General features: G+C 40.5%; 3 protein-coding genes across 5 annotated transcripts; 2 read left to right on the top strand and 1 right to left on the bottom strand.

Moving 5' to 3' along the window:
• Positions 1–12695: 12695 nt before the first annotated feature.
• On the top strand, positions 12696–13577 carry LOC138067347 (transmembrane and coiled-coil domain-containing protein 5B-like). The gene has a single exon (XM_068944101.1). It carries the CDS (start codon positions 12696–12698, stop codon positions 13575–13577), a length of 882 nt encoding a protein of 293 aa, XP_068800202.1.
• Positions 13578–25051: 11474 nt separating this feature from the next.
• TOLLIP (toll interacting protein) lies at positions 25052–53482 on the top strand. Of its 3 annotated transcripts, XM_068944761.1 has the most exons (7): positions 25171–25327; positions 34560–34709; positions 35426–35608; positions 38377–38529; positions 39918–40008; positions 43990–44010; positions 50045–53482. In XM_068944761.1, exons 1-7 carry the CDS (start codon positions 25295–25297, stop codon positions 50257–50259), a joined length of 846 nt encoding a protein of 281 aa, XP_068800862.1. In that variant the 5' UTR covers positions 25171–25294; the 3' UTR covers positions 50260–53482. The 3 variants fall into 3 exon arrangements, with proteins under 3 accessions (XP_068800863.1, XP_068800862.1, XP_068800864.1); XM_068944762.1 differs by lacking the exon at positions 43990–44010 and having other exon boundaries at positions 25052–25327; XM_068944763.1 differs by lacking the exons at positions 25171–25327; positions 43990–44010 and adding an exon at positions 34292–34346.
• Positions 53483–59926: 6444 nt separating this feature from the next.
• LOC104143777 (mucin-5AC) lies at positions 59927–104894 on the bottom strand. Its single transcript, XM_068944760.1, has 40 exons — positions 104794–104894; positions 99974–100039; positions 99284–99545; positions 98778–98892; positions 97856–97946; positions 96796–96905; positions 96374–96590; positions 95274–95399; positions 94680–94797; positions 93715–93853; positions 92541–92651; positions 91889–91958; positions 91006–91143; positions 90754–90918; positions 90185–90279; positions 89271–89397; positions 88258–88513; positions 87706–87758; positions 87189–87289; positions 86222–86373; positions 85658–85796; positions 85457–85570; positions 84745–84924; positions 83205–83444; positions 82359–82515; positions 81946–82074; positions 81433–81559; positions 80448–80491; positions 80174–80368; positions 67413–79028; positions 66473–66637; positions 66044–66294; positions 65419–65590; positions 64284–64327; positions 63347–63469; positions 63141–63239; positions 62576–62698; positions 62191–62236; positions 61647–61758; positions 59927–60616 (listed from the first exon to the last, which is right to left on the bottom strand). Exons 1-40 carry the CDS (start codon positions 104864–104866, stop codon positions 60400–60402), a joined length of 16878 nt encoding a protein of 5625 aa, XP_068800861.1. The 5' UTR covers positions 104867–104894; the 3' UTR covers positions 59927–60399.
• Positions 104895–125675: the final 20781 nt, after the last annotated feature.

The raw sequence follows: 125675 nt of genomic DNA, 5'->3' as shown, positions 1-125675 counted from the left end.
TGCAGTGTGTTATTTCAGGGCTATGGCAGTGGCATGGAATGAATCTGGTTTTCCAGGGTATCACTCATTGCTTTAAGCATGAGCTCATCCTCTCCTCTTTCTTGACATCCCCTGCCACATTTGCCACTCACCTTCCGGCTTAGGCAACAAATGGGGGAATATCCTGTGGAAAACCGGGAAAAAGCCATGAAATTCAACGTGTCATAAATAGGAAGAATAGAATAATTAGTATTTAGCTGTAAAGAACCCAGAGGGGATCGTTTATTATAGTTACTAAAAGCAGACAGACTCCATAACTCCCCAGTTACTTCACATGCTATCCAATAGCTGCATTGCTGCAAAGGGTCCAGTATCCTTTGATACAAATGCATTGATTTATTTTTCATTTAGGCTTGTGTTGCCAATGAGAACTTGGCCCACAAATATTCAACTCCCAACTTGCGTTACACCCTCTGAGGACTACTGAATGCACAGGAACACAATGGCTGGTACTAATGCTCTCTGTCGCTAACTGGGGAAGAAAGATTGCACAGGGTTGCTGTGCTGCCAAGACAATAGGATCTGTAAGTCAATGGAAACTAGGAAAGACTTGACTAAATTAAATTTAAATCAAACAAAAAAGATTAAGCTAAATTAAAGAAACACATGCAAAATGCTATAATGGCAGAAGGTGAGGGCAGCCTGTTTTCTTTTCCTTTTTCTCTACAAATCCAACAAAAAAGAATTGATTTAGAAAGGAATTGTGGAAAAGGCAATTGAGCATAAAATAAATGGCACTGTATATACTCATCTGATTGATAATGGGTTATATCAAAACCTAATATTGTTTATACTCAAGTGAGATGTGGCTTAATATTCCATGCATTTTTAGTATGACTGTCTTTATATTTACTTGCTTAATAAAATATGGATCTTGAGATCCTTGCACTGCTCCTTCTTCTGAAGAAATTCTGTGAAGTGGAAGGTGAATGTGCTCAACCATATAATGGGATCATTTATTTATGTTTTTAATCATTTTTTTTCAAAATTAGATGTATATTACATTATCAAAATTTACATGAAAGATGTGGGGGTGTAACTAGTCATAACAGGAAGTTATTTAGATAAAAATAATAGAAAAATATTGAACAATTATGCAAAGCATTCTAGACTAATCTAATTAAATGCATAGAGATCATATTTTTGTAACTTTGACTGTTTTATCAGTTTATTAGTCTATACACCAGTTGTCAACTTTTAATTAGCTTGTATTTCTTGTCGGACCTCTTGCTGGAGCCACTGAAGTCAAATGGGAATCTTTCAGATGACAATGAATTGGGCCCAATAGCATTAATAGATTGCATATTTAAATATAAACAAGGCAAAGAAAGTAGTCTGATTGTATACCGCATTCCACTTCTCCTCATTATTATCCCCACAGGATGATTCTTGATTCTTTCACTATAGCGAGATTCAAAACTGCTTAGTGTAGGTCAAAGAAATGAACCAAGAGCATCTTATGGTTTTAGCGCTCCAAGATACTCAGGCTGTTTTGGCCCCCTGTGCTGCTTACAATGGCAGGTGTTGCAGCTGGTGGCAAGGGCTGCACGTTTCCACCCACTGGAACCTGTTGTGGAGCAGTCCACACTATTTTTCCTGGGGAGAGGGTCGCAGCTGGGATGGAGATGAGGTAATTGGGCCAGCCAGAGATTCATGTATACTGAGTGAGCTCCCATGAAGCCAAGTGAGACATAACTGCAGCTGCTTTGCATCCTAAAACTTTACTCTGCCTCTTGTCCCAAAGGGCTAAGTACAATAGCGGAAATTAAACTGGTTAAAGTTCATAAAAGCCCCTACTCAAAAATTCAACCACTGCTATTTGTTCCCACCTTATACACTACAGATATATAATTTATAATAGAATTGCACTAACCAATACCTCTCTCTCTGACAAAATACAGATTTCATCCGAGTGTCTCCAGCCCTTAGTGCTTCCCAGTGGAAAGCATTTTGTCAGTGACCTCTTTCATTTATAGTCGGAGAATTCCCACTGAAATGCCCCTCGAAATCGCAGCCAGTTGGGAAGTAATCAAGAAGCAGTCCCTCTGGTAACCATATCCCATAAATCTAGGGATTTACAGGTTGATGCTAATATTTTAAACTCCATCTAGAAACCTAGCGGCAGCTGCTGCAGACCCAGGAATATTGGTATAATAATAATTTTGCTATAAAATGCTACTTTGAAAACCAGTCACAGAATTGTTTCTCAGTTTGAGTTTCCCAAGGGCCCTAAGGTAAAGCCCCATGCAAAGTGTAATGCAGCTAAATAATCTTGAAGTGATAGATGTAAGGATTACTCTAGCAAGGATTACCTCTGGAAGAAAGGGTCGCACTCTTCTCATTAGATGCAGATGAAAATACTGATAATAAATTCTGACTGAAGAAAGCTTTAGCATCCTTCTGTATTACTTAAGCAGTAAAATTCAGTTGACGTCTTTCCAAGGTAATGAGGCCATCATGAGGGACACCTTCGTGATGGCTGTGCTGCGCTGGAGAGTGCAGCCCAGTGTTTAGCTGGTGTAAATCAGCTCTATTATCTTCTCACTAAATTGGCAAGCACTGTCATTCCCAAAGCCTCCAATAGCTTCAGGAATCAAACTGCTATCCTTAACTTTATATGTGTGCTGGAGGACAAAATGAAAGTGCTCCTCTTAATGCCTAGAAATCTCCTGCCTTCATCCTGTTCGTTATTAGAATGTCTTGAAAGTCAGCCACAATGCTTAAGTAGCTGAAGAATAATCTCCAGAGATTAAGAGATCTGCAACAAAAACAATAGAAAAGTGATCCCTAGAGTAAGGGCTTTGTGACTCCTCTTTTGCTTACATAAACCTGTAGCAGCTTCACAGAAGTTACGGTAATAGAAGAATCAAATGAAAAGTGCATCCAGCCCTACAATTACTGCTAATTACATCTTTAAAAATGAAAATTTTCAAATATAAAAGGGGGATTTGGAAATGGATAGATAGGCTTATTTGAGAGTTTTCTCACAAAACGCTCTTCATCTTTCCTGTTACCTGTTGATCTTCCCTTCCATTGCTTTTCCTTTCTTCTTAGTGACCCACTCTCTTTCCATATGGGGAAAAGGTTTGGGATTTAGCCTTTTTACTAGGCTTCGGCAGAAGCTAGAAAGGATGGAAACCTGCTTACAAATCTACATAGTTTATTTCCACAGTGGGCACAGACTTTTATTCCCTAAAGATTGAAAGCTGCTTTACCTTTTCAAGTTTCGTCATTGTGTTTAACATACAACTCCAGAGATATCTGCACTGTCTCTCCAGACAGGCAGTTGCTTGGCCCTTTACTGGCAGTCAGTAGTTGTTTCACTGTTGTGCTGGGCTGAGCAGATGCGGAGTTCTTGGATTTGTCCAGGCCAGAGATTAAATCACATTTAAGTGGCATCACAATTATAACATTTTCTTTTCTTTCTCCTTCTTAGCTTCCAGGTTTACTTCTAGGTTTACTTCCTACCTGGCCTTCTTTAGCTTCCAAAGTCTGCTAATTCCTTGCTTCTGTTTTAAGCAGACCAGCCCTAAACATCCTTCTTTCCATAACCTGTTTCTTTCCTAGGCAGACAGATTTTTTACCCTCGGATCTTTTTCAGTCTTCATTTTCTGTCTATCATAGCTTTCAGTCAGTCCTCCTAACAAATCCTCTCTCACCATGCCTCCAAAAACCTGGTTTTTGATCCAGTGCTCAGTCATTTCACCTCTGGGCTTCCAGTCCTATAACTTGGAAGATAAAGCAATAAAGCAAGCACAAGTATAACTAATCCCTGAAATGGACTAGATAATTCTCCCTCCTATTTTCCCCCAAGGCAAACACATTGACATTTTGAGTTAAGTTATATCCTGGCCATATAAAAAGAAACTGAAGTTCATCCATAAAGTTTTTACTGGCTAGCATCGTGAGTCTCTTTGAGAGCAAAAACAAGGTGCAGAACTTGGCCCTGTTGCTGAAAATTCACAGCAAACTTCTCTGGCTAATGGCAGGAAATCGTTCTCCCTCTACATAAGCAAATCTTATTGTGCTCAGACACTCTGAGGAAAGCTATTAATCCTGGGCCTGATCCTTCTTATGCTAGTGTAAATCAGAAATAAGTCCTCTGAAGTCAGAGGAGTTACAAAAATGAATGTAGAACCCTGCAGTTGTTACTAAGGCCAGGAATCCTGTTATGAAAACAGGGGTTAAGCCTGTCTTCATGCATTTCTAAGCTTGCTAACATGAGCAGACAGAGCACAGAAATAAAAGCTGGGAGGCCTTGACTCTATTCCTGGCTCTGACAGTGACATATTAGGTGACAACGAGCAGATCATTTCACTTCCATAAACAAACACTTCCCCTTTCACCTTTGGTCTAGTTGATCCATAAATTCTTTGGTCTAAACAGGACCTTCTAAGTATTGCCATAATGTAAGTAATAACAAACTCATCCTTGCAAAGACTAATTCTAAAAGAAAATTAATTTAGACTTAAATACACCAAAATCGCTTAAAAATCATGGAAATAGCATATTAAGGCATTGTTTATTAGGACTGGGATTATATAACTCCAGCGCAAAGAGGGTAGTTTGCTACCCCAAGACTCATTTGTCACCAGCAGTCACAATGGTTTCTTAAGATGACAACAGATCAGTCTGTCTAACTTACAATTAGGGATAAAAAAAAAAATTGACAAAAAGATCTGACCTTAATTTAAAAAATTAACACTGTGGCAAAAAGCAAACGAAGTGCATTTTCAGTTTAATTAAAATGCCACAATTACAATGTAAATAATTGTGTTTTATTAATCATCGGCATTCAAGCTTGCGACTGCGGTGATACTAAAGATAATTAAGTTGCTGGTGCTGAGTGTGGTGCCTTAATAATTACATAGTAGTTAATACAGAATGCTAACTAAAACTAGGAAGTTCTGCATAGCAATTATGTTATCTAAGGCTGCTAATTATTCATGTTAATTTAGAATTACTTCAGTTGCCTGTGTAGACTAGCCTTGTTAAACCGCAAGTCCCCTTTGTCACTTCTGTCAGTTGCAATAGAACTGGTGCTTTCCTTTGCTTTCCACTGAAGTTTACACAATGGTGTTTCACATCATCAAAGTGGTATGTAAGGGAGACATATCCTACAGAATGCTCTACTGTGTTTGTTAGTCTATTTGTCTGGCATGTGCCGGTACCAGCATATTCGTAGTTCAAGATGCTCTACCATTACGAGGACCCTTCTGATCGTCAATGTCAAGGCACAGTCCTTTTAAAGTAGCTCTTATTAGTACTATTTTACAGATGGAGAAAGCAAGGTTATTTTAAGGGTATGAAGAAAATAAGGACAAGAAGCTCAGATGGGCCAGGAACAGACCAGAATCAGAATAAAAAAGTCACAGGTAATTCCTGCTTGCACTCGTAATATTGAGGATTGTGCTTTAAGGTCTGGGCTTCTGAGTCAGGATATGGGCAGGGATCTGTGAAGCCTGAAATGCCAAATCAGTGGAGCTGAATGTAGTGTAAAGAAGACGTTGCAAATACCTTGAGTGCACAAGGTAAAAAGGAATTGAGAAAGTACCCTGCAATCGAAAATGAAATGGTCAAAAGGCCACACCCCTTGATTTAAAATTCTCTAGAAATATAGAAATCAAATGTAGAAGGTTTAACCAGTGCTCTCCCTGCATCTACAAGCAATGGCAGCCTTCTTTCAGGTAAAGCTCTTTAACTGTCTTAAGTCAGACAGAGGAGGTTAATTGTGAAATGGCACTGCTTATAAAAGCAAAGTATACCAGAGAGGAGTTTTAATCAGGCAGTTTTAAAAAAGTAGGAAAAAGAGGACACTGTAAATTGGATTTTGATTGGTCCCCAGTAGATAAATCAACTTTTAATTTTGCAAAATCATTCCCTGGAAAGAAACCAGATTATGGTAAGGAACTAAAATAAAAAAAGTCCAGGTGAAACTGCTAGAAATACAAAATTAACCCCTGATAAAGCAAAATAACTTGCCAAGTGAAAAAAGCAGCATCCATTTCAGAGTGAAACTTAAACTATGTTGGGCAGTTCTCCCACAGAGGAGGCACAGCACTCCAGTTCCTGCAGGATGCCTCCAGAAGGATCCTGGCTGGAGAGCTTAAGATGTGGAGAGCTTAAGATGTGTCTTTAGAGAAACAGCCTGAGTGTGACCAACAAGGAGCTGCAGGGAACCTGACTTTGCTTTTCTCCCTTGTATTAGCAAAATAGGGAAGGAAAATCAAGATTTTGCAGTAATGCAATGGCAACATCAAGAACTTAAAATGCTGAACTTAAGTTTTTTAAGGCAGGTTTTTCTTTCCAGGCTGACTGCTTCGTTCTAGTGTGAGGGTAAATTTCTAACTAAGGTTCAGACATGAGCTCTGTGTTGCTCTGAGCTTGTTTGAAAAGGTACTGTGGCTACGCAGCATCTCCAGAGACTATGGAACAAAAGAGAAGAATGCCTCTCTCTTCGCTCACTCCTTATGCATGCAGAAGCTATTTTTAATATCACAAATTAATACATATGGGGAAACAGATCCTCTCAGCAATAGAGTGTCAGCAGCATCTGAGACTGAAAGATGCAGAGAAGCGGTGCTGGCAGCTCTTGGGGTTCTGTTGCCCTAGGCAAAGCAGCAGATCTCTAGCATAGTATCACCTACATGTATCTTTCTTTACTGGACAATTAGCTGTCCCTGCTGTTTTACTGCTCAGGGTAGCCCCATTGTTAGGGTTGACCTTGCAAAGAAGTTAAATACATCAGAATACTTAGTGCTGCTCTTCATCTTGCAACTTGTAGTTCCCTCACAACTCAGCTCTGCTGATCAAATGTTGAAGGTGTGGCTGCTTTTACTGACTTTTTTTCTCTCAGTGACTTTGTTAGATGTATATCCAGGTCTGAAGTTCATAATTTGTGTCTGTATATTTTCATTAAAAAATGTGATTGAGGACCAAGTTCTCTCCAATTACTCCTGTGTAATAAGATTCCAAAATGTTACATGGGTATGAATGAATTTAGTTCCATACAGGACATAGTAACCTTACTTTAGGGCCTTATAATCATTGTGAAATATACAGTCCACATACGAAGTCAATATGGCTGCAAAACAGCATTTTTATCTCCTTCAGAAAGCTTTCCTGATTGGAGAAGTAAAACAATTCATAGATTTGTCTCTGAGCTTGTTTTTCATGTAGGCAAAATTATTTTTCAAAGAGGCAGACTTCTGTTTGCTGTGGACAATCCCAGATCTGTCTAACTTCTTCAAGTATCCATAACTCCAGATGCAGTTGGACCATTCATTCAAGCAGCCCATTTTGCTACTCCATTTTTACAGGACATATAGACAGCAAGACAGAATGAAAAACCCACTTCATGGTGTCCTATAGGTCTGGCTTACCTCCAGTATTCCAGAGTAATGAAGTAAAGCACCCTACATTCTCATATATGCAGAAACACTCCTTGTGTGTAATCTGTAACTTCCCTTGAAGTGTCACAAACCCTTTTATAGACATAGCTAATTATAGCATCCCAGGAAGATAGGTATTTCTACTTCAAATTCATAAACAAGGAAACCAAGGCCCAGAAGGGTTAAGTAACTTGGTTAACAGGAAGTTTGTGGTTAAGACATAAATAGATTCTAGAAATCTTTACCACGTTCCTCATGCTCTAATTACTGGGCTGCACCACTTCTGCAGGGATTCTCCCCTGAAGCATTGCTGCTTTACAACCACTCTCCTGGCTATCTGCTGTAGACCGTAGGTTCCCTGTCTCTGTTTGTTTATTTTCATTGGCTGTGGCAGCATCAGCAGAGGCAGTTCATGTCTCTGTTCTGCATGTACAAGCAGGAGTGTCTGTTTTAGGAAACTGTCACATAGCACTTGCTGGCAGCATGTGTACCACTAGAAATATGAGCACCTCTGTCTGGGAAATTTTGAGGTGAGCTACTTAAAAAGCTGACCCTGTGCAAGTGCTTCAGGGGTCAGTCCTGGGTCCAGTCTTGTTCAATATATTCATCAATGACCTGGAGGAAGGGACAGAGTGCACCCTCAGCAAGTTTGCTGATGATACTAAACTGGGGGGAGAGGCTAACACACCAGAAGACTGTGCTGCCATTCAGAGGGACCTGGACAGGCTGGAGAGGTGGGCGGAGAGGAACCTCATGAAGTTCAACAAAGGCAAGTGCAGGGTCCTGCACCTAGGCAGGAATAATCCCATGCACCAGTACAGGCTGGGGGTTGACCTGTTGGAAAGTAGCTCTGCAGAGAAGGACCTGGGAGTGCTGGTGGACAACAAGTTAAACATGAGCCAGCAGTGTGGCCTGGTGGCCAAGAAGGCCAATGGGATCCTGGGGTGCATTAGGCAGAGTGTTGCCCGCAGGTGGAGGGAGGTGATCCTGCCCCTCTCCTCAGCCCTGGGGAGGCCTCTCCTGGAGTACTGTGTCCAGTTGTGGGCTCCCCAGTGCAAGAGAGACATGGCACTCCTGGAGAGAGTCCAGCGGAGGGCTACCAAGATGATTAGAGGGCTGGAGCACCTCTCCTGTGAAGAAAGACTGCAAGAGCTGGGCCTGTTCAGCCTGGAGAAGAGAAGATTGAGAGGCGATCTCATCAATGTGTACAAGTATCTGAAGGGGGAGTGTCAAGAGGATGAGGCCAGCCTCTTCTCCGTGGTGCCCAGCAACAGGACAAGAGGCAGCGGGCAGAAACTGAAGCACAGGAAGTTCCATCTGAACCTGAGAAAAAACTTCTTCACTGTGAGGGTGACTGAGCATTGGAACAGGTTGCCCAGAGGAGAGGAGTAGTGGAGTCTCCTTCGCTGGAGATATTCAAAACCCGTCTGGATGTGATCCTGGGCAATATGCTCTAGGTGACCCTGCTTGAGCAGGGAGGTTGGACGAGATGATCTCCAGAGGTCCCTTCCAACCTGAACGATTCTGTGATTCTGTGATTCTGTGATCTGGGAAGTGGAAATGCTGAACAATCCAAGGCCCATACTGCCCCTCATGGATAAGCTGTTTCCAAATGCCTCTTGTATACCACTGGAAAGCAGCAATTAGCAGAGTTCAGCAGATGTGCAGCAAGGTCACGCCTAGCTTCTTTCTGTATATTTAGCCCCACAGTCCCAGTAGACTGGGACAGACTGGACCACGTTGAAAATTTGGACTTTCATTTGAAGAAGGGGCAGCCTACATCTGCTTCCCCTTCAAATCTCCCCCAAACATCTGGACTTTTTCAAAGGCAGGGAAGGCAGTTTGGCATCCCTCTCCAGATGTTTCTGAAAATCTTCCCCACAAACCCTTAGAAATACAGATCCTCGTGCTCATGCTGTTCTCCATGTGCTGAACTCAGTGGAATTATACCACTGTAAGACAGGAATGAGGGGAGAAAGTAGCCCCACGAGAGGCCCTTCTGGATAGCAGTGGTGCAAATGAAGTCATCAATCATCACACTACATGGTGATGAGACTTTACTGCCAGGCTAATATCCTGATATAGCGTGGTATGGAGGTACAACCAGATGTATTCTTGTCTGCATAGGCAGCAGAGGGAATTCAAGGCCTACGATGGGTCTGCTGGAGACAGAGAAAATATTAACAGTGTTAGAAATCTGAATAGTCAAACTGATAAGGGGCTCAGGGAAAATGTCGGTAAATTAGAAATCATTAGAGACATTTTGAGAAGCATTAAGGTTGAGAATTTTGTTGAAGGATGTGTTTATTACAAAGATGACTGAACCCTCTTATATGAAAAGACATTTTTAATATCACTTGACTGAAAGAACAAGGGCATAAGTATGTCTGTCAGTACACCCATACATGCAAACACACAGACACACACAGACACAGACACACACAGACACAGACACACACACACACACACACACACACACACACACACACACACACACACACACACACACACACACACACACACGGGCAAGCTTTTAAAAGAGCAAAGTTTCAGACAAGCAAAGTGAGAGCAAGAATTTGAACAGGATAGGGAGCTGAAACAGAAGCTTTTAACTGCTTCCTGATTGCTTGGGTCAAGTGTTGAATATGATAAAAGGGAAAGCAGAACAACAATGATTTTCTGTTTGATTCTCCCTCCCATTGTTCTCTGAATGAATGTAATGAAGCACTAAGTAGAGGGGTCAGGGAGGCTGAGGGTGGCTGGAGGGAGGAGAGAAAGAAAAGACTTCTCAAGACTTTCTGCTTTTGTGCATGAAAAGTTTGAAATATTGTAAAACTAATTATTTTAGGATAAATGCATCTCTGTATTGTCTGAGTATCGTAAATATTTTCTTTTTTTAACAAAATTAGCAGAAATCATCCCTTTCTATGTCTTCTAACCTCTCAATTAGCACAAAGTTAATCTTGTGCTTATCAGTCCAAAGCAAGGAGAGCATGAAATTAACTAAGGGCCAAATTTTGGTTTCCTTCCTTCACCAAATTCCTTTTGACATAAACAGCATTTTTTTGAATAAGGAATGAGTTTAAATTAGGGACTATTTCCATGATACCCAGCAAGGCGTTTTTCTTTTGTGAATTTTTTTCTCCTCACCTGAAAAACCTTCTGAATACTCCCTTAAAAACAGCAGGTGCCATCTGGCTCTGGTGTAACTCTCTGGTTTTCCAACTTTCTTTCAAATGGAAAACTAGAATGTTGTACTCTAGTTCTAGTAATACCAATAGATGAATAGATTTTGAATATAGTGTGAAAATTAGGTTATATATTTCTTTTCCAGTTTTACAGTAGGCATCAGTGGTCCAATGAATACCTGCTTTCTCTCGGATTTGAAGGCTGAACCTTTTTATCCTCCTCAAATAGTAATATTCCCACATCATTGTCTACAGGAGTTTACTTCTCTCTCCTGCATCAGTATACATCACAGGCAGGGAGGCTGCACTTCTGAAACAGCCACATGGAGTTTTCAAGAGACAGCCTGAAGCCAAGTTAGGAGTCATCAGCAGGGTTTTTCACCGATAATCACTCTCCTTAGCCTCCCTTGAGTTTTGTGCAGCTGGTGGAGTGCCACTTTAGTGAACCTTAGCTATGATGAACCAATCCTGTATGGGTTAAAATAATTTGGGACATAACTTCACATTCTCCTAACAAAGTTTTTCTTCTGTAGAGATTCACTGCACATTCCTGAACCTCCTTCACTCTCCCCCACCCTTTTCCTTTCTAAGTGAGATGTTCAATGATATTTTAATAAACATGAGTGGCTCTATATGCAGAGCTGCTGCATGCCCTAAAATTCTTAAAAACAATAAGGACTCAGCACACTGAAAAGGAGGTTGACAAGCTCAAATTTTACAAAGCAAAACAGACCACAAACAATCTTGACCCTACTGTCTTCTCTCCCCGTGTTTTCTTTACAAGATTGGTGGACACTCCCCTTCAAGAGGCATTTAAAAGGGGCAGGTTTTGAGGCCAGTTGGATTTGCCTTTATTGATGCACCTGATATTCCTACAGGGATCTAATTTGCAGCATGGGGCTTTGTAATTTCATGCTAGACCAGCAGAAAATGGAAGAATAGCTCATCCAGAAGGAAAGGATTATGTAACAGTAGTGAAGGAAAATCAGCAGATACAGTGAAGATCCTTTGGAAAGTCATGTTGCCAGTCCTGCAGTGCCATGGACCCACTAATTGGTTTCAAAAGCCAGGAAGATATGTTACTAACAAGGGGAAAAAAAGAGAGGGAGAAAAATAATTCAGTATTAATAGAGCTCAACTTTTGAATTCACTCAGACAATAAATCCTCTGAATAAAATCCTCTGGTGCTGAGGTTATACAGTTTAGTAGCTCTTGGGGAAAAGGATGAGACTTCCTGGAACTCCAAATGCAGATCTGGGGGTTAGGACATTTACCTGTTTACAGCCTTTCTCCACAAGTGGCACACTCCATCTTCTGGGGCCTGACAACATTTAGGTGTTTGGCCACAACTTTTTTGCCTTGCGAAAGCTGTGTGAAGGCTGACACTAAGCAATTGTCACCATCTTCTATGCCTTGAGCTCTACTGAGTCTGAAGAGGAGCTGTGTTTCAGAGTCTCACAATGGGATATTCCTTCTCTAGCGTGGACCACCTACAGTCTTGGCATGGTCAAAGCACCTAGACTCTCTGCATAAAGATTTCTTTCTCATATTTTCAATCAGTTTGTGTGTTTTCTTCCCCCCCCCCCCAAAAAAAAAAAAATCCAAAACATATACAGCTACCTGCTCTGGATTTCAGTGAACATCTGTGTCCTCACGTATTATGAGTAAAGTGAGAAGGAAATGATATCCTTATCCCACACCAACTCACTACTCTTTACAATCTCCCTCTTATGCAGCTCCAAGGGAAACCCTCTGGCCTCTCTGGAATCAGTGAAACTTTTGCTCCTGACATATTGTCATAACATTTCTCTGGCCATTGATTCAGTAAATATATTTTTAAAACATCAGTCCTAGTACTACGCCTTTTGTCACTGCCTGTGACTCTGCAGCTTAATTTTCTTAATAACTTATTTTGATTTTTATTATCAAAACGTCCCACCGCTGCAGCTGTCTGATGCAAGCAGGCAGCCAGAGCGCAGGGGATTGTGACATCAGCACTATGTCATAGCCTGGTGCGTGAGAACTCTCCCAGCACCGCAAGCTCCAGCCACCTTGGCCACCCTCTCTTGCATCCATCATGGTAAACTCACTGGCTAATAAACTGTCTTTAACACATGAAAACTTACAAAATCAAATATGGGACCTCAGAGAAACAGTTGCAGAGCTGGAGACTGAAAACCAGAAACTTTTGAAAGAAAATGAAGATATAAAGGATTGGAACAGGAGACTGCAGGCCAGCGCAGACTGTTTCAAGATGTTAGTAGAGGACCTACACAGAGAAGTGGATAATGCCACAGACACGCTAAAAGGCAGAGAAAACAAAATCAAACAAATAGAACTGCAGAATAAAAATCTGGATAAAATCAATGAACAACTGAAGACAGAGATCATGGAAATGTCCTGCCAGATTTCTGCATATCAAAATGATAAAATGTATCAACAGAAAGACACATTAGGAGTGAGAAATACAATGTATGAAAATGAGAGGTATTTGGAACACCTGCAAATCAACCTGGAAGTGAAGGAGAAGATGTATGAGCAAGAAAAGCTCCGAGCCCGACAGTTAAGGGACATGTTAGAAGAGTTTGATAAGCTCAGGGGAGTTCAGAGGAATCACATTGTGCAAATGAAAGGACAGCTAGAAGAATTAGGTGAGGAAACTGCACTTTTGAGAGTAGTGCATGAGAACCACTCCCTGGCTGGTTCCATACTGCATGAGTTTGCTGAAGCTAAGCTTCTGAAGGACTCACTCCCTTTGTTTACAAAAGAAAAATTCTTCTGTTGCACGTGGAGTATCTTAAAGCTCTTGCTGTTAGTAGTAGTTTGTGTTGGACTTTTCAATAACTACTTTACCACTGACAGCCTTCCACTACTGTTTAATGACAGTGAACTTGATATACTGATCCAAGCCTTGTATCCATACCTCAGTTTGAAAAATGAAGGACTATTACCATTTTAAGAATAGCTATAAAGGCTCTGCTGAGTTGTCCATGTCAATTTAATAATCCCCCCTTCTGTGCCTTAACGCATGAGTTCATATGGGTTTTTTTAGCAATCAAGTAAACTTTAGGCTCTGAGCATAGGGTTTCTTGAATTAGATTGTTACTGTGAATATATTTTATAATAGATAGCTGCATCCAGTAAAAACCCAGCAGAGCACTCACTGCCTCAGGCAAAGGAGACAAAAAAATGCAGCTTGTGCTAATCTGACTGAAAGTGGCAATGTGCAGTACTTGATTCTGGAATTCACTTCCCTGCTAGCATGCTAGCATCCAAATTTGTTCACCTATGGGTCACATTGCAGAGCATATCTTTTTTTCAGACTTTGAGGAAGAGCGTGGAGGAATTTAAAGATGTAGGAGGATTTTGTATGTTCAGTTGAGGCTAGTTAAAAAGACCCTTCATTACTGGATGTTAATTCAGGTGCTGCATATTTACATTTGGCTAACACCTTTTGTCTATGCATCTAGAGACAATAGGCACAGGTACTATTTAAATACAAATAAATAAATAAATGCCATTTTGTGGATGGAGAATTAAATCCTAAAGATCAACATGGCCGCTGGCCAACTGGCAATCATGCTGAGTCTTCAGAATTATCCCTGACATCTATGCACAAAGCAGGTACACGAAGCTTGCCAGGCAGGAGCTAGCAAATAAATAGTACACTGAACAAATATGAGGAAAAAAAAATCTTAGGTGGCTAGGGGAAAGCTGTGATTCCAGGGCATCACTTTCACTAGTGATATATGCAGCAGCTTGCAGCCATGGCAGTGAAGAAAAATTCCAGAGATGAAAAGGCTAGAACAACCCCTTAATCTCCTGCCCTGTGTGACAAGAAAGTCTCCCTTTGAAATGAGAAGAGATACAGTCTAGAAGAGGAAAGTTAGAGCATGAAGAGATTGGGCAATACTCAGAGGTAAGGTGAAGTCAAAACAAGGTTAAACAGATACAAAGAAGGTTTCTGTTTAAGATGCTGAACTGTGACTCAGAATAACTAGATCTTCCTGCATCCTTCCTCCTTTTCCTCTGGCAAGTCACTTAATCTCTCCATGTTGCGGTTCCCCAACTAAATAACAAGGCAGTAATATTCCAAATGTTCCTTTTGATGCTTGAGAGCATTTATTTGTTTGCATTTTTTTAAACTTAAATCATTTTACAGAACTGAGTGAGGGAATATTAGGTGAATAGTTAAACGAGCTGAGCTGAGGGGGAAGTATACCCTTGCAAAAGAGAAGGAGCAGTGCCAGGCAGCTGTGGGTAGGAATCTCTTCCCAGGGACCAACATCAGTCAGAACAGTTTATGCACTCATAAAAAGGATTTAGTCAGAGAAAATGCTTGGTAAAATTGGGGCCCACTCTAACTAAGCACAGACCTTAAAGTACTATTGTTATTGGATAATACTAATAATGAGAGGTGAAGTGCCTGTAAGAGGGCGTTTGAGCCCAGATCTTAACTGTACTGGCTGGCAATTCAGTGACTATTGCAGTTATGCAAAGCCAGATTGATTTTAGTTAATCCTTGCTGCCCAGTGCCACAGGGAGTGCCATGAGAAAAACAAAAATTCAGTGGAGTTAAAGGTAGAAAAGGGCCTTGGCTGGTGACAAAGGGGTTCCAGAAATATGTCCTGGGAAGGCCCCTGGAAGGAATATTCTTCAATGGGATAGATAGATAGATCTGTTGCCCTCATTTTTCAGCAGATCTTCTCCACCAGCTTCAGCTACTGTCCTGTATGTATTACACAACCTATATCTGAGGATGGCTTACACAAAACCTTACAGGCTTCTTTCTGTAGGAGTGAACAGCAGCATTAGAGCTAGCAAATGTATTTTCGGTATAAAATTGTTACTTCACATAACACATAAATATGTGGTACATTCTGGACAGAGAGGAAACCAATCTTACTCTGTTTCTGATAAACTGTTTCAATAATAGTATTTATAGGTCATACAAAAATAAGGTTTTGCCATTAAATAGGGGATAAACAACTAGAGCTGAATGAGCCAAAACATCACATATGCAGCACTACATACACTTTTCTACACTTTGTAGTCTTTCTGAATGACATATAGAAGGTTCAGATTAATCCTATGATGTTTCTGTCTTTCCCATCTTTATTTTAGAAAAAATTAAGAAAATTTTATGTTATCACAAAAAAAAGCAAAACCATATTTTTAATACACAAATTTTAATGTTCTGAATATAGCTGTAGGGCTGAATTCCTGCAGGGGAAATCTGTGCAGTTACAGTCAGATGACAACACCTTTTAGTTGAAGACACCATATACGCCAGAAAGTGCTGCACGATGCTAAAGCAGTAGAAGGGAAGTAGGGCAGGAAGTGACTTCAAACAGGTATGCTTAATACAGACATTTGCTTTCACAGAATCACAGAATCGTTTAGGTTGGAAGGGACCTCTGGAGATCATCTAGTCCAACCTCCCTGCTCAAGCAGGGTCCTTTAGAGCATATTTCCCAGGAAATTTCCTTATGATTCATTACAACTCCAGTAAAAACTGCACTTAAAGCAGCAGCTCATTGCTTTTAAACATTCATTTTCTTCGTCTGAAAACTTTGCACACATAAGATTGATAAAAAGCAGCTTTTTTTTTTACCTGGCTTATTTCATTTTTCCTCTTTGATTCATTGCTTTTTCTGGCAGTCACTCCTTCCAGGTGTATTCTTGCAGACAACTCAAGAGGTGCATAAGCTCTCTTGAGGGTTTGCATGCACACACACTTCCTTTGCTCTAAGTCTTTCTCCAGTCTCCTAGAAGATAGAAGGGAATGAAATATACTCTCTAAATATCTGGTTTGTATCTAATTGCCCTCGATTATAGTATGCATATTATATATTGTAGTAAGTGCTAAAAGCCTTGACCACACCAAGACCTTTTGTGCTAAACACTCTATACATATTTATTGACACAGAGATGCTGCCCCTGGGCATGTAGAATTGTAACACACAACAGGGATGTTAATATCCCCATTTTGTGGAGAGGAGGTGTGGTGAGATAAGACAACTTACCAAGATCACACAGCCTATGGAAACTGAGCTTACATCTTTAGCATGTCTAACGAGGTGAGTGTTGGTCTTGTCTTCAAAGCAATTAGCTTTAACCAGTATTCACCTCATTAGAAGTCTCCCTTGTAGGGAGAAAATAAGTTTCTTCTTAAGTGACTGAGATACTCATGTCACTAAGGAAATGTGGTGACACCTAATGATCAGAGAAAAGAAACAGGAGTCGGGAGCTGCTTGAAATATTTAGTTACAGATGCAGACCCACTCAGTCCAGATGCTTGAGAATTCTGGAGCCACAGCTGACCCTGGATGTGACTGCTTTTCCTCAGGACTGTCTGTAGTCCCCTAACACCTTGTTAGAAGAAACCTGCTATATGAGAGCAAAACGTGCTAGATTTTCAGGGGTGCTGTGCTCCTGCAGCTCCTATTGACTTCCCTTGAGGCTGAGGTATGGCAGCTCTGTGGAGAAGCAGAGCCTTGTCCTTTCCAGGCCCAAACTCTGGACCCTCTGTGTATATCAGCACTAACTTCAAAGAAGGCTGAGAATCTGGCCCCAGGGAAACCAGAGCTAGCACATACAAGAATTCTTGCACTGCAGACACCGCATTTATTTCCATGCAACTTACCCTGTCCCCCATAACCTGCCATGTTCAAGAGAGGCTCTGGAGGAAAGCTGAAAATAGAAAATCAGACTGCAGAAGATCTATTGTATTATTTGAAAATAATATTTTCCAAAGGGAATATAGACTGGGGACTTTTAAGAAGATGGGGCTTTACAGCTGACAAGTGTACTAGCGTGTCAATGTGGTAATGAAGTTAGTTCTGCACTGTTTGGGAAACAGCACATTTCCTTGCAAGGTTTATGATTAAGCATCTAACAGAAAATGATTTCCTTGCAGGCGCTTAGGCACCAAATATAAGGACACAGAGGGAGAGCCAACTAGAGAAAGAACCTGCTAAATATCACTATTGAAAGTCACCATTATCCTAGAATCTTCCTAATATTCACTGCTAATTATAAAAACTAGTATCTATAAAATTGAAGTACCCAGTGGGAGAAAGTATGACATTTAACTTAACGGCATTTTTTTCTCCCTGCAGTCCTTTTTCACACAAAATTGGGGCTTATTCTGTAAAAATCAGGAGTTGAGTAGGGGGAAAAGATAGTGTATTGATTTACATGTGCATCTTATTATTGCAGGAAGAGTAAAAGATTAGCTAAATTACAAAGGGGAAAAACTGTTTTGAACTTGAGTAAGTAGAAGAACAATGTTGGCTTGTCTGGGAAGGGAAGGGGAAGAGAAAGTGTTTCTTCCCATTGGGATGAGCATGGGGAACTGTACCATTCAGGAGCCTTTACCTGAACCAGCTGAAGTGTTATGATGTTGAGCAGAGATTCACATTAGCGTTGCTTGTTATCAGAATTTGGTTCCTGGAGGAAGCAGAAGATTCTGTCAGATTTCTTGGTTCTGAGTAATTACTGAGCAAGAATGATGCTTACTTGTTTTCTCCATATACATTTTTAGAATCACTGAAAACAGGAGGAGAAGCTCCCTAGATTCCTTGAGTCACTTGATTTAGCTTCAAAACTCAAGCCACACAAAGCAAATTTCTCCTGGGTAAAGCAAGCTCCTGTGACTATTGTATGACTCTCTTTTTGAGTAGCATACTGCATATGTGAACACGGAGCATGTCTGTGCCCTGAAGCGCTTTGCAGCCATAAGCCTCACTTCCAGTTGTACAAGTTAATACATGTTAGCGGGAAATCAGTTAAATCAGAATTGCAATTTAATTAAAAACTCTAGGCTAAACAATATATTAGAACAAATGGGAAACTTGTGAAAAAAATGAGTAGGAAGAATTTTGAAGAAACCTGAACAAATCTAGGGTTTGTTTACATTACTCTAAAATAATGTATTTAACTTTCTGAAGGAATTTGTTGCTTCTCCCTGAGTCGTTTCAGTCTGTTTTTCATTTTTTTTCTCCTTCCTCGTCCTAATTTATATATTAATGAGGGAAAAAAGCAACTTCTTCACTTTTCTACCTATTTGTTTTCTTTTCTGAGAACCCCCTTCAGAAGACAAAAAAAGAAACAAATAAATGGGGAATGGTACATGAGTAGGATGCCTACAGTAACCTTTACTCACAAAACTGGCATGACCTTAGGTAGAATATCACAACCGAAAAGGCTGTATGTCCTTTTTCTGTGAAACTAGAATGCCAAAATTTAAGCCTTCTCAGTCTTTATTTTCAAACCTTTATTGAAGATCATACTTAGCTGTAAATGAAACTTGCCAGAAATCTGTCTTTTTTAAAGGGAGGCAGCAGGGAATTCTTCTATTTGAAAAATAATCTAGATAAAGGATAATCTGGTTTAATAAAAAGATGTGAAGATTTCATTTGCCAAAATTCTCCCTAGAGAGGAGAGCAGCTTCTTTTTAAATAAACAAACATGTTGATTTATTCATAATTACTGGGGGAGATATTTTTGCCAATCAAAAATAACAGGTATATATTGTAGAACAACTTCAGGAGAAGTCAAGAGGATGCAATTCAATACAAATAAACACAGGTCATCGCATTTAGGCAGGAATAATGAACTGCAAAAATGTAGGAGAGGAAGGACAAGCTAAGAAACAGTATGGCAGAAAAGGATTTGGATGTTAGCATAGATCATAGGTTGAACAGAAGTAAATAGTGTTATGGTGCTGTAAAAAAGGCAAAAACTTACTGTAATTTATAGCCAGTGTTATCACCTACAAAACATGAAGTAATTCTTCAGCTCTCCTTGGAGCTGCCTAGGCCCCAGCTGGAACAGTGTCCAATTTGGGGCACTTCAGGAAAGGTATGGACCTACTGGGGAAAAAAAAAAAGCCAGAGGAAGACAACAGTAATCATCAGGCTTCATAAAAATTGACTCATAAGGAAAGGTTGCAGGAATTGAATTATTTAAGTTTAGACTGAACTTCATCCGAACAGCTGAACTTCAGAGAAAAGAAAACTGAGAGGTAAAATAACAGCAGTTTTCAAATACATAGGAGGTAATATCAGTGTGGAGAGGAATAAGCTGATTTCTTTGTCTGTTGTAGACGGGACAGAGCCCTGTTCATTTTGCTCACATAACTATTCTTATCACTTTTGATAGACTCTCTGGGAATTGTCATGTTACCCAAATAGCGCTAAATATAGTCTTTGCACTTCTACCATTTTCCTCGTGCATTATAAATACACTTCAGAAATACAGTTCAGGAAAAGCAAAGGGGAACTGGAGAAAAGGGAAAAATTTTCTTCCTGATGATTGCAGATTGCTCTGCTCCTCTGAAGCAGCTGCCATCTGAAATTGTTTTCAAAGAACCTTCTCCTCACCTTTGTGCTGAATAAGCCTACAGAAAAACCTGGCATGAACTTGATTTGAAATGAAATAACTCCCATCTTGGAGTGGACTGCGTGATGAAGATGTAGTTATAAAATAAATAATGATTCAGCTCTAACTTTCAATTTTGTCCCTATTAAGTTGCTCAACCAGGTGTTGAAGGCAATAGAATTTGCTTTTCCCCTGTTGGAAAGCTATTTTGAGTGCAGCATGACTGAAGAACAGCCACTTATTAGCTGCTCGGCAGCAGCTTCAGTTTTTCTGCTAGAATCCCCCGCAATTGCTTGAACAACACTTTTGCCAATACTAATCTAGTTCAATCAGTAACTATGACCCTGTGGTATGAAATTATGCTGTGGTTGTGATTGCGGTAAGTTGTCTGCTATTTTTTCTAATGTCTCTGTTTCATGGCCTGGTGTCGGCGAGGGGGATGATTTTGAGCTTCCGTTTACTTTTAATTCTTGTTCTCTTCATTGTATTCACTTAAATTCCCCTGTAATTTCAGTTCAGTATGCACCCTGGCTAAAATTCTTTGGTAGTGGTGTTGTGTATGTTACAGAGTTGCCATGTTTCATGCTGGAGCTCTTTCTTTCGGTGATGAGGGATGTAATCCTTCTGCATCCCAACTGGACTGTGAGGATTAATTAAAGCTTGCAATGCACTGTGAGTTCCTTGCATGGTACTGAAGTGGAAATTATTGTTCGTTACAGCCAGCCTGAATACCATCTGGGATTTCCATGTTATTGTTTCAGCTCTGTTGTGCATCACCAAGCTTGAGCTGGTACCATGAACAAAGGATTAGCATTGAACTCTGTTGTGTGTTCAGTGCTGTGTTCAGCACCTAGGTAAGGCCAAATACATCTCGAGTAGCTGAGCTCAGCACACCAGGACTCCACAGGCTTTTATGTAGCTTGAAGCCTGCAACATCCCTTTCCTTTTCCTGCACTTCCACTCTGGAATGGCCTGGATCCATGAAGCCCTTCACCTTCAGCCTTGTCTTCTGCTTACCTCCAACTGGGCTTTGAGTGACTGCAAGAAAGTGGTGGAACTGGGCTGTGCAGTTTGTAAAAGATGCATCCTTTTCCCATGCAGCAGAATCATCTGAAGCCCTCAGGGGACATGGCAAAAGGGGCTGGTCTTGCCTGACACCCAAAAAGTGATGCATATCCATCCTGCAGTATTCTTGTAGGCTTATAAAACCTACAAAACTTAACCTAAAACTTGTTTTGCTATTTTCCTGTGAGATCCATCTCCAAGCTCTGCAGTGCCCAAATTAATGTCCGCGAACTAAACGGCACAGCTATGATTTGTTCTGTTTTTATGCGCCAGCTTTAGTTCAGCTACGAAGGCATTCAAAAACGCACTCCTGTGACTCCACTGTCTTTGTGAGTGCCAACAAACAGACTGGGTTTAAATGACTGTGGGAACTCCCTTGGTATCATGACAGGAGCTCATTATCAAGATAGAAAATGGCATAAAGCTTAACCATCCAATTTGCTTGTGAAGGTTACCTGGAAAAGAGATTAGCTAACAGTTTGAACTTGACTTACTAATTGAAGGATTCTGCCATACATCTTAAGAGGGTAAAGATGCTTATCTTAAGTAAATTGGTACACTTGACTTTCCTAAAAGGGCACTGCTGAAGAGGTACAAATATACAGCTATCATCACACTAATTATTATATTTTTATGGAACTGATAGATTTCAGTTTTGGAGCTAAATACCAATGCTGAGCGCTAAATAAATACACGTCAAAAAGTTGGACACTGTCCCACTCTAACTTCCTGTTCCCTATCTCCTCCATAGCATTCGGCTCTCCTCAGCCTTTGGGGTGTCCGTTCTGGTTTTGTGAACAAGTACAAAATGGATTTGGCAAGAATTCTGCTGTAACCGTTCCTCAGTGGAGGGCAGCGCTGTGTGCGTTTGTCTGTTCTCTCGATGAAACATCAGTTTCTGTTTTATGAAGAAAAGCATATAGAATATCTACACTTCCAGATTCTGGAGCCGCTCTAGGGAGGAATGCCTACTTGATAATTTTCAAGCAATCACACTATGTGAACATATATTTCTTTGTCTCTGCATGTCCCCCAGGAACTTTTGAACCTTGTGTCCAATTTCCATTAATTTTTACTTACTGGTTGCAGAGATACTAAACTCTTATAAATTTCATAAGATATAGGGAATAAACCACATTAATGACCCCACCAGGTAAAGGTTTCAGTGAAGGTAATAATTATCTGTGGCACTCGTCCTGATATTAGCAAAGCAGCATATGTAGATCTCAGAAACATGAGCTGCCTCTTGCTCAGGAACAAGGAGATAAGGTTATGAAGGACAGGAACCGAAAACTCAGAGTGGAACTTCAAGAAAGAGACTTGCGACAAATCTGTAGGAAGCATGTTTAAAGAGAAGAATGTAGGGGACTAAACAGAGGGTCAGAGCAAAAGAGAGGATTGAGAGGAGGCGCAAAAGGGGTGGAAGCATATAGGAAAGAACAGAGAACAAAGGGAAAAAGAAGATTTGGGAAGGGGAGACTATGGACAGATGAAGAACTGAAAAGGACAGAAAAGAGACTGAGAATCAGAACAAAAGATATAGGAGAAACTGACGTTTCAATTTTTATGACAAGATAAATGTAATTTATTGTCATTATAGCTTCTTTAATTACCTTTCAACCTTTTTTTTTTTAAATGATGCCCATCTGTTCCGGGTAACAAGGTTTTATGACTTTTGTTCTCTCACCTTTCCCACGGCTTACATTCCCACTTTAATTACAGATTCACTTCAGAAGCCTTGCCTAATGTTTTTGCACCAGTGCTTCCTATTTGTGGTGATACTGCACTTGGGGAAACAAGAACACCTGTCTCTCCTGGTGGAAGGCTACTTGCTATTCTTGTGGATGTCCACCAGATGGCAAAACTGGTGTTTTTGTAGGGTTTTCAGGACCCCTTCAGAAAATAATATAACCTAAGGAGAGCTGGTTTAACAACAGATCCTTTACTGCACAGATTGAAAAAGGTGATTAAAATTAAGTGAGTAGATTCTATGTTGGAAAAAGTTTATTTCCTAGGAAGAATAATAATAAAAAAGGAAATAAAAGATGCACTTAGAAAATGGTGGTAGTTAGGTATGCACAATGTTCACTCTAGTCCCTGCAAATCTCTATGTGCGAGGAATATAAATCTCAGGAATCTCTGAATTAATACTACTACCCTTTTTTCTGTTGAAATAAATTATATAGAGACAATAATGTTACCTCATGTCTAATGTCTGAAATTCTTGTGACTTTCCCAGCTCTCCTTAGTTAGAGTGATACACAGGTAAGTAAATAAGCCAGGAACAGTTACAATAAACTGTTATTTCCTAGCTTCTGTAGTATAGACATAGGAATAGCTGTTAAGATTTGTTAATATTCTTTTCCCTCCAACCTTCCTTCATGACAGAAGATTGTAATTATGAAGATAAGCACTGATTTTCTTCCCTCACCTGTATGGGGTTTTTGTACCATTTTAACCATGCTGGCTTTAAAGACTTCTGCATTTAATCACTGAAGCTTTCTTGCATGTATATAGTTATACGGTGCACAGAATTTAGAGAAGCAATGTTTATTTCTTTTAATCTACCAAAAGAGGCTATACCAACACAGCATTTGTTATAAACTAATGTAACTGCATGTATTGACATAAGCTTCATACTAACAGGCTGCACATCTGACACTGTAAGATGTGAAATGTTCTTAAACTATAATCACTTGACTTAATTTTACATTGCATTGCCCCCTTCTTGTACTGCACTATCTCTGCTGGAAGGCCTATGCAATGAAAAAATCAGGTCCCTTTACCTTCCTCCAAGAAAATAAACCCTTATCCCCTGCAAAAATGTCTACGCCCACAGTCTCTGGATACGAGTAACAGCTCACTGGTGTCTGAGTGACTCACGGCCTCAGTTTGTAGTAGTCGATCTTTTCTTAAACCCCAAAAATAAGAGGGGTGAATTCACCTTTCTTTTTTAAAACCACAATCACGTCTTTTCAGGTTTGAGCCTCTTTTCCGATGGCAGGGACAAGGGAAGGATTATTTGCTTCATCCACGGTTCTGTAGGTTGACTTGAATTCTAGTTCCAACAGAGGAACTGTTGGTAGCAGCAGCAGAGCTTATTGCAGCCTTTCTCTTTTACTGGCTCGCTGACTTGCATCTGGCGTCGACTATTTTTGTTCAATGACTCCTAATCAATTATATCCTGCAGTACTCATTTTTCTGAGTATCAAGACACAAGTAAAAAGATGAGGCCCTTCCCGCCACACGTAAAAGTTATGGCACTGTGGGGGGAGAAAAAAAAAATCAGTGCTATATTTGGCGTGTTCCTAATTGCACTGTTCTATTTCCAGCTGCTGAAATCTGCACTAGAATTTTAATTAACAGAGCAAATTCATGCAGCAGATCCTAACAACAGGAAACGGTTATGCTATTTAAATAGGCTTTGAAATGATCAGATTTTATCTCCCAGAGCAGCACTGAGGTGAATATTAAAGCTGCTTCTGCTCTGGAAAAGCCTGCACGGGCGCAGCCAGCCGCAGGAGGTCAAACGCCAACAACCTTCGGAAAAACGGTTAAAACGGGGCCAGCTACCCAGACGACAGGGCAGGGCGAGGCCAAAAAAAAAAAAAAGCCGCTTCCTCCCCCGCGTCCCACCCGCCTGTGGACAAGCCCGGGACTGCCAGGCACGGCAATCCCCCTCCGCGCCCGGAGAGCTGCAGGAAGAGGCGGGGGGGGGAACCCCGGGGGCGGCAACGAAACCCCCACACCCCCTCGGCCGCCGCCGCCATTAGCCGCCCCTCGCCGGAGCCGCGGCGCCCCCGCGCGGCCGTGCCGCCCTTGCGCAGGGTGCAGAGCAGCAGGGCGCATGCGCACGACAAGCTCGCTCGTTCTCCCCCCTCCTGCCGGTTAGGCGATAGGCGCATGCGCAGGAAGGGGCCGGGGGGGGGGAAGGGGGAAGGCGCGTTTTCCCTCCCCCTTCTTCCCCCCCGGCCCGTTGGCGTTTAGGCGCATGCGTGCGACGCTGCGTGCCTAGTGTCTTTGGAAACCACCAGAAGGGGCGGGGGCAGCGCGGTGCTGGAAGCACGCGCGGCGCCGAGGGAGGAGGTGGGCGGGGCGCGGCCGGGATCAGCTGACTCGGGAGTCTCGCGCTGAGTGACGGTTAGCGGCGGCTGTTGAAGCAGTAACGGTAGCAGCGGCGGCGGCCTGGCGGGGCGAAAGGAAGGGTCTCGGTGCGAGGGAGGCGCTATGGCGACCACTGTCACTACCCAGCGGGGCCCGGTGAGTGCGGCTTCGAAGGTTGCTGTTAGGTCCTAGGGAAGATTTTATCCTCTTATCCTTACGAGTGTCCTGGGTTGGGCTGGCGAGGCCCGGCTTGGACCCTCCTGGGCCTCAGTCTCTGTCCTCCCCGTCTTCGACACGACTCCTGCTAGTGGGCCTCAGTGGGAAGGTGACTCACCCTTCTTGCCTCCTTCCCTTCCCCCAGTCGCAGCCCATAGCAAGGGGGTGCGGGGGAGAGGAGAGGAAAGACCTCCATCTCCAGCCTGCCATGATACTGTTGGGTGTGTGGGGGGGGGGGGGCGGGGGGGGGAGTCTGCCTCTTCTCTCAGCTCTCCGCCTTGCGAAAAGGCTTTGGGAAAGAAGGGAGGGGGGAGTCCCCCGTCTGTGCATGCGGGGCTTGGAGAGGCTATTCTGCTTGTTCTTTGTCTGTGGCCCTTCTAAGGAAGGGAACGATCTAAACTGAAGCAAAGCTCTTTCTCTTAAAAGTGGAGTAGAGCCTTGTAGTACCATGGGTGGGCTGCGCAGTTTCAGACGGCAGTTTTTGTAATCCCCGTCTTGGCGTTGACAACTGAAAGCTAGAACGTGAAACAAAATGCTGAAAGACTTATGCCACGGTAATATGCAGCTGGGGGGGGGAGAGGGGACTGAACAGTTTTAAAACCAGTTTAGCAGTCTCTGGGAGTTTGTGTTGATGGTTTATTGGGAAGTCTTATAGTCTAGTTATGCCCTGGAATAATAGTCCCCAATGCCAGGATGCTTTACTGCGGATATGAAGTATAACCCTGTAGTATAACACCTATCCTCCATTGATGTGCTATTTCTGTATGTTCCCTGTCTCTGGGAGGATCTGGTAGTAACAGGCAATACGTTGCTGCTTTGCTGGTAAAGTAAGGTTTTTTTTTTTAACATAAACTGTTGTATTTTATTTCCTAGAAAGCTTTTTTTTTTTTTTTTTTAATCTTCTATGCAGCCTTGCTGAAAGGCCAACAGGAGCGAGTTACTAAATTGCTATTCTGGAAAAGCAGCATCTGTGTCTGATGTTTGATGATCTGTGTTTGATTATTAACATAATTCATTAAAATGCCTTATTTGTCTGCTCTTCAAGAATAGATGCCTTTTCAGCACATTCTGATGATAGCTCTGTTGCCAGAATAAAAGTTTTAAATGGAGAGTTAAGGTAAAATGGGTGAATTAAGCTTTCTGCTGTTTCTGGATAACAGCATGGCAGGATGCAGGTTGTTGTTCTGACTGAATCTGTGGTGGATTAGGTAGTTGCTACCCGCAGAGGCTTGGTGGTTGAGTTGACTGTGTGATTGAACCCAGCACAATTCTGTCAATATGTAACAGGTTTGTTCAAAAAGGCAAAATAATATAAATACTTGACAAAATAATGCGACTTTGTTTAAAAGTAACTTCACTTCTAGTTATCCCTTAGTCTGTGTTTGGAAAAGGATGGGGAGGCTGAAGGGAATTGATGTGGAGGTGAGGGTTGAAGGAGGTGTTAACAACTTAAGTGGTTAAAGCTGGAACAGTAGTCTCCCTGATTTGCAGAGAGATGAAATTGTACAGATATTTCTGTCCCTACAGGAGTGATATTTCTTATTGAAAAAAGTTCTACTTGCCTATTGTGCTTCGTACCTTGTTCATATTCAGTAGAGCACTTCTAATCTTTGCTTGCTTTAGTTTGGTGAAATCCTCCTGTTGGGTTAAGAGTTTAGTGAGAACCTTTTGGACTTGGCTATAGACTTGCAGTTGTTTAAATATATCTGTCTATAGTTTGTCTCAAGTGTTTAAAGGAACTCAATCTCCTTACATTTAGAATATTCTTCTAGATGTCATTCTATTTTAGAAGTACCCAGATAGTCCTGTATAATCTCTTGGAAATACTTGTTACTTAGAATTGACTTTAGGCCTGCCAATTTGAAAGGTCCACGTAGTTTTTCTCTCTTATGTTCTAACATTATTGTGCATGCTTTTCTCATTGTTCTTCACCACTTTGGAGGTCTGAATGTCTTCAAATGAATGACTAAATCCTGCAGTATTTAAAAAAGCTGCCATTTGAAACTGAGAACGCTCATTTAGTACATGCTTGCCTTTCCTGATTTTTCTCTGGAGCAGAAGATGCAGTTCTACTTGTTTCTGTATAAGGCTGCATTACAAATGAATAGCCACTAAATGGTGCTAAAGGACTAGAAAATATTTCTCTCAGCGCTGCAGTGAAGGATACTCCTGTCTCTTTCTGTTTGAACAGGCAAGAAAATACTTAGTTGTTTCCAGCAGATAAGAAAATAAAGTACACTACCATACATTTGCTGATATTGTTCTTATACCTGTGATTTCTAGTTATGCTTTTTTTGGTTACTAATTAACACTTATTATTACTGTTAATTTTTAACACTTTTTGCTGTAAAGGAACTAGAATTCTTTCTGCCTGTTGGTAAATATTCTGCTAGAATTTCTCTAGCTATTTTCATGAAGGTAGGGAATCAGCATGATTTCCTGTTGTGTGATCTTTGAACAGCTTTTGAAAGCTGAAAGCTATAGCTGGCTATGTAATGGCTGTTAAATGATACCTTTTCGCAGTGAGAGAGATTTCCAACTAGTCCAATTGGGCTGCAGAGTTAAGTCTGAGAGAACTGAAACTGTGTGTATTTATGATTCCTTAGTTAGCCAAGCATACCCAAAATGGATCCCTTGATTAGTCATTATGCTGGCAAATATGTCAGGTTCTCCAAAATTAGATCAAATGCCATCCTAGCACTAATTAGATTTCTACTCCAGTGTTTTTCCTAATATTCATTATTTTGATGATTGGAAACCTTCTAATAGGCAGGCAATGTGTTTAGTTCTCTGTTCTTGTCCTAATACTGTCATTTAACTGCATAGGTCTTGTACTCTTTTTTTTTTTTTTTTTTTTCCCCCTCTCCTCTCCTGACCGAAGGTGACAAAGCAACTATTGCTGTTAAATTGTCCAGTGTCAATGCAGGTTATGCTGTCTCAGGAGCATTTTCTAATGCAAAGTCTTGTCACTGAAATGCCATTGATAATTCTGGATACGATTGAGTATTTTATTAGCTATTTTGGTTTTATTAGAATGCAGGTATATGTAGTACTAAAATTCTAATTTATGGAGGCGAAAGTGTCATAAAGACGTCACTGCAATCAATTTGGGTTTCAAAAGTTGCTTTAAAAAGTTGAGCAAGTAAGATTTCACTAAATAATTCTAAGGAAAATGTGAATTAATGCTTAAGGGCTGTGGTCCTTTGATCTGGGGCACGCTCCTTTGACAGAAAATGTTCAGGATGGCACTGACAACGCTTTAAAGTTCTTGCTCTCTTACAAATCCAGAAAAGTATTTTAAGGTACCTTCTAAGTGGATCATTTTCTATTGCATCCATTGGTATTTTGGAGAGACTGAGAATGTTACTATTCTGGACAAATCTAGATGTGCTGAGAAAATCTGGAGGAAATAGCTTGTGGTCAACTATCCAGTCAGAACTAAACATAGTTCAAGTACTTGGGGGAAGGGGAAAATAGTGTCAAGATGAGGATTATAGATTCACAAAGCCTTTACGGGAAGACACGTGGAATCAAATGAAGCAACAAAGTAGATGGGAACTTCTGGCAACAGGAAGGAATAATAAGAATGGGAGAAGAAACGTCTGGAATCTTTCAGTCCAGTACGTTTTTCATTTTGATGTCATTTTACAAACAAAAATTGTGTGTAAATTTAATCAACTTAATCAGCTATATTCTTTCCTTTGTTCATCTCTAAATTGAAAAGCTGAAGTAGAGCCTGTGACTACGGTTCTGTGGAAGCTAAAGTGGAGATGTCATACTACCACATAAATTATATAGAATCAAAAAATAATTCAGGTTAGAAGGGACCTCAGGAGGCTGCCTAGTCCAGCATCTTGCTCAAAGCATGGTCAGAGTTGAATACAGACCAGGTTGCTCAGGGTTTTGTCCAGTAGGGTCTTCAAAACCTCCGAAGACAGAGATTCTGCAACTCTCCTGGGCAATTTGTTACAATACTTTACTGTCCCTGTGGGTGATTTTTCAACGTGAATCTCTGCTGTTTCAGTTTATGACAATTGTCTATTTTCCTCCTGCATCTCGGAAGAGAACCTGGCCCTATTTTCTTGATAACCTCCTCACAGAGGCTGGAAGGCTGCTATTAGGGTGCTCTCTAAGGCTCCTTTAGTCTAGACAAATCTTCAGCCTCTCCTCATAGGTCCTGTGCTTCAGCTACTTTTGTGGGCTGTTTTGGTGGCCCTTTGCTGGGTTTGCTCAAGTTTATCACCTTTCTTTGACTGGTGGGTCCAAAACTGGATGCAGTATTCCAGGTGTGCTCGAATGAGCCCTGAGTAAAGGGGAAGAATTGCTTCTCTCAATGTACTGGCTAAGCTTTTGTTGCTGCGGCACAGTAGGTTAGCCTTCGTTGTTGCTGGACTGCACTGCTCGTTCATGCAAAGTTTGCTCTTCACCAGGACTCGTGGGTCCTTTTCTTCAGAGCTGCTACCCTGTCAGTCATTCTCCAGCCTGTACTAGGGGAAAGGATTATTCTGTCCTAAGTACAGGACTTGTTGTATTTCATGAGATTTCTGCCAGTGTGTTCCTCTGTCTCTCTGAGTGTTGGTCCTGTCCTCAAATATACCAACCCATTCCCCCCAAGTTTGGTGTCATATGCAAAAATGATGAGGCTGCATTCTGTTTCATCCTCCAGGTCACTGATAAGGAAAGATATTAGACATACAAGTTAGATCCCAGCATGGATCTCTGATAAACTTTGCTTTTAACCAGCCTCCAAGTAGAATATGTGCTATTAACCACTGAACTTCAACTTTTGAGCTCAGTGATCCAGCCAATTTTTCATCCATCCAGTGGTCCACCCATTTGGATTGTAATGACCTAGCTTTGATACGAGGATGGGGGGGGGGGTGACCTTTTTGAAAGCTTTGTGAAAATCAAGGTAAACAGATGTACCATTTTCCCTTCATCCACAGATCTATTTGTTTTGCTGAAGAAAACTGTTACGTTGGCCATGCTTTTTTACCCTTGCTAAATCCACATTGGCTATTCGTAGTCCCTGCCTTCTTCATGTGCCTAGAAATGGCTTCCAAGAGGACTTGCTCCATGAATTTCCGAGTGACCAAAGTGAAGTTGGCAGGCCTCTTGTTCCTCAGTTCATCCTTGCCTTTTTTGAGTGTATCACATGCCTTTCTCCAGTTACAGGGGGCTTCCTCAGGTCTCCACAGCCTTTCAAAGATGACAGCAATAACTATGATAGCAAAGATGATGCAATAACATCAGCTAGTTCTTTCAACACCTTTAGATGTGTCCTGTCTGGTCCCAATTCTTTCTTTAGCATGCGCAGCCTAGAACTGCAGTTCAAAATTCTCTCCCAGTCACTCATTTCTTCTTTCTTAAAAAGAGTAAAACTGTTTGTAGGAGAATACATAGAACATTTTGAGCCGCTAGATGTTTTATAGCTCTTTAACATGGAACTAATACCAGACTTTCTGATACTACTTGCCAGCGTGGAAGCCTTAGTTATAGTACCCTGAATGTATCATGTCTCAACATATGGTTCCATAAGTTAGCGCAACTGTGATTATCCTTAGCCCTGCGTTCCCTTGTCCTCCCTTCTGTAGTTACCCGTACTCAGTTTATCAGTTAGTGAATGAGGTAAGGGGCCTAATTACCTCCCCTCCTATTCTCCTCCACCCCAACCCATGGTTCACTTTCTTCTGATCAGCCAGCTGCACTTAGCTTCCTTGACAATTGCATTTGCACCATTTTATTTTGCCCAGGAAAAGGGAGTGAGAAGAAATAGGAGGGTGAGAATGAGACAGGTTAGTCCTGAAATAGCTTATGTGGCTGTAAAATGCCACCCTCAGTTTGAAGAAAAGTTTGGATGTGGACTTTGCAGCTGCAGCATTTCACTTTGAAGATCTTTAAAACTAGCTGTTAGACAATTTTAGTGGACAGCAAGGGCAATTTTATTCTGTTTCTAGAAGATTCACGTTTGTCATATGCTGTGCTGTCAGTAAAGCTTATTAAGAAGTAATTACAAAGCAGGCTTGTCTTTATGAATGTCTGCTTAGCCTTCCTCCTCAGAATTGTAGTTTTATTATAATGCTCTCATATCTCTCTTACTTGAAAAGTGACTCCAACTATAATTCAAATGCTAAATGGATTGTATTATTCTATCGTTAATGGTAGAGTGGAGTTGATTTTTTTTTTTTTTTCTGGGTATGTTTCAAAGACTGTCATGAATGAAGCTTTCCAATGTCCATGTAAAATGGCTGAGACAAAGTATGCTATCCTTTTTTCTGAGAATCTGGCATCCAGAGCTTTGCGCATATGGAAATGTAGTTTTAAGGCTGCAGCCACTACTTCTTACCATGGGAAATCTTCATGATGTGGACTCTTTAGAGACACTAATAATACCAGATTTAAAATTTCCTGTAGGTGAAGGATTTGAGTGAACCATCTGCATTGCACGTGACATTGCCTTGCTAGTTCTGGTATAATTTCATATCTTTCCTAAATGTTTTATGTGTGGGTGCGTATTGTTTTGGGGGATTTTTTTGTTTATTTTGTTTTTTTTAAACTAGATCCTTTTTTTCCATATATTCTAAAGAGATGGCTGTTGCCAGGCATGACTTCAACATAATGTAAATTAAATTTTATTTAAATTTATCTATCTCTTAGTTTAGTCTTTTCCATCTCTGCTTCCACTTTTCTCCCACTTTTTTATTTTTAAGATACTCTAAAAGTATGCTGTTGCTGTCTTTTTAGTATGAAAAAAGTGGTTTATGCTTTTTCTGGCTTGATCTCTTAAAATGTTCTCAATTTCTTTGGTTATCCAAGAAGGATTGTTTATGAGCCTGATTCAGACCAGAAGATTGAATTTAGACTTGTTTTTTTTCCCCTTGAAAGTAGATGATCAGAATTCTGCTCCGTATTACAGATGAGGTCTCGTGACATCTTATACCGTGTGTTCGCTGCACTCTGTTTCTAATGACAGTACTTCCCTTGACATCCTCGAGACCAAGATTTGCTTGGCTTTATCATACTGGACATGACTGAAGGATCAATAAGGCAAATGCTTGATGAATGTATATCAATATTTATAGATGAACATATTATAGACGGGAAAGACTGATGAAAGTTCAGTTATCAGCTAGGAGTTCATCAGTTTAATGTTACAATCAACTAGTACGTAAAGTGTTATTAACCAATATATAATTTCTTATAAGTAAATTTACAAATAAAAGACTATTAAATGACTTCTCTGCTTAGGGAAGTAAGTTTTTTATGAAGAATTCAAATGTTGAATTTGCCTAGTTGTAAGAAGAAAATGCTTGAGCTGCACATTGTCTGTAAAGAATATTGTTTACAGTTCTATGATCTATCCTTTGAAAGGTATTTCAAATGCACTGTGATAGTGCATTTCTAATGCATAGTGAATACCTTCAGAGAGAAGTGGTGCTCCATCAAAAAGGAGTCTGATGTTTAAAGGCAATACTCTACTTTAAACATGGAAGCGAATGCTTTGCCGGCAAGTATGTACTTAATGGATATTGTCAGTTAAACTCTTACCTTTAAAAGGGACTTTAAGCTATTCCCTTCTGTAATGTTTGCTTTTTAACTATAAGATTCTAAGGCGTTTGTAAGTAAAAAATGGTTTCCTCTTTTCCCTCCATCTCAGCAGCTTAGCAGTAGGTGATCACTACACTTTCCTTGGCTATTGATAAACTTCTTTTCTGGTCTGTAATACCTACTGTTGCCAGGATCCCTGAGATTCTCAAACACAAGCTGCAGCTCTTGCTAAATCACGTTTCATATGACTATTGATATCTCAAAGATGCAATCTTAGCATATAAGTGTTGTATAATCTTCAAAAGCTATGTCCTAGGGGCCTTTTGACAGGGCCTTAAAGTATGTTGTTCTGTAGACATGTGTTTGCCAGACATGCTATTGAGTAATCTTGCCTGGGGATAACCACATAAGAAATTGCACTATTTTTGTCTTAAGAGTAAACCTTGTATTGATGGAGTGGGTGGTTCAATGTTAAATAGGTAAGCATCTCTATAGACAACAGAAATGAGTACAGCTAAATTATAAATTTTCTGTGCCATTTTATTTGCTTTTTATTGTTATAGTATATTTGTTATTTTAATGTGAAGATCCCGTTAAGTGTGGTGTTGTTTGTGTTCAGTGAGCGTTTAAAACTTGTCAGTTATTTACTTGAGAATTTATAAGTAGAGGGTAGAAACTTTCCCTTCTTTCACTTTAATCTAACCAAAAAAATACATTCACACATGTACATGTGACAGAATTCCTCTAAGATTTTTCTACTTCACGTTTGTCCTTCATGTTCATTCTTGTGGTAGACCAGACTTGGGATTCCTCCATTATTGTTTCGGGCATGATGGGATTCTATCCCAATATTGACAAGGTGGTTGCAAAGAGTGTTTAACCTGGAAAAGTATTAGGACTTTTCTGTTCCATTGAAGGATTTGGTTCCTAGGAGACTCTCTTCTTATGATCTTTCTTGAAGACTGTGAAAATAACGTTTTCAAATGATTACATTGTACCATTTGTATTAAAAATACACAAGTCCTAACTTCTACGCTAACGTGCACAGACATGCATGAAAAATAGTGGAAACTTCATTGAGCAACAGCCTGCTTTAATGATAAATGAAAGCATATTAGACTTATCAGTCTTCACTTCAGTGCCCTTTGATGTAGAGAACAGCGTGTTGTCTTGTCATGGGAATGATCAAAGACAATGTGAGTGATGGGTAAGTGAAAGAAAGAGATGGGTGGCATCAGATGATGCTGTGAAGGGGCTGTAAATCAGAGCTTGGTAGTTCTGATTTTTTTTTTTTGTATTGAGTAGCTAAATGTTCAGTTGCAGAGCAGCTTAGACTCTGTGTGTCCTATTTTTTCAGAGGTTTATGTTGGAACTTCATATTTTTGAAAGTGAGCATGAGAGAACTTTTTAGGTGAGTTGGCATTTTTGTCGTTGCGTTTAGTTCTTTGTCATTGAACTTAGCTCTTTGTTCACGCTGTGAAATCTGGAGTAAAATTCTGCTGAATGTTTTTGCTAAGGTTTTTGATTTATATTCTTCTGTTTTTCATTATGAAAGTGGAAGATTTGAGTTTGAAGGTTTGGGTTTTTTCTCATTTTGTTTTGTTTTGTTTGTTCATTTCTTTAGGTATATGTTGGTGAGCTTCCTCAGGATTTTCTTCGCATCACCCCAACCCAGCAGCAACAGCAAATCCAACTGGATGCCCAGGCAGCTCAGCAGCTACAGTATGGAGGACCAATGGGTACAGTAGGCAGACTCAGCATTACCATTGTACAGGTACGAATTGTACTATCTTTGTAATGCAAGCTTTAATCTTTTTTTCATCAGTGGCTAAAAAAAGTACATTACTGTAAACATACTGATTCTATACAGTATCTGTGTTTATAGTAGAGTAGAACTTAAGTAGCTTCGTGAAGTACTAAATGGTACACTGAATTGAGTAATGCCAGTGTTGGTTGGCTTTTTTTGTTGTTATTTTAAATCTCTGAAAAGTTAAACTACTAGATCTTATCTGAATTGAACTGCTTTAGCGGTGTGAATGCTGTATGGTACTCTTGAAGCTACTGGTTTTGTTTCATCCTTTAAAAGTACTTCAGTGGAATGGGACAGGCTACCTATTACATTAAGTTTATGATAATGTATTAGGAGATACCTAGGCAAAAATTGAATTTACGTTACTATTTTGTTGTCATCATGTATATATTTGTCAATTTGTTGTGAAATAACCTATTTGAGTTATGATGGAGGTGCATATTTTCTGCAGCAGACTTTAAAAAGAGAAGCGCTTTTCAAAGTTTCCCAAATCTTTAGTGGTGTCCTTGACTGTTCTCTTATACTCAGTGCTATTTTTCTTGAGGTATTTTTTTCTGTCCATGTCATATTTGAACATAGTCCTTTGCTCAATGTCTAATTCTCTTCATAAACTAATGTAGTAATTAACTTATTAAGTTAATGTAAATGTTACACATTTAAGGGTTTTTCTTTCTTTTCAGGCAAAATTGGCAAAGAACTACGGAATGACCCGCATGGATCCGTATTGTCGAATACGGCTGGGCTACGCTGTGTATGAAACTCCCACAGCACATAACGGAGCCAAGAACCCTCGCTGGAACAAAGTTATTCAGTGCACTGTTCCTCCGGGTGTGGATTCCTTTTATCTAGAGATATTTGATGAGGTCAGAATGGCTATATTTTTTCTCATCCTCAATTTGGGCTGAGGTTTAGGTGGAATCTTGCAAGGTAGGATTGAGTTACCAAAGGCTGTTTCTTGTCTGTGCTCTCTGGGAGATGATGCAAATTTTTCAGAATCCCAAGAGCAGCAGCGCATGAGGCTTTACTCTGTCCCCAAGAATGTCAGAACTGGTACCCTTCCCCTTGGTAGCGGATGAGGGCTACTGAGCCTCAGCAGGGCTGCTCTTTTGCACCTGTGAAGGAAGAGAAACAAGTGTCTTTAGTGTTTAAACTCCTCTTCACTATCAAGATGCCCTGCAACCTTATCTTCTGTACTGCCTATATGAAAAATAGCTTGTTAATACAATCCTGCTTTGGTCAGAAGTTCTTCAGTATTACTCTGATCTGGGAAGAGTCTTCATACAAGCTCAGAAATGCTGAGAATCTGTCAAGTATAGAATATGTTGTAGTCACTAGGATGTAATGGTAGAATCCTAACTTAGTCCGTGTTTGCCTGAATTCCATTTCAGGTAGGCATGTAGGCACTTATGTCTGATTTACTTAAGATGCAGTGACAATAAATTCCAAATTTGTAAACAATTTCATTTTCTCAGAGATCTAGCAGGTCTGGCTAACACCTCTGGTATGCGACCTTCTCTACATAGGTTGCCTAGAAGAACACTATCTTGAATTCTGGTACCTGCACCTCAGCTATTTCAGTTCAGACTATTGATTTTGACTTAGCTCAACCATACCTTTTTGAATAATTTAAGCTAAGAGGTGACAGCTGAGGCTTAGGTCCGTGGTTTGCCTTTTTTGTTGCTTCTGTTACTATGTCTACTCAAATTTGACACTGCAGTGGCTGTGTGGTTGTTACACAAGTGAGGCTTTTGAATCCTATTTTGTGGGTTTAGTTTATACAGTTGAAGGTTCTATTCCATTGCTGCAGCAGGCATGGCAAAGCAGTACTTGTATCTGTTCTTGAGTCACTCGAGTTTGCAACCTACCACAGTAGCTTAAACACGGATAAATTCTTATTTAGTAGTATGTTGATTGCTCCTAAATGATTGCATTTTACAGATATATGCCTGTTTAGATGCATCTGCCTTGCAGATAGGACCTCATTAAATGCTTGTTGACTGGATAGCTGGAGGTAGTTACTCCAAGTATTTTGAAAACTACAGTTGATTGTAAGCTAATACTCTTAGAGATCAGGCAAAATCCACTGCTGTCCACTAACTATGGAGCTTTTAAAAACTCCATCTTAGGTAGGACTAGAAAGTCAGAGTTTAACATAGATAAATACTGGAAGAATTATCCCAAGTTCTTCATCAGGCTTTATGTAACCTTTGCTGGGGTATGTGCTTGAAGTTGTACCTGAACTTGTCTAAGATAGTCCTGCATAAATCTGCTAAAGTTGCTGTCATTCCTTAGGCTACAGCTTTTGCCAGCAACTGTCTAAGAATACATCTGAACTGCAGCCAAACAGATTAATTGATAGGATAGAAATAGTGCATTTCTTGACGTTTCATATTAAGTATACTTTGCTTTAGAATAAGTTGTGCATCCTTAAAAACTTAGTTAACATGATGTTCTTTGATATATCTTATCTTTTGGGCTTTATGTATGGGTTAATACTTCCAACGTAAACTCAGTTTAGGAGCTTTTCTTCTGATGTTATGTCCTTTCTGCATTGGTTCTTTATCATTTCTTTCAGATTTAGCTTGCTTTTATATATATATTTTTTCCAGCGTAGCTGTCTAGTTGAGGAAAAATTGCTATAACTGGTCAAGCTTCTTTTGCAGGCTAGATAGGAGATAATCTACTTTCCTCAATCTTTAGGTGCTCTTATGTTCCTGTATTCTAGTATTACTGGGAAAAGTAAAACCTGATAGGTAGACATGGCAAAACTGCCTGAGGAGGCATGTATTGATATAGTCAGCCTACAACATTGCCTTCTGACATGCCTAAATCCTGTTAGGGTTCTGTTGGTACTAGGAAATGGTATATTTTAATAATTTTTTTTTTAAACTTAGGAAAATATTAAGAAAATAAAATAAGGAAAATTAGCAGCAACTCCCGGATCATTTAATTAACCTGCTCTCTTATGCTTTCAACTGCTAGAAACATTTAAACTACAACTTAATGAAAGTGTTCAAGATCATCTCTGACAGCTATCTTTCTTTTGGCACAGGCGCCAGAATTTAGTTTAGCACAATGCTATCTTCATGGCATTGACTAAGATGGGCTATATCTTTGGGAATCCTCTCAAGTTTTTAACAGCACAGAATATGCTATTTCAAAGTTGAAACTTTGAAAAAAGTTGCAAAACCATACTAGTTAGGGCTGCCATGAAGTAAGTGATGATAATATGCAGTGACATGCTGCGTACAACATGCAAAGATAAACAGTAGTGAGGCAATAGGGAGTGTTCAGACTGTTCGGCGTTACCGTCTTCTGATGTGATGTCATTAAGTTCACACAGACCATGTTGGTGTTGGTATGTTTTATTTCTAGAAGTGTTCTGCTTGAGAATTTCAGTTTCTTGTTATTAAATACCTGCATTCAATCTGTAATCGCACTTAAAGCAAAAACCCCTTTATCCTTGGTGGAAAAGAGATGGCTTAACATTTTCTGATGCTTTAGTTCTATCAAAAGGAATGATTTGAAAATTGGAAAAAATGTAATAGTATAAAACTTAGGGAGACTCTAGTCAAGAGTCATTTTTTTGAGGACAATTAACTTGCTAAATTTTATTTTAAATACATTCCAGCGGGCCTTTTCAATGGATGACCGCATTGCTTGGACGCACATTACAATTCCAGAGTCCCTGAAGCAAGGAAATGTGGAGGATGAATGGTATAGTCTGAGTGGAAGGCAAGGTGATGACAAAGAAGGAATGATTAATCTGGTTATGTCATACACGGTAAGCCAAATGAATTTCTTACCTCAAGATTAGTGGAGGGAGAGCTTCTGGGATAGTGGGGAGAGGTATTTTGGACCATTATAAGATACGATTAAACTACTTCTTATTTTTTTGTTAGCATTTAAAATAATTATATTGAACTAATGCTTAAACCAGTAAATCTATCTCGGTGAGGTGATAAATGATAGCTATTTCTTTATGTGGCTTGTAATTCTGAAAAATTCAGCTCGTTCCTGTGCTGACAGAAGTGTAGAAGGAAAAAAACTCGTTAAATTAGGAATTATGATGGGCCATTTGACTAATAATAAAAAGGCTTTGTAGAATCTAACAGTAGTTGAAATCTTTTTTTCCTAACTCTTTAGAATGTCACGTTCATTTAAAAACAAGAAGAACGGAAACTCTTTGCTATCTTAAATCTTTCTGAATAACTTGAATGCTTTTTCTGATCACTTCTGTTTTAATTTTCATCCTTGTTCTGTTGGTGCTCCTGGTCTTGCTTCCTGTTGAACTGCTGACTTATGCTGATCCATTCAGTAGCTCATGGACTTTTCTCTAGTCTGTCACCTTTGTCTTAGGTAGCTACTGAATAGCACATGCTGCCCTGAATGCTTTCTACTGTGCTTGTATGTGAACAAAAGTTTCAAGTTGCTATTGAGTGCACAAGCTGGAATAGCTCTTCCCTGCTTTTGAAATTCACATGCTTCCTCGCATCTGAATTGTTGCTCCTTTAGTCACAACGCCCCTTTCTCCTGGGGCTAACCTTTAAAACTATCTGCCAGTGGATATACCGCACACAGAAAATCCCCTTTTACTATTAATATTTTCCAAGATGAAGCTGAACAGAAATTGTAGTATGAAAGGGAATGGAGTTAAATTGGTACTTCTGTTAAAAATAATTTGTGAGGGTAAAAAAAAAAAGAAAAAAGTAATTTGAACTAATCTTGCTTCTAGAAGCAGTACATGGCTTTTAATAAAATTCAGACTTTTAAATGTTTATAAAGAATGTCTTATTCCACAAGAGCAAGGCATGAAAACCCATATAGCCATCTTTTAAGTTCATTTCAGTAATGCAGAATCTAAATAGCCAAATGTAAATAGCCAATTTTGTCGATGAACTGTTGCAAAAGGCTAGTCTGATCTGATGTAACTATAATGAGATACATTCAAGTGAATTGTCAATTAAAAGAGTGGTAGTTACTTTATTTACCTGGGCTTTTATTTTATAGATTAGTGCTTAGTATAGTCATATCATCAAGCATGGAGCACTGATTTGCAGTGTGGTGACTCTTTGCAAATACTATTTTAATTTTAGTTGCTGTTAGAATTTTTTTTCTATTCCTAAAATAGTTCTAATCTGTCATCTTTTTTTTTTTTTTTTTTGTGTCAAGTCTTTGCCAGCTGCCATGATGATGCAGCCCCAGCCAGTGGTCTTGATGCCCACTGTGTACCAGCAAGGAGTTGGATATGTGCCTATAGCAGGTATGTTTTATTTCCTTGAAGACTTTTGAAACTCGGGTCAAGGTTTTTGCAAAAATAACTATCACATTTCTACTGTATTTCAGAACATAAAGGGAAGCTATAAATTATCTTGTCTTTGATCTTTGGAGAAGGAGGAGAGGTGTAGGTCTGACTTCAGTCTTGTACCTTGTTTGAAAGAGTTGCCCGAGTTTGATTAAATGGATTAGGAGTAGCTTAAAGCACGTGCATGCTTTCTTTCTCTTTTTTGTAAAAATTGCTATAGATTATATCAAGTCATCGAATAACTAAATCTGTCAGGCTACGCTAATACAATGTGTGCTGATTAAATGGTATTAATCCATGTGAAACTGCTTAGACTTCAGAGTACAAAATGACTTGTGCTGTTAGAACGGCAGCTTAAATAGACTATAAAGTGTTTGTGTCTTCTGTGGTCATAGAAACAACTCTGTTGCATACTTGCTATACATACTACATTAAGTGTGGTGAATGAAGTGTTAGGGATCTCTGAGGTGGAGTTACTTAAATACATCACAAAGAGTTAAGCTAGATATTGTCAGTTGTCTTATTTTGTGCAAGTAAGTTTTAGACTTGTATGTAAAGATGTGTTTAGCTCTGTAGGTCTTGTAAGTTTTCTATCAAAGATGAAAAGTTAAAAATAGGTTAATAAGCTTGGACTTGCAATATTTAAATAACTGGTAGAAGTTTGTGGTTTCTGTTTTTTTTTATTTTCTTTATTTACAGCTCTTAAACTCTGTTTTGTTGTATGGATGTACATTCAGCGATATATGTACTTTTTAGGGAAAATAAGGTTATAATCAACATATGTTGAGGTTTTTTTTTTTTTTTTTTTGCTTATGAGTGTATGAACAAGTGATAGTGGGGAGGCATAATTGCAATGCTAAGAGCTGATACAAAACAGATTTTCTTAGATTTAATTCCTGATTAAATAGAAAATATTTGTGGAAACAAACCTTCAAAGCAGAAATGTGTAAAAGACTGGATAAGTAACTTAAGGAATGGTAGCTACTGCTCTGTTTTTACAGAGTAAAGTTAAAGCAAAGTATGGAAAACTGTGTGTATGTATTTGGTTGCATACTTTATTCCTCAATGAAAACATACAGTAAGCTTCCTTTAAAGTGCTCTTGTCTCTATCTCTACAGCTTAATTCTCAGGATTAAAGTCTTTCTTGCTATGCTAATGAACTAGTCTCAGCTAGTCTGTATATTCTGAAGCGTGATTCCATTGTGAAAAGCCAAACTTCTGTGTTGTTTTCAGTGCTCCCATTAGATGCTGTATCTTTTTACTTGTATGTTCATCACATCCCTATAGGCTGAAGCACTTAGTGAGCTTGAAACGTAATATCCTGTGTGTGGTTAAAAAATAGCTAGTGTATACTTATTGCAATGTAATAGAAGGTGCTCCACAATTTCTTGAACAGACCTATCAAAATGGCAGTACTCATATTGCAAAATTATTGTGCCTGTCAGACCAGGAACAGTAAAAATTAGAGGCTAGTTAAAGATATAACTGAAACTAAACCTTCTGAGTTGTAAAACAAGTACACAGTGCTGTATCTTGATGTTCGGATCTTGGTATTCTCCAATATTTTTATTGATCTTGAATATTTTTAGGAGTATTTATGAAATCTACTTGGACAAGTGGAGAGAGAAACAACTAATATTTAGCATGTATGACAGTAATGACTGACATAAAGACAATTCTTATATGATAAATTTTGTAACAATTTTATTGGTGTGTATGTTGGAGTATCACCTTTCTGCAAAGATACAGCATGTTTGTTTTAATTACTGTGTTCATCTTCTACATGAAAAATTCTTCCTGCTTCTACTACGTGTATGTTGAAAACATTGCAACATCCTACCACTCCTTTTGAACTGTTCTTTTGTTCTGAGAAAGCTTGAATGTGCTCCCTAGACTTTATAAAGGCCAAAATTATTTATTACAGACCCCCTTTGGCCAATTTAAAAACACTTTCTGTATTTTTAATAAATCTTCTGAATATTACCCTGTGCTTTGTTTGCTCTTCCAGAATTTGTGAGTACCATCAAAATCTCTTAAAGTGCTTTAAGTCCTAAAGCTTTTTCTTATTACCTAAAGAATTACCTACTGGTAATCAGAAGGATGGTTGAGTTAGTCTTTTGCGAGTGACTTGGCTTCAGAATGCTTTTACTGTATCACACTCTTAGTTACATAGCTTAACAGAAGTCATTTCAAATGATAAAAGGAACTGATAGTGCATCTTGGAAGATACAAAGTGTTGTGAATTACTTCTTTTATTATTATTTTTTTAATATGCTGAACTAGATGCTCCTCCTAGATTTCACAAACTCTTTCAGGAAGATATTTGTAGCCATGCAAGCTAATGTCCTTCAATGGCTAGCTGAATTGATTTTTATCTCCTGGGAAAACTCTGTCAGTAAACTTTAGAACCTTAATCAGCCTCAAAAAGAAAAATTCCTACCTATTTCAAGGAGGGCAATGGTAGAACATCAGTTTGTTCCATAGGGATATAGTTACCTTCTTCCATCTTCTCAGTTCAGGGTGTGGTGGTTTTTTTTGTTTTTGTTTTTTTGACCTGTCTAGTTAGAGTGTAGCAAATAAATGAGTTTTATGTCTTTCCTTCAGAAAAGTGCAAGAGTGGCACTGAATAATTTGTTACATCTGCAGTAGAGGAAATTCTACTGTTTGGGCAAGATAGAGAGAATCTAAGCATTATCTGTGATGGAAATACAGTGGAAGGACTGAAATGTTTATGCAGAACAATGTAATAGTTATTTGTGAAAACTGTGCAAAATAATTCAGCTTTAACATGAAATGGCATTTAGTCAAATTTAGGTGTGCCATGAAGGCCAAGCTGTGTTTTTTCTGACCATGTGTAACACGAATTTTCTATTCAAAAGTCAGTATATATCCTAATTTACCTTCTAATTAAAGTCAGAGCAACCTCTTTTTGCGCTCTCCTGACTATTGTACAGAGGCAAGCTGTTAGTCATTATAGGAAGCAGATGAGACTTCAGATGTCAACATAAGTTGAGTAACTTTTTTTTTTTTCTCCTCTGCCATATCTGATGGTAGATGTTACAAAAATGATGAAAGCAGAAAGGGCAACAGAATATTCTTGCACTAGTTCATTATGAAAGTTTTCAAAATTAAAAACTTTGAAAAAAGGGTTCTAATTGATGCAAACTGTAGTTGACATTGGAGTTGTATATTGGAAGTTTGGAAAAATTTAAACTTGAGTGTTAATCTTGCTGCTCTTCTGAAGGTTGACTTTTCCTAGCCTCTTTTGCAGCTTCTTCTAAAGGTTAGTGAATGTAGTGCTGTAGAATACATTGTAATATACTGATTGCTTACTATTCAAGCTGATGTTTATTAGTATAGCAAAGGCAGTAAGCTAGGCAAAGGTAGTTCAGTGAAGCAAGCTGTATGTCTGATCAACTAAATGTTCATGGGATAAATAGAAAATCCATTCTACTTGACTTAAAAATGTCTGTGTTAAAAGTGGGTTAAAAAAATGCGGCAAGACTCTGTCAAGAGTCTAGAATATCACTTTCCATTGAGGCTAATTTGGTGTATGTATTTGATGGGTTAGCTTGTGAGGGCATTGGTGTTTTTTCAGAATAGTTTAGGTTTATGTTGTTCCTTTATGAGCAATAAAATATAATCCTTGCTACAAACACCTGGTGGTTTGTTTATGCAGAAAAAAATTCTTCTGATTGCTATTTCTGCAAAACAGCACATGTTGGAAACTTGTTCGGAGTACTACGGCAAATGTGAGACTGAATCCTAGCAGCTGTTAATCTTTGGTATAAAATAGATTAGTATTTGCTTAACTACCTACATTTACCCAACTTTCACTTTTAGAGGCTAAATGGTTCACTTCTTTTTAAAAATAGATTAATATCTCTCTCCCATGTCTTATTCCTTTCCCCTCACCCCTTCATTTTCACTTATCTTTAGGGCTTGAGTACTTTGCTCTGGGTAAGTTTCCAAGCTCTTTTCTCACTCCCATCCTCATTGACTCAAGTTTTTGCATGAACTCATGCAGACAGCTTTTTTCTTTTTTTTTTTTTCCCCCTCCTTCTTTTTTTTTTTTTTTTTTTTTTTAAATGTTACAGCACACTGCACTGCAAGGTATTGCATCTGGATGTTGTAATAAGGCAATTTAATGTATCTCTCGAAATTGTTAAAGCTCTTCTAGCTTGCTGGAATGTCTTGAAAGGCTTCTGCCCAGTTTCAAACTATTATGATTAAAGGTGATAGTGGTGTTAATGGATGAAATGCGGTACTAATATTTTTCTCAAACCGTTTTGTGCCAGTGGGCTATTTTAGGTGACTCTACTGATTTCCTATTAGAGAAACTTTAATCTTGCAGTTCTATTATGTTACTGCAGTATTTGAGGAGAAGGAGGTAGTGTCATGCTTTTTAAAATTTTATTTATTTATTTATTTGTAAACTCAAAAGTGAAGAACTCATTTCTGCAGTGACTTTCTGACAAGGCAGCCTGTCAGCTGCCTTCTGTTACTCTTTGAGCCTTTTTATTCTAAAAGGTAAGTTTCATTGATATATCTTTCAGTAATAACAAATCTATTTTAGATTCATGTCAACTTAAGCATCTGACATGTACTTTTGAATGAACTTCAAAGGTAAATTATGTTATAGGAAATCAATTTTCCATCTTACTTTACTGTGCCACCTTTAATTTTGAGTTGTGTGAAGGTATTGTGACATCCCTAACTTTGATATGGTATTGATGTTCAATCAAATATATTCAGAAAATTCTAGAATTTTTCCTTGGGAGAGAAGGTCATTTCTCTGTGCTCTGAATTTCAGAAAGATGCCATAAATAAAACTAAATACATTGCAAGAACCACATCAGTTTTATTAGAGCAGTGGATTTGTAAACCTTTGCATGGGTCTGTAGACTTCGTTTTACTTAAATGCTGTTTCTTGCAAACTGCTAAAGGGAGGGGGGGGGATTTGAAATGATGGCATCCATATTCTGGCACTGAATTTTTTTTATGAAGGAAATATCATTAAGACCTATTTGAATATGTGTTTTTAAAACAAATGTTCCTGATTTCTTCTATCGAATGAAAGAGTTTGTGCCGGGAAGGTTCCCAGATTTCCTTCTTGAAGGACCCTTTTGCACTATGCATGGGAAAGAATGGTAATGCTATGAGAAATTAAACACAGGGCACTTGACTGAACAATAAAATAAGAGTGTAATGCCTTGGGTGCAGTTAGAAAAAATTACCCCATTGATGCTTCTTTGCCTTCATTGCTGCTTGTCGCAATCACAAGGTGCTGTCAGTTGACTTGCTATTGTATGTACCGCTATTCGTGTCACCGCTCCTGCTAGCATGTTTGCCATAGCCATCCCACCGAATTATGAAACAGTGCTCCATTCTTCTGATTTATAACACTTAGTTAATATCTGAGAACAATACACAGCTGTGTGCAATTAGATTTATAGTGGATGCTTGTGTGTTTTACCTTCAATCTTCACTTCTTAGTGAACTTCTTAATATGTAAAACAGCTTCTTGCTGAACATCAATAAATGTTATTATAACTCTCTGTAATGACTGCATAAACACGCACTAAATCATGGTGTATAGTTCTTTAAATTTATGCAAGAAGTCTTCCTTACTGTTTTGTAAATCAGAAATGATGGATGTTTTTAATCTGAAAAACAAAACAATATATTCTTCAAATTGGTAATCTGTATAGCCTGAATATGGAGTTATATGAAAAATATCATTTATCATAGAAATACTTATTAAATATCACTGTGATACTGATTTCCATTTTATTTCTGTGTACAGTGTAGTTGTAGACAGTATAAATCTTAATATTTGAGCTTTAAGAGCTGAGAGAAGAGTTTGAAAATCATTAGCAAAATACTTGGCTCTGAAATGGAGAATATTTAAATTGAAATTATTTGTTGATTATTACCTCTGCAGATATCTGTGGCTTCTGAATTTCATTCAGAATTAACTTGCTCTGATGAAAGAGTGCAAAGTTGTGTGACCTCCATGATTTCGACACTGACAAGACAGTTGAGCTTTGTTAGTAAGCTTGTCCAGTTGTTACCGTAGGCTGCTGTGGCGCTTGAGAAGTGAGCTGGATGTTTCATTTGGATTAACGTTTCTAACTGGCCTCTTGCGTGGACAGTTCCTAGATTATTTACAAGGCTCTATTCAGTTGGATAACCTTAGGACGTTGATAACCTACTGAAAAAAAGTTAGGAAGCATGGGTAAAAGGCAAAACAAGTGTTGTATGATTTTGTTCTTTCAGGTATGTACTTTATTTCCTGAGGCCACACATCTTTGTCGCTGGTATACGGCTAGATTGTGGGGAAGGAGCTGAGGATTGTTGAAGCTATAGAAGAGGCAATCTGAAATGCAGCTGCATATGATTATTGGGCAGAGTGTTGTATTTGCAGTATTGTTGAGGACCGTATACTGATTTGTCTCCTGGGTTCATGCATGGTGTAATTTACCAGAGTTCAGACAATCTCATAGTGTTGGCGCAACCCCAGGGGCTGTGGTTCAGATGGCTTCAGCTCTGGAGCTGAAGTTTAGACTGCTGGGGAAGAGACTACACATATCCTTGGGAGGAATGTGATGCACAGGGCTGGGCAGAGACAGGATTTCAGTGTGTGGGTAATAAAATGGTGATAGGAGATGTTTCTCTAGTTCCAGATATGTACCTTTTAGAATAGATGCCGCCTGTACATTAGGCTACTTACAGCATCTAAGTTCCTTTTTTGCTTTCAAGAAAACTTAAAAGAATTACAAAGGGAATTTTAAAATAAGAATTGAAGAAAACTGGTGAATGTGGAGATGCTTACAATTCAATTTGATGGCTCTCTCTAGCGTATTAGATAGGACAGACATCCAAGTTGAGGAAAGAAACAGCAAAGAGCATGTCAAGTAACAGTTGAGCCACACACAAAGGTAGTCAGACTATAATCAGTTACAGTACATTGTCAACCATAGTTGAGATAAAGTTAGGATGGGTTAACTGATCTGGGAATTTTAATGTAAGCATCTTTAAAGCTGATAAAAGGAAGTTAATCACCAAGATACTAAAATATTAGTGCAAGTTAGACATTTCTGATGAAATAACGTTAGAGGTGTTATAGAAAACATTGAAGAGACAAGTTAAGTATTGAAATTATCTTTTGTGTTTTTTAGGAGGTGTGAGGTCTGAATAGAAGTAGAATAGTATAGAGGTAATACTTTTGATCGCCTAAATAGTGCTCTAGTCATTATGCTAAGAGATGAAGCTGCAAAGATGCACACTTGAAAATAGCGTCAGTTGCCTGATCTGGGTCTGCTTAATGCTATGCTGCAGGTACTAGCCACCAGAAGTATGTTTTTTGAGCAGCTAGTCAGAATTCATAAGAAAAGAAGCAGCTTTCGATCTAGTCTTGAGTAATGCATAGAACCTGGTTCAAAAAATATCTTATTTTGGAGGTGTCTAATACTGATTGTTCACATGGTTCATTCTTGATTTAACTTAAGGAAAGGTAATTAAGGACACAGAAAGAAAGCTAAAAAGGTGAACTAAAAACTGTGTAAAGACATTGTTAGGCTCAGAGTAAATGTATGTAGATTAAAAAATAAAAATAAAAACGCGCTTTTTGAGGATCCTAAAAAGTTACACAGTAAAATAGGTAATGGAAGTAAAAGGGGGGAAGGGGGAAACTCTTCAAAAATTGAAAGATCTGACCAAATGTAAGGTCGTTAAATGATGTATTATATCTAAACTGGTAGTAGGGTTGCTCAACAAAGCCTTTGAGGATCAAATGCTTAGAGGTAAGAACTATTTATTTTAAAGAAGCAGAAATCATGGAATCATTCAGGTAATTAGAGGACTTGAAAGGTGTATATATGGGTAAGAGTATTTTTAAAAAAGTTGGACTACAAGATCATAACTGGGTAGCAGAGGAAGAAAGGATTCATTTTTTTTTTTTTTCTTCTGTATTTTTTTTTTTGAAAGAGTAGCAGCCTCAGGTCATAATGTTAGAATTTAAAACAAATTAAAATGATCAGCAAGAAAGTTCAGACTAGATAACATTTTCTCCCAGTTTCATATTTTGGATTTTTGCACCAAATGCCGTGTGTAACCTGTTGGTTAAGTTGGCTTTACTTACAGAGGAGTAAAGGGTAGCAAACTGAAAATTTTTAGGCATGGCTATGAGGTAAATCAGCCCTCTTACGTAAACTAATTAAAACCTTATAAAGATTAAAACTAGCTGATTTTTAAAAAGTGGGCCAGCTTCAGGAGAAGCTGGCATGGTTTTGTAGGGAAAACTCACATCTTAGAAATTGTAGAAGTCAGAGTATGTGGATGAGGATGATGTGATCAATGTATGTCCCATTGTCATTGCATTTTTGACAATGTCATTTCCTGAGAACTCTTGTTATTGTAGGATAGGATTAAAGGTACTCTCGTGAATTAATAGCTCTTTGGAATTCGTGATGAAGAGATAAAAATAGTCTCCCTCCAATGGAGGGAGGCTTTTAATGGGGTACATCATATTTATAAGTAAGTGATTGAGAGAAGGGGGACCAAGAGACAATTTGTCAAAATGAAAACTCTTAACTGTTCTGTCTCTTTGACTGCAGCATGTTGCGGAAGAATCTCATGATACTAAGTAAATGGGAAGTAAAATTACATACTAAGGTTGGCGTGAAACAAAGTATTGTGTGTAAAGAAAAATCCTAACTAATACCTCCTTGATTGGCCACTAGGACTCATATAGGTCTTTGAATTACTGAAAACACCAGGTGAATAGTGTTCAAAAAGGCAAATAAAATGTCTGAAAGAGAATAGAAAAACCTGAAAACCTTATCATGCTGCTGTATGAAGCAATGTTGCATCTGCATCTGGAAGCAGATGATTCTCGTTGCCCTACCTCAGAAAACATAGTAAAATTGGAAAAGTAACACATGAATATGTAAGAATATGTAGGATAAAGAAAAGTGTGGAACTGCTTAGAGAAGAAAAGAAATAAACTATTTTTGGATGTGATAAATGTCAGCCTCTAGGTATACTATACCTGGCTTCAGTTTTGTAAAAACAAATGGTAGTTTTTCAGCAATAGATCTAGTCTGAGTTACTGCTAGAATTTGTCAGGTGAGGAAAAGGAACTTTTGTCTAGTAAGTCCTTTTTCTAGGAATTTGAAGACTCATTTTCTAAAACTTTTTTAAAAACTAACAGTGCTTTAACTTCACATAGCAATACAAAAACGTCAGATGAAATTTGTCCTCTGGCAGAGAAACAGGGAAAAGCAATGTGTACCCCTTTAGTTGTAAGAGGAATTGTTCTCTTGCTATGTTGTGGTACAATTGCACAGTAAACCAGATGGAACTTAAACCAAGGGGAAAACATTTGCTTAAAATCCTCTTTCCGAGGAATTGATCCAGTCTCCAGATCAGTTACTGATCCAGATCAATAACTTTAATGCTTTCCTTTTAATACGATGGAAATCGCATTCATTGAATGACTACATATCAGTTGTATATATTGCCAGTGTAAAGCATCTTATTCATCACAGCATAAATATACGAGGATGTATTTAACTGGACGATGGGTGCTAGGTGTGGGTAGTTTGAGGGTGGTTGTTGTTGTGTGTTTTTTTTTGTTTGTTTGTTTGTTTGTTTTTTAAGAAAAATACATCTATGGTGCCCATAGTGTGTGTTTAGTGATTAACATAAACCTAGTTAATACTGGTTGTATCTAATTGTGAGCTGTACCTGTTGCCATACCATAGTATATAGAGAACAGATCAGAATTTGGGCAAAGAACACATTTAAGAATAACGTCTTCTGGTTGCAACAGTCTAGAGACAATTTTTGCAGCTTCTTTCCTGAGTATGTGTTTGAAAGTACGTTGAAATTGGCAGGCTGGGGGAGAGAGGCATGAGCCACTTCATTTTTTTCAAAAGTCTTTTAATTTTTTTTTTTTCATGGTTTTGTTTGTTTCTTTCTTTGTTTTCAGGAATGCCTGCAGTCTGTAATCCCGGCATGGTACCAGTGGCAATACCACCTCCTGCAGTGAACCCTCAGCACCTTTGTAATGAAGAGGACCTGAAATCTATCCAGGACATGTTTCCCAACATGGACAGGGAAGTAATCCACTCAGTGCTAGAAGCTCAGAGGGGGAACAAGGATGCAGCTATCAACTCCTTGCTTCAGATGGCTGAAGAATCATAGATCCCCACTTCCTGCGTTGTCCCCGTCCTTGATGCCACCTTTATTTTTACTTGCCAAGCCAGGGATTTAGCTAGAGGAAGAATTTCCTGACAGTTTTCTGTTAGCGTATCCTGTATGAAAGATTGTATCCCCTTTTCTCTGTGGACGTTTGGATCTTTTTCACTTTCTTTTTCTCTGTGTGTGTGTGTGTGTGTGTTCTACAACAGCATTGAAGCATCTTTACTCTCAGCTGTGCCCTGTGTGGCTATATTCTGACTTGGGTGGGGAGTAATGCTGCTTTTTCCTTTCTCTCCCCCTTTTCAAAACACAAGTTCTTACAAAGTAACTCTATGCAGTACAGGATATACTACTGTTTGTTAGATTGAAAAAACTCTCTGGAGTGTTTCCTTTTTAACATAACTGATTTGTTAATGTAATTTGTTTTCATCAAGCAGCCTGTTTCTGCCAGAAATTAAAAGCAAAGGCCCTTTTGCTTGTCCTGTGGTGTTTAGTTATTGCTGTGAGAGTCAGCTGTCCTTGATGAAAATTTTTAATTGAATAAGCTAAATTCTTTAGGTTGCACTGCTCATCCTTGTAATGAGCATCTTCTATTCAACCTAGTTATTGGGCACCAAAGCAATGTATTAACTGGAGTGTGTTTAGGGCTTTATCCTGTCATATAGTATTGTTATGTATCTGTAAAATCTTAACAGATAACAGTACAGTCTGTATTGCTGTAGCAGAGGACAGGACTGAGCCCTAATGTACTCCGACAGCTAATTGCACTCTTAGTACTTACTTCTGCATTCCCACAGTTATTCCAAAGGATGAACGCAGACAGAAGGATTTTATACCTTGAAAATTAATGACATGGTAAACAGTTATTTGAGGTTGTCTTGTATTTAAAAAAGCAGAAACCTGTGATTTGTTTATTAGACTTCTTTCTTTACACCTAAATTTCAGCCAAATTATCATTTTACATTGGTGGAAAAGTTACTATAAGAGTTTTTTTCATTTAATCTGAAATAAACATGAAAAGTAGCTTTGGGAATCTTCAAATGGTATTTAAAGTTTTCCAGTGACTTGTTGGATTAAGGTTGCTCTAATTACTTCAATATTATTTGAAGCAGGTGGGAATAAATTCTTTGTAGGAGAAGATTTAACATATCTGAGTTAGTCTGATCCTCAGAAGAGGTTGGAGGTTGCTGATATTTATTGTTAGTATCATTTTTTTCAGACATCAGATCATCTTGGAGCTGCAGAATCTTGAAGTAGGCACCTGTTAAAACTGTTGGATAAATTCTGCGATGTGTATTTTTGTAGATGGTGAAGTAATGCACTTTAAAGTAGTATGCACCAGTATATTTTATCAGTGATGTGCAATGTTGCTGTTTTGTCTTTTTAATGTTTGACTTCAAATACTTTCTACAATAGCCATAGACTTTTATATTTTCAGGAGTTAGAATGTACATTTGAAATGTAGGCTCTTGAGTGATTCACGAGAACTTTAAAGCCAGGTTTGGAATAAGGAAAATAGACCCTTATTCTCCTCTTCTCCACGCTTTGTTTCATTTCCCACACGTAAGATTTTTTTCTTATCTGCTGAAAAGCTGATTTTCCCGACTACATTCAAGAAGCCTCTAAGTAGCCTTGGTAGAGTGTGAATGTTTATTTTTTTTATGATTGAAAGTGATACTGAAACTTTTAAAATACAGTACCAAAAAATCATCCCAGTTTCTGATCTTCTAAAATAATCTTTTCATAATGCGTGATTTTAAGTTTTCTTTTGAATCCCCTCCTGTCTTAAACTTCCCTTTGAAAGCGTGTCTTTATACATCTTTCTATCTGCTTTCCAATAATGACATTCAAGGCTATAGTTTCTTGTTTTATATATGGAGTCACCACACGTTTAGTTTCCAAAACAAACAAGGTGTTCATCAAGAAAGTGGTCTTGTCCCTTCCCTACAATAGTGTTAAATTTTGTGATTGAATAGGTATAGAGGCATTTGGTCTTTATTTTCATAGCACAGTGATTTGTGGCATGTCACCCAAGAGGATAAATCTTGGTAAGGATTTAGTGCTTAGATACCACTTCCAGGAAGAGTCCCTTGCTCTAACTTTTACACAGATAGCATGAATTGCTAGGGATGGAATAATTCAGGGAAAATGTACATATATAAATTTTTATATTAAAATGTTGGGGTCCGTAATAACAGCTTTTTATAAAAGCAAGCGATCATGGTTGAACTTAACGGCTGGTAAATTGTACTGCATTCTATTACAGCTGAATTGCAAGCACAGAATAAACACCCTGTTTCAATCCTAACATTCAGAAGGGGAAGCAAGAAGGTTAGGTTAGCCAGGTTCATTCATAAACTGACTTTCAGGCCTCTGGGAGAGTTGTAGCTCCTGTTCTTAACAGTTTCTTTTGTTTGTTTTAGGCAAATATTATGCGAAGCAGTAGTTGTATGAGTTGCAGATGGGAAATGTAGGAGCGGCATGGCCAGTAGATGGATTTCGGCATGTTACTCAAACATATTGTTCTGGGGATTTTTGTCTTGATTAATTATTATAGCTGAAACTCTTATGTCAAGATGTGCTACTTGTTAAAAAGAACAAAACACTGATCATGAGCCTACTCAACTTTTCAGCATTCGTTTCCTCTCAGTCAAGCTGCTTATTGTTAGGTTTGGGTTGGAGAGACATGAAAAAAGGCAGGGAGTAGTTATTCGAGGGCCTGTAAAATGAAGGCACTGGAACGGAATGTCTTTTTCATGATTTAAAAAAAAAAAACATTGTCACTCATTACGATTGTAGCTTTTGACAAATTCTAACAGGGTGATACTCTGATACTGCTCTTCTCAACAGCTTCAAGCAGCCTGGAGCCAAAGCCAGCTGTATAAGACTGGCATCTGCTAAAAGTTAGTGCTTTAGAGTACTAGTTTGAATCCTGCAAAGAGCCTAAACTTGCTAAAGATAGGAACACTTTTTGTCTAGCTAGATCCTTGCTACTTTCTTCTCTACTGCTGTTTGCATCTGCTGATGGTACTGAATGTTTTTTTTCCTCTTACAAATGTTATTGCTTTATTTGGATGATCTGTAATACCATACAGAGGATGTTTTTTGCTGTAATAATTCTGAAGACATTGTTTCTCGCTGTATTGAGGTCCAGTGTCCAAATATGTTTCTTGCACTCTTAAATGCATTAACTTTTCATTCTAAATTAATAAATGTATAATCTAAATGAGAATGTATCATGTCTCTGTGGGAGAGGAGGATTATTTGAATCTCTGTCTATAGACTGATCTAGAATTCAACATGTATGAATAGCTATCTTTTATTCAGTCATTAGTTAACAAATTACACTTCAGTTCTTAGAAGTGCGATCTTCTAGTACAGTAAATGCTCAAAAATGTGCGTTTTTCTACCTGGTCTAGATGTTACTCTTTGAAGAATGTGTTACAGTACTGCAGGTCTGAAAGACAGAATAAGGGAACAGTGAGATTGCATTCTTCAAATGACGGCGTGTCAGGGAGCAAGGGAGGAGGGAAGAGGGGTGCAGATGTGGAGAAGATGCTCCATCGTGTGCATGGAGAGCTTTGTAGAGAAGAATGGTATATGAAGGAAGAGTGACAAAATAGCCTCTCTGTATTATGCTAGCCGTGATAAGAACTGGCTTTTTTAATCTGCTAAGTTTTAAATTATTGAAGTTTAAAGATTTGGTTTACAGGTAGCAACTCCTTTTAGTTCTGTGGTTGACTGGAAAGCTAGCCCAAGTCCTCTTTTTCATTTAAAAGCATTGCTATGCTCAGCAAGAATTCATTGTTTGTAGTTTTAATACATTACCAAGCTAACATTTGGGGTTTTAGTGTGCAGTTCATAGCATGATTTTTATTGGAAGTTAATTTTTTTAACAAATGATAGTTGAGAGAAATCTTTCACAACTCAACTTTGTTAGGTTTCTTTCTGTAATGTCCTGTTAGCACCTAACATCAAATGAAATTGTGTTCAAATTATGTTTTTATGTAGCCCTTGAATAGCAGTTTCTATCCCACTTTAGAACATAAAGTTTACTACTGACTTTCACATTTCTCTGCTGCATTGAGATTAAAAAAAAAGTTTAATATTTATTAGCATTTTCATTTCAATGGTAATAGAGCAGCCATGAGGTGTGGGGGTGTGAAGAGAAATCAGTGTAATGTGAATTATTAAAACTATTAAAATAGGGCCTCCAGGAAGAAATGCAAATGCTTTTTGTTTTAACTTTTTTAATTTTCATTTTTTTAGAACAAGTTGGGAAAAAAAGAAAACCCATCCTAACAATCTTCTGTGCTTCAGTTTTTAAGTCATAGGTTACTGAAGACAGCTTAACTAATCTATCCAAGACCTTTACAAAGCTTGTTTAGAAACCAAGTCAATCTATTTTCGTGCTGCAGTTTGTATATGTTAGAAGCATGTTCTTTACTATGTTTCCAAAATTCATAATTATGTAAGAACAGATAGACTATATTTATGGTATACCATAACTTTTGAAGTAAAACTATCATAAATGGGAGAAGTGAAGTTGTTGAAAGCAAATAGAAATACAGATGCAGCTAAGATCAGTTTTAATCTATGTTTTGGAGAACTATGTGGAAATACTGCTGTTTGGAGTGTTCAAAAATTCACTTAGAACATATTTTTAAAAGATTCACTGTACTAATGAAGCAGGAAGATACAAATGGGCAACTTAATTTTAATGCGTTTGTCATTGGAAGTGAATGAGAGATGATTCAGTTTATTTTAAAATTTTTTCCGATTCTAAAATAAGCTAGGTACTCTTTCACTCACTTTATGTGACAACAAAGTACTGTTGTCTTCCCCCTTTCCCCCACCCTGGTTCAAATTAAAAATAAGCATATGGCCTATAGCATGAAGAGCTCTCAATCCTGCTAACTCATGTATTTTCAAGTGCTATTTTTGTCTATTTGAAAAAAACACTTAAAACTACTAAAATGTGGATGCCTGAATCAGAAAAATCAGAAAATCTTAGCAGGATAGTGCCAAGAGAAATGTTTGTCCTATCCTGTCCCATTCTCTCGCCCCCCCCCCCCCCCCCCCCCCGACAACAGAGTAGTATGGGAATACTTTAAAATATAAATTTAAACACTTCCATTGGAACAGCTCATGAGACAATCTCCTGATAGCCTCTCTGGGGTAAGTTTCATTTGAAAAGAGATGGAAGAATGGAAGGCTCTTAGGACTTCAACATGTTCACACAGCGTGGAAGCAAGGAGGAGCTAAATACTTTCTGTCATACTTTAGGGCTTACCTCCATGTGATGTGGATTCTCATTCCTTTAGGACTGGGACTCAGCCTTCTTGCTGAGTGAATGTTTCCAAAGAATTTAACATGCTCTGTATCTTAATATTGAAATACAGCAAAAGTGGTGAAAGGTACCTCAAGAGATGACTCAGTCCAATGAGCTACTCTGTGTAATTTTGTGTCGAAGGTGATTCATTACTGCCATCCTCAGCAGGAGGAATTTAAAAACAAAACAAAACAAAAAACAAAAAACAAAAAAAACCCTCCCAAAATTAGTTAAAGCTTTTGGGAAAATCAGGGAGCTTAATTACTTCAGAATACCAGCACAGCCAGCTATCAGCAAACCGCATGACCATAAGGCCTATGTTGTAACTATCTGTGTATAAACAACCAGCCACAAAGTTCTTGTGATGCAAGATATTATAATGCAGCATCTGTGGGTGTTTTTGACGTTGCTTTTGTATCTCAAATGAGAATACTTGCTTGTGCTATAATATAAGTTGAGAGCGAGGCAGAGAAGGAAGTTTAGGCAAGAGAAAAATCCTCAATCCATTCCTTCTGGATGTAAAACCCAATTAATATTCTGCTTCTCTAAAGTGGAAAAGACAGAGGCTCTAGAAATAAGATTAACTGGAGACTGATCCAAGGTCTGTATATCTTGGGTAGTGGTAGAATTGTTAATTCTTTCTTTGTGGAAACCTTGTTGATAGACAAGTAGGTGACATGAATGAATCTACCTCCTTACGCATAATGTTATTGTATTAAAACATGGGAAACGCGATGAACTATCAATAGAGGAAGGGAGGCAAGTAAAAGTCAGAAGCAGAAATTAATGAAATACACTCCTTAAATCTCCACTAGGAGGTGCTGTTTCAAAAAAGAAGAGGAAACAACAATTGCATTGGAAGGTAAGAAAGAGAAATGCTGGCATAAAGGGTGAAATATTTCCCTCATTATTTAATACTTCTAGATCACATAATTTTTCAAAATGTGTTTAAGACATGGAAAGACTGAGAAATAGGGAACTACTTTTCTTTTGTTCACTGAATTAATTCAGAGCTGTTCTTCCTTAATCTACAGGGGAATTGGACTAAAAGTAATTTCAAAGATTAGATGAAACTATTTGGCCATCTTCAAATCCTTCAGCTGGTTGGATGTTGTTGGTATACCGTTTCTATTTTGGAAAGCCTACAGCAAGCATAAGTAACTAATGTGGATTGGGAAGTAAAGGCCCCTATGCAGATATCTCATTCAGTTTAGCTTGTTCAGTGATGTTAAATTCTGTTCTCCTGCTTATGAACTCAAGGTATATGTCATAGATGCTCATTTATAACCTATGAATGTCTTTCATTTAAGTACCGCAGTTCCACAAATACGCTATTATGGAAGAACAACATAACCTTCATACCTGCCCAATTGTGATGTTAGATTGTCAGACCATAAAACCTGTAGGTTATTTGCTAATGGGCTACTTTATTCAATTAACTGTTTAAATTTTTTAATTTGTTGAAGAGGCTTTATGCGGAGACATGAATAGATTACACTAACTGGATAGTTTCACTGTACATATGAATCTTACTACATAACCATATGCATAACTACATAACCCTACTGCAAAAGTCCCTGTAGTTGACAAGTTAGTTGACTGGACAGGTTAGTGTTCTATTTCCTGATATAGGTAAATGCTTTTCTGTGGTAATTTTTAGTGAAACATCAGGATGTAACATCAGGATAACCTTTGGTCATGAAAAATGTCACAGGGTGAAAATTTTGCATTTTCTGGTTAACTGGATACATTGTAGAAATCACAGGAAAAGAGCCCAGGACTGATTTTTATATTATATCCTGCCACTCATTTTAAATATTAAGCTATTTACTAATCTGTAGTTCCATAACTGGAACTGTTTTGCTGCTATGATTGTATATTTAACATACCAAATTTATAGCAAAAGTTTCCATATATTTGCATTGTATTAATTTTATTATTTCAAGTTCTGTGGAGTTTGATATAATAGACAATAGCTAAATATATTTTAAGATTAATATTAACTTTTTGTACATCAAGCAAACACGTCATCATGTTTTTCTGTGTGGTTAATTTCTCTGTTTTAAAGTATCCACTTCTAGAGGTTCCTTAGTTCTATAATGCCAACTCTAGCATTAGTTTCAAAGAAAATGATGAATTCTGTTTAGGGTACGAGTTCTTAAAGGGTACGAGTCCCTTGGGTTTTCTTCTGTTTAAGCTTGGGGGGGGTTGGGGTGAATAGATTTTGTTTTAAAATTTTGGAAACTGTTTTTTAAGGAGATCAGAGAATACTCTGTGGTTTCTAGTATTTTCCAATGGGTTGGTTTTCAAGGGGGAAAAAAACCTCACCAAGGTAATCTCTTCTGAACGGTGAATTATGGTGTGAATTTTTTTCATGAATGTAGTACATATCCACTGATGATTGCAGTGGGGCCATCAAGTTTAATTCATAGGCCGGTGATCAGTTAACTGGAAATAATTTGGTATCCAACACTGAGAAATCGCCTCTGCATCTTCGTAACTTAGGTTCTGCTAACATATTTTCAACTGGTAATTTTGCCAATACTGATCTCTGATGGTTGAAGTTGCTTTGCAAGGCTTAATATTTCCAGTGGAATTAAGGAAATATTTCCCCTTTTAGTTTCCTCTAGAGAAGCAAATAATGACCATTAGAGGGCAGCTTAAGATTTAAACTGGAAGGTACCAATACTTTAATACAGCGCTTAAAATAATTCAAGAAAACCAGCAGACTAGAAAAAGCGAGGGAAGCTTTATAACTTGTGAACATAGTAATAAGTACTCAGAGTATAGGGGCTAAGGTGGAAGGGGGATACACTTGCAAATTCTATTGACTTCAGTCTGGCCTCAGCACTGCTAAAGACAAAGCCAACTTTAAGCGCTTCCAGATTTTGTTTCATGTCGCTGTTAGTGTGCTAGGTCATAGGTCAGGTTCAGCATGCAGAAACCCAATCAGCTCTGCAGGCCTCACTTTGTCTCGCCAGGCCATAACAGCCAACCTACGTGAATGCTTCTTAGGTAGGTAAGGCCTCCCACAGGCAGAAGTGCTGGTTATTAGCTCCAATTGTACACTCTCTGCATGCTTGTGATGCCCGAAGTGGTAAACGCTCTGGAAGCCAGAGAGCAGGGAGGCAGTGCTGAAGCTGTCAAACTGCTTGATCCAGCAGTCGCTCTGCAGAACTGACTGGATGTCTCCTCATAGTAGCTGATGGTACTGAGGGTGCCATGGTGAAGTTACGGAGCGCATGGTACACAGCTGGTGTGGCTTCAGACTCTGTTCCCCATGAAAAGGGGATTGATTACTGGATCAAAAAAGATGCTAGGAGCAGTACAGCTGTGTGCTCTACTATCTGAGCTAGTAACTCTGCTGGAGCCTGTGTACCTGCTGTGGGACAGGCAAATGGGATAGCTGAGGGATAAATGAATTTAACAGTAAAATGCGAAGCTTACAAGCCCTCTTATTTCTCCACATCAGTTAATACTAATATGGTATCAGACCATGCCGAGAAGGCCAATGGACATGGTGCTACTGACTTCATTCAGGGATTGAATTTCACTTCTAAATAAACACATGTAAAATGTGTAATTATTCGATTAATCAGTTCCTCCTTTATTCTTCGGCTAAATCTCCAGGACAGATTTCAAACTTTTATTACAACAGCTACTGATACAGTAAATGCTTCAGACAGTTCAGGTAAACATGATGAACTACTGTGGGGGAAACGCAGCCAAATTTCTCTTTAGTTTAAATCCATTCAAAATCTTTTAGATAATGAAGGAAACATGCATAGTTTAAAAATGTATCTTGAACTTATTTGCAAATATTGTTATGAATTATGGGGAGGAAAATTTTCTTCTTAGGAAGTTCATTGACTTCACCTTAAATAGAAGGTTAGAGCTTTCATTCATACATAGATTTATTTCTTCAAACTGAAGCAGCCACCGTTGATTTCTAAAGCCAGATATGCATTCTGGTCTAGAATGCAGAATAATAATGATGAATAAAATTTCCCCTTCCTCTTAATAGACTTGTCTTCTGGACCTGACCTCTCATTATAAGGAAAACAAACCACAGCCTACATGTTCTCCCTCTGTCTTGGGAATCAGAACACAATGAGCAAATGAATTCTTCCTCTGAGTACCTTTTATGCCAGTGAGCAGAGCTACTTAGCCATGGGTAAAGAATTTAACCTCATCCAAAAACAGGATTGTGTGAGTGTCTTCATTCCCAAAGGCCACTAGAGATTACACCCATCTGAGTTTTAAAACTCCCTGGTGTCATTTAACTATCCATCTTCTAGATAGTGAAGACAAGTATCAAAAAGTCACCAGTCACCAAACCTGAAAAATGCTGAAAGTTTTATTGATCAAATAAGAGACAAAATGTACAGGAAAGCAGTCTTCCCTGTCATTTTGAGATGTCGGTAAGAATATTACATTCATAAAAATGATATGCAATAAAACTTTCTCTAGCCACAAGAGCTAAAACCAATGTAGCCACAATGTTTTATGGTTCTGTCTTTAGAGAGCCCTTACAACTTTGTCCAAAATACGAATTTTTTGATTAAACTGATGCATATTTGCTTATTTCCATGATGTATGCAGATTATTTTACATGGTCTTCCATTTTTCCCTTTAAATTGTATCACTTAAAAAGTACATACTAAGATTTAATTATTTGGCTTTAACTTCTTAAGAAATAAGAAAAGATAATAACAGAAACTGAAATAAGATAGCTTAAGAAGGAGTACAAGTTATTTGGGGGATGATATGATTCCAGCTTTTCTAGGGGCTCTGTTTTCTTTTCCTAGTGATCATATCTGTCTTCTGCTACTTTTCTTCCACTGGAAACCTTCTTCTCCGGGGGCTTCTGAAATGCATGCATTCGTGCACTGACATTGTTCCACATAGACATAGTTATAACTGATGCTTGTTCCATTTTGGCAAGTCAGGGTCACCTCTCTTGTCTGGCTGCTGAGCTCCTGGCAGCAGCTACAGTCATGTTGCATCTGGTTTGCTTCAACAGAATACCTGTGCCCCACCAGAAAAAAAGCATATCCTCCCATTAAAAACTGACACACCAAAAAAACCCCTAGTAACTTTTGGGTTTATATATCTATATCTATTTGTATTTAAAAAAAAAAAATTGTGTGCATATGTTTGTGTATACATATGTAGGAGTGTGTGTATATAATATATATGTGAATGTGGTTTTAATAACCTGTCCCTTCAATAGTGAAACTATTCTTCCTTCCATTGAGTCTCAGAATAAGCTCCTTCTTACTTTATTGGGCACATATTTGGACCTGTTGTTAATAACAGGTCCAAACCTGTTGTTATGTACATATAGCTCCAGATATAAAAACAAACAAGATAATTTTTGTTGCTGTTAATGAGTTTTTTCAGTTCTTTAACAATCATCTTTCCTTTATGCCAAATTTAGTCCTTAGCATGTAGAAGACAATGAGAAAAATGAAAGCTACAGACCAATTGTTGGTATGAAATAAAACTGTCCTGCTAATCTGTCTTTAGTCATCTTTGTACTTATAGGAGTGCATTATAAATAAACTGGCCCTTAACATCTATAAATAGTTGTGAATTATTTTTCCTATTAGTGAAATTGAAGAAAAGGAATATGTGCGAATCAGGACCCAGTGTTCTTCCACTCTGGAGAATCAGAAATAGCTCTGCTGTATGAATTATAGTAGTTTTATCATGGTGTAAATCAGAGAAGGTCCACAACATAAACGTTTCTCAGGGTTCTGCAATTTATCATTTCTGTGCTTTGCCATCAGTCATACAACATAGAGAACTTGATTGAATTATTGTCATGGTGCCAGCTAGTGAGTGGCAATCATATTTGTGTAGCAATGTTGTTAATCCTGCCTAATTCTTAAACCTCAATCTGTAACCCAGCTTATTCAATTGAATCACTTGGCTCTCATAAGCACGCCACATTCGTTGATATTCTGTGATCAGTGCTAACTGATTCTCTAAATGAAGAGAGACCGTGAGTATAAACGAATCCAAGGAGATGTTCAATTAACTTTTTGGAACTTACACTGAGGAGCCAGGACAAGTCCCTTCACAGTACGCCAGTTCCACAGGTTCAGCAGATTCGCATTCACCGTGGCGGATCACAGTTTTTTTGCTGTAAGCTTTGCAGTTTGGAGCTTCAGAAAAAGAGGAAAAAATAAACAGATGCCTCAAATTTCTAGTTGAGAACTAAATGAATACGAAAACAACTAATTTTGAACTGGATGATATCTGATTATTGAGAATCCATATACAGGATGAAACAGTAGTTAAGGAATACCGTGTAATGTATCTGGAGATTTTAGATTTTTTTGTTTAATCTCTCCGCTGTAGTCTGTCTTTGGAACATAGCAATGCTGAGGCTTGAGCATTCATGGCTTAAGTTACGGATTTCAGTATCCAGCAAACAAAATTGCTTTTCTTTTTGAAGAGACGATCAGTGAAACACAGGATCTTGATAAGCAGAATAAATTGGAGGATGGAAGAATCATTCCTCCCTTCTACTCAAAAACAGACAGAAGTCAAATGTAATGTCTTTAAGGGGAAAACCTGAACGCAGCTTTACTTACGTTTACATATCTTGCAGCAGCCATCAGGAGTAGTCTCTGCTTCATCCTTTGCAGAAACATAGAGGAAGGATTTGTGTTAGTGCATAGAGGACAAAAGCAGGAGCACGAATACAGGTTAGCATTATTAATGGCCAGAAGGCTTCTCTGTGATGAACACCGAATGAAACCATGAGTATTTTGATGGCTGTGCCCCCACATAGAAGTCTTGCATCCCTGTAGCCTCATATAAAAATACTAAGCTTCTCTTATTGATTGCAAGACTGATTTCACTCTTAAGGCATTCCTGAAACTTTAGTGAAAGCAATTTTGTCATGTTCTACCTTTATCCTTTCCTTCTTGTTCTTAGGTGTTGCATTCAATAGATGAAAAATTGATTAAAACTTACAGGATCACATTCTCCTGGCATGAATTCGGGACATGTTTTTTTAGTTTGGACTGCAACAAATTGATCTTCAATTTTTTCACATTTGTAATAGCTGCAGTGATCGAGTGGCAGGATCTCATCAAGCTAAGATTAAAAGAACATGAGTATTATTTCTGCATTGTTATCAAGTATAGTATGGTTACTTCAAAAGTGACTGAACTAATCAAATGTTGACATCTCAAAGATTACCAGATTTTTCCAAAATTCTTTCAAGTGGTAAAGGGGAAGAACCAAACTTTCAAACTGTGGCTTGGTTAAAAGCTTCAATCTTGGATCTGAACACTCAGGTTACAACTTAGAAATCTATAATTGACCTCTGTCCTCTTCTCACTGCCTGGTTAAGCACATATGTCAAGGATTTGTTTTTTCCAGTTAAGTGTTCAGTTCTGAAAACTGGCCTCTAGTTTTCACAGAGAGCAATCTCCATGTTAATTAGTTCTTACTAGGAAGAGACATGAATTGACTGTTAGCTGTTCTAACCTGTATTGACTAAAACAGAGATCTGACAGTTAAAAGGGATACTTACACTGAGCACCTGAACAGTGTTATTACTTAGTTTGATTCTGCAGGCTACTTCAACACACTTTCCACAGCACTCTCCATGCTCTATCTTATATTCATGACCCTAGTCACAAGGAGATGAAAGAGAAAGTATATTGAGGCAACGACAGAGAATTCTAGTGGTGTTGTAATTGGGGTCTTGACTGCACAGTCTAGAGAATCTGAACTCACCAAGGGGCAAGATGTTTCACAGTGAACTGGTTCACATTGCAGAATGTTTTGGGTAGTCATTGGATCTTTTTCAGAAGTGCAGGTACAATTCTTACATGAGTCAATTACTGTGGACATTCCAACCTGGAAGACAGAAAAGAAAGAATATTCAAATGAAAACAATCTTTGTATAACGTATAGGTGGAGTTAAGTTTACTGAAACACAAGCGCGACTGAGTTGCTCAGCTAGCGTAGAACATGAAGTTGTGCTTAAGAAACAAATGTTCGGAGAAAACTAACTAAAACAATATAAAGTAGTATCTAGAAAAGTAAATACTAAAATGCTGATAAGACTGTCTTGAACTGCCTCATTACTTTACTAGCTTTTCAGTGCTCCATTTAAGATGAATTTTTCCTTGTAAGTCATATTCAGTTGTTATAAAACAATAGCAAGTTACAGACAGAGAGTACAATAATTGGATACATACGTGGATGTATAAGGAGAAATACCAATTTACACATGGACTTCAGTTTTTCTGAAAGAGGCTCCAGTGCTTAAATTTTGACTAAAAAGCTTAGGTATCAATTTTAGCAAAAGATTTAGATATCAGTTCTAGGAAAAATCCTAGATTTAGTTTTGAGGGGTCTCAGAGCTTATTTCAAAGAACAGATGAGTTCGGATGATTCATCTGCTCCCTTGGAAAATTTAATTCCAGAAGTGGGAGAAAGTACGAAAAAATGTATGTCAGTAAAAATGGTGCACTTTTATTTTACACTCCTTTTGAGGAACCTTTCTGTAACAGTTTTTTTTTTTAATATCAGAAAAAAATAACTTTCAGTTCTGGGTTGGCGATGAAAGGACATGCATAGGAAAAAGAATTTTCTAAATGGCTTTTGTGTCTGAAAAGGCACACGTTTCACTCTTAGCAATGTTCCATTGTAAGTATAGTATTCTTACCATGTAAACTGTATCATTGACCACACAAATATCAGGTATTACTTCTGAAAAACAACAACAAAATCCAGAATAAATTCAAACTGTGAGATCTACTGAGAAGTTAAGATACAAAGATGTTATTAAGGGTTGTTAATAACAGAGTGAATATGGAGAACTCAAAGGCCCATATGCTTAAACCTCATATTTATAATAACTGGAGGTTGAAGTAAAAGGCACAGCTTTCAAATGAACTAGGTGAATTGAGGGAAAAATGATATTGAACTTGAGCTACACCTGAGAAATACCTACCTTTCAATTTAGACATCAGGTTCTCTTAAGTTAGTTGTCTCCTACTCAAACCCAGAAGTCCAGTAACCTTAAAACATGCCTTTGCAATTGATTCTTTGTCCTCTCAAAATGCAGGTTGCATGGAAGATTGAGTGTGTATTGCTTACTGTGGTATTATAAATAATTCGATGCCATGACAGAGCCCATTCATGTCTTTCACAGAATCACTTCAAATTTGGCTATTCCTTTGTTTTGAACTTCATGTTTCAGGCTTAATTTATGGCTACCTTTTCCTGTTGGTTTTCATATATAAGTAAGCATATATAACTGGCAGATTTTTAAATTTTTATCAGCATTCTACAATAGTGTAAGTATAACTGTATTGTTGATGTATCAAAAATACCTACGGCTTTATGAAAAAGAATATGATTCACTTTGTATTGTTGTTTCTGTATTACTTGCTTTTGTACTCAACTATTAAGCTCTCTGCTTGCTTATTCTTATGTTTATACATCTTTGTTTAGCTATAGTTAGGCTACTTAGTGTGCTACAGTGTTGCATTAACAATCTTTACGATCTGCAGATAAAGAGATACTTGAGCAATATCAACTGCTTGAAGGCTCAAAATATTATCCAGCTCTCCCGCCCATTCCAATTCCATGAACAAACTTTCATGCAAAGTAACGTTTTTATATCTAATGTATAGTTAGCCAAAAATGGATGTTTGTTCACTGAACCATAACAATTTAAGGAAGGTTTGAGAAGTCCGCTTAGATAATGACCTAAGTGCAAGTGTAATTTACCACAGCATGTAGCCTGGTGTGTGTGTGTGTGTGTGTGTGTATGTATGTGCTTTTTTAATACTTACGGCATATATATTGAGGACAACATGGGTCTTCTGATAGTACAGGCATGACAACAAATCCTTTTGGACAAGCAAGTATCTCATTTGTGTGGCATGGGGGTGTCTGGCATTGCACAGTAACAGTGAGTGGGTCACAGACACACTCCTGGCATTCGCTCTTCCATTTCTCTCCAGGCTGAAAATATATAAATGATTTACTCATAAGCATTCTTTCACTCCAGTTATTTTAAGTCAACTTGAGTTAGACGCTCAAAACTGATAGGACTTCAGATTAGCATTTTCCTAGCATATGATTTCAGGCCTTAAGAACAGGCAAACTGAATCACAGCTAAATCACAGGACTATCTTCTGTGTAGAAGGAATAAGATTCTAACATTTTTCATAGCTGGTCCGCTTACTGCCATGATGTCTGAATTTATCAAAAAAGTCTCTGCTGTTGTATTAGTGAACAATTTCTATATAAAGTCCGGTGGTGTCAGGTTGAATAAACATACAGTATCAGGTCATTTGTAAGATGATCAAATTTGGTACTGAAATACGTGCAAGTTGATATGAATTGGCTATGAGAGGACAGAAACTGGGCTATGTTTTTGCAATGGTGATATATTAGAAAAAATAGGGGAACCACCTTTCGTGGAGGATTGACATCAGTACAGTTTCTTTCTACTGAAGTTGTGAGGGGTATTGCTGTGGTTGGTGAGGCAGAAGAAAATACAGGTTGTGTGGATGATGAGGCTTGTGTTGTAGTTTCTGAGGTTGCTGAGGTGAAAGGAGTTGTTGAAGGACATGGCCCTTGAAATGGGTCAACTTCACATTCCTTGTTGCAAAGTGCATAAAAATTACAGCCAGCACTATCTGTTCTGTTGTATACAACTTCCCCTGCAGAGAAAAATTGGAGGAGAAATTAACAGACCAATGAAAATATTTAGAAAAAAACAAGGAAAGGTATTAAAAGTTCTATTTTTAGCAGATGCGGAGTGTTATGTTTAACTGAATACAGTCCAAAGGGTTCATATTGCATCTGAAAATTTTTATGACCATAAAATAAGAAACTTACCAGGAGAAAACAAGTCACCAAGCACGTGACAAAAACATGGAGTTGTTGGACTTAACGTAACATATGTACTTTCTTCTGTTGCAAGAGGTGTGCTTGGAGAGGAACTGAAGGTTGTAGAAGTGCTTCTTGTAAGGTGAGTTGATTGTGGTATACCAGTTGTAGATACTGTTGAGCACAAAACATACTTTAGTTCACAGCAGAGGATTTTGATCTCATAACTGTAACATAGTGGAGGGGTCTATTCAACACTCCAGAAGATCAAAACAACCTTTTGGTTGCATTCAGCTATTTTATCCACCTCACTAAGTGGAGATTTTGGAAATCTTTTAGCTCTATCTATTAGTGCTGAATATCCACTGGGATATGCTAAACCCTAGGTGATGGAGATTGAAAGGGGTTGAAGCACTTGACTCTGGGCAGGTGAAGGCAGTAGTGCTCATTGCTGGGGTCTGAGTTGCTACAGTGGAGGTTTCTGCAGGAGAGGGGATAGTTCGGGACCTGATAATGGGGACTGGGAGTGCTACAGTTGTCTCGCAGTGTTGGTGGTCACAGCAGCGCAGCCTGACCTGGTAGTTGAAGCACATGGGGTACTTGCTAATCTGATTCTCATGTCTGCACACCAGAGGCCTTTAGCTGTAGTGTTTTTGAAAGTCTGTCACCACTGTCTTCCTCAAATTCAGGGTAAATAACATCAAACTGCAGGGTCCATTTACAGACTTGTTAAACACAGTTATTAGTATCACAAGGACTGAGATGAAAAAATCATTTCTGTAAGAAGTAGTAGAGATGACAGTGGAAGAAGTCACAGATAATGATAGATAGCGATAGCAATGTTCTTATGTTGAAATAACTCCTTGTTACCTTTCCAGATGAAGACAATGACAAACCTGGGCTACCTGGGATAGTAACACTTACTGAAAATAAAAGTGGTGGCAAGTACCTTCTCGAGTAGAAAAAACAGAGCTTGGGAGAATGACTGTAGTGCCAGTACTGGTTGTCCACGGAGTCTTAGAGATTGTAGAGGTTGTAGTGGTTGTTGCTGGAGTCGTAGTTGCTGCAGTGGAGGTTTCTACAGGAGAAGGTGTGGTTGGGGACCTTGCGGTGGTGGTTGGAGGTGCTACAGTTGTCTCGCAGTGTTGGTGGTCACAGCAGCGCAGCCTGACCTGGTAGTTGAAGCACATGGGGTACTTGCTGATCTGATCCTTGTTTCTGCACACCAGCCCAGTGTTGAGGCTGCACTGAAGTTTCTGGCCCAGGTCCTCCAGCCTGGTGTCAGGGTAGTTTTCTGCCCGGCACTCAATGGCTTCAGGCTTTGCACATATTTGGAAGCCGGCAGCTCGGATGTTCTCCAAGGTCTCCATGTCTCCTCCGTCGCTGCCAGAGGTAGGGAAGTCCACGTCAAACCACTGTGTCCAGGCACAGCGTGGCTGGCAGCCGCTGGAGGAGGTGCTTGTGGGTGAGGTGGGCACGGTTGGTGTGGGTGTGACGGTGGTTGGGCCTTCTGTGGGAGCGGGAGAGGTGCTGGAGGTGACAGCGGTGCTGGTAGGTGAGGTGGTTGCTGTTGGAGTGGGCTTGATGGTGGTTGTGCCTTCTGTGGGAGGGGGAGAGGTGCTGGAGGTGACAGTGGTGCTGGCAGGTGAGGTGGTTGCTGTTGGAGTGGGCTTGATGGTGGTTGTGCCTTCTGTGGGAGGGGGAGAGGTGCTGGAGGTGAAAGTGGTGCCGATGGGTGCCGTTGGTGTGGGTGTGATGGTGGTTGGGCGTTCTGTGGGAGGGGGAGAGGTGCTGGAGGTGGCAGTGGTGCTGGCAGGTGAGGTGGACACTGTTGGAGTGGGCTTGATGGTGGTCGTGCCCTCCGTGGGAGGGGGAGAGGTGCTAGAGGTGATAGCAGTGCTGATAGATGAGGTGGTTGCTGCTGGTGAAGGCTTGATGGTGGATGTGCCTGCTGTGGGAGGGAAAGGGGTCCTGGAGGTGACAGTGGTGCCAATGGGTGCCGTTGGTGAGGGCTTGATGGTGGTTGTGCCTTCTGTGGGAGTGGGAGAGGTGCTGGAGGTGACAGCAGTGCTGGTAGGTGAGGTGGTTGCTGCTGGTGAAGGCTTGATGGTGGATGTGCCTGCTGTGGGAGGGAAAGCGGTCCTGGAGCTGACAGTGGTGCCAATGGGTGCCGTTGGTGAGGGCTTGATGGTGGTTGTGCCTTCTGTGGGAGTGGGAGAGGTGCTGGAGGTGACAGCAGTGCTGGTAGGTGAGGTGGTTGCTGCTGGTGAAGGCTTGATGGTGGTTGTGCCTTCTGTGGGAGGGGGAGAGGTCCTGGAGGTGACAGTGGTGCCAATGGGTGCCGTTGGAGTGGGCTTGATGGTGGTCGTGCCCTCCGTGGGAGGGGCGGAGGTCTTGAGGACAACTGTGGTGCCCGCGGTGGTTGTCTGTTGTGACTTGGGGAGGGGGGAGGCTGTAGTGGTTGTTGCTGGAGTCGTAGTTGCTGCAGTGGAGGTTTCTACAGGAGAACGTGTGGTTGGGGACCTTGCGGTGGTGGTTGGAGGTGCTACAGTTGTCTCGCAGTGTTGGTGGTCACAGCAGCGCAGCCTGACCTGGTAGTTGAAGCACATGGGGTACTTGCTGATCTGATCCTTGTTTCTGCACACCAGCCCAGTGTTGAGGCTGCACTGAAGTTTCTGGCCCAGGTCCTCCAGCCTGGTGTCAGGGTAGTTTTCTGCCCGGCACTCAATGGCTTCAGGCTTTGCACATATTTGGAAGCCGGCAGCTCGGATGTTCTCCAAGGTCTCCATGTCTCCTCCGTCGCTGCCAGAGGTAGGGAAGTCCACGTCAAACCACTGTGTCCAGGCACAGCGTGGCTGGCAGCCGCTGGAGGAGGTGCTTGTGGGTGAGGTGGGCACGGTTGGTGTGGGTGTGACGGTGGTTGGGCCTTCTGTGGGAGGGGGAGAGCTGCTGGAGGTGACAGCGGTGCTGGTAGGTGAGGTGGTTGCTGTTGGAGTGGGCTTGATGGTGGTTGTGCCTTCTGTGGGAGGGGGAGAGGTGCTGGAGGTGACAGTGGTGCTGGCAGGTGAGGTGGTTGCTGTTGGAGTGGGCTTGATGGTGGTTGTGCCTTCTGTGGGAGGGGGAGAGGTGCTGGAGGTGAAAGTGGTGCCGATGGGTGCCGTTGGTGTGGGTGTGATGGTGGTTGGGCGTTCTGTGGGAGGGGGAGAGGTGCTGGAGGTGGCAGTGGTGCTGGCAGGTGAGGTGGGCACTGTTGGAGTGGGCTTGATGGTGGTCGTGCCCTCCGTGGGAGGGGGAGAGGTGCTAGAGGTGATAGCAGTGCTGATAGATGAGGTGGTTGCTGCTGGTGAAGGCTTGATGGTGGATGTGCCTGCTGTGGGAGGGAAAGGGGTCCTGGAGGTGACAGTGGTGCCAATGGGTGCCGTTGGTGAGGGCTTGATGGTGGTTGTGCCTTCTGTGGGAGTGGGAGAGGTGCTGGAGGTGACAGCAGTGCTGGTAGGTGAGGTGGTTGCTGCTGGTGAAGGCTTGATGGTGGATGTGCCTGCTGTGGGAGGGAAAGCGGTCCTGGAGCTGACAGTGGTGCCAATGGGTGCCGTTGGTGAGGGCTTGATGGTGGTTGTGCCTTCTGTGGGAGTGGGAGAGGTGCTGGAGGTGACAGCAGTGCTGGTAGGTGAGGTGGTTGCTGCTGGTGAAGGCTTGATGGTGGTTGTGCCTTCTGTGGGAGGGGGAGAGGTCCTGGAGGTGACAGTGGTGCCAATGGGTGCCGTTGGAGTGGGCTTGATGGTGGTTGTGCCTTCTGTGGGAGGGGGAGAGGTGCTGGAGGTGACAGTGGTGCTGGCAGGTGAGGTGGGCGCTGTTGGAGTGGGCTTGATGGTGGTTGTGCCTTCTGTGGGAGGGGGAGAGGTGCTGGAGGTGACAGTGGTGCTGGCAGGTGAGGTGGGCACTGTTGGAGTGGGCTTGATGGTGGTCGTGCCCTCCGTGGGAGGGGCGGAGGTCTTGAGGACAACTGTGGTGCCCGCGGTGGTTGTCTGTTGTGACTTGGGGAGGGGGGAGGCTGTAGTGGTTGTTGCTGGAGTCGTAGTTGCTGCAGTGGAGGTTTCTACAGGAGAAGGTGTGGTTGGGGACCTTGCGGTGGTGGTTGGAGGTGCTACAGTTGTCTCGCAGTGTTGGTGGTCACAGCAGCGCAGCCTGACCTGGTAGTTGAAGCACATGGGGTACTTGCTGATCTGATCCTTGTTTCTGCACACCAGCCCAGTGTTGAGGCTGCACTGAAGTTTCTGGCCCAGGTCCTCCAGCCTGGTGTCAGGGTAGTTTTCTGCCCGGCACTCAATGGCTTCAGGCTTTGCACATATTTGGAAGCCGGCAGCTCGGATGTTCTCCAAGGTCTCCATGTCTCCTCCGTCGCTGCCAGAGGTAGGGAAGTCCACATCAAACCACTGTGTCCAGGCACAGCGTGGCTGGCAGCCGCTGGAGGAGGTGCTTGTGGGTGAGGTGGGCACGGTTGGTGTGGGTGTGACGGTGGTTGGGCCTTCTGTGGGAGGGGGAGAGGTGCTGGAGGTGACAGCGGTGCTGGTAGGTGAGGTGGTTGCTGTTGGAGTGGGCTTGATGGTGGTTGTGCCTTCTGTGGGAGGGGGAGAGGTGCTGGAGGTGACAGTGGTGCTGGCAGGTGAGGTGGGCACTGTTGGAGTGGGCTTGATGGTGGTCGTGCCCTCCGTGGGAGGGGCGGAGGTCTTGAGGACAACTGTGGTGCCCGCGGTGGTTGTCTGTTGTGACTTGGGGAGGGGGGAGGCTGCAGTGGTTGTTGCTGGAGTCGTAGTTGCTGCAGTGGAGGTTTCTACAGGAGAAGGTGTGGTTGGGGACCTTGCGGTGGTGGTTGGAGGTGCTACAGTTGTCTCGCAGTGTTGGTGGTCACAGCAGCGCAGCCTGACCTGGTAGTTGAAGCACATGGGGTACTTGCTGATCTGATCCTTGTTTCTGCACACCAGCCCAGTGTTGAGGCTGCACTGAAGTTTCTGGCCCAGGTCCTCCAGCCTGGTGTCAGGGTAGTTTTCTGCCCGGCACTCAATGGCTTCAGGCTTTGCACATATTTGGAAGCCGGCAGCTCGGATGTTCTCCAAGGTCTCCATGTCTCCTCCGTCGCTGCCAGAGGTAGGGAAGTCCACGTCAAACCACTGTGTCCAGGCACAGCGTGGCTGGCAGCCGCTGGAGGAGGTGCTTGTGGGTGAGGTGGGCACGGTTGGTGTGGGTGTGACGGTGGTTGGGCCTTCTGTGGGAGGGGGAGAGGTGCTGGAGGTGACAGCGGTGCTGGTAGGTGAGGTGGTTGCTGTTGGAGTGGGCTTGATGGTGGTTGTGCCTTCTGTGGGAGGGGGAGAGGTGCTGGAGGTGACAGTGGTGCTGGCAGGTGAGGTGGACACTGTTGGAGTGGGCTTGATGGTGATCGTGCCCTCCGTGGGAGGGGGAGAGGTGCTAGAGGTGATAGCAGTGCTGATAGATGAGGTGGTTGCTGCTGGTGAAGGCTTGATGGTGGATGTGCCTGCTGTGGGAGGGAAAGCGGTCCTGGAGCTGACAGTGGTGCCAATGGGTGCCGTTGGTGAGGGCTTGATGGTGGTTGTGCCTTCTGTGGGAGTGGGAGAGGTGCTGGAGGTGACAGCAGTGCTGGTAGGTGAGGTGGTTGCTGCTGGTGAAGGCTTGATGGTGGTTGTGCCTTCTGTGGGAGGGGGAGAGGTCCTGGAGGTGACAGTGGTGCCAATGGGTGCCGTTGGAGTGGGCTTGATGGTGGTTGTGCCTTCTGTGGGAGGGGGAGAGGTGCTGGAGGTGACAGTGGTGCTGGCAGGTGAGGTGGGCGCTGTTGGAGTGGGCTTGATGGTGGTTGTGCCTTCTGTGGGAGGGGGAGAGGTGCTGGAGGTGACAGTGGTGCTGGCAGGTGAGGTGGGCACTGTTGGAGTGGGCTTGATGGTGGTCGTGCCCTCCGTGGGAGGGGCGGAGGTCTTGAGGACAACTGTGGTGCCCGCGGTGGTTGTCTGTTGTGACTTGGGGAGGGGGGAGGCTGTAGTGGTTGTTGCTGGAGTCGTAGTTGCTGCAGTGGAGGTTTCTACAGGAGAAGGTGTGGTTGGGGACCTTGCGGTGGTGGTTGGAGGTGCTACAGTTGTCTCGCAGTGTTGGTGGTCACAGCAGCGCAGCCTGACCTGGTAGTTGAAGCACATGGGGTACTTGCTGATCTGATCCTTGTTTCTGCACACCAGCCCAGTGTTGAGGCTGCACTGAAGTTTCTGGCCCAGGTCCTCCAGCCTGGTGTCAGGGTAGTTTTCTGCCCGGCACTCAATGGCTTCAGGCTTTGCACATATTTGGAAGCCGGCAGCTCGGATGTTCTCCAAGGTCTCCATGTCTCCTCCGTCGCTGCCAGAGGTAGGGAAGTCCACATCAAACCACTGTGTCCAGGCACAGCGTGGCTGGCAGCCGCTGGAGGAGGTGCTTGTGGGTGAGGTGGGCACGGTTGGTGTGGGTGTGACGGTGGTTGGGCCTTCTGTGGGAGGGGGAGAGGTGCTGGAGGTGACAGCGGTGCTGGTAGGTGAGGTGGTTGCTGTTGGAGTGGGCTTGATGGTGGTTGTGCCTTCTGTGGGAGGGGGAGAGGTGCTGGAGGTGACAGTGGTGCTGGCAGGTGAGGTGGGCACTGTTGGAGTGGGCTTGATGGTGGTCGTGCCCTCCGTGGGAGGGGCGGAGGTCTTGAGGACAACTGTGGTGCCCGCGGTGGTTGTCTGTTGTGACTTGGGGAGGGGGGAGGCTGTAGTGGTTGTTGCTGGAGTCGGAGTTGCTGCAGTGGAGGTTTCTACAGGAGAAGGTGTGGTTGGGGACCTTGCGGTGGTGGTTGGAGGTGCTACAGTTGTCTCGCAGTGTTGGTGGTCACAGCAGCGCAGCCTGACCTGGTAGTTGAAGCACATGGGGTACTTGCTGATCTGATCCTTGTTTCTGCACACCAGCCCAGTGTTGAGGCTGCACTGAAGTTTCTGGCCCAGGTCCTCCAGCCTGGTGTCAGGGTAGTTTTCTGCCCGGCACTCAATGGCTTCAGGCTTTGCACATATTTGGAAGCCGGCAGCTCGGATGTTCTCCAAGGTCTCCATGTCTCCTCCGTCGCTGCCAGAGGTAGGGAAGTCCACGTCAAACCACTGTGTCCAGGCACAGCGTGGCTGGCAGCCGCTGGAGGAGGTGCTTGTGGGTGAGGTGGGCACGGTTGGTGTGGGTGTGACGGTGGTTGGGCCTTCTGTGGGAGCGGGAGAGGTGCTGGAGGTGACAGCGGTGCTGGTAGGTGAGGTGGTTGCTGTTGGAGTGGGCTTGATGGTGGTTGTGCCTTCTGTGGGAGGGGGAGAGGTCCTGGAGGTGACAGTGGTGCCAATGGGTGCCGTTGGAGTGGGCTTGATGGTGGTTGTGCCTTCTGTGGGAGGGGGAGAGGTGCTGGAGGTGACAGTGGTGCTGGCAGGTGAGGTGGGCGCTGTTGGAGTGGGCTTGATGGTGGTTGTGCCTTCTGTGGGAGGGGGAGAGGTGCTGGAGGTGACAGTGGTGCTGGCAGGTGAGGTGGGCACTGTTGGAGTGGGCTTGATGGTGGTCGTGCCCTCCGTGGGAGGGGCGGAGGTCTTGAGGACAACTGTGGTGCCCGCGGTGGTTGTCTGTTGTGACTTGGGGAGGGGGGAGGCTGTAGTGGTTGTTGCTGGAGTCGTAGTTGCTGCAGTGGAGGTTTCTACAGGAGAAGGTGTGGTTGGGGACCTTGCGGTGGTGGTTGGAGGTGCTACAGTTGTCTCGCAGTGTTGGTGGTCACAGCAGCGCAGCCTGACCTGGTAGTTGAAGCACATGGGGTACTTGCTGATCTGATCCTTGTTTCTGCACACCAGCCCAGTGTTGAGGCTGCACTGAAGTTTCTGGCCCAGGTCCTCCAGCCTGGTGTCAGGGTAGTTTTCTGCCCGGCACTCAATGGCTTCAGGCTTTGCACATATTTGGAAGCCGGCAGCTCGGATGTTCTCCAAGGTCTCCATGTCTCCTCCGTCGCTGCCAGAGGTAGGGAAGTCCACATCAAACCACTGTGTCCAGGCACAGCGTGGCTGGCAGCCGCTGGAGGAGGTGCTTGTGGGTGAGGTGGGCACGGTTGGTGTGGGTGTGACGGTGGTTGGGCCTTCTGTGGGAGGGGGAGAGGTGCTGGAGGTGACAGCGGTGCTGGTAGGTGAGGTGGTTGCTGTTGGAGTGGGCTTGATGGTGGTTGTGCCTTCTGTGGGAGGGGGAGAGGTGCTGGAGGTGACAGTGGTGCTGGCAGGTGAGGTGGGCACTGTTGGAGTGGGCTTGATGGTGGTCGTGCCCTCCGTGGTAGGGGCGGAGGTCTTGAGGACAACTGTGGTGCCCGCGGTGGTTGTCTGTTGTGACTTGGGGAGGGGGGAGGCTGTAGTGGTTGTTGCTGGAGTCGTAGTTGCTGCAGTGGAGGTTTCTACAGGAGAAGGTGTGGTTGGGGACCTTGCGGTGGTGGTTGGAGGTGCTACAGTTGTCTCGCAGTGTTGGTGGTCACAGCAGCGCAGCCTGACCTGGTAGTTGAAGCACATGGGGTACTTGCTGATCTGATCCTTGTTTCTGCACACCAGCCCAGTGTTGAGGCTGCACTGAAGTTTCTGGCCCAGGTCCTCCAGCCTGGTGTCAGGGTAGTTTTCTGCCCGGCACTCAATGGCTTCAGGCTTTGCACATATTTGGAAGCCGGCAGCTCGGATGTTCTCCAAGGTCTCCATGTCTCCTCCGTCGCTGCCAGAGGTAGGGAAGTCCACGTCAAACCACTGTGTCCAGGCACAGCGTGGCTGGCAGCCGCTGGAGGAGGTGCTTGTGGGTGAGGTGGGCACGGTTGGTGTGGGTGTGACGGTGGTTGGGCCTTCTGTGGGAGCGGGAGAGGTGCTGGAGGTGACAGCGGTGCTGGTAGGTGAGGTGGTTGCTGTTGGAGTGGGCTTGATGGTGGTTGTGCCTTCTGTGGGAGGGGGAGAGGTGCTGGAGGTGACAGTGGTGCTGGCAGGTGAGGTGGGCGCTGTTGGAGTGGGCTTGATGGTGGTCGTGCCCTCCGTGGGAGGGGCGGAGGTCTTGAGGACAACTGTGGTGCCCGCGGTGGTTGTCTGTTGTGACTCGGGGAGGGGGGAGGCTGTAGTGGTTGTTGCTGGAGTCGTAGTTGCTGCAGTGGAGGTTTCTACAGGAGAAGGTGTGGTTGGGGACCTTGCGGTGGTGGTTGGAGGTGCTACAGTTGTCTCGCAGTGTTGGTGGTCACAGCAGCGCAGCCTGACCTGGTAGTTGAAGCACATGGGGTACTTGCTGATCTGATCCTTGTTTCTGCACACCAGCCCAGTGTTGAGGCTGCACTGAAGTTTCTGGCCCAGGTCCTCCAGCCTGGTGTCAGGGTAGTTTTCTGCCCGGCACTCAATGGCTTCAGGCTTTGCACATATTTGGAAGCCGGCAGCTCGGATGTTCTCCAAGGTCTCCATGTCTCCTCCGTCGCTGCCAGAGGTAGGGAAGTCCACGTCAAACCACTGTGTCCAGGCACAGCGTGGCTGGCAGCCGCTGGAGGAGGTGCTTGTGGGTGAGGTGGGCACGGTTGGTGTGGGTGTGATGGTGGTTGGGCCTTCTGTGGGAGGGGGAGAGGTGCTGGAGGTGACAGCGGTGCTGGTAGGTGAGGTGGTTGCTGTTGGAGTGGGCTTGATGGTGGTTGTGCCTTCTGTGGGAGGGGGAGAGGTGCTGGAGGTGACAGTGGTGCTGGCAGGTGAGGTGGGCACTGTTGGAGTGGGCTTGATGGTGGTCGTGCCCTCCGTGGGAGGGGCGGAGGTCTTGAGGACAACTGTGGTGCCCGCGGTGGTTGTCTGTTGTGACTTGGGGAGGGGGGAGGCTGTAGTGGTTGTTGCTGGAGTCGTAGTTGCTGCAGTGGAGGTTTCTACAGGAGAAGGTGTGGTTGGGGACCTTGTGGTGGTGGTTGGAGGTGCTACAGTTGTCTCGCAGTGTTGGTGGTCACAGCAGCGCAGCCTGACCTGGTAGTTGAAGCACATGGGGTACTTGCTGATCTGATCCTTGTTTCTGCACACCAGCCCAGTGTTGAGGCTGCACTGAAGTTTCTGGCCCAGGTCCTCCAGCCTGGTGTCAGGGTAGTTTTCTGCCCGGCACTCAATGGCTTCAGGCTTTGCACATATTTGGAAGCCGGCAGCTCGGATGTTCTCCAAGGTCTCCATGTCTCCTCCGTCGCTGCCAGAGGTAGGGAAGTCCACATCAAACCACTGTGTCCAGGCACAGCGTGGCTGGCAGCCGCTGGAGGAGGTGCTTGTGGGTGAGGTGGGCACTGTTGGTGTGGGTGTGACGGTGGTTGGGCCTTCTGTGGGAGGGGGAGAGGTGCTGGAGGTGACAGCGGTGCTGGTAGGTGAGGTGGTTGCTGTTGGAGTGGGCTTGATGGTGGTTGTGCCTTCTGTGGGAGGGGGAGAGGTGCTGGAGGTGACAGTGGTGCTGGCAGGTGAGGTGGTTGCTGTTGGAGTGGGCTTGATGGTGGTCGTGCCCTCCGTGGGAGGGGCGGAGGTCTTGAGGACAACTGTGGTGCCCGCGGTGGTTGTCTGTTGTGACTCGGGGAGGGGGGAGGCTGTAGTGGTTGTTGCTGGAGTCGTAGTTGCTGCAGTGGAGGTTTCTACAGGAGAAGGTGTGGTTGGGGACCTTGCGGTGGTGGTTGGAGGTGCTACAGTTGTCTCGCAGTGTTGGTGGTCACAGCAGCGCAGCCTGACCTGGTAGTTGAAGCACATGGGGTACTTGCTGATCTGATCCTTGTTTCTGCACACCAGCCCAGTGTTGAGGCTGCACTGAAGTTTCTGGCCCAGGTCCTCCAGCCTGGTGTCAGGGTAGTTTTCTGCCCGGCACTCAATGGCTTCAGGCTTTGCACATATTTGGAAGCCGGCAGCTCGGATGTTCTCCAAGGTCTCCATGTCTCCTCCGTCGCTGCCAGAGGTAGGGAAGTCCACATCAAACCACTGTGTCCAGGCACAGCGTGGCTGGCAGCCGCTGGAGGAGGTGCTTGTGGGTGAGGTGGGCACGGTTGGTGTGGGTGTGACGGTGGTTGGGCCTTCTGTGGGAGGGGGAGAGGTGCTGGAGGTGACAGCGGTGCTGGTAGGTGAGGTGGTTGCTGTTGGAGTGGGCTTGATGGTGGTTGTGCCTTCTGTGGGAGGGGGAGAGGTGCTGGAGGTGACAGTGGTGCTGGCAGGTGAGGTGGGCGCTGTTGGAGTGGGCTTGATGGTGGTCGTGCCCTCCGTGGGAGGGGCGGAGGTCTTGAGGACAACTGTGGTGCCCGCGGTGGTTGTCTGTTGTGACTCGGGGAGGGGGGAGGCTGTAGTGGTTGTTGCTGGAGTCGGAGTTGCTGCAGTGGAGGTTTCTACAGGAGAAGGTGTGGTTGGGGACCTTGCGGTGGTGGTTGGAGGTGCTACAGTTGTCTCGCAGTGTTGGTGGTCACAGCAGCGCAGCCTGACCTGGTAGTTGAAGCACATGGGGTACTTGCTGATCTGATCCTTGTTTCTGCACACCAGCCCAGTGTTGAGGCTGCACTGAAGTTTCTGGCCCAGGTCCTCCAGCCTGGTGTCAGGGTAGTTTTCTGCCCGGCACTCAATGGCTTCAGGCTTTGCACATATTTGGAAGCCGGCAGCTCGGATGTTCTCCAAGGTCTCCATGTCTCCTCCGTCGCTGCCAGAGGTAGGGAAGTCCACGTCAAACCACTGTGTCCAGGCACAGCGTGGCTGGCAGCCGCTGGAGGAGGTGCTTGTGTGTGAGGTGGGCACGGTTGGTGTGGGTGTGATGGTGGTTGTGAATTCTGTTGGTATGGTAGTGCTTTTAAGGATGGGTGCGGTTCCTGAAGTCATTGTTCTTATTGTCTCAGAGATTGTGGAGGCTGTAGTGTGTGATGCTGGAGTCCTAGTTGCTACTTTGGATGTTTCTAAGAGAGAGGACGTGGCCTGCAAGGTTGTCATTGGTAGAACTGATGTTGTTGATGTGGCTGAAGTGGGAGGCAGAAACGTTGTGCTGAAGGTTGTTTCACTGGCTTCAGGTAATGTTGTAGGTATTTCTGTTTTTTGGGCTTCGGTTTTTGTTGTTGTTGTTGGGTTTATTTTTGTCTGTGGTGTAGCAGTCGATTGTGAAAATGATGTTGATTCTACAGCAGTAGTTTTGATTCCTGTTGTTGTTCCTGGTGTTGTAGTTTGTATTTCAGAACATGGTATATAAGTACAACATAATATTCTTATTTGGTAGTTATAGCAGTGCTCAGATTGTTGGTCTTTGTTATTGCATATCAATCCTGTGTTTTGACTGCATCTTACTGTTTGGTTTAGATTTTGTAATAATGTATCTGGGTATTCTGTGGCTCTGCATTCAACACTGCTTGGATTTTTACATATGCTATATCCTTTATCTCTGAGGTTTTCAAATGTTTCATAGTCTCCACTGTTCTCTCCATTTTTGGGCTGCATGCTATCATACCATTCTGACCATGCACATGTTTTCTTCACACATACAGTTGTTACTGGTGTTGTCGTTATCATTCCTGTAATTAAGAAGAAGAAATATAAGTCATGTGGACCCATAATAAAGGAAGTGTCAATAGGCAATTATTCATCTTCCAAGCATTTTATTGAACATGCTTCAACCATCCTGAATTTTGTTTCTAATGTAGGTTTTGATGTGATGTCTATATTCTTTCTGTTGTGGTACTTAACATGACTCTTTCTTTTTGTAATTTTGTAGTTAAATATAGTTAATAGGTATCTTTTGTGCTGAAACTCACTGCATAGGACAAGGCTGTCTTGAGAATGCATTTATATTTGCCATGGTAAAAATAAGAGGAGGCTTTATTCTCCTTACTGTTGTCTCTGTACTTATTTATCCCTTTTTCTACATAATCGGAAACGTACACTCCTTTTACCATAACTACACAAGCTCTAAAGTATTTTTACAGGTTAGTGACTTCAAAAAGTTTTTACTTTTTAAAATAAGATTTTTTTCCCTGTTGTTAGCATTATGAAGCTGTCAATGTAGAATATATACCACTTTCTTCATATGATGGATACATCTGCTTAAGAGAATACTGAAGCTGATTAGGCTGTTCTTGTAGTAGTATTGTATAATTTTGTGAAAATATTTCTCATAATTACATTGTCAGTGTGATGAGTTAACATAAAATTTGATACTGCTGGAGAATGGATCTGCTGATTTGGTTGTTAAAGACTTTAACCATTAGGAAAGGTTCCAAAGAATGTTTTAAAATATTCTGAGCATTCCCTCAAACTGGATTTCTTATCTTCAGTTTGCACTAACGTGGTCAGTAATTTTTAAAGCAGCAGTAACCGTCTTCCATATGTTCAGAAGTTGGTACAGAACTGCTGGGTTTTTGTGTGCAGGGAAGTGAGGATTCTCCAGAGTGCAACAATTAATAAGCCATATCGTTTTTCCCCTGGAAAAACCATGGTGAAACATCAGGAAGACTAAGTTTGTAAGAAATGCTGCATTTCTATGTCCTTGATTACAGTCTCAGCAATGGAAGGTGTAAGCTGAATTTGATTTTCTCCAGTAGGAGTCAACAGTTTCAAGTAAAAGTATACGCCATTAGCTGATGAAACAGCCCTCCCTTCTAGGTATTTTTCATTCCCTTCCACAGATTTTTCAGGTATTTTAAAAAGTATTCATGAGTACCTGCAGCAGTAGATGTGGGCTGACTTGTAGAAAATATCAATGGGGTTGTTGTTGAGATGCCACATTTAAAGATGTTTCTATTTATTGTTCCATTGACATCACATGTTGCACTAAAACACCATCCAGTTCCATCTGTGGTGTTGTAGATCAGCTCACTATATTTATAGCTGTTTCCTTCATAAATGCAGTGACATGCTGTAATTCAGAAGGTTATTGTCAGTCTATGAAAAAATAATCTCCAGTATTTCAGTTTCTTAAATCTTAGCTATCTTACCTTTATCATCAAACTTGCAGTGTAAACCTTCCGATGTGCATTCACTGAAATAAATAACAGATAAATAGTAACAGATAAAAACATGTATCTTATGATTATGAGCAAATTTAGTACTGTTGTCTTTCTGCCAGATATTATCCCAGGATGGGATAATTGTGAATGAGAATTTGTCCAATTGAGATACTTGGATTCAGATGAGTATCCACATTCCAGATAATTAATAATTCCTGGTTCCAGATTAATGAGTAGAAGGCCGTTTTTCCCTCTCCATAGCTTCCAACATATATGGCTCGGCTAAAGGCTGGTGTTAACTTTTTCTTATTTATAGTCAGTTCTGACAATAACCCAACCTGGATCACGGAATGATTCACTCCTTACTCGTTTCCTTGTATTGACATCACTTCATTTTTATTTATTCCTTAAATGTCCAGTTCATGTTGGCTTCTTTTTTGCCATTGTTTTCACAAATTTTTCCTTTATATTAAAACTGAATTTATAAATAAAAGTGAAGTTAGGATTAGAGGAAGCTACAGCTCGAGGTCTTAAAAAATGCTATATACTGCTTTGCTTATCCCTGTAATGTTTTTATACTAAAAAAAGGAAAGAGTCTAAATACTGGAAGCAGTATGAGAATGTAATAAAATCATTAGAAGTAGATCCCTGTTAGATAATATCTATACTCCTGTAACAGTATTTTTACTGTCATAGGAATGGGGACTAGAGGAAGCCTGGTCATAAAGTACTTACTGTTCCTGTTGTAGCATTATTCTGAGGGATTTACAGTATGATCAAGAATAAATTCAACAGAGGAGAAAATCACATAACAGAACTTCTTACTACAAATGTAGTTAAGAAAATTGGCATTAGATAGGCATTGTTTTTACACAGGCAGCATAAACTCATCCTGCCATGTAACATGCAATTTCCCACTACTGCTTTGATCATACCTCCTTGTACACAGTTAGGCCAGTATGTTAAGCCTTACCATAAATGACATTCATCCCGTCTAAATATTTTCCCATCTTCATTATCATAACAGTCACAGAGACTGACACACTTCATCTGATCCTCATGAAAATACGGCTTGTCTGGTGGGCAGTTGGGGTAGCAGCCTGAAGCAAGGAAGAGGACGTATAGAAAGTGGTAAGGATGAGGATTTGATAGCAAAAAACTGTATTTGTGTTAAATGTGTTTGCAGGTCTTATTTTTAAAAGTCAGATTTTTTACTATTTAATTTTTTCCAATAATCCTAGGAAGCAACAAACATTATAGAATGCAGAGTACTATCATTAGCAGAGCCTGCAAGGCCTTAGTCCTAGAAATATATTTAACCCTATTTTCTATACTCTGCCTCCATTCATGTGGATGCAGTGGTGTTGAAGAGAACTGAATGGTGCAAATGCAGCTGAGGGGGAAAATATTAATAATGATTAAAAATATTGTAAAACGTACCCACTTAAAAGTATGTGCCCATTTAAAAGCACTTGCAGTTTTTTACCTTCTAAACCTGGCAAGTTATGAAGGCATTTTCCACTTGGGTTCCTACAAGTCTTCATACAGGAAGCTCCACAAGGCTTATAGTGCCATTCACACTCCCCTTGTTGATTGTAGTAATCACAAAAAAGGGCTAAGGAGAAATAGGAATGTGGACATGTTAAGGAAAAACACTTTTTTTCTTCACTTGGTTCATGTCTGTTCATCATATCACTGCCAAGATGCTTGAACAGTCTTGAAAACCAGGACTGAATAGGTGAAACTGGGTAACCATCAAGACAGTTAGTGTGAAAAGTCTACACAGTGAGATTATAGCGCACCCTGGAAAGATACCCAAAGCATGTGCTCAAGGACATGAGCAAAGCATTAACGTATATTTAACTACACTCTCAGAAGTGTTTATGAGAGAAAACTCACGACAGATTGATGGGGTTCTCCAGGCTATGCAGACACCAACTTCACTACATGCTTGAGCATAGGCAGCTACCGCTGTACAGAAGCAATCGCAGTCTCCTCCAGTGTCACATGCACAAGCATCTGTCACACATGCTTGGTAATATTTTCCTGGTTCAACCTGTTAGAAAAAAGTTATAATACACATCCTGCCTTCTCAGTTCTTTCTTAGCTTTGCTAGACCAATTTTCTTAAAATTGTAGTATCTCAAAAGAAAGATTTAAAATGATGATTTCTTATGTTTAAATACACTGCTAAACACCAGGGGTGATGGCAGATAGTAAATCTAAGTTATGTATGCAGTAACAAGTATTGCCACATTTTTAGATGACTAGAGTCACATCTCAGTGAAGAATTAGATTCATGTTCCCAAGCAGTCCCAGGCAACCACAACTGAAAATTAAGGTGTCTACCCAGGGAAAGAACTAAGGTAATACCAACAGCATGGATCTATCCCATGTTGTTTGGTATGTACTTAGCGCCAGCTGAAAGCCATGCTGAGGCTTTGACATTACCACCCCAGAATGTTACTGTTTCATTGAGCTTGTGTTCTACACATGGCATATGAGAACTATTAGTCAAATTACACTACAAGGAAATGTATGGTCATTCTGAAATTATTTCTTCCTACTAAGACAGTGTTTTTTTTCCTATGAACTAAATGAGCTGTTATTTTCTGTAAGTAGGGACTAGAAATCTGCAGGGCACGGTATATTCACATATATGTAGGTAGAAATGATTCAGTGCATTAGAAGCTTCACTAATACACAGACCTAGTCTTCACACAGTAAACTCCAGCCTTGGTGATACCTGAGAGTGACAGGCAGCAAAGACGTTGCTGTTGATGATGCTACACTGCTTCTCTGACCAGGACTTTCGATAAGGGTTGGCAAAACATGGGTCCTTTATGCAGTCAGCATCAGGACATGTAGAGGATACTTTCCAGCTGTTTGCAAACTCTAGGACATTCTCTACCAAAGACTGGCTCCTCGTAGTAAAGTCGTTGATGCCATTGCCATCATAATTTCCACAGAGGCCACAGATCTGGCCCTGCAAAAGGAAGTAAATAAAATGATGGATGTGAGAAAACTTGAAGCAACATCTGAGACTGAAAGAACACTTGCAATTCAGCTCTTCAGATGGAGCCATTCCATGGTAACTATCCCCAACATCTTCATCCTTTGAAAATATCTTAGTTCTAGATATTTTGGAAAAGCATTCATCTCTTTCTTAAGCAACAGAACGTGACCACTAAGGCTAGAAGGACACTGTTATTGACTTTTTTTCTTTTAAATCTGAATAATGAGAACTACCTTGGTCGTTGTATCCTGCTATATTTGAGGTCCATCTTTATCAAGGAAACAATGACTCAGCTCACTCAGCTTTTAATTTATGCTTTACTTTATACCATGGATGTACATATATAAAACAGCCTTAGAAATCTGTCATAAAAACTAGCAGTCAAGCCACATATTCTACTCATTGAGTCTTTACCATTATGACTGCTAAAAGGGCTAAAAAGAAATGACATTTTCCTTGCACATCCCAAAATATTTTTCATTCCAGATTTATGGGTATGTAAAACTGTGATAGGCTACAATAGATGCTATGCTTTTTAAATGAATCTAAGCTATATATATTCCATATTGCTAATTTTTTATGAAATTCCAGTAGGTTAGGCAGCAAACAAACCTATGGTGCTGAAATAAACTCATTCTAAATTACACTGAGATGAATATACCACACAGAATGTCAGCGTGATATTCAATTAAGATGGCAACTTTCTCATTTTCTGCAGTTTTTAATACCTACTCATATGGCATAAGCTAGGAGAAAAAGCGTGATAACAGGCATATATTTTCCTTATCACCTGTTTAGATATGTGCTTGAAAAATGCATGGTAGCATTTCACAAGAGGCTTTCACTAGTGGTATTCCACTTTCTTGTTCTGAAGTATGAAAATTTGATTTTTGTGTCAATGATAGCTGGAAACAATGGATTACCTTCAAGACCAAAACTACTTAACTGATTTCTGCTCATGTAGCTAGGTAATTGTAATGAGGTCTGATAACCTTTACCAAGGTTCACTGGGTAATTTTAACATTAAGTCGAATCAGCAAAAAGCAGTTTGCTCATTCAAGCTCTGTCAGACCAGCTGCCTTCAGAGCTCAGACCAGCAGCAGGATGCTGACATGGCTTCCTGAGGTACCAGAGGAACGGAAAACAATATGGGATCTCCTGCAGGAATGCTAAAGGCATTTCTTGTTTGGGATCTTGGCAGGGTCTGAGCAAAACTCACTTCCCATCCAAATCTGGACTGTATGCTGCCATTTAACTGCTAGGTATGTACCTTAAAATCAGGGCTGAGCTTGATGAAGATGCTGGTCTTCTTGTCCCACATGAGGATCAATCCACTGGTGGTCTCAATTACCAAGTACATACCCATGTAGCGGACTGTGTATGGCACCTGACCTTTTTGTCCTCTCTTTACCACACTGACATGCTCCTCACCAAGTATCAATTCATAGCTCTGAAACAGAAAAAAAGGTAATTAAAAATGAACCTAATAGCTACAGCTATGTTCTTAAACATGTTTCTCTAGTTTTAGGAGCACTACAACTGGTTTACATAATGAAAGTGAAAAATTCAAATGAGATTAAAAACTAAACTATATAATTCAAGTCTCAGGTTCTTGGAATCGAGGTACAAAACGTATTTTAAATGGTGCAGGTCAAAAAAGGGCGTAGAGGTAGTCATGGAGGAACTACACTGCACAGAATAAAATACCTTCTGACATTGCACACCAAATTTCTGCCAGAGATTTCTCCTGTAGAGCTGTACTTTGCTCAGTGATGGTACAAGATAGTGTTGTAGGGGTGGGAAATGGAAAAGACAGGAAGCTCTACCAAATATTTCATTGATTTTGCTTTAAGCTTAATTTATAAGTTGATTTGCTTTTTAAACTATTTTCTGCAGCTTTCTTGCAGCAATGGATATCTTGGCTTCTCCTAAGCTTTAAACAGATACAGAGCAAAACTGTTCTGCATGCAAAACCTATTTACCTCCAGGAAAACTTTGATAGATTTTGAGCAGGTTGTCCCAGTGTTTCCACAGGGAATATTTTCAGTGATAACCCTGAAGGTCCCATTCACTGTGCTGTTCTTCCCACAGTGGTTCTGGATAGAGAATAACATTAAAAAATATATTATTGTCATAGACAAGATCAAGGTTACACCTCATTTACTATCGCTAATTATCAGTACCTGGACAAGTGTGTATTCACAGTTTCCATTGAAGCTGAATCTGTTGTCATCAAAGGTGATATAATGTCCATCTCCATAAACAGCACAAGTACCCAGGCATGGATTATTTGTGCATTCCCACATTCTGTCCTTGCATACACTAGGAATGAGAAGAGAGCGTTTTAATAACAACTCACTTTTTTGTGCAGCCACATCCTAGCACCTCAGCGTTTGTTTGGAATCTCATCCATATTAAATGTATACTGATTCTGGAGTTAAAGTAGTCTTTCACGTTTTTCATGTGAAGAATTAAAGTATTATTCTATTTTGCAGTTAATTCATTCAGGATAACAGAACAGAACTTTGCTTTAAGAACACGGCAGTTCCAAAGATTTCCTTCCATTCTTTGTTTTTGCCATCCGTCTACAAACAGAAGAAAACCTGCTCATTCTAGCGAATCTAAAACTAAGACATCCATCAGCTGATGAATACATAACACAAATCTTTCCTCAGTACTGTACTATTTAAAATATTTGGAAAGGTAAATGACGGAACCAGGAATGCTACTTCCCAGAGAATACTTACCAGGAGTTACAGTCAACTTTGATCTTTTCCCCAGGCTGATACATGACTTCATTGTGAATACATGGACACTCCTCTTCAGTAATACAACTGCCTTTCCCATCTAACACAAGCCCAGCTGGGCAAACACAGCCAGATACACATTGGGTGCTATACTGGAAAAGTCGAGAGGAACATATAATTTCAGAATGAACTCATCACAGTAGGAAAGGAAGATTAAATTCTCATAAAATATCTTTATATGGGGTTTATTTCTGTCCAGCTTAAATGAGAGAGGACTCTAAAGCCACAGGCCATAGAACAAATAAGTTATTAGACATTGATTTAAGCCTATTAAAGATAAACGTTTCATATATGCCAATCTTGATTGCTGTGCTGGATTTTGTGAAATCTGAAATACATTGAATCTTATGTCTTGGCACGTGTTAGCTGAAGAAACCTTGCGCTTTGTAGTGGGTGATTTGTGATTGAATGAATGGAAGTTTAAAAAGAAAGTAAATATTTTTGTTTGGGTGAGCTGCACTGAAATATGATTTCTCTTGTGTGGTACTTATTCGCCAAGTGGCATGTGGTGCATGGCCATGCACCTAGGTGGAGCAATATAATGAGGTGTGCAAAAATTTCATGAAGACTTCATTATGGTATGAGGAAGAATTATGCTCCTAGCCAAATTATAGCCAGTAATTTTCTCCTAAAGAAGTAATATATATGGCAAAGCCCTAGATGTTTTCACTAATTACTGTTACATGCAGTAGCTGAAGAAAGTTTGACACTAATCTTATGAATTAAATTGGATTATCACTTTATGATATTTATGCTCCAAAACATGGGTTTAGGCTTCCGTTATAGGAACAAAGTATCAATATTGTAGATTGAGAGTGGAATAAATGGGTTATCAATGAATGACTGCAGCATCAAGAGCATGGACAAAACCTGGAAGCACCACCTCATCCAGCCATGACATACTTACACACTGCATATCCAGAGTATGGCAACTTTTTTGACACTCTGCTCCAGTGGTTCCTGCAGTGATGTTTCTACAGTCAAAGTAGACCATGGGAGATTCACAAACTAGAGGAAGGAAAGAAATAAGAGCAGTAAGAAATGGCACAGGGTTTATCCCACAGTTGCAGCCATATGAAATATCTAGAAATTTTTGGGGACTGTACATTTCAATTAGTAGCAAATGCTGTCCCTGTTCAATCTGCTAAATAGGAATCTCATTGTTTAGCAACAGAGTGCTGTGAATTTCCAGGGGAAAAAAAAGTGTGTTTTTTTTTTTTAATCTTTTAGAAAAAGAGGTCTTAACCATTAATCTTAGCATTACCTCTGTGTTCATTTTTGCCTTTTATGGCCTCTGTTGCACTGCAACTAAATGAGAAATACTTCTATTGTTTAAAAAAGTAAAATTAAGAAAGATCAATTCTGTTGACTGCCTACTCAAAACTTGGTATAGCAAGAAAGACAAGCCAAAGACGTTTTTTTACCTGGATTTGGATTTGGTGCTCCAATGCAGTTCAGTCTGCCCTGGATGCAAGTGCTGTAAGAGAGGAAAAAACCTTTTTTTTCCCCCCCTCTCAAACCAAGTGTTGAGACTGAGAGCTACTTATTTCTTATCAAGTTTCAGTACGTTCCAAGGAATATATGGAATCTCAGAATGCTATCTTTGAATCTCAGAAAAGAATTTCCCCTCAGCACAACTACTGGGGTGCTTTGATACAACATCTATTATTGCTTAACAGGAAAAATCATAGCTTAAAATGGGGTTATGTCCCTGTTTGTCATTTCCTTTCTCATAAGATCTCTTCTTGCTGATGTAGTGATATATTTTATATAAAGAAAATCTCTGAATTAAAAAGAAAATGCACCTAAATACAATTGCTTTATTAAACTGGAAATAAGCATCGTTCCTGAAAGCTGACAAGACTGTTAGAAAATGCTGTATTGAAACTCACAAGGCAGTTGAAATACAGCATATTTTAATAAGAAAAAAATATATATAAAATACAGCTTGAGTGTTTTGCAGAAAATTCACTTACCATACAAGCCCATTTTCATGGACAGCTTCCCCAGACGGTATGGGAGATCCTCTGTAGTAACAGGGGCATGTATTAGCAGGCACACATTTGCCACTATCATCCATGTAGGTTCCGTTTATGCAGGTGCAACCATCAACTGGGACAAACTTGATGTTGCATGTGACATCAGGCTCACTCAGAGACCGGCAAGTGGGTTGACAGGAATGGATGGTGTAGCTGTAATTTAGGGATTTGGGACACAAGGTGGTGTATTTTGCTTGAAAGAGGAAAAAAGAACAGATTCGTTAATTCCAGGTGGTAATCTCTGATGGGAAGAAAGAAAGAGTAGGTAGTAGAAACAGCAGATAAGGAGATTGCGGTACTTTCCTTTGCCTATGTTGCATCTTTCATGTAAATGTATTTCTGAATACCTTCGGCGCTAGACCTGAAAAGCTACAGTACATATTGCGTAAGTCAAGGGATGTATGCAAGAAAATATTTTTTCAGATGAAATTTCAGAAAGAAGCCTCCATCAGGCACTGCCTTACATCACCGAGACTTCTAAATCTTTGCTATGTGAGACAGAATGTCTCCCTGAGTATCTCCCAGTATTGTGGAAACAGACCTACTGGGTCAGTAGAACTCAGTATGTGGCTTCAGATACCTTTCCCTTGCAAGTGTTCTGGTTAGTATAACTGATACTGTTATTCTAATATGTCACAGTTATCTCTATCATAACTTGTGATATGTAAAGCTGCAGTTAATTCAAAGTTTGTGCAGGAACAGGCAGAGGCATTTCTGTAACAGCTGTCTCTTTCCTAAGCTAGCTATGTCTCCCATCTCTTTGTATTCACTCTTGTTATTAATGGATTGAGCCTAAGGCAACAGTAGAAAAATACTTCTAGGAGTGCACTTATCAAAATCCCTTCCTCAACACTTAACTATGTTTGCCTAGAAATCAATATAAAATAATCTTTGATTAACAGGTTTTATTGATGGGCCTTCTTAGAACAGGGGATGATTACAGTACTTACAACAGACATTAGTTCTCCATCCGCTCAGCTGGATTCCTTTTGCAGCACATGCTCTCACATAGGAAGACAGAGCTGCACACAGACAGTCCTCACTCTTTTCACAGTTACATGTGTCAAACATGCAGTTCTGGGAATGCAGGGAAAAAAAAAGTCTCAACACTTGTGTAATTGTCAACCTAAAGAAAATGGATACTAAGTTTCTGGTCTCATGCATTACATCCTTCTTCAGATACACTCAGTCACAAACAATACTAACATAGTTTTGTTACTTTCCATTCTTCCTCTAGTTTCCTGGTAGAGGAGAATGAAGGTAATAATAGAATTTCAGTTGGTGTCTGCAAATATTATTGGGAAATAGTGGTCTTTATAGCTCCACGTTTACCTGAACCCTATTTACAAATATGCTGCCCAATAGCATAGTCTATTCACAGTACACAGTCTAGATGTGTCATCTCACCAGCATCCATATCTAGATGATTCACAGTGATAAGAAAGATGGGCAAGACAGACAGCAGAATGATGCCACTTAATTAGACAGTGGGCTTTCTCTGTCAAGTAGTTGTTAATGAGATACAAGGCTGGGGAGACAACAATTCACCATAATATTCAAACAAGCCTTTGACATGCTTTTACATAAACTTCCTATTATATTTTTATATCCATTCAGGAGTTAGGAGCAGCCTTTGCACTTGTAAGCAGGTCAGGATGACGATGCCAAGTCTGTCAATTGACATAAGGTGAGGTTACAACACAAACACAAATATATGTTGAGAGAAAGAAGTGCTGCAATACAGAAATTAAAATACAGGCACTGCATAATACAAGAAACATGTCAGGGACAGTCCTTTACTGACTGATTGTTGTAATGATCCTATTTCTAAGGTTCTAAAGGGAAAAACAGTCTAACAAAGTACCGTATGGTAAATTGAGGGATTCACTGCATAGTGGCAATCAGCAAAAGGTCCTTTGCTGTTGGTTAGGAGTCCACACCAATGCTGAGCATACTTTTCTGTGAAGAGAACAAACCGTACCAATTCACATTAACCTTTGTGTCTCATTAGTCACAAAAACCCACTGCCTTGGTCTGCCTTTGATCTGACATCAAATCTCGCCTGTCTTTTTTCACTCACCTTGTGGGCTAGGGTTGCTAGGACCTAAAGGACCATGGAAACAGACTTGCTGAGGAGGCTGAATAAAGGATTACTGAAAATACTCCAGCAATCCACTCCGCTAACACTAAGCTGTGAGCTTAAGACACTCTGATTTCAATGATCACGTAGTTTCCTTCATTTACGCTTCCTTGATTCCTCTTTTACTTCATTACTTATCCCTAGTGCTTTTATTGTTAATATGTGCTTCTGATTTCAAATGTATGTTTTTACCAGGTATAAGATTGCTATTCTCTTATTTTTGCTTTCTTTTGCCAATAGAAGTGTTTTGCTATGAGGAAAACGATTAGAAAGATTCTAAGAAGCTTACTTACCATTTTCAATGCTGAGTGCACAAGGGTTCTCAAAACTATTTTGGATATTAGGGCATGAAGCCTGAGTTTTCCATGTATTAGCAAATGCTGCCGCCGTTCCTTCAACTACTCCACTCATGGCCTTGAAGTCATCAGCTTGAACATCATTGAAATTTCCACAGAGACCTGTTGAAAAGCAATGAAAAGTTTATACTGCTTGCACTAGACAAAATACATTAAGCAAGATGTTATTTTTATATTTGGTTCACCTACCACAGGTCCGGTCTTTGAAAATAGGATCAAGTCGCACAAACACTTGCATGATGGGTGTGATTTGGATTTCAAGCTGGAGGCCAAAATTTGTCTGTAGCATGATGAAGAATGATGAAGGTCTGAAGATGGTGACATTAGCTATGGATGAAAAATAGAATGATCGCTCTCTGGATGAGGTCAAATGCTGGAAACAGTGCATCATTGTACTAGTCTTCTTGAATTTCTATTGCAATCATTGCAAATGCTGATGTGAACTAAAGCCAATATTTTTAAAAATTAATCAGAAATATAAATCAAAATTTACAATTCAGAATTTGCTTGCAGCTACCAAGTTGCTAACTTTATTTGTTATCTCAACATTAAACAGCTGGAGATTACTCCTTCTGAGAAAATAAGAAGAAAAAACTGGATGGCACTGAACATTAAGAAAAATACCTTTTACTCCTGTTTCTAAACTTGTATAGCCTACCTTGGAGCCCTCACTTCACTGAGGAGGGAAAATAAGCATCATCTGGATGTCACAGATATCCAGTAGAATCATTAGTTACTGAGACAGACAGCAAAAATGAAATTTCTATCTGAAGAAGCAGGAGATGAAGCGACCAAACCAGAAGAGTGTAAATACTGTTTGCTTTTGTTTGAACTCTCACCTACGTCTGTATGACCTCACGTTTCTTTCTGACACCAAACTTCACACTTCTGCTTCAAAAGCATCTGTGTGACTCCAGCAATATCCCAGGGAGAACCAAGGTGTGAACATTCTGGGTTCTGAACAACTCAAGAGTCGGTGTTACACCACTCTACTAGGTAGGTGTAAAATAATAAGCAAGTGTGGAGGAGAAGTTCTGAGCTTATCACTCATAGACTGCTAGAGAAAATATACCTGCTGAGAAAGGCAGCTGAGTGTAGATCGAGTTCACAAAGACGCCACCATCAGGTTTGACCACGATGAGCTGGGAAGGAAGAGGAACAACAGGCAACAACGTAAAGGATTACTACGGTTCAAGTAGTAATAATGGTGAGGGCTCAGTGCACTCTGAGGTATTCATTAAAGGGAGTTGTTTTTCTGATTTCACCTCCTCTTCTCCCTGTTCTCCTTACAGTCCTTTTGTTTTCTATTTATTAACTTTCCTTGCCATAAAAGAATTGATTTTAAAGAGTCTTTTGACCTCCTTAGCGAATTACATCGTCTTAGTTTTTGCGAATGCAGGGCCCCACAGCTTTGTGATGAATCACATCCCTTACTGTTGTATTTGTAGCCTCTAACCTAAAAGCTTATGGTTTCTTCATGTAATTGGCAGAAAAAATAGCTTCTCTTCTGCTTTGTGAATACAATATTTTTCTCAATGAACATGCACAAAGCCTAATTTACTACTTATCTCGTATTCATAACAAAATACCTTTCTTTTCACTTCTTTAAAAAAATAACATGTGTTCGAGGGAGAAATGCTGACTAAGGCTGACTGATTAAGGCCTAGCTTCTTTGCTCCCTACATTTTTTATATTTGTTCTCCATAGTTATTTTGCATTCTTACAGTTTGTCCTTTATTCATGCTGAGGGCCACTGTCTTTAAGCATGTCTCAGTGTCTGTCATGCCACACTTGCGTAGTTCTCCCAGGATGGTGAATGTGTCATCTTCACAGTGCTGAGAAAAAAATGCCCACAGTTATTTCATGAAAGGCTAATTGCAGAAGCTTTCCCTGTCAAATTCCCTTTCATCTCTGAAAAAGTATTTCTGTTTCTGGAGAAGATCCAGACTCTCCCAAATCCTGGGTCTTCTTTGGTCTAAGATTCAGTTTTGCCTTTTGCAGTGATTAGGAACAATGAGATAATTTGACTCTGGTTCTGCATCTTCTTTTATGACGTCCAAATTCAGAGTTTTTATTCATGCCCTCCTAATTTTTTATTCAATTCTACTGTTTTTGAATCCTTCTGGAGGTTGTGCTAGACAAAAATTTCAGATAAAACATTTTTCAGGAAAACAGTGATGCATAGCAATGTTGGCTTTTACTGAATTGTGAAAACTGAGGGAAAAAAAACCCCAAGGAATAAACAGAAAAAGCACCCATAAGATCAAGGTATTTCATTTGCACATTATTGCAATGAAATTTTTTGATTAAAGTTACTTTTTAATTTCACTACTTCTTCTGACTTATTTTTAGAAGTGTTTTGAAATGTTCAGCATCTAAATGAAACGTATCATTTGACTTGAACTGATTTGTCTATATTTGAACTTCCCAGAAATTAAAGAAAAAATATTTGTCTTATTAATTTGAAATTATTTTTCTTCTACTTTTCAGAACTGTTACTGTAATTTTTCAGAACTTGTTGTACCATTTGGTCCAAAACTGTAAAATACAAGAACATAGTGAAAATATATGCAACTCAGTAAGAGAGTTGGATTAATCACATTGAAGAACATAGGCTAAGCAAGGCCTTAAAAAGGCAATGTTCTTCAGCAATTATTACATCACAGAATTGGGAATTCCCCAGTAACCACCACACATTGTTGCATGATATCCTATAACACCCAACCCACAGACAGTTAACTCATTTGAATGGTAGCACATGCTGTAGTAATCTGGTTAAGTGAGAAACCATTCAATGTCCTTTCATAAAATGCTGTTTCACAAGTGTTGATTGAGATCACCCTTTCTTTCTATAAATGCTTAAGGCTTTATGCTATCATAATATCTGCAGGTGCCCACCTTAGAGAGGACGTAAGTGCAGTCTCCATAGACACTGTAATGTTTTTTATCGTATGAGGATATGTGTGAGCCTCCCTCCACTGAACAAATTCCAGGGCATGACAGGTCTTGGCAACTCCACTGACCTCCATTACAGGTACTGGAAGAGAGAGGATGAAGTTAGCTGAAATTAGTGACAGTAATCCAGAGTAAAAGGATTTGCAATGTTAGGTTCAGCTATTTTGCTACTGTTTCTCCCTTCAAGCTGTAGTTTGAATCAAAGTAAACCTAGGTTTAGGACTTTCCAAAATACTGTGACCATGTGATGCAAAGCATTAAAGGGAATGATTCTAGTATGCAGTTACTTTGCTCATTCAACCTTTTCCCTATTTTGGACAGGTGGACTCTATTGTAACAGGTACTAGATAAGCATTTGCTTATCCTTTGCCACTAACATGAAAGCACAATGCCAAATTAAAAATTTCTCTTCTGTTTTGTTATACATATGTTGCAGACACTGACAGAGGTGTAACCTCAAATCTGTTTTCTGAGGTGATATGGTAAAGCACAGGTAGAGGATTAATTATTAGGAAATGAAAGTTGCATTGTGTCATCCCTTGCTTTCTCCAGAGAAAATAAATATTTGCAGATACGTAAATGACTGCTACTTCATTTGCCTTGGAGAAGTTCAAATGCTTGAACAAAGTAAACAAAGAGGAAGCATTTTAAGTCACTGGTGAGAAATCTAAACATTGTAAATCCTTACTTTGATCAACTTTAGTTAGAGTGCAGACTGCAGTTTGAACTGCACCTAGTTAAGACTGTTGCTAAATAAAACAAAGAATGTTCTTTAGGGTTATTTTGGAACTGTAGCGGTCAGTAAAATAAACAGATAGATTATTGATGATGCAATTGCATATCATAAACCATTAAACTCATTAAACAAATGAGAGGAAACAGCAAGTTAGAGTAGTAAGAGAGGTTACCAGGAATGGCACTGGGCTGAAAAAGAAGCTCCTGGAGCATAGGTGTTGCCATTATAAATACAGGGGCACTGCTGAAGGGGGATGCAGCCAGAGTTGTTGATGTCATCAAACACAGTTCCTAAACAGAAAAACACCTTGATTAATTAAAGAGGTGTTTCACATACATGTTTGTATTAGGTAGTCTGTTACAAATCGTAAATATGGTATCGGAGACAGATCTGCAGCTGTTGTGACAGAGCATAGTCCTGCTAAGGACAGTGTGACTATATCAGCTTGCACAGTGAAGGATTCAACTTTTGTATTCTTAAATTCAACCTGGTTTGAAAGAGGGACTTATTGTAGCATAGGTAGTTTGTTGAGAGTGGTCTTGATCTGTACATGTTGTTCTGTTTTTCCTGCTTTCTGAATGTTGCACATGTACTGGCTATTAATTCAGATGTCTTTTTTCAGTCAATAAATGATAAATGAACTTGTCACTTGCAGCTATGAAAAACGCAATTGTAGGAGCCTTAAACCCCATGGAACCTGTTCAAATCCGACAGCTAGGCTGTTGTTATTCATTGAGATCAGAGATGTGAGGACATAAGGACTTGCCTGTCGGGCAGAAACAACCATCCATACAGTGCTCTTCACAAAACTGAGATCGTTCAAGATTGGTGCATGTGTCAGTGCAGGGGGAGCCACACTCCTGGTACTGCATGTTGTGAGGACATGTCTTGGCTAAAATTTTAAAGGAGAATAATTTTTTTCAGTCAAAAGTGTTTTTAGTTCACTATATATGAAAATATGTATTAATTTAGGTTTGACAGCTAGACATAAAGCCACACCAAATTGCAGATCCACCCCCAGGGTTCCTTGAAATTTGCATATTTAATCACTCAAAACCATTACTTCACAGTTCAGATTTGCTTTCCATGACTGTTTTCAAAAAGAACTGTCTGGTGCTGAACTTGTGGCTCACTGACTGGATTTCTGGGGATATCAGGATAATGGCCCTTTAAGCCAGCAAGGCATATGTTTCTACTGAAGACACCCTTCTCAAGAATATCTGTATTGCTAGTGAAGTGTAGAAGTTACATTCCTAAAGCTTTAGTATTTTTGGATTTTTCAGATATCATTGGAAGGGCAGATAGTACCCCAGGGTATTTTATTTTGGAAGAAACGTTGGTGACCCTAGTTTCACCAGCTACACCCCATAATCTAGTATGTACTTAATTCAGTGCAAATCTCTCTGAAGATTACAATGGTGCAAACTCCCCATTACCAAGCAGGAGGTGGTAAAAAAGTACCTAGCCAGCCAAACACCTGTGAATACCTAATCAGTTAGCACTGGGGACAAAAAATAACGTAGCCACCATGAGAAAAGGAGGGGAACAAAAATACAAGTCAGCATGTACCCCTCATTCTTTTTCTCTCTTTCCTCCTTTACTTGTTCCCTTTGCTTTCCCAGTTAATTATATTACACTTTAATTCTGAATAAGACTATCCACATGAGTGTTTGACAGTGTTTAATCCATTTTGCATTAAAAGCTTCATTTTTTCTGAAGTCTGCATGCTGGAGGTTATATATTGGAGTTACTGGAGAATACGCTCTTGAATTGCCTGTATTTTCCCATGCCTCCTCAGCGTAATTTGGGACCTTGTTGCTTGTTGGCTGCTGAGCATAAAGGAAGGCTACCTCCAGTGATACTTACGGCATAGTTTTGAGGTTCTCCAGTTCAAAGGCTCCCCACCAGCATGAGCACACTGCCGAGAGTATTCAGCAAAGGTATCACAGATACACGAGGCATTCTTAGACTCCTCAGAACGGCACAAGTCTTCTTGGCAAGCTGTAATGTACTTGCCAACATCAACTAGTTCATTACATTTTGAAAATGCAGAGCTGGTCAATGTTTTCTGGCATATGTGATCCTTGGGAGGAAAAAAAATATATACAGTTTCCACAAAATAGAGAGGAGTAATTTTTCAGTACTGTTATTCTATTAAATTATTCTTTAACAGACTCTTACCTCCTTTTTCAATTTACTATCACCCTACGGCTTTTTCCTATCAAAGCTGGAGAAGGGAACAGAAACGTTTGAAAGAAAAACTAAGAAACAATCAAAAAGATCCTTACAAAATTATCAGTGCAGTTATCTGGGATGGAAGAAGTAGGGTCTTCACAGTTTTCTGTTGGCCCATCCATTTTCTGCATATTCCCGAACTGTAAGGCTGTTATCTTAACATCTGTACAAAAGAAGTTTAATAATGAGTATTTTTTTTTAATGCCACTGCCTTTTATCTTTTTTTCCTATCAAGAATTCTGTTCTAGACCGGCCAAGGCAGCTAGCTCCCTTAAGTCTTTTCATTTCATCACCACTCCTTCCAAAATAAATACTGGCATCGCAGTCTCATTTTGCCTTGCACAGCTCCCTGGAAAAAATATATTGGAAAAAGTACTTTGGAAAACAATTCTGTCTATTACGTCTATATGTAAACTAAGACTTTTACAGGAAAACAACAAACTGTTTTCCGATGATATTGAGTCCATACATATAAGAGAGAAAATGATTTAAATGGATTTGTACAATGGAGAGAACTGTGAAACAAAGCTTAGGAAAAGGCTCAAGCTGAGAAAGGACAGACAGATAGAGAAGATTTTATGCAAATCAGCAGGCAAATATGGATTTACTTCGTGGCAGGCGATTACATATTCCAGTTTGTGGCACTGTGCTTAATGGCTCATTAGTTCTAGAAAAAAAGTTGTTTGCCAGGCATCACAAATCAGAATCAATTTGTTATTATTAGAAGCATTTCTAATTTTAAGACAGACCCGAAACAATAACGGTACTGAGTAGATATTACAATTACCTTTTATTCCATTGGATATGTTTCTGTATTTATTTTTACTAGAATGTAGGAATTTGGCTCATCTCTATGGAGTTAGCTGAATAGGTAAATAAATCAATGGCATACAAGAGATACACAATCCGTTGTTAGCACCAGTAATACACTTAAAGAACTAAATTAGGTTATCTGATCTCTGTACTACATATTTTTCAACAGAGAGTGAACCCTACTTATGGGTAAATCCTTCAGCAGGACAGATAAGAGGAATGCTTATGATGATAGAGCTAAAAGCATACCAAAAATGCTGGAGACACCAGAAACCAATTTTTATTATTTAAAAAGCTTACTGTTTGAATAGAACTCATTGTAAATTGGAATGCCATTGAAGTCTCCACAAAGCCCACACGTCTGATTGGCATATTTCTCATTCAATTCCAGCTAGAATGGTGGAGAGAAGGTCGACAGAAGTTAGTATACACATTCTAAAGCATATTCAAAAACCGTGAAAGCACCTGCAGCTGTTGTCACTAAGTATTTTTCATCAGAGCTGTGTAATTTAATCTACAATCTAATTCTAATTCTAATCTGTGCAATCTAATTCAAACCTGGGTGATAGAATGAAGAGTTGGCTTGGGTTTGATAAACAATGTAGAGTCCAAGCTATTCATGCAGACAGTTTTCTTTGTAATATTTATATTACTCTCAGCCTCTTTCTCACTATGCTAATTTTTCGGAAAGAAAATCAAATCCACAGTGAAAATGAAGTCCTGAGAAAGTAGAATCCTACTAGAAAATGACATTTGAGGCGGTAAGTAGGTCCTCCGATAACAATGCTAGTATGTTAGTAGTATATTGAAAGTGATTTTTCACCCCACTTTTAAGCAGAAGTCTACTATCCACTAGAAGCAATTCCATGTAATTTTCTTCAGAACAGTCTGGATGAAAATCTTAAGGAAGAATTGCTTGACAATAAGAGATGGGAAGGCAACAGTAACCTCCAAACAGATGGGGTCTGGTTTAACAAAAGAGTAGTTCTATGGTCTCTAAATGTGTAGATATTAGGCCTATATACCTAGTTTCCCTTTTTATACACAATCTTTGTTTCTCTTTAGCAACCTGATTTGCACGTGCATAAGCTCTGAGTGTACACAGTTATGGAAGTAATATCTGCGAATGGGCCCACATGAAAGTAAGGCCCATGGAAAATTTAACACCAGATGCTTCTCAGCAAGCTCTACTGAAGCTTCTGTCTTCAGGACCTGTTCTTACCAGGATACTGTCATCTTCATTCCACATCAACACAATGCCTATTTTGCTGATTACTTTCATGTAAATGCTGCTTCTCTCTATCGTAATTCCAGATTGGCTGTATGGTAGTTGAACCCTGAGAAAAGGCAGAAGGAATGGTAAGTATTTTCTGACCCAGGTGTTTGATAAAGAGAAAAAAAATGGCTTGTGTGATCCAGTAGCTATATGGATTCTTCTGCAGTGCAGTTGTGTGGAAAGAAAGGCATTCAAAAAATGAGATAGTTCTAAACAATAAAACGAGGATCTGAATTTGGATGCAACCTTGATCCAACTTTGATCCAGGTTTGAGGTAGTCTCTAAGGAAAGGATTGATATACTATGTAATGGATTCATAGCAACTTACTTCACTGTTTACATCATTAAAATTGTCAGATATATTGAAGTACGCATAATTTCCATCCCCCAAAATACATGGAAGTATATTTTCGCCAGTTTAAGAAAACCATCTGTTTTAATAATAAACTTACCTGTTGCTGTTGACTGTAACAGCCTCCTTTGTTAGTTCAGCAACCACACCTTCAAGTTTCATGGTGATATGATCGATTGCTGGAGTATTTCCCACCACTGTGCGCCTTATCTGGATGTTGAAGTCCTCATAGGCAGCATTGCAATGCGATGCAAAAACATAATTACAGAGCCCAGGGAAGTGGAAGATGTCTCCGTCAAAGGTCTTGAAGTGGAAGTTGCCCCATGTGCTGCACACACGGCCATTGTGAGCAAGGTTGGAAGCTGTGAATTTAAAAGTAGCTGTAAAAAGTGACTAAAACTTCCCAGCCTTAACATGATGTATCAACTTGTCCAAGCTTCATTTTGTCAGTGAATAATTTTCCCCTGCCTACCTCTATTTGTTATTTTCTGTTCATCTATCCATTATAAAACTAGTAACAGGATATTCATTCTTCACTCATCATCTGTCTATTATTCATCCTATATGAGCCTATAAATGGTTTTAGTTATGTTCATCTACAGCTTCATTTAACTATTCACATTTCAGCTAACAGTTCAATATTATCTCATGTTTGATGACCTGCCTCTCTCGTTCTTCTCTTATGAACCCATGATTTCTTCTGCTCATGTCTCCCTATTTGTATTAACTTTCTTATCTACATTCCCTACAATTGGATACTTTAAAAATATATATTTTTTTCTTTACTTACGTGTTATTATTGGATTTGTCAGCATTGGTGGGATGACATTCACCTTAGACGAATTATTAGTAGAAGCTAGAAAAAAGGAAGGAAGAAAACTAAAACTAGGATAATAACTCTAAAACTTCCACCTACAATTGACCTAGAAAAGACTAGAAAGTTAATATACTTGATCCAGGGAAACAATGTTAAGCCTACTGTTGTTTTAATTAGGTCTTGGAGCAGGTTAAAATTCAAAATTAGAACAGTTAAATCATAAGAAATTGTTTTGTTTTTAATTGTCATGATTTGCATTTTCTACCTTGTAATTTTGACCCTTTTATGAAAATCTGCATTCTGTTAGGAGAGGCAGAAATTCATCACTCCGCATGCTGGAGTGCTTCAGACACACTGGAGTGCTTCAGACACAAAGGGTGAAGCCATACTAAATTAGCCTTTTAGTAATACAAAAGTATAGTTGTCTTCTCATTACATCTCATCTTTCTAAGGAAGGAATAAAAAGTCTGATTACTCCCTTTAATCTCTCTTTGTTATTTTTCTGTCAAGGGATGAGAACCCATTGAAATGACCATAAATCCATTGTACAGGATGATGACAAATCATTAACTGGTAAAAATTAATGAAGTTGGGTTGTCATCTTGATTTTTCAACAATAGCCGCTGACTGTACAGCTTGCCAAAAGATTTTTATTTCCATATGTATAAGGAATAAAATATCCTGCACTTACATTCCACTTTGATTTTATACATACATATTCATGCACATGTGTATGTGCATACACCTCCTATGAACATACATCTCTTCTCTTAGTTACCTATTATTATACAGATAAACCACATACCATGTATATTTCTTAATAGGTATCTAATAAAAGTGTTACAATAATTTTATATATAGTAGCTTGCGAATACATATATCTACCTTACATTACCATCAATATCCTAAAGAAGATTTTTGCTGCATTTATTATTTAGTAGAGATGCAGGCAATGAACACAAATACACATGCACGCCGTATAAACCAACGTACTGGTTTGTTCCTGCTGAACAAGTTCAGGGTAGTTGTTTCCTGTTTCCTGTTGGCTTTGACTGTGGGCTCCGGGGAACAAATTTTTAAAAGCATGTTAAGTAAAACGTACTATATCTGAAATCTTCAAGTGAAGCATTCAGATAGGATCAAAGGACCCAGGTATAATATCTCTGTGACACAAAGGGAAGAGTCCTTTGTCAGGTCAGAGAAAATGAATCAGACTCAAACAGAAAAGTAAAATGTAATTATAGAAATAAATTTTTCTATTACAAATACATGGAGTTTGAAAGCCAAATCAACCTTTCATATACACTTTCAATGCTTCAACGTTTTTTCAATGCTTTCTTTATATCCCTCACAATTCATGCAAGGGACTAATCACTGGATCACAGCCCTTATTTCAACATTGCACTAAATATCACTAATATGGGAAACAACTGCAGCAAGAATTCACAGATTGCAAGAGAGTCATTTGTTAAAGTTTCTGTGCAGTAGTTAAGTAATAATAAGCAAAAACACAGACTAGGTTAAAAGAAACGAGGGGCTTAGGGCTAGATCAAATAATGGGCACAGATATTTACACATCAGTTTCTCTAGAGCTTAAGGCCTTTACCTTTGAAGCCAATCCAGACCCCTCAGTTAAGGATCTGGATTTGCTTGACAGTAGGATGCAAACAGGCACCTCCGAGTGCTAATCATAAGGCCCATAGGTGAACAGTAATCCAGGAGAAGTAACCAGAAGAAACACACTGCACAGCGTTACAGCCCCACACATTTTAAACATCACTGCCTGACCAAAGGCTGCAGGAAGATTGCACATCCATTCAGAAGCCTGCAGGTTCCCAGAGTCCCAGGGTATGCGAGAATGAGGCACTCCCATACTTTTGTTTTAAAACACAACTGTTAGAGGAGATGATAATTCCCTCACTATTTTATACAACAGCCTACTAGGTAGAGCATTCACCCAAAAAGCAGAAAATCTAGTCTTAACCCTCTTCTCAGTCTGAGACAGTTCAAAATTGTGTCTCTGCTGGAGAGAACCTCTAGTGTCAGGCTGTAAGTCTACCTGACCAAGGATGCTTGCTACCCCACCTGAAGCTGAGATATGGTGCAGAAAATAATGGGACAGTGACAAAGGAGGAAAAAACAGGCTGTGACCATGTGGCCAGACGATTAGGGTGCTCAGCAACATCAGAAAACTCCTATTCTTGTGCCCCATTTCAAGGATTATTTCTGTGCCTCCAGTTCAACTACATAAATTGTCTTCCAGACGAGTTTGCTCACTCCTAGTGCGCTTCTCCTTCTGGCTATTCTCTTTCTGACTCCATGAGTTTTGAATTTTTCTCTGTGCATGGCCCAGCTGCAAGAGGAGGTTGTAGCAAAGACTTTTGAGAGATGAGAAATATTGACCTGAACACTTTCAGGCTTCGAAGAAAATTGCTCCTGAGCTCCAGGATTGGTGCCCTAAGTTCTTGTCTTTTAGAAGTGAAAAAGGTGCACAATTCCTGTTAAAGAAAAATGGCCATAACTTTATCTTGTGAAGGGCTGGAGCCACATAGGCAGAGGGAGGGAAGTGCTGAAGTCAGGGCTGTGTCACAAAACCCGCTCCCGTTTGCTGCTTGCATTCCTTACTGAGCTCTACGGTCATGTAGTTCCTCCACTGACGAGTTTCAGCCCAGATATCTGCATAAAAGGTGGGCAACTACCTTTGCCAAAGAAGTCACTGCAGCATGGGTGGGTTTTTTTTTCCCCCCAACATAACTGCTACAGTGTCAGCAGGTTGCGTACTCCATCCCAGAGGGGGAAGATACCGTGTGAAGGGATTGAAGCCCTCACTCAACGAGAAGCCCCCAAGAGACAGCTAGCTTTGGAGGAGAAGGCTCTGGGCAGCCTCACCATCTCCTCTAGAAGTCCTTGCAGTTTCTGCAGAAGTTTCTTTTTGGACCTGCGCTTTTACTCTTTTCTCATTTACCTTTATGTGTGGCCATTGGTGATGTATGAAGAAGTAACTTAGGACAGAACTTAAGCGCGCAATTTCCATTTCCTGTTGTTCTCTCAATGTCACAAATAATATCATCAGCTAAATACATTCATATCATTATAATAGATACTGATCGGGTGAGAAAATCTAACAAATGCCTCTGCAAGTCTTACTAACAGGCCAGATTTGGCTCTCACCTAATACATCTATAGCAATCTCAGCAGGCAGAGATCCAGTCTGAATTAATGTAAGAAGCCAACAGTCTTTAACATACTTTGCATGTTTGTTTATTCTAGCAGGAGAACTTTTGTAACAGAGCAAAAAGAGTGTATACATGTATTTTAGTCTGTTAATTTTTCTCAAGGAAATAGCAGGGGCTTTTGTTCATTTAGCAAATATATCATTCCCAAGGAAATTCTACCTGCATTGGCTTATTTAGCTATTGCACAATGCCATGTTGTTGACCATTATGAAAGTAAGTGTCTCTCAGCATCACAGTCTTACTTGCAAGAATGTCCAAGGTAATTTTCTATTTGAGTATTTGGGAACTGAACTAATACTTAAGAATATTTCTGGATGCACTTTGCCAAGTCTATATCCTGCTGTCAATCCACATATGCAATTCTCATTAAAGTCAATTTATAAAAATTAGAATCTGACTCAAAATACAGAGTCAGGCACAGAATGTTGGTGGAAATAGCATAGGATTAGGCCAGTATTTTGTAGGACATCTGAAATATTTTCCACAGAGTGTGATTCAGGCAAAGAGTTTGGCGGACTCGGTCTAACCTCTATTCATTTTCCAAAACAATTTATCAGTTTAGCATTACACAGTGCAAATAACTTTCTTTTTCAAGGACATTGTAGCTGAATGGATAAGGATGCTGTTGATTGACATTGCGTAACTCTAAACGTAAGCTTACATTCTGACTGTTGTATTTTGTGCTTAAACAAACTTATCAGCATTTTAGTGCTTATTTCATGAAATTTAAAGTAGCTGAAAATTATATTTGCACTTGTCAGTGTTTTGAAAATGATACGCAAGATAAATTTACATAGGCAATCTGGAGACTTCTTTTGAATTTTAAAAGGCAAACTGAAGGGGCAATAATTACTGTACATGAATGAGACTGAGCTGACAAGCTTGTACTCATGCAAGTAGTCTCTGTTTGAGTGGTCCCATTGACTTAATAGGACTACTCCTGTTAATAAAAACTGCCAAGATCAGCCCTGATGCATACAATACAGTCAGGAGAAAAAAACATACAAAATGACGGATTGCATGCATCAGATAATCTGCTAGTCCCTTCTCATACTAAAAAACAGTGCTTTCTATAAATATAGTAAATAATGTATTAACAGTTTATAATTAGTTTGTGAAAATCATTGCCACAGAATATCATAGAGTTTCCTTCTAATCTCTCTTTTCAAAGCATGTTGCAAGAAGTCTTGAGGAATCTGGTATTAGCTCCTGATAGGTGGCAAGATACTGGAAAAGACTGACCAGTGGTCTGATCTAGCAACTGGAAAATGCAGCATCTTAATTTCATAATTCTTCAAGGCTACCTTCCAAATGTAGTTATATACAATGGCTTGAGGCAATATTAAATTAAATCAGTCCAATTAATAGGCAGACATTAAATATTTAATGAAAATTGAAATTAAAAGTACAAACCTCATTTAAAAGTACAAGAAATCTCATCTAAGTGCAGCCACTTGTTATGTGAAACAATGAGTCTAAATTTTAAAATGTATTAATACATCTAAATAGACTATTTTTTCTTTTCCTCGTAAAAAAAAGAAGTGATTGAGTCCTTACCTATCTGGTGGATACAGCAAACTGCTAACAGGAAAGCCCATTCTGGTACCCGTATCCCCCTGCCAAACCCCATCTTGAGTGGAGTCTGGCAAAAGGATGTCGGGCCCGGAGTTGGTCAGGAGGAGTAGTTCACCTGTGCTCTCTCGGTCTTATATAGTAGGTGACTTTGGCGTCACTCCCGGATTGATTCAGAGAGTCTAGAAAGGTGGGGTTTGGGGGATTTTAACAGATGAATAGGTAAACAGAGGATGCTCTTCCTTCCTCAGCAACTGACCAATGGTATTTGCATTTTGGGAGGAGTAAATACATATATGTAGGTATATTTTTTTAAGGTTCAGGCTAATAAAGAAACATAACTTGACTGGAAATAAAACACAAATCACTAACAACAGGTCTTGGAACAAATTGAATTTGGTGTTGCTTTGCAGTTATGCAGAAAGCATGCAAGTAACTATTCTAAGTTTTCCAATACTGGAAGTGATGCCAGGCACCTCCTCAGCAAAAAAACACGGGATTTCTTAAATCTGAGGAGAGGTGGGGTACTTCAGGTGTGGGGACACAGCAATAGCAAGTTACTCTGTGCCTCTTGGTGCAGCTAATCTTTTTGTAAAACGAATAGACTAATAACCCTGAAGGGTCACTCAGTCACACTGAGTGCATGCCATGAAAACCCTCCCGTGAGGCACTAACAAGCCTTAGGCACCTATCTGAGGAACACCAATCCAGCTTTATCCAGATTGTATCCTACATTTATCAAGAGATGGGCTTAAACCTTGAAATCTACTTCTGAATTCTCCTCAGAATCTGATTTTGCCTTCTGATGGAAAATATCAGGAGTAATTTCTGACAAGTCAACCAGCCTTACACCAGCTCTGTGGGAGAGAAAAGTTAGACTGATAATGATCTCCGACCACGATTGCATTATTTGAGCATCATGCCTGTGTAACTCTGTTCATATCCATGGAGTCATGAGGACTTCAAAACTGGAGAAACAGGCAATGAATCAGGTGTATAAGGCCTGCCAGTAAATGTGTTTAACGTATTTTTTTCCCAAAAGTTAGCTTTTTTTCCTTTTAACAGGTTATCATTTCAAAAGCATAAATGAATGTATACTTTGTAAAACACAGCTAGGGTTGCTACTTTATGTCCCTTCATCCTCTGTTTAGCTTAGTATCAAAGTAGGTAGGATGAGTTGCTCCGTGCAGATTTGTCTCTTTCCAAGGTGAACAGACAACTAGTTTAGACTGGACGTCTTACGTTAAGATGGTTAAAGATGAATGAAAATGTACAAAGTTAATGATACCATTCTTTTCAAATGCTGGTAAGTTTGGGAAAAAAAGTGCACAGTCCAGCACTTTGTATACACATCACTGTATGCACTTGCCCTCAGTTCATCTTCAGCCTCCTCCTCGTTCACAAGAATGAGGGTGGCTGACAGATCCAAAAATCTCACCCTAAAAAATGTAATGAGAGGACTGCTGGGAGATGTGACTGGAGGAGGGGTTGCCAAGTGAGAAGTAAGTAGCAAAAGAAAAGATGTGTAGAGAGGCAGAAAGGACATACTTTGAGTGAAATGGAGCAGTTTTATCTTCTGCACATTTAGGAAGATTCAGATCAGTGATCTCTGGCATTCCTGGAGTTTCCTGCTGAATTTTGGAACTACTGATGTTTGTCATTACTGCTTAAACAGGTGAAGGAGACAGTTAGGTGTCCTGATGACAAAATGTGATCACAGCTGGATGCCTAATTCTCTTGGGCTCTTTTCAAAATCCTAGCCTGCAATGATAAATTAAAAAAATATTTCCCTAAAAGAATAGGGGAATATAATAGGATATTCAGTTCACGTGTTCCTGAATGAGTTGTGTCAATCTTTTCCAGTCCATTTACTGCCGCTATTTCCACTTTTGCTTAACATTGAATATATTGGATCCTCATTCATTTTATTATTATAAAAGAAACCAAGAAGAGTACCTTTCCTGAGTGTTACCTGGACTTAATTTTTGGACTGAACTCAGTGGTAGCTTACTGTGGCAAGGTTAGGGTACTTAGGTCAACATATTAGGCTGCTATAGCACAGAACATGATCCCTATCAAAATACCCAGGATGTTTAATGAAGTTACATCTTCAGAATCAGTAGTAAGCTCTTTACACACCCTAGATTTATATCTTCATGGTTCAGAAAACCAGGAGAAAAGAAAAGACTGGATTTCCTGCCCATAGAATGTTGTTTTATTCTGTGCCAGTACTCATAATGAATGTAAATTCATCTGTACATAGAGAAAGCAAATGATATCTTGTTTACGTGACCAGTTAGATGTTTTAAATAAATATACACTAGTCTCACTTAAGCAATTAAACAAGCTATGCAACAAGCTAGGCTTTCAGCTACTTCTGTGCATGTACCTCTAGCAATGGGCTACACACAATGCTCAGAAGTGGCAGAGCTTTTCTTCATCATACTTATGTCCCCTGCCTACCTGAGCAGTGGATCCTTTTCTTTTTAATCTCTGAAAACTAATTACAAAATTATTCCAGCAAAGCAGACTCTGCAACCGCTTCAGAAAGCAGAGAATTCCAGGCACTAGATGTCTGTAGGAACAAAGCCAAAACTGTAGAAAATCATGAAAAAATATAAGTACAGCATTCATGAACAGAAGATTTTATTTAAGAACATGGAAGTTGATAGCATTCAAGGAAAGGTATTCCTGTGGGTGGCTTAGGTCCTTGTACTTCATAAGATAATGCTAACAGTATTAAGTGGCATTAAAAATCAGTGCAGTGGAAAAGGTGCCAATCATCATGTCTTTATAGCCTGAAGACAAAAATATTCATAAAAATATAGGGCAGAGACCATGTTATACATTGTCCTGTGTCTTGTGCATTTGTTAATGTTAAAATCAAATTAAAGTAGAACAGAATAAAATGCCATGAAAGCAGGGTGGGTAATTATACATAACTATTTTTATATTTATTTTACCCTGGTGTGGCCCAGTACCTCAGCAAGGAAGAGAAAGATAAAAAGAGTTAAAGGCAGAAAAAAAAAAAAAAGAACCCTCAAGGAGACAGTGAATGCTGCTCATTTTGCTCACTTCATAAGGACCCCCAGCACAGAGACGGGACTTGCTTCCTGTTTCAGTTACATCTCACCTCTGCATGAGGAGAGTAACAGATCAGAATTGTCTTCTGTTTCTTTAAAATACCTCAAGAGAGTTTCTTGCTTCCTACCAGGTGTAACAGAGTAAGGGACAGCCGATAAAGGGAGGAATTTTCTGAGGGGGAAATCAGTGGTTTTGATACTCAGCTGGGGAAAGTGAGAAAGGCTTCCCTACCTAGGGTGGGGTTGAGATGGTTTTTTTGTTTTGCCCTGCCTCTTTTCATGGAGCGGCTGCTAAGCAGCATGCTGGCATCAAGCACTTCTTTCCTCTTCTTAGGGAGTTTTTAGTCTTTGCTCGTCATAACTCTTTGTGACTAGAGCAATACACATTAACCTTGAATATGCTACTTCAAGAAGCGTTTAAAAGTGCTCTGCGTTGTATAGCTGTTGTGAAAGTTGTCTCTGTTCTTGTATGTGTTCTTCAAAAGACACTGCTCATTTATTTTACTCAAAATTTCACCTAAGCTGGAACTGCTATGATTGCTAATGCACAGGTCTCCAAAGAGCAGTGACATCCAAGTGGTGTTCCAGCATTCAGGTTATCCAACTTTTTTCTCTTCCTCCCTTTCCACTACAGGAGCGAGTGAACAATTGCTAATAGCAAAACAGGTATAGAAGAAATCTGGGTTACTCCATAAGATGGCCTACTAAATTTAAAAAGTTATCAGGCTGTGAGAGCTGACTGGTTGCGGGGGGAACCATATTTGTAGATCAACTTGAGATTATTGCAAAAACCAGAAGGATTTAAATAAATGTGTTCATCAGTAACAGGGATGGTTGCTCCAAGTCGTTGCTGTAGATTAAAAAGAAAAGCTGATGGAGGAACTGGGAATCTCACAGATATTATGGCGAGAAGAACCTATCTCTCCAGGCAGGAAGGAGCAAGTTCACTTCTCCAATTGTATGGGGAAAGAAAACCCAGAAGCAAATTGTCAAGTGTTTTAATAACAGAAACTTAAGCACCTGTCTTTACTGTTAATGTACAGCATGCATCTACTAAGGGTCCATATTTATGGTATCCAATGGCATTAAAACAAAGCACTTTTGTTTGAGGGAGGGAACTTTCAGTGAGGTATTGAAAGCATTTTCATTTCTTTCCTGCATTTTCATCTGTTTTTCTCAGTTTTCAATGCTCTGTGAAATGTATTTTACCCTGACAGCCCAATGTCAAATAACATTGAAATGAACTTAGGCTAGATCTGGAGAGTTGGTATGTACTAGCCCATTTTATAGGAGGTTAATGGAGATGAATTACAAAAGCTAAGGATCTGGCCGCATCAAAAAGCTGTTGTAATGGATTGGTCACTAGCAGTAGCTCTTGTAACAGTTAAGTCCAATATAGCATGTTATTTGACCCATAATTCTGACAATGGATATAATCTCTCCAACTGTACCTTTTCTTCTTGGCTTCTTACATAGAAGAAGAGACAAAATGAGAGACATCGATTATAGTGATTTTATGTAAAAGTTCAAATGTCACTTAAAATATGGATAACGTAAATCCTATAAATACTATCACTGAAACCTGAAAATAGATCATCCGATACTAGTGTGGCAAAGTTGAGTGTTCAGAAATTAAGAAGTGGTAATATTAAGGCTATTGGTGAAACCAGAATTCAGCTTTCTTCTGTATTTAAATTACAGCTCCACTGGTGTTGAGAATTGCTGCCTCCTCGTAAGCATGACAAACCAGAGATATCCGGGGCCTGGGTAATGTCCTATTGTGCTGCAGACCTGTGAAGTACTTAGTTGCTATGTGGACTGGGAAAAGGAGTGAATAGCTGGGTGAGTCAAAAGAAGAGGATATTTATTGTGGTGTGGATAGTACTGAAGGTGACAATTAACTGCCGTAATTAGCTGTAAATTAATGTAAAATGAGTTGGTATTAACTTAAGCAGAGGATCCGACACACCCTTCCCACCTGGCTCTTACCAGACCTAGCTTCTGCTCACACTATTTTTTACCTTTCTCTGATATGCTCCATAATTCTCTTCTAACATCAATCTGCAGCTGACTCACCAGGGTTTGTGCTTCCCAGCCCTACCCAGGGATTCATGCTTGCTCTCCACCCTTTTTTAAATAGCCTGTTGACTTCCCCTTAGTAAATATATGAACTGCCACTGTGGAAGAATATTGTGGGCTTGCTCTCTGGCCATAGGTGCCCTTTGCTGGTTCTCGGAAGAGATGATGCAGTCTTTTGCCTGGTTAGTATAATGTCACATCACTTGAGAAAACTCAAGGGAGGTTTATTCATGGAAAACAAAGCTGCATGCAGCCTTATGGTGAAAAGCATTTTGGGGAGAATGTTAAAATCTTATGGTGAATGCTATATGAGCTGCATATTGTATATGTTTATTACCATTCTGTAGTCTGTTACAGTAGTACTGATAGACTGCAAATGAGCTTTAGATCTGTTTATGCAAGGTATTATGGAAAGTGGAAGAAAATTCTTGCTGTGGAGATTAGATCATGCCCTTGGGAAACAAGTGAGAACTGAGACTAGTGAAGTGTAGAGGAAATGAAGTAACTTGGCTCGTTTGTCCGTGACAGTAGTCATAGCTCCCTAATTGCAGAGTGATACCTTAAGTGCAGTTGTGATGTCTTCCTTTCTCTTGCTTGTGTTTTAAAGGCTTTAGAAGAGGAGTCTATAAGTGGAATTCCAAAATACTTACAGCCAAGAAAGAACTCAGTTCTCATTCTGCTCACCTTAACTAATGAAGAAGATAGATGCAGGAAAAATAAATGAAACTCATACCTAATACCTTGATAGAAATGGCTTCCTCTGCATTTCAAATTGAAGCAACAAAATGTACTCATTCACCTTGTGGTTTTCAAATATAATAAGTCTTTCTGGTCAAGTCTCATAGTGTTGCATTTAGTAGCTAGCTCCTGCTTAGTGCAGGAGCTCTTCTCAGGTCTCAGAAGCTTGTATGGCTTGTATGTGGTCAATATATATCCAAAGTGAGCTCAAAACCTTTTTTCTCTCTGTGACTCTTACTCTTGGGTTTTAATACTATGAGTACTCGGCTGTACTGTTTGAATGTTTTTTTAAATCTATTTCCAATCTTTCAAAACCATCTTGATAATCTTTTATTAGCTTTGCTGCCAGGAAGCTGCAATGCCTTGTCTTGGTGCTTTTGGGTTTTTGGGGGGAATTTTTCAGTTGAGAAAATGTGTATGTGTAAGAGGTTCATGCACAGATTCAGTTCAACCGAAAGCATAGCTTATCCATTATATGCTGCTGTCTGAAAATTCAGCTGGTAGATTTTTCTCCTTTGGTATTTGCTTGTGATACGCTTGTTTTCACAGTGTTAGGATGGTGCTGTTCATAGATCACATTTGGTTTGGCTGACCGAACTGCAGATTTGCTTTCCTCTCCTGCATAGTGCTGAGGATGCATTTCTGGGCCAACATCATCACTGATGCTTTGTTATCTGTTTGGCATTCAGTGTTCTGTATGCTACTGTGCTTTTGCCTTGACTGTGCATTTGTTCTTCATTTTATAAACTCTTTATTCTGTGGGATATTAATATCACACATGAGCAAAATCTGATTCTTTGAATCATGGATGGTGACTTAGATATGGTCTGTTTTCCCTTTGCCTGTCTTCTCCACAAGCTTTGGCATAATTACTTCTCTTGCCTCAGTAATTGCATATAGCCCTTTATACACCTCATTTTCATTTTCATGATTTTTTCTGAAGTACTCTCAGATTTTCATTTGCATTTGTTTTTCTACTTCAGAATTTGATGTTGAATACATTTTGGTGTATTTTTCCTTATACTGTGAGGCTTTCTTAGTGCTACTTGATGAGTCACTTCTGCATCTACTCCACAAAAAACTGTCTGGATTCAAGTGTGCTCACTAGTGCTGCATGCACTCACAGCCTGTGACAGAAGTTTATGCCAGTACTGGAAGGTAACTTTTAAGTTCTGCTTGAAGACTGTATGCAGGGATGAAGCTTTCAGTTTGACTGCTGTCTGTAGCACTGACCGAGTTCTAGAAGCTCTGCTGAACTTCTGCATAAGAAGTCAGGCCTATCATCCCTTACCTCCTTGTCTGCCTTGTTGTTTAGATCACTGGAAACTGTCTGGGAATCTATGCTGTCCACACAAGCAATAATTCCATATTTTTCAATTCATGGCCTGTCCGCTCCCTATTCCTCTCTCTACTGCCCATCGAGAGTCAGAGACAAAACTACAAGTTGAGGAAAGTCTTGTACAGGCTGACTTCCAGAAGAGTCCCAGCTTACAAATAAAGGCGCAACACAGCTTGTTGTGGGTTACCAAGTGTGCAACAGATTCCATGTTTGGGGATGTCTGATCAGTGCACACAGCCACAGTGTGGCTCCTCTGGCCGCCCTCCTCTGCCACATCCTTTTCTACTCTTAGTTAAGAAAGGCTTTGACAGTACTTCAAACCCACCTAAGGCAGTGCTGCTGTGACTTCCTCTCCCCCTGCATTGGCCACGTGTGCTCATTCCCACCCTTGCTCCAGCCCTGGCACTCCTATGGCCCTCACAGAGACCCAGGTCAGTGAAAGACCTGGCTCCAAAATTTCATTGCACTTTTGAGCAAGGTTATCCATCATGAATTCAATTATTTTCTAAAGTTTGACCGTCATAGCAATCAATCATTTTGTGTGGTTTGCTGATACAGTGATCTATTGTTTCTCCAGATTCTTGAGTACACACACTGAAAATACATCTTCTGTAGATGACATATTTGTGGTTTGAAAGTTTTTTTTGGAGCGCTTCTAGGATTTCATCCAGGTCTTCCCGGTCTAATCTTAGCGTACCTAGATGCCGTAGGAGCATCTGTAAGCTGTTTTACCTTCCAACTATTTCTATATCAGTCTTTTTTTTTCCTTACTCATTCTTATTGCAATTTTGAAGTTCCTTTTTAATGTTTAAAAATCACCATGAGATTGTTAAATGCATGTCTGTCTGCTCAGGAACAGGGAATCAGCATTCTGGTTTTATTCCTCTTCCTACATATAGAATCTTCTTTCATCCAAAACTTCCAAAAAATGGGGTTTTCTGAATCCCAAGGCATTGTCCTGTATGTACGTCACAGTAAAGGCTGCTACAGCCATGGAGAAGAGGGCTGCGAGCCACGTAGCTGCGGCTGCATCACATAACATGAGAGCCTGTACACTACACTGGCTCAGCAAATCTCAACATTTATTTCTTCCTCCTTGCAAACCCCTATGTGTTATAATATATATTTTGCTGTTATGGTGCTCTCCATATACTATCTCTCAAAACACAAGTTAGGATTAGCCATTCAGAACAGTCCAGCCTGCTGCTTTCTGAATGTGCTGTGCAGCCAGCAAGGAGAATGAGAGGCAAAGAATGGATGAGAGTTTGGTGTTCTTCCTCCTGCCCCAGTCTGATCAGACAAAGAAGCTAAGCAGATGTAAGGGTAAGCAAGTTTCTGCTTTCCATGGACTGCAGCACCATCCTTTATTTTGAGATCAAGGAAGAAGAATGTGGTTGGAAAGTACTGCCTGTTGCTCAGGATGTTCCCCAAACTGCACTGTTTGACTGCTTCCACTTGCAGTGAAAGGCTCCAAGAATACAACTCTATTAATTCCTGTTACTATTTATTGCTGAGATGAGTTTTTAAATGTTTTGCCTTACAAACAGAGAGAACATGCATAGCAGTTCACATTTGATTTAAATTAATTGCTATTCTGCTTATGGTATTTAAGGATCAGTCAAAGTAGAATGTCAACAGGATCTTAAGCGATCGGGCTTCGCTCTGGGTGAAGCTGTAAGTCACCCATTTTATTATTTGCACATCGTTACCTTTTGGTATATGCATGCTGCTGTATAAGTTTCCCATAATTAATATATTGCAACTGCTGTCGGCAACAAACCTGATAGCTGTAAGGGAGTTTGTTTCTTCACTTTTAGATCCAAAGTCCCAAAAATAATTTGAAATGAACCAGTCTTCATTTGTTTTCATCCCTGCGGCACACACCAGCAAAGAAGAAGGGAGTATCAACAATTTTGATAATTGCATTTCATCCAAACTCAGCTGTACTTTAGGACCAAGTTCAATAACAGTGCTGGCTGATCTGTAAAAACACTGCTAAGAACAGTAAAACCTACTCTTGTGGCTTTCTGAACATAAGGAGCCAGATTCTGATCTCATTTCCATTCTTGTATCTTATAGCCAAAGGTGCTCAGATACCTTGCTGACAGGTAAGAAACTTGAGAACCAGATTAAATGCAGATAGTGTGGTATTAAGTGGCTTAGTGCAGACAGGAGATTATACAACATTTAGGAGCTGGCCTGAGACCCTGGATGTTGAGTTCCAAATACCTGTTCCATCACAGGCCTCTTTAGCAAGCTCATGTCCCTGCACACCGGATCCCTTCAAATTTGTAGGTGAAGGTATGAAGTACTTGGATGCCATGGAGAAGGGGCAGACTTTACCAAAATCAATCCTTGGGAATAAAAGTCTCTGCCATCTCACTGCTCTGCTTGTTGGATATCTGTCAAGAAACAGCAGCCAATGGCCTGAACCATGTGTAGTGCTGTGGATTTCTCCAGCACTGTCTCATTTTTCTTTGCTGATGCTTTTCCATGCTCATCAGCCACATACTCTACAGCAGCCCTCCCACCTAAGTCTTCAATCCCACAATCACTGTCCCACAGCAAACAGCCTCCTCTGCCCTGCCGAGCTGTTTGTACTGACTCACCCACCCTTCCAACCCCCTGCTCAACCTGTACTGCCTGCAACACCAGTCCTTGTACTCCAGTACTCATCCTACCTATTGCTTCATAAGCCCCTCCACATCAGTGTCTCAATACTTTCCCACCCTTTGGGGAAATAAGATCCCTGGATATATGCCTGGCATACACTTTTGAAGCAGTCTCTCTGCTTCTAACTCAGTGTTTCTGGCTGCAGACACACAATGTCTTGCCCTTCTGAAAAGGGGAACTGGAGAGGAGTGTAATCTGGGAACAAGAGAAGGAGAAATATTGGGAGAAAGGAATTGGAGAAGCAGAAATATAGTTCTGTCCCATGAAGACGTGTCTTCCAGCTTCCCTCACAATTCCCAGCAGCAGTGTACTGTAGCTCAAGGAACTACTCAAAAACTGGTAACTCTACTCTTTTGATAACATCCAAGTCATCAGCAAGTATGCAAAGTAGTTCATTTAAATAGTAGCATATATAGAATTACACGAAACTTTCCTTTGTAATGAAAAAATGAGGATACCTATCTTTTCATTACATGTTTCTTAGGGCGTCCCACATCCATACTATCATGTGATGGTGTAGTTCATTGTATATTTTGAACATAATACTTAAATTCATATGCCCAGTGCTTAGGACCAAGATGAAGCGTTTTAAACAACCTGCCAAGTTCTCCCAACCCGTCTGTTGATGTGGTAGGTAAAACAGTTGAACTGAATTTCAAACCACTTGCAACTCACTGGAAGTATTCAGGAAACAAAAGCTGGGCACTTCTGCCTGAATATGGAGGTGGACAGGATGCAATTTACAGTAAGCATCTTGATGTATCTTGCAAAAAAATGGTATTCTTAGAAAAGATAACAAAATAAATTGGCCCTAATTTAGGATCAAAGTATTGACGTGATTGTCACAGGATTCTGCTGGGGGCTATGCTCTCCTATGGAAGGAGACCTATATAGTCTCCCATAGAAGGAAACTCCTGCCAAGAGTCAGGCATCCTTGGATTTATTTTCAGCTTTATGATTCCCTTGCAGAATGCCACTGGGCAAGATTCCTGTGTTTTATCTCCCATCTGTCTAATGTAATTTGGCTATAAATGCCTCAAGACGGAGCTAACAATTCTACATCCACATGCTGTGACAAGCATGGTAGGAACTTGCTAATGGTTGGAATCCTGCTTGCTACTGGAATAAAAATACTAATTATTAATAGTTGCTAATTAAAAATATTAACCCCTTTTTTCCAGCTTTTGGTACGGAGAGGGTATGATTGGGCTCTTCCATCTGCAATGACTGTCGTATCTTGGCACTAGGAGCAAATTAAAATATCTTTATCTTTATCCTTTGCTCTAATCCGAGCAAAGGAACCATCCCTTTCTGGCTCCACCTGTGGAAGCAGTGTTCCACCTCCCTCTTTTGATTGTATTGAGCCATCCTCAGATGAAGCCAAATGTCTGCCCTGCTGTGTCCTTCCAATACACAGAAGCATATACAATGTATCACCTTAATCTTTTGTGTTTCATAGGTCCACATCACACCAGGCCTGCGCTTGGTACAGTGGTTCCACATCACTTCATGATTTCAAAATAATATTTAATGTTTAAAGCCACAAACCTGGCCAGCTCAAGGACATGCTACGTGCACTTTATGCATTCAAAGTAACAAGAATAATTTTCTGCTCCTTTTTAAGTCAATAAGGAGTTTTACCATTGCATTCAATTTGAACACAATCATGGCAACTGTCAGGTAATCTTTTGGGACCCTGGTATGTAATGAAGTGTATTGTTAGATTACTATCAGACACACCTTAAGAGTGAAGACTATACTGTTCTTAACCACTGAGCATGCTTTATAAACACCCTAGACAATTCAGTGGGTTTTTCCATTTTGAGCTACTTTGCTCCTAAAAGAAGCAATACCCTCTATATATCAAGATCAAAGACAAGCACAAGTAGGACTTTGGGAAAGAGTTTCCAGCTTGACCACTCATAAAATAACTGATTAAACTCATTCTGTATGTCTGAGAGATTACCCACACCTGAGAAGACTTCTGACTCTAGAATTATTTGCTAGGATATTTGTGACTCAGAACAATATAAAAGTTGTGAACGGAGCAAAATATTTGGTGTGTTATATTTTGAAACCAAGGGGAGTAGAATAGAATGTCAGGAAACTCCCACAATTGTTCTTTTCAATGTAACTGCTAATCAGTCACTATTTTAGCTAATATTTGCTCATAAGAGAAAGGCAGGTAAGTGCTTTTATGCATGTAATTGTCAGTTTTACACTAAAACTTATTAAATCAATTCATTTTCCTATGTCTTTTTGTTCAATGGTCTTTGGTATTAATATGGGAAAGTTTTTCCTGTGGGTTTAGAGGCAGGAACGTTTTCTGAATTGATTTAGTGAAGAACACTATCTACAGATATCGTTTCCATGGTCCAGAGATCCAGATAATGAAAGGGATGACAAAAGTTTACGCAAATTAATATTTTTAAGATGCTAATTTGTTAAAACGTAATAATTTGCACTTCTATTTGTAGTAATTAGCCTTAGATTAAATTCTTTCCAAACTGTGAAGAATAGGGGATATCCATGTAGAACATCATTATTCAATTCCCACTGAAATCAATGAAGAGATTTCTGTGGAAGCTGATACAAATATTATTAATCCTTTAATAATGTATACTTAGATAACGATCATATCCTTTCACAGACTGGTTTACTAAGTGAGCAAAACTCTTCCTATCCCCAGGCAATGTATTGTGCAGAGTCCTGGAAGCTGAATGACTGGGTATCTACTGATATGAATTATCTTGAACCATCAGCTATATTTTATCTAGAACATGATTGACTCTAATTTTGATTTGTTCCTGAACTGTTCTTATGTTTACCTTCTAGCACCGCCAACTTTGATTAAAGCAAATTTTCCATGATAAGACCCTGTTTCCAATTGCTTATGACTTTGCCAAGCATTTCATCATTTAGCTGACATTCTACAGACTTTAGATCTACTTGGGTCAGTTATTTTTTGGAAAGAGAAGAGGGAAATACTTAACTGGAATGATCCAGCTGTTCAGAATGAGGCAAGAAAAGAAACTGCTTGATCCATCGCTTAACATGTCAACATGTTGCAGCATAGGGGAATTTGGGGAGATTTTCCTTCTGTTCACAAAGGATATTCTGACAATTACACTTGCAAAGCAAAACACTGGTTCACTAGGAAACATTGGAATCCAAGTTGTTCATGTAGCTTCTGGTGCCATCCTAGGGTTTTCTGAGCTGAAGAGATCCTGTTTTTTCTATTGTGTGTTAAAGTATTTAATGAATGCCAAGTCAAACTTTCAACCTCTCTCTTATTTGGGGGGGGGGGAGGGCAGGGGCAGAACTAAACCTTTCTGGTAAACATCTGTTTGCTTTGCTAACGTGTTGGGATTTTTGTTCCCTTTCCCCCCCCCCCCCCCCAATAACAACATAAAACAAGGACTGCAGATAGTGGTTGCTGGTTTTACCCACCATGAGAGGGACTTTCATTCTGTTCATTTAGCTTAAGGAGGCCCACAGTAGATAAGAGCGAATCCATCTAAGTCAATACTCTACTGGTGGTAGTGGCCAAAGGCAGATGTCAAGGGAAGAGCTGAGCAAGCACAAAGTGGTAATTCCCAACAGTACCCTCCCAGACTCCACAGATGTGTGGCTTGGGAATCCTGATGTGGTGCCTTTGGATTGGCTCTCTCTAAGGCTTTCTAATATTATTTTTAAGTTAAAAGGACATATGGATCACAGTTACAGTCAACAAGGAGGAGACTCAAAATCTGAGCTAAAAGACCTTACAGACTGACCAATTTCATCTCTTTATCACCTTCTGTGGCAGCTCAGCTGTTGCCAGTAGATGAGCTTCCTCTTCACTGCCCCTTTTCTTTCTCCCTTTGCCGTTGCTGCTGCCATCAATGCTGGACCATGAAGTCGGCAGCTTCATCCTACAGAAGCCAAGGGGAGAAAGAAAGCAGAGTACTGTCTGGGGAGAGAGGAGAGGAAGAGAGTGATATTTAGCGATCATGAAGGGAGAATACCTAGGAAAAATAAGTGAGGAAACAGAATGCAAATAGGTGGTAGAGGAAAATGGGTATGCATGGATGAATGAGAAGCTGAGAACAAGTGTGAGGTAACAAGCGAGAAAACGAATGGGACAATACAGCTATTTGTACCTCCAGAGGTGAACTAAATGAAACTCAAGTAAAGAGTACTGGCTGGCCATCGTGCCTGGAAGAGTTAAATATCTTTTTGTAAATAACTCCTTTCAATACTGTTCTGGGCAAGCCATGCAAAGGACGTCACGCTACTGAATTTTATTTGTCTTGGAGGTGGTGTGCGGACATCCTTGTATCTTGGAGTCTCCTTTAAATGACATTGCTTGCTGGAGTTTAAGAAAAGGATCTGTCCCTAGTCTGCCTTGACTCCCTCCTGTTTGATGACATTCCACAAACACTGTGACTAGTGTCCCAAAATTAGCAGAAATAACTAGCAAAACAGCAGTTCCAGGTAGTTGTCTCTTCCCTTTAAGCTTTCTAAATGGCATATGTAACTTCAGATGCATATTAATGTTCTCCCTCTCCTCTCTTCCATATCTTTATATTACCTTTTATCACTCAGAATTCTCACGTTTAATGTTTGTATAACACAGCAGGCTCTAATCCTATGCCATTCTACTACCAGCACTACCGTGGCATAATAAATATTTGGATAAATAATACTGAGACAATGCAGAGAGATGAAAGCAAAATGAAACTCTAATCTAGTTCAGCAGAGCATGTGTGCACGTGTTTAAAAAAATGCATTCAGAGAATGGTTTATTATAGCACCTAGTACAGGAAAGTCCTGGTCTGCGTGAGTAGGATTCTTAGCTGTTAGAATAATGAAAATGCCAACAAAAGCGTTAGTTTACTGTGAGATGCATATGTGCCTCAATAATCTTTGTGAGTAAGTATGCAAAATGGAATTGGGCATGAAGTGTAAAATAACTACAGACCAAAGTAATCCCATTTGTTTCAGCACGGCTATTGGGTAAGTTTACAGTTTAACAAATGCTTAAGCTCCTTGCTGAGCTCCTAAGAGCTGAGATGCAATATCTGAGGCAAAATCCAAAACCTCACGCTCCCAAAATGAGAATGTTCTTAATGGCAGTCAGAAAACAAGCAGAAAGAAATATACAAGGGAAATAAGGAAGGAAAGAAAAGGGGGGAGGGAGGGGAGAGAAAAAAGCAGGCTCATCTTTTCTTGCTATTCATTCCCTCCTATAAAGGAACGTTACTCAAGCTGTTCCATGATTTTTGTTTAATGGAAATCTATCAAATAAAACTCTAGATTCAAACTCCTAGTCCTTGTCCTGTTTCTGTACCCTTCATATGGTTTCTGAACTATCCCCATTACTCACCTTGCGATCATTTCATCAGAGATTACGTTTCTGATGAGGATTTACGTTAGCTGCCAGTGATTACTTTACACGGTTCTGATCTGTCAGCGTGGGCATTGTGCTGGGGCAGAGCCAACACCACGCCTCAAGGACATTTCTAGGCACAAGGCTGAAGTTGATACAACTCTTCCACAATGGCAGTCTCTGTCTGACTGTTTGTTCTGTATGGATTTGGTTTGTGTGACGCCTGTTAAATATCTAAGCCTTTGTGAAAATGAATAGGAGATTTATTAGTGGGGATAAAATGACGACTACTCTCAACCTTTGCAGAACTCAAGGGCAAAGCAGTTTTTCCTGTTAGGATGAGGACTTTGTCCTCTACCAACAACTAATGATGTCACAAGCAGGGGTGGAGTATCCTGAAACAGGCTACCGAGAAACCAAATTCAGTAAAATAAGCAACCACCCTCCGCTATCCCCAACCATCCCAACGTTAATGCCAGAGGGACCAAATCTCTCTACCGGGAACAGGCCCTCAAGAGGCCAGGAGCCTTGCTAGGATGCGCTTGCAGATAAAATGCTGGCTACTTTTGCTTAGAATTTTTCTACGTGGGTTGTTGCATATGTATTTCTTACTTGTAGTGTAGAGACACATAAGTGTAAAACTACAGTACCAATGGAATTAAAAAGAAGAAAGAGACCTTGCACTAGTACAGCTAGTGGCATTAAGTCCTGCAAGTCCCTTTTAACATCTACCAACATATAATATATTATAGAACTGTAGCAGCACTACTGCTTATTTAGAGTGTCTGTAGTGGTATAAAAATATATGTAAGAAGCAAGCCTTTAAACTTATTGCTAAAGTACCACAGAACTCTTCTGCAAGTGTCATTGATGCGTATGTTTTCCCAGAGCTGACCGGGGGCCAAACTCTGTCCTGACTGCACAAATCCAGTCCTCCTGGCTTCAGCTGAATGGGCTACAAGAGTAGGATTTGGCTGGATTTCATCCATTTCCTCAGGCAGGCAAGTTTAAGAAATAACTCACTCTGATGGTAAAATAATTAGTCACCTTTTTTTGAAGCTGACTGAAGGGTTTGTCTGCCAAAAAGATTGCCTAATTTTTCTAATTATACCAGCCGAGCCAATAAAACATATTATCTCTACCTAGAAACCTTATACTGCTTATGACCTTCAGCTGAGACAGATAAGACTAGACAGTTTCAGAGAAGTAATGGTAAAAGCAGCTCCAGATTGATTACTGAAAATAAGAGGGGGAAAAAGTGGTTGATAGAGCAGTCTTGAAAAGATAACAAATCTACATTTTCTCTGTAGATCCTTTCACCTTTGGGGAGTTCCTTGTATTAACCACAGAAAGAATTCTTAACATGAAAGTTGATATATATTCATGCAGATTGCCTAACACAGCTGAAATATCTGAGTCGCATCTTAGGTTACACAGAACTTTTAGGGAGAAAGGAACAAAATAATCTGTTGCCTCAAGCAAAACACTCAATTTGCTTTTACATTGCACCAAAAATTAAGTTTGACGGGACAGAACAATGGTCTTCTATGCAAGTGCCGGTTGGTGAATAAAGCAAATGCATAGCCGTGAACCTTCCTATGTGGGTCTGAAAGCAGCTACCTGTATTTGCTGAACATAAAATAACAAGAAGGAAGAGATGGCCTCAAGAAATGTAGGCGAGGACAGAACCAGTGCATTAGTAAGACAACACATTGCCCAAAATGCCCATGGAAAGAAAGAGGCTGGAAAAAAAGGAAGTGCCTCCAAGGAGGAGCTGGAGATATTTTCGGCCTTCTTCTCTTGTCCTCCGTGAATCCTACAAGCAACTAATGCCCTACCGTGCTGCAGCAGGTGAGCCTACACACCGCCAAGCCTCACAGGGCAGAAAGCCACAATGTCAGTCATCGCTTGAGGGCTCACCTGTGAGGAAAAACAGGTAGATTTAGGAGGAGGCAGGAGGCGAAGCATGAGGGCAGGGGTTGGAGTGATGCTGCCTGTGTAGAGCAAGCCTCCAGGAAAAGCCAGTGCCCAAAGGCCTTTGGGAGAAGCTGCCTCAGCTTTGCAGGAAAGGTGGGAATTAAACCTGCAGCCTTGGTTTGCCTGTTCTTGCTGGAGGGGCTTTAAAGGGTTTTTTTTTTTTTTTAATTTAAAAAAAAAATTAAAAAAAAAAAAAAGGAAAGGAGGAAAGTGGAAAAGGAAGGGGGAAAAAAAAAAAAACCCCAAACGTCCGCTTGATCCGGCGTGGCTGAGGGCAGCGGGGCCAGGAGATGGCGCCGGGGAGGCGCCCGCGCTGCCCCTCAGCGGCCGCAGGAGACGAAGTGAAACTGCGTCCCGACCACCCGGGCAGCCACCCCCCACCCCCAAAAAGGCGGGGGGGGGGGGGAGGGAAGAGAAGGGTGGGAAGCCTCCAGCTGGTTTATTTTCGTTTTAGGCTAGCGGAGCGCGTATAAACGAGAGCGGCCCTCGTTTCTTACCGCCGCTGTCTTTCTTACCGCTTGGCTGCTGGCTGTTGCGCGAGGCGGTTGGCGGCGCGCGCGGCTCCTCACGGCCCTGCCGCCATCTTCTGCGCAGCGTCGTCGCCGGCTGTTTGTAACCGCGGCGGCCGCGTTTTGAGCTGAAAACCTCTCCGAAGACGGCGGGTGGTAGTTTTCTCCCTCACACACACAAAAAAAACCCAAAAAACCCAAAAAACCTAAATTTTAAAGAGTGAAAGAACGTACTGTGTCACCTTCAAATCGATTTAATTCCATCCCATCCCATTTTTTCGCAGCCGTTGTAAAAATAGCTGTCGAGGGGTGGGGGCAGAGAGGTGGTGGCTCGACGAGGCTTGATGCTTTTTGCTATTTAATGGCACCGGTGACTAAAGTATGTGTGAGAAATTGTTTTTAATGGATTACATCTAATTCTGTCTTTGATGTAAACTTCACAAAAACACAGTCCCCAGGTTGAAGCAATTTGCTCCTATGCAGTTTTCTTTTAAATTTGTTTATCAGCAGTTTCCAAATCCTTAGCTCACCAAGGTTGTTGAATCAGCTTAATCTTAAATCGCTTGAAATGAATTGACAACTTGAAAAAAGAATAAATTTGTCTGTAAGAAGAAGATGGTAATTTCTTTACTAGGGCCACTGTAAACGTAAGAAAGCATGTAATCCTAATGTTGTGCATCCTGTTTAATTCCAGGTGAGCGCGGAAGGGGGGGGCCGAACAGAGGAGGCCGTGTGGTCTTTTAATCAGCTGAAGTCCTCCTTGTGGCAGGTAGGTCCCCTTAGGGCTGTTGTATCACAGGAGGATTTGGAGGAGTTTCAGCGTATGCAAGGTTTTGGGCCAGGCCTTGTGCAAAAAAATAAATATAATCCCTGTGAAACATGCCATAGGCATAGTGCTTTAAGACGAAAAGGCGAACAGGAAAATTGAGTATTCCCTCTGCTCCCTGGCTTTTCTGGTGGCTTTCCAAGGGCTCTCACTGAGTAAAAGTCTCCTCTCTTTTTCCAGGGTGGGATTCTGCACTGACAGTGATGATTTCATCGGAGCTACTCCACTTTTACATTTAGCTTTTCTGTTACTTCTGGTTAGCAATTGCTCTGAATTAGCATGCTGCTATATGAAGCTTCTGGTTGCTGCTGCCCAACTAACCATTTCAGACTGAAGGTAAAAGATAAATGGGAGGTAGAATTGTAGAATAATTAATTCTATATACCCCTTTGCTGGTCTCTCTCTATATATGTATATGCGTACGTGCATGCACACACACACACACACACACAAATATATATGTATATGTGTGTGTATATGTATATATAAATATAGCATAATAGAATATAAATTTACAGTGACTGACAAACTTTTTTCTTCGCTTTTAAAAAAGCCAGAAGTACATTAGAAATCTGAGAATGGTTTATGTTGAAAAATGACCTCTGATGCAATCTCAGCTGACATTGAAAGACCATGTGTTGGAATATTAGTCATTAAAATCCTGTCTGGCATTGTTGGGGGATAGATTACATTGATCTCAAAGCTTCCTTACTAAAGACAAAGGTTTTTTACGTGTTTTGGTCAGATCAAGTAGACTGTGACAACTTCTCTACTATGAATGCTATGTAACTGCACCTTACCACAAGGTATTCAGTACTGTCACACAGATCTTCAGTCAACACAAATTCTATGCAATTATAAAGTTAATTTTCTGTAAAATAACAGATAGATGAATAATGCACCTGGATTTCCATTACAATGAATTCCTGAAGCCCAAAAGCATTAACAACTGGGGAAGTGAAAAATTGCATCAGGTGAAGTAATCTCACTCTCCAGAATACTGAGCAGTGACCACCAGCTCATGGGAATTGGAAGGCTAGTTGGCCCAAAACCTCCCTGAAGTTCAGCAAGGTGGAACTGAGAGGTTTCTACTGGCTGCTTGCTGAGACAGGGAATAGCTTCACTGTCCACATCTGATATCCTCCAAAATTTAGAGCAGTTCCAAGTTTGCTTTGGAATCAGGCTCACCTCAAATATTTCTGGCTTTTTTTTTTTTTGAAATCAGTGAAAATCAAAAACAACCATTGGGAGATCCTCACAGTTAAACTGGTGCAAGTAGTGAAGCAGTAGTGTTAGGATTGGCTGCTAGACTCATTTAGTTGACCAGGGCATTTTGTGAGACTTAGCATATGAGATGTCTATAATTTGCTCATGACAAATGCATTGTTGTTTAGTGGCTCCGTTTTTAACTGCCTGGACTGCCTTTGCTTTTTTATAGCGGGAGGGAAGGGCAAAAGTGAGTTTTTATTTGCATATAGTCTGTAACAGCAGAAGACGAGTAAGCTGACAGGGTAAGTTCCCTTTTTTAAAGATCTTAACCATGTGAATAATAGTAACAACAGTCACTATAGCAGTGCAAACATTTGCTGTTTGCTTATGACTAAACTGTAGTTATAAATGAGAGTTATAATAAATGCAAAATAAATCTGAGAGTCAATAAGGTATTTTTTGAAGCAGAGTAAAAAGCAAAAAGAAGTCTCGCAATCATGATTACTGCATTTGCAAAAATGCACTTTTCTTGCGCATTTGGAATTGTTTTACTACTTCATTTTTAATGTCATAATAGAACTACTCTCCTGTTCTCTTCTATTGTATCTGCAAAAACTCCGTTTTAATTCACCTAGTGGCAACAGAGCTACTACTCTTTTGCAGTGTTACAACAAAATCTACTGGAGAGGATGAGTACTGCCTGCTTCCAGTTGGGATTTGCTATTATTAAGTAATAGCAAATTTGGCTATTAGTGGCTGCCATTATCAATTTGTTTTTTAATCACCCCTGCTCCCTGAGTCAATTAAAATCACATGAGGTAGACTAAAATAAAATCATGGCCAAATTGTGCCATGAACAATCCTAACTCTGATCATAGCTGTTTTCAGAACGTGATACGGCTTAAAAGCTCGCTGTCATATGCTTTAAGAGTAAAACAAATTACCCAAAGTGGACTCCTGTGTAGGAAATCTGAATAGGCTCAGAATTTTGGGTAATGACCCAGATTATATTTTAGATGTTACTCATAGTTTCAAGGAGGAGCTGAAAATTGATTCTTAGTGA

This window comes from Struthio camelus, chromosome 5 (genome assembly GCF_040807025.1).
Source record: "Struthio camelus isolate bStrCam1 chromosome 5, bStrCam1.hap1, whole genome shotgun sequence".
NCBI classification, from domain to species: Eukaryota; Metazoa; Chordata; class Aves; order Struthioniformes; family Struthionidae; genus Struthio; species Struthio camelus.
Note: the sequence above shows the minus strand (reverse complement) of the source record. Positions and strands in the feature narration are given on the sequence as shown.

Excerpts from the sequence above, each read along its gene's own strand:
- LOC138067347 (XM_068944101.1), top strand. The coding sequence starts at position 12,696 with ATGGTAAACTCACTGGCTAATAAACTGTCTTTAACACATGAAAACTTA.
- TOLLIP (XM_068944761.1), top strand. The coding sequence starts at position 25,295 with ATGGCGACCACTGTCACTACCCAGCGGGGCCCG. Across the intron at positions 38,530-39,917 it reads ATCTGGTTATGTCATACACG|TCTTTGCCAGCTGCCATGAT; the intron begins GTAAGCCAAATG and ends TTTTGTGTCAAG. Across the intron at positions 40,009-43,989 it reads TGGATATGTGCCTATAGCAG|GGCTTGAGTACTTTGCTCTG; the intron begins GTATGTTTTATT and ends ACTTATCTTTAG.
- LOC104143777 (XM_068944760.1), bottom strand. The coding sequence starts at position 104,866 with ATGGGGTTTGGCAGGGGGATACGGGTACCAGAATGGGCTTTCCTGTTA. Across the intron at positions 90,280-90,753 it reads TGCACTCAGCATTGAAAATG|AAAAGTATGCTCAGCATTGG; the intron begins GTAAGTAAGCTT and ends TTCTCTTCACAG. Across the intron at positions 87,759-88,257 it reads CATGAAAATGGGCTTGTATG|CACTTGCATCCAGGGCAGAC; the intron begins GTAAGTGAATTT and ends CCTCTCTTACAG.